The sequence below is a fragment of the Oncorhynchus masou genome, chromosome 3 (genome assembly GCF_036934945.1).
Source record: "Oncorhynchus masou masou isolate Uvic2021 chromosome 3, UVic_Omas_1.1, whole genome shotgun sequence".
Taxonomy (NCBI): domain Eukaryota; kingdom Metazoa; phylum Chordata; class Actinopteri; order Salmoniformes; family Salmonidae; genus Oncorhynchus; species Oncorhynchus masou.
In genome coordinates, this window is record NC_088214.1 from 38,748,651 (window position 1) to 38,892,829 (window position 144,179).

The 144,179-nt window shown below is 44.2% G+C and overlaps 2 protein-coding genes across 2 annotated transcripts; both read left to right on the forward strand.

Annotated features, from left to right (window-relative positions):
* Positions 1 to 7,059: 7,059 nt before the first annotated feature.
* LOC135516291 (small conductance calcium-activated potassium channel protein 2-like) lies at positions 7,060 to 71,947 on the forward strand. Its single transcript, XM_064940462.1, has 9 exons — positions 7,060 to 8,241; positions 29,868 to 30,311; positions 41,438 to 41,533; positions 42,137 to 42,555; positions 54,102 to 54,243; positions 54,502 to 54,612; positions 61,681 to 61,808; positions 63,988 to 64,057; positions 71,298 to 71,947. The coding sequence occupies exons 1-9, from the start codon at positions 7,078 to 7,080 to the stop codon at positions 71,601 to 71,603; spliced, it is 2,880 nt and encodes a 959-aa protein (XP_064796534.1). The 5' UTR covers positions 7,060 to 7,077; the 3' UTR covers positions 71,604 to 71,947.
* Positions 71,948 to 79,625: 7,678 nt separating this feature from the next.
* Positions 79,626 to 87,291, forward strand: marveld2l (MARVEL domain containing 2-like). Its single transcript, XM_064940474.1, has 6 exons — positions 79,626 to 79,768; positions 80,433 to 81,653; positions 83,657 to 83,865; positions 84,086 to 84,257; positions 84,542 to 84,592; positions 84,920 to 87,291. Exons 2-6 carry the CDS (start codon positions 80,520 to 80,522, stop codon positions 85,034 to 85,036), a joined length of 1,683 nt encoding a protein of 560 aa, XP_064796546.1. The 5' UTR covers positions 79,626 to 79,768; positions 80,433 to 80,519; the 3' UTR covers positions 85,037 to 87,291.
* The last annotated feature ends 56,888 nt before the right edge of the window (positions 87,292 to 144,179 follow it).

A 144,179-nucleotide genomic window follows, 5' to 3' on the forward strand; every position in this document is an offset into this window, starting at 1 on the left:
TGTTTAGGCTATACAGTGGTGCTTTACATTTACTTTGTTTACAAACATAGGGGTAAAACAAGCTTACGCCTTGGGTTCTGATGGGTTACAACAGTTGAACTAAGCTCATAAAGGCATTTATACGTTTTATTCCTAAAGGTTCCGTGGCTTCATGTTATTAATTTATAAGTCCAAACGTGTATGTAGCAACTAAGGATTGCCCCTTTAACAGGCAGTGACCTTTATACAGCAGAACTATGTTGCCAGTTGAATGTGATCCATTAACCAACTCCCCAAAAATGTAATTACACATGTGAAAGTTAGATTTTCACATGATTGATTTTCACTTGTGAACTTGCAATTCCACATGTGAACGTAGGATTTTCGCATGAGAATGTTTTTCACATGGGAAACTGCATATCCGATTTTCACGTGAAAGTTTTTAACGTGTGAAAATGCAAATTTTGCATGTGAAAACACAATTCACATGTGAGGTGAAAACATGTTATTCTCCTCACATGTGAAAGGGTGGTGTTAACATGTAAAACATGTGAAAATGCTAGGGTATGCCTCTCACTCTCTCTCTCTCTCTCTGTGTGTGTGTGATTGGCAGGCCTGTTTGAGTCACTGTCTCATATCTCTGAGTTCAGGGGTCATTCATCATGCTATTGGCAATGCTGTACAAATGCATCACTTCTATTGGATGTCACCTCCTCTGTGTGTCACAACATTGCACCAAGGACCCTCGCCCCCTCACTGCTTGTAAGAATCACCATTGTTAGTCATTGCACTCGAGTGAAGTCGTACGAAGTTGCTTTGAATTGACAGACAGCAATCCAAGATGGCTGTTGCTCCTGTCCACCACATGAGAACTCCCCTCCATATAAGGAAGAGGAGCAGGGATGTATTTGAAACGCGGCTTGTCTCTTTAAATGTAAAAAGTACAGCCTCCCAACACAGGCTCTTCTCGCTCTCCTGTTTCCACAACAGCTGTCGGCTCCACCGCTTCCCACAGTGAGCACAAAGAGAATATGAGGGAGAAGGCAACTCTCATTACATATGGATAGATTCACACAGAGCCTGTTGGACTCAGAGAACAGACAGGCACAGAGTGTGCACTGTTTAACCAAATCATGTCATGCTACACATGCATAGGTGTTGAGTCTGACGAGACATTGGCGTGTTGGGGTCATAATGAAAATGCGATCTTTATTACAGAATGCAATAGGGCATACCTACAGGTCATACACACAGAAGATGTGGAGAACTGATAGATGCATACAACGTTACTATTTTGCCTGTATCCTCACTATTATAGTTGCATCCATATTTTTGTTGACTTCATTGACCACAGCACAACATAGTTTCCATTTCCCCTCTATTCAATAGAATGTGTTTGATTTTCTCTAACATGCACCTGCTCTTATTATACTGAAAAAAATAGGAACACAACATGCAACAATTTGAAAGATTTTACTGAGTTACAGTTCATATAAGGAAATCATTCAATTGAAATAAATTCATTAGGCCCTAATCTGTGGATTTCATGACTGGGAATACAGATATGCATCTGGTGGTGCAATGGTCAGTATCTGGTGTGACCACAATTTATCTCAGCGTGACACATCTCCTTTGCAGAGTCGATCAGGCTGTTGATTGTGGCCTGTGGAATGTTGTCCCACTCCTCTTCCAATGGCTGTGCGAACAATGGTATAACGTACTTATGAAAAATACTTTAAAGTACTACTTAAGTAGTTTTTTTGGGTATCTGTACTTTACTATTTATATTTTTGACTACTTTTACTTTTACTCCACTACATCCCTGTCAGGATTTGGCCAGGGTTGTTCCGGGTTTTGGTCACTAGATGCCCCCATTGTGCTTTTTGACCTTATGTTTTTTCCCTTGTTCCCCATTATTATTTGCACCTGTGCCTCGTTTCTCCTGATTGTATTTAAACCCTTAGTTTCCCTCAGTTCTGTGCTCGGTGTTTGTATGTTAGCACCCAGCCCTAGTGTTCTGTGTATTCTTGTCGATTCCGGTGGATGCTCTTGTGGAATTCTGTTTTTGTTTTTGAGTATCTCTTGAGGCTTTTTTATGCTATTCCTACCACCTTTTGGATTTGCCATTTTTGTATTGAAGGACTTCTCCTTTTTACTTTATTAAATACACCGTCTTAAGTACTGCTGTGTCTGCCTCATCTTCTGGGTTCTGCTGACTATTTGTGGCTCAGTTGGTTAAGTGACTGTTTCTCACTCCGGAGACCCAGGTTCGTAACCGGGTCCTGACAATCCTTAAAGAAAATGATGTACTTTTTACTCCATACATTTTCCCTGACACCCAAAAGTACTCATTACATTATGAATGCTTAGCAGGACAGGAAAAGGGTCTAATTCACACACCTATCAGGAGAACATCCCTGGTCATCCCTTCTGCCTCTGATCTGGCGGACTCAAGAAACACATACTTTGTTTGTAAATGATTTCTGAGTGTTGGAGTGTGCCCCTGGCTATCCGTAAGACAATCAAAAAACAACAACATGGTGCCATCTGGTTTGCATTATATAAGGAATTTGAAATTATTTGTACTTTTAATAGTTAAGTATATTTTAGCAATTACATTTACTTTTGATACTTAAGTATATTTAAAACCAAATACTTTTAGACTTTTACTCAAGTAGTATTTTACTGGGTGACTTTCACTTTCACTTGAGTAATTTTCTATTAAGGTATCTTTACTTTTACTCAAGTATGACATTTGGATACTTTTTCCAACACTGTGTGCGAAGTTGCTGGATATTGGCGGGAACTGGAACACGCTGTCTTATATGTCAATCCAGGGCATCCCAAATTGTTCAATTGGTGACATGTCTGGTGAGCATGCAGGTCATGGAAGAACTAGGACATTTTCAGCTTCCAGGAATTGTGAACAGATCCTTGCGACACAGGGCAACACATTATCATGCTGAGACATGAGGTGACGGTGGTGATTGAATGGCACGATAATGGGCCTCAAGCTCATGAAACATGGGACCAACACTTTACATGTTGTGTTTCCATTTTGATTCAGTGTATATACAACTTAATCTGTAATTACGGTCTTCTTATCTGCTTCCTGTGTTATAGGTATAACTGCTTCCCCTCGCCTGTGTTCTCTACACTACCATTTACAGTGCCTTGCGAAAGTATTCGGCCCCCTTGAACTTTGCGACCTTTTGCCACATTTCAGGCTTCAAACATAAAGATATAAAACTGTATTTTTTTGTGAAGAATCAACAACAAGTGGGACACAATCATGAAGTGGAATGACATTTATTGGATATTTCAAACTTTTTTAACAAATCAAAAACTGAGAAATTGGGCGTGCAAAATTATTCAGCCCCCTTAAGTTAATACTTTGTAGCGCCACATTTTGCTGCGATTACAGCTGTAAGTCGTTTGGGGTATTAGTAGTCTCTATCAGTTTTGCACATCGAGAGACTGAAATGTTTTCCCATTCCTCCTTGCAAAACAGCTCGAGCTCAGTGAGGTTGGATGGAGAGCATTTGTGAACAGCAGTTTCAGTTCTTTCCACAGATTCTCGATTGGATTCAGGTCTGGACTTTGACTTGGCCATTCTAACACCTGGATATGTTTATGTTTGAACCATTCCATTGTAGATTTTGCTTTATGTTTTGGATCATTGTCTTGTTGGAAGACAAATCTCCGTCCCAGTCTCAGGTCTCTTCCAGAATGGTCCTGTATTTGGCTCCATTCATCTTCCCATCAATTTTAACCATCTTCCTTGTCCCTGCTGAAGAAAAGCAGGCCCAAACCATGATGCTGCCACCACCATGTTTGACAGTGGGGATGTTGTGTTCAGGGTGATGAGCTGTGTTGCTTTTACGCCAAACATAACGTTTTGCATTGTTGCCAAAAAGTTCAATTTTGGTTTCATCTGACCAGAGCACCTTCTTCCACATGTTTGGTGTGTCTCCCAGGTGGCTTGTGGCAAACATTAAACGACACTTTTTATGGATATCTTTAAGAAATGGCTTTCTTCTTGCCACTCTTCCATAAAGGCCAGATTTGTGCAATATACGACTGATTGTTGTCCTATGGACAGAGTCTCCCACCTCAACTGTAGATCTCTGCAGTTCATCCAGAGTGATCATGGGCCTCTTGGCTGCATCTCTGATCAGTCTTCTCCTTGTATGAGCTGAAAGTTTAGAGGGACGGCCAGGTCTTGGTAGATTTGCAGTGGTCTGATACTCCATCCATTTCAATATTATCGCTTGCACAGTGCTCCTTGGGATGTTTAAAGCTTGGGAAATCTTTTTGTATCCAAATCCGGCTTTAAACTTCTTCACAACAGTATCTCGGACCTGCCTGGTGTGTTCCTTGTTCTTCATGATGCTCTCTGCGCTTTTAACGGACCTCTGAGACTATCACAGTGCAGGTGCATTTATACGGAGACTTGATTACACACAGGTGGATTGTATTTATCATCATTAGTCATTTAGGTCAACATTGGATCATTCAGAGATCCTCACTGAACTTCTGGAGAGTTTGCTGCACTGAAAGTAAAGGGGCTGAATAATTTTGCACGCCCAATTTTTCAGTTTTTGATTTGTTAACAAAGTTTGAAATATCCAATAAATGTCGTTCCACTTCATGATTGTGTTCCACTTGTTGTTGATTCTTCACAAAAAATACAGTTTTATATCTTTATGTTTGAAGCCTGAAATGTGGCAAAAGGTCGCAAAGTTCAAGGGGGCCGAATACTTTCGCAAGGCACTGTATGAGTTACTGAGCTTCCACAGTATTTCTTATGGGATGTCACCAAGGCTAGACACACAACATGCTTCCTAATGCAAATAGTCAAGCTAAGAAGGATGGGTTCTGGTATGTGGGCTAAATCCAAGAGGAATTAAATAGGCATGCCAGTCTTTTTTTGCTAGAGAGAGAGGGTGGGAGGAGTGGAGTGTCTGTGTGAGTGAGTGAGTGTGCGTGCGTGCGAGCGAGCGTTTGTGTTTTGGAATGCGCACTCTTGTGCTTGTGTGTGTTAACACTCGTGTTCGTGGACGTTTGTGTTTGTGTAAGAGTTGTAAAGTTTGATTTAATTATTTACATGGCAGCAGTAACATTGCATCCCAAACGACCAAATGAAACTCCATCTTGCCAAGCAACCCACACAGGTCACAACGACCAATTACTTAATGAAAATGATCAGGTTTCTAATGTGATGCTGGCCAGGGCTACTCCAAATTCCTTCAGTCTTTTACAGGAGCTATAAAACAGAGTGTACCTAAGCCTTCCCCCCAACTATTGACGAAAGGGTCCACATCTGCAGTCTGGGGCCCATCAAAACTCAAAATTGCTGAGCCAACTTTGGAAAGTATTACTTATTAAGAAGTACTCCTAATGTATGATGAAAACGAGTTTGCTTCCTCTCTCTTGCCCACCTACTCTCTCCAGCTTCTACGCAAACTGTCAACATGTCATTTTTGAGTTTTATGTCAGTTTTATAAAGTTAGGCCTATAGTTTTATTTTGAAATGTGTTTTTCCCCTTCGAAATGGATAGTGAACCACAACCCCCTCCCTTTTTTGTCGTAAACACAGATCATCATTCATAGATAATTTTGGGTTTCCCCCTTTCCTCCCTTTCCACCCTACTTGGTCGCTGTCCATCAGTTAGTTGCAGTGGAGGATTTAGGTATAGGCAACATGGGCGGGATCTTGCCCAGGAAGGCACGGGGCGCCCACGCGGAAAAAAATAATAATAGTAATAACAATAATAACATTTAAACAATTTAAAAACATTCTGAATGGTGACATTTGCACAATCGGTTTTATATCGCTCATTTGCACGTCACGTTAATGACATCATGCCTTTCCCACTCAGAAGTACAAGATAGGGAGGGGGGTTGGGCTAGGTTGACCTCAGATCTCCCCACTGGAAGCCGAAATAGGGGAAGCGGGGGAATCTATCAAATAGCACACCTATAGCTTTGTACAGTAATAATGCAATCAGTAATGCAATTAGTAGTGTAATAATCAGGTTCTCTTCTTTATAAGTGTGTTATTATATTTGTGTATTATAGGATGGTACTTTTTGTTGGCTAGAACCGCCACTGGTGAGTATTTTTGTCGCTCGCTCACCAGCTATCTCTTTCAGAAGCTTGGGCAGCGCTCTCCCCCTCTTTGCCCTTCCTCACGCCCTCGCTCTTTCCCTCCCTCGGATCTATCGGCAGGTTGTCTTAAAATGGCCTGCACAACAAATCCTACCATGTTGTTAGACAACCAAATGCTTTTATATCATTATGCTTTTCGTGTAATGCAATCCGACAGCAGCTACAGTGTTTTTACATGGGCATGATATCATGCCGATTTTTTTTCTGCCTGGTAATCCAAAACCATGTCTACTCATGATGAAATATTAAACACTGACCTGCAAGTCTCAACGATAAGATAGGAGAGGGTTTTCGACCATTATTAAAAATAATTTTCTCGAATGGACTATATGGACCAAGTATGTGAAGTCTTTTGAGGTGTTACATTACATTACTTTTTAATTAGGCCTTTCAGTTCATGCTTATGATGAGTGGTTGGAAGTAGAGTTTTATAGAACCTCGTATTATAGACCTATAAACCGACTAGTGACACAACCGAGTAGGCTAAGCCTAGTTATGGTATAGCTCTCAGGGTAGACAGCTAAAGCAGATTCAGTTGGAGGAAAAGTGATCGCCCGATGACATGCATGGTGGTTGTGGCAACAGTGGATATTCGATAGTCAAGATCCAATGCGTTTATAAATTATTGGCCATATAGATCAAGCCTGCAAAGGATCTTAACATTTTCATCCCCATTTGGTTGTCGCATCAACTAAATCAGTTGCGCGCGTCGTTGAGGCTCTATACACTAACATGTGTGCATATGTGGCTACCAATATTCTAACGAAGGCGGTGTTTTGGCCGTACGGTGACGTTTTAAGGCAGGTCCTGGTCAAACCTACCAATGAGACGAGTCGGCTCTATTCTGCTGGGACTGATCGCAATGAACGGGTGTCCGAGCTATACAAGGCAAAGGAGCATCCACAGTAAGACGCGGCTATTAAGGGGATGAGGCATCGATACGCGGGAGCTGTCTATCAGCACCAAATCCCCGACGAAGAGCGAGGCAGCGTGCAGAGCCAAGACCCAAACCCAGTCGCTCCCGTTTTTAGTCTGCCGCCCCCTCCTCCGACTTTCAGAGAGCGTTCGACTACCACCTCGCACTACCTGAACCACCACCAACTGCCTTGTCTGAGCAAGCCCTCTCGAAGAGGTATCCATGCCTGTCAGCCGCAGCACGGCGACCCCCCGCCTCTGACAAGCTACGACATCGCCCAGCGACCTTCACACCGGGTCTGTGAACCCGCAGGGCAGCCAGCGCACCTACAGCAGAACCTTTGGGCCGCAGCCGGTTCCCAGCCGCAGTCGGAGCAGCCTTTTTTTCAGAGCTGCCACTGCAATTTTTCCGAGGAGGCGAGCCTTTCTCACCAGCGCCAGCCCCTCGCTCACCCGCCGCAGCCCTCCCCATCTTTGCCGCCGTCGTCCTCTCTGCTGTTTTTGCAGGAGTCTAATCACGGGGATAATTTGCAAAGCAGTGACAATTATCAACAGGCGAGCAACGTGGAACGCTACCGGGGAGGAGGAGGAGGAGGGCACAGAGACCAGAAGCAGTTGTTGCAGCAACAGCAGCAGCAGCACAGCAGACTCCAACACAGGGACCCCTCCCCTGAAACAACCCGAGCAAACTCACAGAAGGGGCGCACTATAAATGTATGTGAGTCAATCGAGGCTAATCGGCGAGCATTCGAGTCCCAGACTCAGGACCTGCAACAGCTACAGCAACTCCCACAATTGCGAGCTCAACAACAGCTACTGGTGGGGAGCAGCTTCCCTGTCTACTACTGCGCCAACGGTTCAGGAGAGCTCTGTCGGAATAACCAGGCACCTCTGCTGCAACAGCATCAGCAAGACGCACAGGGGCGTCCGCAGCACTGTGACCAAGACCGCAATAAGCCAGGGAGGACAAACCAAGCCAACCAGCCACAGCACCCCAACCAGCCGCAGCACCATTGCCGCGACTCTCGTGTAAACTCACCAACGCAGCCGTACGGAGGGAACTCGTCTGCGACTGGCAGTAGCAGCAAGAGCAGCCCTAACTACGGCTCCAGCTATCACCTGTGGCCCGAGAGCCCGCATAAGGGAGAAGAGAGGATACTCATCGATCATCATCAGGTACATTTCACATTTGCTGATGCACCATCGATACAAATATAGGGTCTGATAAACCTGTAACCTGTACATGGGCTATTATAACGTTAACATTCCATGGCCACGCCTGTCACATGATTATTTGATATCGGCCTAACAGCGTTTCATGTGGGTTATTTGGATGGATGGATAGGTATGTGTTAGTGCATATTGTTTCACAGGTTACATTCGTAAGGGTCTATGTAACTGTAACTGCTTCTTCAAAAAACACGAATATAACCTATGACACACCCCCCTCACGCACACACGCACGGACGCGCTCTCTCATTCTCACACTCACCCCCTCTTTCCTAGAATCTCTCTCACACACACACACACACACACACACACACACACACACACACACACACACACACACACACACACACACACACACACACCTGTTCCATGTTGCAATAACAGCAAGTCTTTTTTTGCGCGTTGGAAAATGTAAATCTGTTCTCTCGCAGCCAGAGATAACTGTCTGTTAAATCCATACACGTTTTGGCATAGTGCCACAGTTATGACAAAACATTTAGCTTTGAAGCACCTTACCGGAGTCCAGTTTTTCATTGGATCCTTTGTACTGCAACGTACAAACTAATGAACGGGTTGGATGCAAATACTGTGCAAAAGCCAACCCATGACATAATGGATATGTAGCCGAACAGTAAATAATAAATAAATGCTCAAATATGTTTTCATCCGAGATTGTGGTATTTTAAGTGATATCATTTTTAAAATGTAAGCTCTGCCAATAAATCCTTTTAAAAATGTACCTCTTGAATTAATATGAATTGAATTTATATTGCTGTTACATTAAACTATATGCATTTCCATATTATGCATGCACCCTGGCTCATCATAAAATAACCATAGCAAAACTGAATATAACAATGCTTGAATTGCCTAGATTATACATATGCATTAAATGCTTGTCTGGTCCCTAGTCCATCAGACGTGAACAACTACTACACGTTTTCTGATACACTCGCAGCTTTCTGGTTCTACTTTCTTGACTTGCCCTTAACAAGTCTGCTCACCCTGTTTGAAATACCTTAAACAAAACAATTGTGACAGCGCGAGACTGATACAGTGTATACCATCACAGTATCATGCAACCCCCCCCCCCAATCTCTCTAGCTGCTCCATATTGACAGCACTGTGATATTGTGTCCAGCTCCAATAACATGTGTTTTGAAATGTAACTTGCTGACCCCATTGTGAGTCTCGTGTAAGTACTCTTGAACCCCTGCCACTTATTGATAGCGACCCCCCACCCCCACCCCCACAAGTGAGTGGCTCCGGCTGCAGACTGGCTCCGGTTGCCAGCCTATATACCTCTAAAAGGGAAGATGGGGTCGCGCGTGTCATCGGCAGGATGGATGGAGAGACGAAGGGGAAAGCTATTACACTAAAGCCTTTGTACCGCTGGTGCCAAACTGGAATGGCACACGGTCATAATCACCCTATGTGAGCCCTAGGAGGTCAGTAGGGTATACGTCACCGTGCCACTGCCACCAACCTGATGCCATATGACATGACATAATGCTTGTATTTATATTACGGCTGTGCTGCTGTGTTTGCACCTTCGTTGGCGTTTGCCTTTTTTGGCTCGGGAGTTTTTAGAGAGAGCTTTTTTTCTCTCAAAGGAATGTGTTCTTTTCCAAAACCGCATAGTCTCGTCAAGACTAGTTGTTTTCTAAGAGTAGTCTTTTCACGGCTACCGCTACTAGGGCAGCATGTATTCAGGGTACACGACTAGACTTCGGTAATTGCGATTGTGTGACCCACGAGCCTGCAATGTCGAACAGATCCCCTGCTTTGCTATGATTAGCGATGCTGTTCAAGGCTCCATCCGTTGCCAGAGGAAACAACATTTGTTGATCTGACTCTCTCAATCAGTTCTCACCAGGCCTGTTCTACAAGGCACTTTGTTTTAGCTCGATTGGGCGTGCAGTGTTGTGCATGTTTCCACTGGCTACCTTCCCATCCTCAGGCCCAGGGCAGCCAACACCTTGTAAGTAAACACACACCAATGAAGAAATGTCACCCTCATTCATTACAGGGGTGGAACCCAGCCATATCCTGTATGCTGGGAGTGAATGGCCCGATCTCTGATAACACATTCACATTGAATTAGGGGGGTTTGCATTTAAGTGCTGCTACTCCACACTTGGTAACTGAAATAGATTTATGTTTCTATGTTTGTTGCTATGGTGAGGAAAACCTGACATTGTATAGCTGGGCCTCTCTAAAGACATTGCCTACGTACAGAGAATGAAGGGAAGAAATGTCCTCCAAGGTTTTACATACATTGTACACGCACGCACACACACGCACGCACCCACACACTGGACAGCTGCTACGGTTCTTCTAATAGGTGATTGCTTCCTATCCTCTCCACGTGCTCAGTTCACATGACTTTCTTGTGTTTCATCTGAGTGATTTCTCACAAGGAGAGGTGTATTGAATCGTGTGCAATCCAGTTAGATACAAAGAGTGTGTGTGGGGGGGTTCCTCAGTAGCCCAGAGCAACGCTGCCATAGACCACCATCGCTCTTACATGCCAGATGTTTTTGCTCCTGTCATCCAAGTGCAATTTGTCGCCTGTATTTGACCTCTGCTGCGCTCCCATTTTAATGCACGCTGTAACATGCCATAATTGTCAGGGTTTGTCACTCTGCCCAGATGCCGCTTTGCTCGATAAATGACCCAGGTTCCTTCATATGGTAATTTTTGCGCGATAGTGGCCAAGTTGTGTCAGCCATATAATGTATCACAGCCATGCATGTGGTTGGTGGCTAATTATGTTATTGATCTTGCCTGGGTTATGGCATGATCAGAGGACAGGAACCTGGAGAGTATGAATAATGTCACTGTAATTTGATATTGATCATTCATCATGATATGGAGTCTGGAAAGACTTGTGATATGCTCCAATTGTAATCAGTGTGATGTGTTTCATTACATCTGCTAGAATATCATGTTCAGTGTTTCTGGCGCCATCGCGGAACCGTACCAGTTGGCAGGTGTTACTGAATAAGTACTGTAACGCTATTATAGTTCATATTACAGCAAATTGCAATTCACTGTGAGAATGAATGAGATCGCCTTTACAGCATAGATAGTGTGCTGTACATCTTACACTAAATCAACTCATGGTTCCCTGACTACACTACAATATGCACGTCTGAAAGCATCTCTCACCACTGTGATTTACCGTTTAACCCAGTTAGCGCATGTGTACAGTAGCCTTTCCCCCCATTGTGCGGCTACCCAGACACTCACTGTATTTCACCCATTTGGTTTGAAGTCTTAACCCCGGGCTAAGGTCCTGGTGCCCTAAGGTTTGGATTTGACTCGAGATACTGCACCACTTAATTCTCTCCCGCATCAAACATATCACCGTTTCTGTAAACCTCACGAAAAACCCTTGGGCAGATGAATAAATATTCTGTGTAAAACAGAAGGCGCTATTGAGCGGAAAGAGGACTTCTCACGCTCAGAAACTGCCTTGAACCACTTTTTATTATTATTATAATTTTTTTTACAAAGAACATGAATATGAATGTGTTAACTTTTCCATGGAGATGTGTGCCAGTAGGAGGGTGTCCAGTCTGTGTGGCATATTTGAACACTTTCACACTGAAATATGTATTAGCTGGTCTGCCATAGAGCTAAGGACTTAGCTATTATAGAGAATGGATGTTGTGTTGCATTTATTTGAATTTATAGAATGCAAATGATAATTATTCATCATGAAAACAATATTTGCGTGCGTGTATTTGTGTAGCTGTCATAGAACACACGTACAATGCATGCCATTGTAATGAGTACCAGTAGGGGAATTGTTGTTTGCGTAGTGTTTAAATTATTGTCCTTATTTGCACGTCATTTGAATGGGACTCAGTTGATTGACGGTCTCAGTCGAATGAAGCATTGCAGTACAGTATGTGCTCTCTCACTGCATTAGTGCCTAACAGTATCTGTTTAGGAGAGCTCTCATTAGATATTGTGCGTGTGTGTGTGCGCGCATTTGTGTGTGTGTGCGTGTGTGCATGATAGAGAAATACAAATACTGAGAGAGAGTGTGTGTGTACTTGTGAGTGAGTGGGAGGGAGAGTTGTTAGTATACCATTGTCATCGCCATGCCACAATCTTCCCTTAAAAGGCGTAAAGGGCATACAAACTCTGTTGAAACACCAGTTTTCTCCACAATGACGTTGTGATGCGTTTCATTTGTCTTTGGGGAGATTCTCCCCTCAGAGTCCTAACAACAGCCTCTGTATGCAACTCGGTTCACGTTTTCACAAGAAGGAGGGATTTTCGACACGATTTCTCATGATGGTGGTAATAGCTATGTGGTTTGATGTGTTGTTTTTACTGTGAACACACACACACACACACACACACACACACACACACACACACACACACACACACACACACACACACACACACACACACACACACACACACACACACACACACACACACACACACACACACACACACACACACACACACACAGTTATGTAGTTTGATCTGTTCTTGTGAAAACACACGGTGATGCTCATCGCTATGTGGTTCAGTATATTATTATTGTGAACAGTGTAGCTATAGACCTTTCCATCTCTAATATTTTGTTGTATTGTGCGACACTAAGTATAGTATACATGAGAAGAATAAGGAACCCCCCCCCACTGTGTTTCTATAGCGAAAGTCCCCGTTGTGGTTTCACCCTGTGGCTCCGTGGTACATACAGCTGCACAGCCCTTCATTAGGGTCGTCTGATTGTTAACCCCTTAATGGACTCTGTCCCAGCTCCTTTGGTCACCTCACTAGCTCCTTTTTATTCAAACCTTTCATGGCCAGTTCCGGGGAGAGTCCATTTTCTAACCGCCTTCTCTCTCTCTCTCTCTCTCTCTCTCTCTCTCTCTCTCTCTCTCTCTCTCTCTCTCTCTCTCTCTCTCTCTCTCTCTCTCTGCAGCCATCTATTTTCTCTTCTCAAGTAAAAAACCTTTTTTTAAATAGAATCAATTTACACTAAAGGACCCCGAGGGCATTAAAAACCGCAGCACTTAATTTTACACAAAAAAAACACACACAAAAAACACATCATAGAAGCAAACTGTATCTGAGGGCTGTGACCACAATTCCCAGGACTTTTATCTTGTCGGACTTAATAGCCGGGCATGGGAAGAATCCTGTTGAGCATATAGGGATATAGCCAGCGAGTAGTACAGTATGTTAGTGAACTGACTGTAAGTGTCTGGGCGGGGGGTTGGGGGGGCAGGTGAATACAAATGTGCCGCTATTCCAAATGGCTTCTCTTTCATTTAGCAGAAAAAGAGGGTTATAAAGCAGATAAGGAAATTCAATTAGTTTCTACTGGGTGCTGGCGGAGTCAGAGCCATGTTACGTGACATATGGTAAGGGCTGTCTCTTAGACTAGGCCTTGGAGGACAGCTATCGTGTTTCAACTTGCGTGTTTCTGTAATTTTCCTTCTGGACTCGGAGGCATTGCGGCCGTTTTCTGAGTAGGGTTCAGATGCACCATGGAGGGGATGGAAAAAGGTTTGCAGCTGTCTTTTTCCCAAGAAAATTGAACATAGAACGTGTAAAAAAAAGTCGAACAAATGTTATGCGAAGGAATAAGGCATTAAAGGGATACTTTGGGATTTTGGCACTGAGGCCCTTCATCTACTTCCACCCGGGTCAGATGAACTGTGTCCAGTATGAAGGAAGTAAGAGTTAAATTAGTGAGCTAATGCTAATTAGCATTAGTGCAATTGCTAGTTAGGAATTTTCTTAAAACTGGATGCAGAAACATAACAATGGTCTCCACAAGTTCATCTGACTGGGGAAGTAGATAAAGGACCTCATTTGAAAACATCCTGAAGTATCCCTTTAAGGTAAAGCATACCACAAAAACAGGTGTAAAACGCTAAGTACGACCTGGGTCTTATCTCCATGTTAATGCATTGCTCTTTGAAACGGAGAGTTTCCATGATGCTTTTCTCTCTTCTCAGAACCATGGAGAGAACTCTCTCTGTCTCTCTCTCTCTCTCGGCTGAAACTCTGTTGTCTTGTCCTCCTCACATCATCAATCTAAGGCTGGATGGATCCACAGAGTTCTCTAGTCAATCTTGACTGAGTTTGTTATGGTATTGATCCATCCTATGCTATAGGTTGTGCTGCACTCTCCCTTGGTATTGATGTCTCTGCCTTGGGAGAGAAAGAAACAGCCTTTGTCGGGAATTTAGTGGAGGCTCGTTTAAAAAATGACTTACATCCTTCAAAATGAACTCTGAAGTTGGATTGTTATGCATTGCCATTGCATTCCGAGACAGTAAATTCGGCGCCGTGAGACAAAGTTGTGCGATTGCACCAATGAAGGATATTGCCTGTTGTATAATCTCAGAGTAGAATTTATGACTGTTTGTCCCTATGATGTCAAATAGTCACGAGCGCTGCGTGTAATAGGATGATGTAGTTTACTGGTCGGCAAGTGTTTGTATGTGTAGAAGCAGAGGGGCCTTTACTGGTATGAAGTGTGTGTGTGTGTGTGTCTGTACATGTGTGTGCGAGTGTGTGTGCTTATGTGCATGTGTGTGCCTGAATGTCTTTATTCTAAAATGTGTGTACCGCCAAAACAGAGGGGGACACAGGGAGAGACTGTCAGCATGAAGGTGGCTGTCTATGTGTGCATATCGACAATGTCTCAGAGTCTCATGTCAGAATTAGACGTTCGTTCATGTTTCTGAAATGTCAAATTGCTCAGTTGTTCTAAACGTCAAAGATGTTTAAGGTTAAGTTTTGGCATTAACTCATAATTTTAGGGTTAGGATTAAGTTCAGGCATAGTCTCTTAATACCTATAAAAAACAAATCTCTATCGCTGGATTCGAACATGCATCTGGCCCTTTGGAACCAGAGGCAGATGCTTATACTTATGCCCATCTGCCATTCCTGTCCACAACATCCTTTCAAAACCAAAGCCTACTTGAAGGTAACAGCACTCACCATTGACCCTCGTAGCCGGTTTCCACGTAATTTCCCGATGCCCGTTGAATACTGACTTGTATCACAGGTTACCTGCCTGTGTGTATTGGTAGGATATTCCACCTAATCTAGATTTTATCTATATCAATCAAGCAATTACGTTGTAATTGGAGTCTATGGAGGGGAATGGGCAAATAGCACAGATTAGCAAAGGCAAAGAGGAACGTGCTAGAAAGGATAAGCAGAGCATTAAAATGCTGGCCCCATGCTATTTACATATTCAACAGCAAGGCTAAATTAGACTAGGATTGGGGTCACACATCAATCTTTAGTTTAGTGAGAAAAGCCATGATTTGTTTTTGTCACATTCTGTCACGTTCAGTGATTGGTAGATGGGTATAAGTAACAAATCAGACATTGAATATCTCTTTAATCATGGTCAAGTTAATAACTATGGTATTGAATTGAGCTGCACGACAGGAAGGAAACTGCTCAGGGATGTCACCATGAGGCCATTGGTGATTTTAAAACAGCTACAGCGTTCAATGGCTGTGATGGGAGAAAACTCAGGCTGGATCAACAACATTGTAGTGAATCCACAATAATGACCTAAATGACAGAGTGAAAAGAAGAATACAAATATACAGAATTAAAAATGTGCTTTACGCCACACCCCCACAAATATCACCAGGTGATGGGATTGCACCCCTCTCCAGCATGGCCACATGGTGAGTAGACTGTCTGCAAATATTCTTTTGAAAATGAATGAATGAGCAAATGAAAGATAGCCAGCTGTATGTTAGCTTCTTTAAAGTCCAAAATAATTGACCCAAATTGACCGAAACGTTCACCCCATAGAGACACATAGAGGTCTCATCTTTGTATCTGTGCCATTGTGGCGACTGTGACAGCACGGGCAGTACCTTTGAGGCTATCTCCATTTTAAAGTTGCATACACCATGCTCTACCAACTGAGCTAAAGAGGACCACCATGTGGATAGTGGACAAGTGCACACACAAATGTAGAGTGTTGAGATGCATAGCCAGCAGGGGAGCTCCAACCCTCCAGGAGGCCAAACATTGACATCTATTTTGAGAAAATCTAGACATCTATAATGTGCTATACTGTACTGTGCTCTACTGTACTATACTGTACTCTACTGAAGTGGTTCCCAACCTTTATTGTACTCTTTGATAGGCAAAAAAATTCTGCAGCACACCTACAATTAATTTATTTAGTTGTAATGACCACCATCTCATCTGATCCATACTGCAAATCATCTATTTTCTGTGACAATTTTTTTCAAATAGATGAAATAGGCTATATTTGAACTATTTTCATTTTTTCTCAATATGACTAATTTCCCGCAACCTGCGCCAGCTCCTGTAAAATAGTTACTGAGTTTTGAACGGTTTGAGCAGTTTTCTGCATCGTAAAGGTGCAACCACGGAAACAAAGCCATGCCCCATTTGTTTCTATGGCAGAGGCCGTGGTACAGCTAAGCCTCAGCAGTGCTAATGATTCTCACAGTCGAAGTAAAATGATATAAATTACTTGCTTGTGATGCGCGCCCCTCAAATGATGCACATTTAACAACAGCCAGAGCGCACTGGACTTGAAGCACCGACACAGATGTAGCCTAACCATGTGCAGTTCAATTTATTATCCGAATGGCACTGGTGCACTCCACAGGTCAGGTATAAGTGAGTGAATATTAGGAAAAGTGTGCCTTTTAGTAACCAATGCTGTTGTGCTGTATTATACTGTACTGGATTGTGCTTTGAGGTGCTTTACTGTCCTCTACTGTTCTCAGTCTTTAACTTGTCATGGTCTCAACTCACTCGGTCTGTGTCTGGATCTTGGGACCAATGTCCTGATATAAATCTTGGCTCCTGGATATTACCTTAGTCTGTGGCTTACAAAACATAGGTAACCTCATTTGAAGAAGATAATGCTCTATGAAAGGAATTCATAGATATTTAAATATCAAAACATAGACCTTACAGTGAAATGCTTACTTACAAGCCCTTAACCAACAATGCAGTTTTAAGAAAATACCCCCCCCAAAAAAGTTATAAAAGTAACAAATAATTAAAGATTAGCAGTAAAATAACAATAGCATGGCTATATACAGGGGGTACCGGTACAGAGTCAATGTGCGGGGTCACCGGTTAGTCGAGGTAATTGAGGTATTATGTACATCTTTCTCTCAACCCTGACTATCCTCCCTGTCCCTGCTGCTGAAAAACATCCACACAGCATGATGCTGCCACCACCATGATTCACCGTAGGGATTGTGCCAGTTTTCCTCCAGACATGATGCTTAGCTTCAGGACAAAGAGTTCAATCTTGGTTTCAACAGACCAGATAATCTTGTTTCTCATGGTCTGAGAGTCCTTTAGGTGCCTTTTGGCAAATTCCAAGCGGGCTGTCATGTGCCTTTCACTGAGGAGTGGCTTCCGTCTGGCCACTCTACCATAAAGGCCTGATTGGTGGAATGCTGCAAAGATGGTTGTCATTCTGGAAGGTTCTCCTATCTCAACAGAGGAATTCTGGAGCTCTGTCAGAGTAACAATCTGGTTTTTGTTCACCTCCCTGACCAAGGCCCTTTTAACCCCGATTGCTCAGTTTGGCTGGGCAGCCAGCTCTTGGAAGAGTCTTGGTGGTTACAAACTTCTTCCATTTAAGAATGATGGAGGATACTGTGTTCTTGGGGACCTTCAATGCTGCAGATCTGTTTTGGTACCCTTCCCCTCTACACAATCCTGTCTCAGCGCTCTAAGGACAATTCCTTCGACCACATGACATGTATTTTTTTCTGACATGCTCTGTGAACTGTAGTACTTTATATACAGGTGTGTGCCTTTCCAAATGATGTCCAATCAATTGAAATTACCACAGCTGGACTCCAATCAAGTTGTAGAAGCATCTCAAGGATGATCAATGGAAACAGGATGCATCTGAGCTCATTTTCAAGTCTCATAGCAAAGGGTCTGAATAGTTATGTAAATGTGATATTTAAGTTTATTTGTACTTTTATGCATTTGTAAAATTGTCTAAAAAACAGTTTTTGCTTTGTCATTATGGGGTATTGTTTGGAGGATATATTGGCATGGTTGTTAGGCCCGAGACAATACCACAACATTGTTGAATACTCGTTTCTGATTGGTCAGAAGGGCATTCTAGAATGGACATTAAAACCAGATAACGGGACAGTTGGAAAAGATATTGGGACTCAGCTCCACCTCATCCCGCTGCGTCATCCATTATTTCCAAGGTAATGTACAGAACGTCAACGTTTATCCCTTACATATCAGGGCGTGGTTGGACCTGCAAATTGTATTGTTAGGGGATTTGAAGGACTACAGCCACAATCACTGTGCTCTTAGGTACATTTTAAAAATTTTGGGGGCAATTTCAGCAGAAATGTTGCAGATTGGGAGGTTCAAGTCCCTAATGACACACCATGGTATAATAGAGGGATGTTTTGCAGATGGAAATGGTAGAATGATAATTTACTGGGAAAGATGGGCTGATCTGTGGCTGTCTGAACATTGGAATTAATGTGTGTGGGAATAAATACATGCACAGTATCAATGTTTGAAGTTCTCCAATCAGGGGTGAGGGTGGGAATGTGATTATTGTATATTTTGTGTTTAATTATTTCTGTTTTCTGTTTTGGTTTTACGTTGTGAGCGGTGTGTGTGCTGGCGCGCTCGCTTCCACCCCCGCCCATGCATCTGCCGGGGATTAGTCCTTCCCACCCTTGGAAAATTCCTTTGGGCTGGGGGCAGGTGGGGGCAAGCACACCCAATGATCAGAGCACCCACTGATGGATCAGCCATTCCAGAGGAGGGTGACGTGTGGGCCCAATAGATCAAACGGTCGAGGACAGAAAACGGAATGCACAGACGCCCAGCTGGACACTGGAGGGGAGTGGACTCTGTACGTAATGCCCGCTCGATGTCCGCGTCCAGCACCCACACTACCGGCGCCAACAGGCAAGAGGCCGGGAGTATGGGTGTGGGATACATGGACCTTGAAAATAAGAATTTGTTCTTAACTGACTTGCCTTGTTAAATAAAGGTAAAATAAATGTAAAAAACAAATGTACACCAGATTGCGGTGGTCCGTCCAGATGAGAAAAGGGTGTTTAGCCCCCTCAAGCCAATGTCTCCACGCCTTCAAAGCCTTGACGACAGCCAACAGCTCCCGGTCCCCCACGTCATAGTTTCGTTCCACCGGGATGAGCTTCTTTGAAAATAAGGCACAGGGGCAGAGCTTTGGTGGCATACCCGAGCGCTGAGAGAGCACAGCTCCTATCCCAGCCTCGGACACGTCCATCTCCACTATGAACGCCAAAGAGGGATCTGGATGGGCCAGCACCGGAACCGAGGTAAACAGAGCCCTCAGGTGACCAAAAGCCCTGTCCGCCTCAGCCGACCACTGCAAACGCACCGGTCCCCTCTTCAGCAGTGAGGTAATGGGAGCCGATACCTGACCAAAACCCCTGATAAACCCTAAAAACCGCTGCACTTCCTTTACTGTGGTGGGAGATGCGGTCACTCTCCATCTCCACCCCTGAAGTGGAAATGCGGTACCCTAGGAAGGAGACGGACTGTTTAAAGAACAGGCATTTCTCAGCCTTGACGTACAGGTCATGCTCCAACAGTCGACCAAGCACCCTGCGCCTCAGGGACACATGCTCGGCGCGTGTAGCAGAGTATATCAGAATGTCGTCGATATACACCACTACACCCTGCCCGTGCAGGTCCCGGAAAATCTTGTTTACAAAGACCTGGAAGACTGATGGAGCATTCATCAGCCCGTACTGCATGACGAGGTACTCATCGTGCACTGATGTGGTACTAAATGCCGTGTTCCACTTGTCCCCCTCCCGGATATGCACCAGGTTGTAAGCGCTCCTGAGATCCAATTTTGTGAAGAAGCGTGCCCCGTGCATTGACTCGATCGCACTGGCTATGAGAGGTAGCGGGTACCTGTACCTTGGTTGATGGCTCGAAAGTCAATACACAGAGATTCGGAGACATATGTTTCCATAGCCGCCGTCTCCTCTTGCGACAGGGGATACACGTGACTCCTGGGAAGTGCTGCGTCTACCAGGAGATTTATCGCACAACCCCCCCGCCGATGGGGTGGTAATTGAGTCGCCTTCTTTTTACAGAAGGCGAGAGCCAAATCGGCATGTTCAGAGGGGATGCGCACGGTGGAGACCTGGTTTGACTTTCCACCATAGTAGCACCGACAGAAACCCCTAAACAACTCCCCGAGCACTTTCGTGACCACCCCATGATAGCCCTCTGTTGCTACGAAATAGTGGGGTCATGACAGGCCAACCAGACAGGCCCAGCACCACGGGAAATGCAGGAGAATCAATAAGGAAGAGACTGATTCTCTCCTTGTGACCCCCTTGCGTAACCATGCCCAGTGGAGCGGTGGCCTCCCTAATAATCCCAGCTGCGCCTGAATCTACGAGCGCCTTATGCTGGGAATGCGGGGAAACCTCAGGAAAATCAATAAACAAAAACATGTGAGCAACAGGGGGCTCTGGGTGAGCCTGGTGCCAACACACCTAGGGTGACACGAGAGTTCCCTGCCTGCTGCCTCAACTCCCAGAGGAACCTCCCCAGCACCGACCGGCAGTGTGCCCTCTGCGGCCACAGATGGTGCATGGAACGGCCCCTTCTCCAGTCGTCCTAAGTGCAGCACCTCCCAGCTCCATGGGAGTCGGAGCGGCGGTGCTGGGTGATGGAACCGACAGACCCCGATCTGGATGTCCGCGGGTAGCCAGCAGGTTATCCAGCCGGATGGACAAGTCCACCAGCTGGTCGAATGTGAGAGTGGTGTCCCTGCAGGCCAACTCCCGACACACGTCCTTGCGCAGACTGCACCGGTAGTGATCGATCAGGGCCCTGTTGTTTCATCCTGCGCTGGCGGCCAGGGTCCAGAATTCCACCGCGAACTCCTGTGCGCTCCTCGTCCCCTGCCTCAGGTGGACGAGACGTTCACCCGCCACTCTACCCTCAGGCGGGTGGTAAAAGACTGCCCGGAAGCGGCAAGTGAAATCCTCAAAGTGGTCCAACACCGCTTCTTCTTCCCCCCATACGGCATTGGCCCACTCCAGGGCTTTCTCTGAGAGGCAGAAATCAAGGGCAGCCACGCTCTCACGGCCTGAAGGAGCCGGGTGGACGGTTGCCAGGTAGAGCTCTAGCTGGAGCAAGAACCCCTGACAACTCGCCTCCGTGTCATCATATTCCCTCGGGAGGGCGAGCCGAATCACATTGGGCCGGTGAAGGAGGGGTGAGTGATGGTGAGACTGGTGGTGCTGGAGGGAATCTTCTCTCCCAGCGCTCCATGGTTTGTAGAACTCGATCCATGGCGCTGCCGAGATGCTGTAGCATGGCAGCATGCTGCTGGACTCGCTCCTCAATCCCTCCTGCAGGGACACCTGCTCCTGCTGACTCCATTCCGAGTGGGTGCGTGATTCTGTCAAGGCTGTGGGTAACTGGTGAAAGGAGTCAGGCGCAGGAGAGCTGAGATGCATGGACAAGGTATTTAATACAAGATATCACCAGTATAAACACAATACTATGGTGTGGAAAAAATACCGGTACCACGAAATAAACGGGCGTTATAACAAAAACCAGCAACAAAATACCAGCCGTCAGTAACAGCCTGAACAATAAATCAAATACGCACACAAACATGGGGGAAACCAGAGGGTTAAATAATGAACATGTAATGGGGGAATTGAAACCAGGTGTGTAGAAAATAAAGACAAAACAAATGGAAAATTAAAAGTGGATCGGCGATGGCTAGAAGGCCGGTGACGCCGAACGCAGCTCGAACAAGGAGAGGGACCAACACCGGCAGAAGACGTGAAACCAGGGTTTGGACGCACTTACTCATTCAAGGTGTTTTTCTTTATTTTTACTGTTTTCTACATTGTAGAATAAAAGTGAAGACAAATTTCAAAAGTATGAAATTTCACATAAGGAATCATGTAGTAACCAAAAAAGTGTTTAACAAATCACAATAAAAGTTAGATTTGAGATTCTTCAAAGTAGCCAAAGTAGCCTTGATGACAACTTTACACACTCTTGGCATTCTCTAAACCAGCTTCATCTGGAATGCTTTTCCAACAGTCTTGAAGGAGTTCCCGCATATGCTGAGCACTTGATGGCCGCTTTTCCTTCACTCTGCAGTCCAACTCATCCCAAACCATCTCAATTGGGTTGAGGTCGGGTGATTGTGGAGGCCAGTTCATCTGATGCAGCACTACATCACCCTTCTTCTTGGTCAAATAGCCCTTACACAGCCTGGAGGTGTGTTGGGTCATTGTCCTGTTGAAAAACAAATGATAGTTCCACTAAGCACAAACCAGATGGGATGGTGTATCGCTGCAGAATGCAATGGTAGCCATGCTGGTTAAGTGTGCCTTCACGGTGGGAACCACACATGCGGAGATCATCCGTTCACTTATACTGATTTTCACAAAGACTTGGCGGTTGGAACCAAAAATCTCAAATTTGGACTCAGACCAAAGGACAAATTTCCACCGGTCTAATGTCCATTGCTCGTGATTGCTCATATCTCTTCTTATTATTGGTGTCCTTTAGTAGTGGTTTCTTTTCAGCAATTTGACCATGAAGTCTCCTCTGAACAGTTGATGTTGAGATGTGTCTGTTACTTGAACTCTGTGAAGTATTTATTTGGGCTGCAATTTCTGAGGCTGGTAACTCTAATGAACTTAACTCTGGGTCTTCTTTTCCAGTGGTGGTCCTCAGGGGAGCCAGTTTCGCCATAGCGCTTGCTGGTTTTAGTGACTGCACTTGATGAAACTTTCAAAGTTCTGGAAATGTTCCGCATTGACTAACCTTCATGTCTTAAAGTAATGATGGACTGTCGTTTCTCTTTGCTTATTTGAGCTATTCTTGCCATAAGATTGACTATAGGGCTATCTTCTGTATACCATCCCCTACCTTGTCACAACACAATTGATTGGCTCAAAAGCATTAATAAGGAAAGAAATTCCACAAATGTACTTTTAACAAGGCACACCTGTTAATTGAAATGCATTCCAGGTGACTACCTCATGAAGCTGGTTGAGAGAATGCCAAGCGTGTGCAAAGCTGTCATCAAGGCAAAAGGTGGCTACTTTGAAGATTCTCAAATATAACATATATTTTCACGTGCGCCGAAAACAACAGGTGCATCTTACAGTGAATTGCTTACTTACAAGCTCTAACCAATAGTGTGGGAAAAAAATAAAAAAAAGTGTGTGTGTGTGTGTGTGTGTGCGTGTGTATGTGTGTGTGTGTAGGTAAGTAAAGAAATAAAACAACAGTAAAAAGACATTTGAAAATAACAGTAGCAAGGCTATATACAGACACCGGTTAGTCAGGCCTATTGAGGTAGTATGTACATGTAGGTATGGTTAAAGTGACTATGTATATTTGATGAACAGAGAGTAGATTTGTTTAACACTTTTTTGGTTACTACATGATTCCATATGTATTATTTCATAGTGTCACATTCTGACCTTAGTTCTTTTGTTATGTCTTTGTTTTAGTATGGTCAGGGAGTGAGTTGGGTGGGTTGTCTCTGTTAGTTTTTCTAGGATTTGCTATTCCTGTATTTGGCCTGGTATGGTTCTCAATCAGAGGCATCTGTCAATCGTTGTCCCTGATTGAGAACCATATTTAGGGAGCTTGTTTTCTATTGTGTTTCGTGGGTGATTATTTTCTGTTTTCTGTTGTGTGTCTGCACCAGCCAGAACTGTTTTCGGTCGTTCTCTTTGTTATTTTTGTTATTTCCGTGTTCATTTAATAAAAATGGACACATACCACGCTGCACCTTGGTCCTCACCTTCTTCCACCAACAACGGCCGTTACACATAGTTCTGATGTCTTCACTATTATTCTACAATGTAGAAAATAGTAAAAATAAAGAAAAACCTGTGAATGAGTAGGTGTGTCCAAACCTTTGACTTGTACTGTATGTATAGAAATAAATGTAACCTCTTGCAAGGCATGCCTCAATATGTTAATGAGCCAGAAACAACAATACCATGCACCCACTAGTGGTCAAATGTTTTTGGTGCTCCAAAAATACAGTAAGGTACTGTATTCTGTGGGTTGGATTTACAGTGCCATTTGAAATACAATATTACCATTTCCTCTGTAGTAATGGTGCAAACATAACAGTCCGTTTATTCACTGTGGCACCCAGAGGCTGCAGTATAGCGAAAGCCTAATCATTACAACAATTATTATCTAGGTGATATTTTTCATCTTAATGAATTTTTTTAACAGTCTGAGCTTCATGCACCTCGCCTGCAATTGAAAATGTGAATCTATTGTAGGCCTAAGTTATTACTGTAATATACATTTTTACTGTAATAACAATAATAAGTATTTTTCAGCATTTTACCCATCATGCAGTGCAATCTATAGCTTTAATCCAATAAAACATATTCAGGGTATTTTACTGTGCATCTTACAGTGCTTTACTGTTGAAATTACAGTAAAGTCTTATAGTGTACAGTGTAAGTCTTACATTTACATTCTGCAATCGACTTACGTACTAATCACATTCAGGGAGTCAAGTCAACTATCAACTCCAGTAAATTCCAGAACTGAGTACAATTTTAATTCATGACTTCATGAGATCTACGGACAATTTTTGAAACCAAGAACTGAATTCCAATTCATTCTACGAATTGTCTGGAATTGAACACGTTAAACATGCTACTAATGAGGTCCTATTTGTCTCCCAAGGGAGTTCTAAACCCTTTAGTTATATCACTCTGATCTCAGTATTATTCTATGTGTCTACTGTGACACCTTGGTGCATACTAATTAGTGCACTATTGTGATGCTGTCGAACGCCTAGTGCATTATTAGCTCTAACAATGGCCATTCAACACCGGCAAAATACCTGTCTTGTCGTCTCCGTGGAGAGTTTTGTCTTGTTTAAGCCATAATTCATTTTTCTTTTCATCTCCGAGGAGGAGATGGGGATGAGAATGCTTCAGGAAGCCTGTAATTGTGACTGCTATCAAACTGCAGTAATTTTCACCAAAGGCTTTTCTCAAAGGACGGCCCATACTGATTCCACTGAGGAAAACTCCTCTTGTACTGCCTTAGAAAGACTAAACATATATCAGTATACAGTTAGTTTATACTGTTTACTGTGTATACTGTACTTACTGTATAAGTAATTGGTTACAGTGTTTACATTAAAGCGTTGTAGTTTTACTGCATCAAAGTACATTAAGATCTTTCCTTAGAACATTTTCTGGCAAGGACACAGACAGGCTTAGTCTGAATAGGCGGTGGTGCGTTACATCTTTACTAATTAGATGTGCTTAGATCCTGGCTGGTACTCTTGGTCGGGTTGGACAGCCCAGCCCTGGTGCCTGCTGACATGTCACAGAAATATGACAGCGTCTGTGCAATGTGACAAATCGGCAACTATAGCCTACAGCTCTCTGTCTCAACAGGAGCAGGCTGGGGAGGTCCCCAGGGGTCTGTCCTGTCTTTCTCTCTTTTCCTCTCTCTCTCCCTCATCCCTCGTGTCCCTCTGTTTTCTTTGTATGAGTCGGCCCTCCTTCACACATGCGCCTCATGTCCGAATACACACAGGCTGGCAGGCAGGCGTACAGGCTGGCAGGCAGGTGTACAGGCGTACAGGCTGGCAGGCAGGCGTACAGGCATACAGGCTGGCAGGCTGACAGGCAGGCATGCAGGCGTACAGGCTGGCAAGCAGGCATGCAGGCGTACAGGCTGGCAGGCAGGCATGCAGGTGTACAGGCTGGCATGCAAGCGTACAGGCTGGCAGGCAGGCATGCAGGCGTACAGGCTGGCAGGCGTACAGGCTGGCAGGTAGGCGTACAGTCTGGCAGGCAGGCATGCAGGCGTACAGGCTGGCAGGCAGCCATGCAGGCGTACAGGCTGGCAGGCAAGTATGCAGGCGTACAGGCTGGCAGGCCATTCTGTTCGCACCGTTCCGGCCATTATTTTAAGCCATCCTCCCCACAGCAGCCTCCTGTGATGCACACACTCTTATGCACATGTACACACCCCCACACACACACACACACGGGTTGGCTGTACAGTGCACTATTTCAATTCCAAGGGATTGTGTGTGTGCATTCAAAAAGAAGGAGGGTATTCTATTAGATTGGAGCCGGCTGGAGAGGGGAGTGAAGGAGGGAGGGAGCTAGAGGATGAGATAGGCAGAGAGTTGCAGTGCTTCATTTCAACTGTTCTGCACTGTGGCTTTTCAATTTGATTAAGAGGCTCCATTTCATACAGGCTGGATGCTGTGTGCCATTCAGAATGAAAATGGAAGCGTTCGCCGGGACAGACAACTACCCCATGTCTCCTTCTGAAGGATGATCAGCGGACAAAGGCAATCGCGGCTTGTTGTGCACTTTCACGTCCCAAATGGCACCCGATTCCCTATATGCTGCACTACTTTTGACCAGGGCCAATAGGGCACTATATAGGGTAATGCACTATTTGGGACACACTCTTTTTGTTGGGGTGGGAAACGGGAGAGGGCACCCTCTGGTAAAGAGCTGGGTGTGGTTTCTGGTCAAGAGTAGTCCACTATTTAGGCAATAGAGTGACATTTGGGACGCACATTCTTTTCAGCTGTGGAAAACGGGAGAGAGCACTCTCTGCATGGCAAAGTGTCGGGTGTTATGACATGATGATGATACTTTTGATTTCTTCTATGGAAGTCAAATACAATTAACAGATATGCATGGAGATTCACCGAAATGAAACGCATCACAATAGAGGAACAGTAGTTCAAATGCCAAAATGGAATAGATGATGTGTTGTGAGTTGGGAGGATGATACAGAATGAGCTCTTTTGGGATATCCGTGTGGGATTTGCCGTCTCCTATACGGTATGGACACCCCCATCTAGGAGTTAGTCAGTCAGCGGTCAGTGGTATATTTTCAGCCACCAAAAGAGCCTGCAGCATAATGGTCAGAAATGGTGACCGAGAGCCAAGGGGAGACATCAATATTGTTCAGAATGTTATTGGAATAACCTGTCATGGCTCCTTTCTGTTTACCTCCTTTGGTCTGATACGGCAGTCATATCCTTTTGCTTTGATCGATTGTCCTTTAATCACTTAACAAAGCAAACTTTGTCATTGTGTTTTATTTTCGGCCCCAGAAGGGTAATCTTATTGGAGAAATGAATCATGACAAATAGGCGTCGCTAGGGCACTGTAATTGTCCCACCTTTTCTAGGTGAAAAGGGAGGTGCTAGTATATACACTACTCAAAAAAATAAAGGGAACACTTAAACAACACAATGTAACTCCAAGTCAATCACACTTCTGTGAAATCAAACTGTCCACTTAGGAAGCAACACTGATTAACAATAAATTTCACATGCTGTTGTGCAAATGGAATAGACAACAGGTGGAAATTCTAGGCAATTAGCAAGACACCCCCAATAAAGGAGTGGTTCTGCAGGTGTTGACCACAGACCACTTCTCAGTTCCTATGCTTCCTGGCTGATGTTTTGGTCACTTTTGAATGCTGGTGGTGCTTTCACTCTAGTGGTAGCATGAGACGGAGTCTACAACCCACACAAGTGGCTCAGGTAGTGCAGCTCATCCATGATGGCACATCATGCGTAGTGTCCAGAGCATGGAGGCGCTACCAGGAGACAGGCCAGTACATCAGGAGACGTGGAAGAGGCCGTAGGAGGGCAACAATCCAGCAGCAGGACCGCTACCTCCGCCTTTGTGCAAGGAGGAGCAGGAGGAGCACTGCCAGAGCACTGCAAAATGACCTCCAGCAGGCCACAAATGTGCATGTGTCTGCTCAAACGGTCAGAAACAGACTCCCTGACTGCCATTAGGTACCGAGATGAGATCCTCAGACACCTTGTGAGACCATATGCTGGTGTGGTTGGCCCTGGGTTCCTCCTAATGCAAGACAATGCTAGACCTCATGTGGCTGGAGTGTGTCCAGTTCCTGCAAGAGGAAGGCATTGATGCTATGGACTGGCCCGCCCGTTCCCCAGACCTGAATCCAATTGAGATCATCTGGGACATCATGTCTTGCTCCATCCACCAATGCCACGTTGTACCACAGACTGTCCAGGAGTTGGTGGATGCTTTAGTCCAGGTCTGGGAGGAGATCCCTCAGGAGACCATCCGCCACCTCATCAGGAGCATGCCCAGGCGTTGTAGGGAGGTCATACAGGGACGTGGAGGCCACACACACTACTGAGCCTCATTTTGACTTGTTTTAAGGACATTACATTAAAGTTGGATAAGCCTGTAGTGTGGTTTTCCACTTTAATTTTGAGTGTGACTCCAAATCCAGACCTCCATGGGTTGATAAATTTGATTTCCATTGATTTGTGTGATTTTGTTGTCAGCACATTCAACTATGTAAAGAAAAAAGTATTTAATAAGAATATTTCATTCATTCAGATCTAGAATGTGTTATTTTAGTGTTCCCTTTATTTTTTTGAGCAGTGTATAATGAAGTTTGAGGTCTTCCAATTCCAAGCAACCTTATGGTTTTATGGTAGGAATGTGCCACTATCTGAGATACATTTCAAAAAGGGGTCTTAATGACGCAATGATAAAACTATTTAATACAGTAAAGGGGATTAGAACACCCTGCCCCCCTCTAATCCTTAACCTTTAGTCCGGTCTGTGTCAGGCGATAGTGTCACTGGGCCCGACTTAGTACATTTCCATTATGGGCAATCAGACGTTAGTCATTTACAACAATAACAATGTCTAGACTGTATTTCTGATCAATTTGATGTTATTTTAATGGACAAAAAAAGTGCCTTTCTTTCAAAAACAAGGACATTTCTAAGTGACCCCAAACTTTTGAACGGTGGTGTACATACTGTACATTTTTCTGCACTTCCTTTGCTTTCTCACCCCATTTAACTCTTGCCTCTGCTTGAACCAGTGATGCAATGCAATCACACTCTGGTTCAAAGATAGCACCGAAAGGTCAGAGCAGGTGTCCTCTTCAATTTAGATGCTGTTTTTGACAATCAGATGACGAAGACGCGTCTTTGGCTGAAGAATGTCCTTGATTTCCCATCTCTGCCTGAAAAAGTGTTTCTTTAACAGGAAACATGGTCATGCAGCACATAAATCTTTCATACTGAAATTTGTGCCGCACAAAGATTAAACATTCTGCACTTTGTAGGGTCCACTATTAGTTATATGGCTTTATTTATGCATCCATCTTCATTCACTGTTCATGTTTTTTTGCCCTGTTGATCTGAATGCATTATTTGTGAGGGACAGTTGATGTGTGCCATGTGCAGCAGAACAATAACACAGATATTGTCATCCCTAAGCATTGATTTAGTGCAGAGCAGTGTTTCTAGTTTGTACTTCTGACTCCGGCCCATGGGATATTGCTCAAATAGTCCTCAAAAGAGGACTATACTGTATTTTCCCAATCTCTGACACCAGACCGATTGGTGAGATATCCCTCCACCCTCAGACACTGATGCACTGTTGAGTTTGGTTTCTGTTTCTCTAACATCCTCCTGTCTTTTTTTTCCACCAGGCAACCACTGAGCAAAAGAAGCTGAGCCATGCTGGATCCTCCCTCTCCGAGAGCAGTGGCCGACTCCCTCAGATAGCCATGAACACCTGCAAGCACAATGGCGGTGTAGTGAGACCACTGGGCAGCCTGGCGTCGTCGCGGCGCAACCTAGCAGAGCTCGACTCCGAAACACAGCCCCTCCAGACGCTGCACAGTTCTGGCCTGGAGGTGGTTGTTTCCAAGGGAAACAGTGAGGACCCCGGCAAGGCGTCCAACGAGAGCCTGGTCAGGGACGGGAACGGTGCTCCTGTGAAGAAGAACAAAGACATCGGCTATAGACTCGGCCACCGGAGGGCGCTCTTTGAGAAGCGAAAGAGACTCAGTGACTACGCACTCATCTTCGGGATGTTTGGGATTGTCGTCATGGTGACGGAGACGGAACTGTCCTGGGGAGTTTACGGCAAGGTAATTAGTGTGGGTGGTCTTTTTGTTTGTTGCCTACCTCCAATACTATTGGGTCGTTCCACATATAGTGTACGTTTTGCGTCCCTTAGATATTTTAAGTATACTGAACAAAAATATAAACGTAACATGCAACAATTTCAACGATTTTACTGAGTTACAGTTCATATTAGATAATCAGTCAATTGAAATACATTCATTAGGCCCTAATCTATGGATTTCACATGACAGGGCAGGGGCAAAGCCAATCAGGTTGAGTTTTTCCCCACAAAAGGGCTTTATTACAGACCAAAATACTCCTCAGTTTCATCAGCTGTCCGGGTGGCTGGTCTCAGACGATCCCGCAGATGATGAAGCTGTATGTGGAGGTCCTGGGCTGGTGTAGTTGCACGTTGTCTGCAGTTGTGAACGTACAGTGCCTTCGGAAAGTATTCAGACCCCTTGACTTTTCCACATTTCGTTACAGACTTATTCTAGAATGAATTAAATTGTTTTTTTCCCTCATCCATCGACACACAATAAGGTATTTCTGTTATTTTTGTTATCTTTAATACATTTGCAAAAATATCAAAAAACCTGTTTTCGCACTGTCATTATGGGGTATTGTCTGTAGATTGCTGAGGAATTTATTTGATTAAATTTACATTTAAGTCATTTAGCAGACAAATTCATTTTTGGAATAAGGCTGTGGAAAAAGTCAAGGGGTCTGAGTGCTTTCCCAAGGCACTGTATAATAAATACAGGTGAGCTTTTTCTACTCATTTTAGCCATTTCTGGTGTTTTGTGTTGGAAAACTCGGTGCGTTGAGCATAACATAACATGCCAACCTGTTACTCAATAGATAGATAGGATAAGCTAGAAATGTTTAAACAGAACATTTTTTGGGGTGAAGCTTGTATTTAATTGCCCCTCCCTGTTATACACAACAAGCTTCCATTCCCCCTGTCACAAGCGGATTCATGGCTGATTTAAGATGAAAACATCAACCCTGTTATTTTATTTGGCACTTTATTGGCTCGTTGTATTTTTTATTCTACGTCTTGAGATGGTAAAATCATGTTTTTCATTAAATTTCTCTTTGTCAGAATGTTAAAATTAGGTGACTTTTCTTTTCCTTTTCTTTAAAAAAAACTTCACTACCCAAAACGTACTCTATCGGTGGAATGACACTCCTATGCTATGTGTAGATATGTAGTAATGCTAAACATGGTGAACACACAGTCAATTTCATAAAGATACAGTGCCTTGCGAAAGTATTCGCCCCCCTTGAACTTTGCGACCTTTTGCCATATTTCAGGCTTCAAACATAAAGATATAAAACTGAATCAACAACAAGTGGGACACAATCATGAAGTGGAACGACATTTATTGGATATTTCAAACTTTTTTAACAAATCAAAAACTGAAAAATTGGGCGTGCAAAATTATTCAGCCCTCTTAAGTTAATACTTTGTAGCGCCACCTTTTGCTGCGATTACAGCTGTAAGTCGCTTGAGGTATGTCTCTATCAGTTTTGCACATCGAGAGACTGAAATTTTTTCCCATTCCTCCTTGCAAAACAGCTCGAGCTCAGTGAGGTTGGATGGAGAGCATTTGTGAACAGCAGTTTTCAGTTCTTTCCACTGATTCTCGATTGGATTCAGGTCTGGACTTTGACTTGGCCATTCTAACACCTGGATATGTTTATTTTTGAACCATTCCATTGTAGATTTTGCTTTATGTTTTGGATCATTGTCTTGTTGGAAGACAAATCTCCGTCCCAGTCTCAGGTCTTTTGCAGACTCCATCAGGTTTTCTTCCAGAATGGTCCTGTATTTGGCTCCATCCATCTTCCCATCAATTTTAACCATCTTCCCTGTCCCTGCTGAAGAAAAGCAGGCCCAAACCATGATGCTGCCACCACCATGTTTGACAGTGGGGATGGTGTGTTCAGGGTGATGAGCTGTGTTGCTTTTACGCCAAACATAACGTTTTGCATTGTTGCCAAAAAGTTCAATTTTGGTTTCATCTGACCAGAGCACCTTCTTCCACATGTTTGGTGTGTCTTCCAGGTGGCTTGTGGAAAACTTTAAACAACACTTTTTATTGATATCTTTAAGAAATGGCTTTCTTCTTGCCACTCTTCCATAAAGGCCAGATTTGTGCAATATACGACTGATTGTTGTCCTATGGACAGAGTCTCCCACCTCAGCTGTAGATCTCTGCAGTTCATCCAGAGTGATCATGGGCCTCTTGGCTGCATCTCTGATCAGTCTTCTCCTTGTATGAGCTGAAAGTTTAGAGGGACGGCCAGGTCTTGGTAGATTTGCAGTGGTCTGATACTCCTTCCATTTCAATATTATCGCTTGCACAGTGCTCCTTGGGATGTTTAAAGCTTGGGAATTCTTTTTGTATCCAAATCCGGCTTTAAACTTCTTCACAACAGTATCTCGGACCTGCCTGGTGTGTTCCTTGTTCTTCATGATGCTGTCTGCGCTTTTAACGGACCTCTGAGACTATCACAGTGCAGGTGCATTTATACGGAGACTTGATTACACACAGGTGGATTGTATTTATCATAATTAGTCATTTAGGTCAACATTGGATCATTCAGAGATCCTCACTGAACTTCTGGAGAGAGTTTGCTGCACTGAAAGTAAAGGGGCTGAATAATTTTGCACGCCCAATTTTTCAGTTTTTGATTTGTTAACAAAGTTTGAAATATCCAATAAATGTCGTTCCACTTCATGATTGTGTCCCACTTGTTGTTGATTCTTCAAAAAAAATACAGTTTTATATCTTTATGTTTGAAGCCTGAAATGTGGCAAAAGGTCGCAAAGTTCAAGGGGGCCGAATACTTTCGCAAGGCACTGTATATGTGTATTAAAGTAACAAAAACAAAACAGGATGGCCTTTTTGAATGGTTTGATTTCGTATTGGAATAGACAACTGCTGCCGTATCAGAGGGCAGAGCTTGGCCAAACGACTGTCTTCATTAGGCTGCTGATGGTATCCTGAGAATTCAAACAAGACGCTGCACAATCAAGCAATAGAGAGAGCTACTTCCAAGTGTCTGACCCCTGCAAACAATAATGAGTTGTTAGGACTTCCCCAGGTTTTCTCTAGTTCCCGGTTGGTTCCGTGGACGTCCCCGAGGACGTTTTTAGGAAATTCTTGGGACATTGTGTCCCCAAAAGAACGTTCCCTTAGGACCATCACACAATGTCCTAAGAACTAGTCAAATGACATGGTCCTCAGTGACGTCCTGAAATCGTACAGGGAACCAAACAAAGGTCCCCCAGAGAACGTTCCCTTTGGGACCATCACGCGATGTGATAACAAGATAATGTAGCGGCAAAACCGTATACGGACCTAATGCGAAGGTCATCGAATGTCCTCAGGACGTCCAGTATTTGCTGGGACATTATCTCTGACCAGCGCATGGGAGTGTCAGGACAACCCAACATGGGGGCAGGCTGCTGTAATTTCACAGTTTTTTTATTAACATAATTGGCGAAGCAAAGGGAAATTCTAAACTGATCTGGGGATATCTAAAAAAAGTTAACAGGGAAAGACCATAGTAACACTGCAAAAAGACTAGAAATCAGGGTGAATAACAATCTAACACCGGATGCAGTCAAAATAGCAATAGCCTTCAATTCCTACTTTATTGACTCTGTCAGGGTACTGACACAGAACCCCTCCACTGGTTTCTTGGGCTCAGTGCTAGTGAATGACGCTCAACCTGTCTTCATCATAAGGGAGGCTTCTGAGTCAAAGGTGAACAAGGTGATTAGCTCACTAAAGAACTCTAAAGCCAAAGATGTGTTTGGGCTGGACTCTACCTTTCTTAAAAACTACAAAGAGTCACTCATTGGCCTCATTACTAAGGTCACCAACACATCTATTGGTCTCTGTGTGTTTCCAAGGGTATGGAAGTCGGCCATAATAACGACCATCTTTAAATCAGGCGACCCTGCTGACGTGAGTAACTACAGGCCCATTAGTATACTGCCTGTGGTGTCAAAGGTTGATGAAAAGTGTATAGCAGAAAAACTGATTGCCCACCACAACAACAGCCCCTTCACAATACACTCCATGCAGTTTGGCTTCAGAGCGAAACACTCCACAGAAACGGCCAACTGCTTTCTTCTGGAAAATGTGAAGTCCAAGATGGACAAAGGGGGCGTTGTTGGGGCTGTGTTTCTGGACTTAAGGAAGGCTTTCGATACTGTTAACCATGAGATTCTCATCACAAAATTGTCCAGTTCAACTTTTCCCCTGATGCCTTGAGATGGATGAAATCATACCTTGAAGGCAGAACTCAGTGTGTCAGAGGGAGCAATGAATTGTCGCCCACTCTTAGCTATGATGTGGGCGTGCTCCAAGGGTCAATACTGGGGCCCTTCCTGCTCAGCCTGTACATTAATGATCTGCATTCTGTCTGTACTGGGTCTGAAGTTCAAATGTATGCAGATGATACAGTGATACAGTGGGGCAAAAAAGTATTTAGTCAGCCACCAATTGTGCAAGTTCTCCCACTTAAAAAGATGAGAGAGGCCTGTAATTGTCATCATAGGTACACTTCAAAATGAGAAAAAAAATCCAGAAAATCACATAGTAGGATTTTTTATGAATTTATTTGCAAATTATGGTGGAAAATAAGTATTTGGTCAATAACAAAAGTTTATCTCAATACTTTGTTATTTACCCTTTGTTGGCAATGACAGAGGTCAAACGTTTTCTATAAGTCTTCACAAGGTTTTCACACACTGTTGCTGGTACTTTGGCCCATTCCTCCATGCAGATCTCCTCTAGAGCAGTGATGTTTTGGGGCTGTTGCTGGGCAACACAGACTTTCAACTCCCTCCAAAGATTTTCTATGGGGTTGAGATCTGGAGACTGGATAAGCCACTCCAGGACCTTGAAAGGCTTCTTACGAAGCCACTCCTTCGTTGCCCGGGTGGTGTGTTTCGGATCATTGTCATGCTGAAAGACCCAGCCACGTTTCATCTTCAATGCCCTTGCTGATGGAAGAAGGTTTTCACTCAAAATCTCACGATACATGGCCCCAATCATTCTTTCCTTTACACGGATCAGTCGTCCTGGTCCCTTTGCAGAAAAACAGCCCCAAAGCATGACGTTTCCACCCCCATGCTTCACAGTAGGTATGGTGTTCTTTGGATGCAACTCAGCATTCTTTGTCCTCCAAACACGACGAGTTCAGTTTTTACCAAAAAGTTCCATTTTGGTTTCATCTGACCATATGACATTCTCCCAATCTTCTTCTGGATCATCCAAATGGTCTCTTGCAAACTTCAGACAGGCCTGGACATGTACTGGCTTAAGCAGGGGGACACGTCTGGCACTGCAGGATTTGAGTCCCTGGTGGCATAGTTTGTTACTGATGGTAGGCTTTGTTACTTTGGTCCCAGCTCTCTGCAGGTCATTCACAAGGTCCCCTCGTGTGGTTCTGGGATTTTTCATCACCGTTCTTGTGATCTTTTTGACCCCACGGGGTGAGATCTTGCGTGGAGCCCCAGATCGAGGGAGATTATCAGTGGTCTTGTGTCAGGATTTGGCCAGGGTTGTTCCGGGTTTTGGTCAGTAGATGCCCCCATTGTGCTTTTTGTCCCTATGTTTTTCCCTTGATCCCCATTATTATTTGCACCTGTGTCTCGTTTCCCCTGATTGTATTTAAACCCTTTGTTTCCCTCAGTTCTGTGCTCTGTGTTTGTATGTTAGCACCCTGCCCTAGTGTTCTGTGTGCTCTTGTCGATTCCGGGTGACGTTCTTGTGGTATTCTGTTTTTTGTTTTTGTTTATTTTTTGGTGAGTTTCTTTTGAGGTCTTTTTGTGTTTTACCTACCACCTTTTGGATTTGCCATTTTTTGTATTTTAGGATTTTTTCTTTATTAAATACACCGTCTTAAGTACTGCTGTGTCTGCCTCATCTTCTGGGTTCTGCTGTCTATTCGTGGCTCAGTTGGTTAAGTGACTGTTTCTCACTCCGGAGACCCAGGTTCGAAACTGGGTCCTGACAGTCTTGTATGTCGTCCATTTCCTAATAATTGCTCCCACAGTTGATTTCTTCAAACCAAGCTGCTTACCTATTGCAGATTCAGTCTTCCCAGCCTGGTGCAGGTCTACAATTTTGTTTCTGGTGTTCTTTGACAGCTCTTTGGTCTTGGCCATAGTGGAGTTTGGAGTGTGACTGTTTGAGGTTGTGAACAGGTGTCTTTTATACTGATAACAAGTTCAAACAGGTGCCATTAATACAGGTAATGAGTGGAGGACAGAGGAGCCTCTCAATACTTATTTTCCACCATAATTTGCAATAAATTCATTAAAAATCCTACAATGTGATTTTCTGGATTTTTTTTCTCATTTTGTCTGTCATAGTTGAAGTGTACCTATGATGAAAATTACATGCCTCTCTCATCTTTTTAAGTGGGAGAACTTGCATAATTGGTGGCTGACTAAATACTTTTTTTGCCCCACTGTATATGTGCATGCAAAGAGCAAACAACAAGCTGCACAAGAACTCACTACTGTAATGGTCCAGGTTACAAAGTGGCTCAGTTACTCCTGTTTGCATCTCCATGTGAAAAAAACTGTTTGCATGTTCTTCACAAAGAGGGCAACAGATGATACTGAGCCAGATGTCTATGTGTCAGGGGAGAAGCTCCAGGTGGTATCTGATTTTAAGTACCTTGGCATCATACTTGATTCCAACCTCTCTTTTAAAAAGCATGTGAAAAAGGTAATCCAAATAACCAAATTCAACCTAGGTAATTTCCAATATTTACGAAATTGTTTGACTACAGAGGTAGTCAAACTGTACTTCAAATCTATGATACTCCCCCACTTAACATACTGCTTGACTAGTTGGGCCCAAGCTTGCTGTACAGTATTAAGACCTAGTCAGTCTGTCTTACAAACAGGCTCTCAAAGTGCTTGATACAAAGCCCAATAGCCATCATCACTGTTACATCCTCAGAAAGCTCCTGAGTTGGGAAAATCTTGTGCAATACACCGACGCATGTCTTGTATTCAAGATCCTAAATGGCCTGGCTCCCCTCCACTCAGTATTTTTGTTAAACAGAAAACCCAAACATATGGCAGCAGATCCACAAGGTCTACCATGAGAGGTGACTGTATAGTTCCCTTAAGGAAAAGCACCTTTAGTAAATCCGTTTTCTCTGTGAGAGCTTCCCATGTCTGGAATACACAGCCATCAGACACACATAACTGCACCACATATCACACTTTCACAAAATGCTTGAAGACATGGCTAAAGGTCAATCATATTTGTGAACATGCACACAGCATGCTACACAGGCTGAGCTACACAAGCTGTATGTTGCCGCTTTCCATGTCTGTTGTCTGTTGCTTGTGAGGTGTGAAAACACTTAGTTGCTTTTATAAATTTTGTCTTGCTGCTTTTTGCTTTATGTTGCTCTGTCTGTATGCTACGTCTTGCTTGTCCTATGTTGCTCTGTCTGTATGCTATGTCTTGCTTGTCCTATGTTGCTATTGTCTATTTTGTAATTGTTTTTAATAACCTGCTCAGGGACTGCGGTTGAAAATTAGCTGGCTGGCTAAAACCGGCACTTTTACTGAAACGTTGATTAAAGTGCACAGTCCCTGTCAAAATAGAATATACTCAATAAACTCAAACAGTCACATCGGCCTGGTCGTGACTCCCAGACCTAACATTCGCTCTATCAACCAATCAATTTTGATTTGGGCAGTGCTTTCTGTCCAGACATTTTTTCACAGTGCACTTGGAGAAAGGTTCAGCCCCAATGTTTACAAGGCTGCACTGTTGGCTAGCATCACCACATAGTCAATGCTACGAGCCAGCATTGATTGCCCTAAGTAATAGCTGGAACGGCTACTCTATTTTATTTTTTACAACTGCATGAGGTAAAGATACAGCAGCAATGTGTTGGTCAAGTCCAGCCAATTCCATAAATTGATTTGAATTGAATTGATGAATCCAATATGGCCTATATGTGTTTATAAGGTTTCTAACCTGCAAACGAAAATAAGTCGTTAGGACGTCACCAGAACTTCTACGAAATGGTCGCCAGGAGGTTTTGTCTAGTTCCCGGTTAGTCCCGGGGACGTCACCTGATGGTTGCAAAGAAAGACCCGTTACTCAATATTTTGTTGAAGCACCCTTGGCAGCGATTAGAGCATAGAGTTTTCTTGGGTATGACGTTACAAGCTTGGCACACCTGTATTTGGAGAGTTTCTCCCATTCCACTCTGCAGATGCTCTCAAAAAATAAAGTTACACACAGGGAATGGGCACCCTAGCTTCATTAGAAATCACCCCTTGTTACTGTTGCCAATCCCATCAAGGACCTGATTGGTGAACCTCTGATCCATTCACAGCTCTTTGTCTTATTTATACAGTAATTATTATTCAACGTGTCCTCATCTGGAATTTAAACTCACAATCTCTTGGTTCTCAGCTGCTTTCTTTGGTCCTATGGCTACCACGCTGTAACAGCATGAAGCGAGCCCGTGCACATGCACAGATATTTTGTGGGACCGTGTGTGACTGTGTGAGAGCAACATCTTGCATCTCGCTCATCTCAATATCTGCGGCGCTGCTCGTAGCAACGTCATTTCGCTGAGTCTACCTTTAAGAGAAAGTATTATGTTTATCATAGTGATAAAAGTACCCACCTAATTATTATCATACTTGTAAAGTGAAAGTACTAAAAAGGTCCTGACATGGTCCTCAGTGACGTCCTGATAAACGAAATGGAATTACAGTACACAAAGGACCACCAGAGAACGTTCCCTTGGGACAATCCTGTGACGTCCTCATGACCACCACGAAACGTCCCCTTGTGATCATTGAATGTCCCATGGAAAACGTCCTCTCAGAGCCAAATATGAACCTTTTCGTAATGTTCCCTGATGGACATCAAAGTACCTCATTATTACGTTATACTGCGACCAAACCCAGACCTGTTCTGAACGTCCTCTTATGGTCCCTAGGTAAACGACATGTTTTAATGTTCCTAGAACATTCTCAGAAGGAAAACCTTTAAAGGGACCTAATGGGAATGTCACCTAATTTCCTTAGGACGTCCCCTGTTTGCTGGGTGTTAACCAATTGTTTTAGAAAATGTAGATTCATTTTCGGAGTTGACCTAAGTTGAAATTGAACTGACCCCATCCCTGAGCGACAGGGCACTCATCCCACATAATACGGGCAACAATACGAATGAACCATTTTCTATCTTGCATGTCACATCACATGGGAATCAAGGTTTTCTGAGCCCTTAAGGAGGGGAATGCGTTAAAGTGAGTGAGCTTTGGGACTGAAAAAACCTTGAACTTCTGGCAGGTGGATTAATTGGTTTACTCAATGTTATTTCACTGGGGACTTCTCAAAACAATTTCAGACATTAGGGTGTCTTGGGAGGTACCAGAGACCTGAGGGGCAAAGCAATTTAGTTGATTGCCAAAAATACATTCGCTAATTTTCTCTCCGCCTACTATGTCTGTTGGCTGCATGGTCAGTGTAATGGCTCACATTCTAATGCATGCTTCCTTGACCCCACCCCAAGAGAGCATATCAATATCCATTTACAACGACTTGGACGCCTGAGGGCCTTGACAACCTAGTAATGGGCAGCTTTTACAATCGCTAGTGACATTTATGAATGATTCCCGTTGTTGTTTTTGTCGCTGTTGTCAGGATCGTGATTACAACCCCACGTCATTACCATAACACATTTTACTCCCCACCACTATTACAGCTGATTTATCAAATTGCTTTTTACCCACAGAGGGAACTCGAGTAGTGCAGGCCTTCATTCCAAAGATCTATGATTCCTTTTATATGCGTTGCTGCTCTAGCATCCAAACGACCAATTCATCACTCGCACCACTCATCTAGGGTCACGTCTTGCTAATGCCAGGATATGCACAACAGAACTGCGCCGTTTCTGCATCTACTATTAGATTGAAAATACCTCTCTCCCCTCTTAGTGGCAGCGTTTATGAATTAGTAGTTAGCATTCTGTAGGCAGCCAATGTTTCACCTCTACTTTCTGCCACTGCCATGTTTGAGACAACACTTTGTGGTGCTCTCTCGTTAGGTTTTAAGCTAATAAAAGGTGGTTTCAGTGTTTCTCTGCTACTACAGTCACTCCAAAGAAGTTAAAAGTTGGAAGGATTTATTTGCTCCATCTAGAAATCTGAAATCAACATGCTTTGCCCACCATTTTTTATATTTAACTAGGCAAGTCAGTTAAGAACAAATTCTGATTTACAATGACAGCTTAGGGACAGTGGGTTAACTACCTTGTTCAGGGGCAGAACAACAGATTTTTACCTTGTCAGCTTGGGGATCTGATCTATCAACCTTGTGGTTACTGGCCCAATACTAACCACTAGGCTACCTGCTCTAACCACTAGTCTACCTGCTCTAACCAGTAGGCTACCTGCTCTAACCAGTAGGCTACCTGCTCTAACCAGTAGGCTACCTGCTCTAACCACTAGTCTACCTGCTCTAACCACTAGGCTACCTGCTCTAACCACTAGTCTACCTGCTCTAACCAGTAGGCTACCTGCTCTAACCAGTAGGCTACCTGCTCTAACCAGTAGGCTACCTGCTCTAACCACTAGGCTACCTGCTCTAACCACTAGGCTACCTGTTCTAACCACTAGGCTACCTACTCTAACCACTTGGTTACCTGCTCTAATCACTAGTCTACCTGCTCTAACCAGTAGGCTACCTGCTCTAACCACTAGGCTACCTGCTCTAACCACTAGGCTACCTGCTCTAACCACTAGTCTACCTGCTCTAACCACTAGGCTACCTGCTCTAACCACTAGTCTACCTGCTCTAACCACTAGGCTCCCTGCTCTAACCACTAGGCTACCTGCCACCCCATTAAGACTGCTTGAGACTGATTGACACAGGTGAAGATTTATTAGGCAGTTTATATGAATGTTTTTAGGTATGACCCATGTATGACCACTCTTCTGAAAGTCAACATAGGTTCTACACGAATCATCAATAAAGAACTAAATATATTGTTCATATATTTTCTGTATTTATGTTTGTCGTCAATATTACTGTCTCTAAAAAAATATTTTATGTCTTTGTCTCTCACTGCAGGAATCTTCGTACTCATTTGCACTGAAATGCCTTATCAGCCTTTCCACTGTTATATTGCTTGGTCTTATAATAATGTACCATGCCCGGGAAATCCAGGTGAGTCAAAACAATGGAACAATGTTGCAGGAAATACCATTTCATTATCCCGTCATTTATGTAGTGGTGTGGTGATTGCCTGAATTGCTCGAAAATTACATTTCATGGATGCAGTAATGCATGCAGTGTAATTGAGTTGGATTATCTTATTGCATTGATTATGACGCCTATTATTAATAAATCGTAATATTAAAAGTTTTTTTATAGATTTTTTTTAGGATTCAACCATTACACAGCTCAGCTTAATTGGGCACATTAGATATTTTACTGTCCTTCTTCAGTTGATTGATATGATGATATTTACTGAGAAATTGTGAGACAACAATGCAATGTACTCTCAACAAGGTGCCCTCTGGTACTTATTTTAAGACCATATTTTAAATGAGGAGGGACGTCTATTAAATATTTGATCATGTTTGTACGGTCTAAAAACCTGGCATAAAGCTAAGCACGGTGGAGCAATGTGTACCCACACTGCAGTAAGAAACTACCTGCTTATATAATTACCTGGTAAATGCATGGGTTTAGCACCGCATCTGTTTAGTGTGACCAACGAAGATGGTCAAATAAAGCATAACTGAGCTATTTTGTGCTCCTCTCCAGCTGTTCATGGTGGACAATGGGGCGGATGACTGGAGGATAGCCATGACGTACGAGCGCATCTTCTTCATCGTGCTGGAGCTGCTGGTGTGCGCCATCCACCCCATCCCGGGCCATTACCGCTTCACGTGGACGGCGCGGATCGCCTTCACCTACACGCCATCGACGGCCAATGCCGACGTGGACATCATCCTCTCCATTCCCATGTTCCTGCGCCTCTACCTGATCGGCCGCGTCATGCTGCTGCACAGCAAGCTCTTCACGGACGCCTCGTCGCGCAGCATCGGCGCCCTCAACAAGATCAACTTCAATACGCGCTTCGTCATGAAGACCCTCATGACCATCTGCCCCGGCACCGTGCTGCTTGTCTTCAGCATCTCCTCCTGGATCATTGCCGCCTGGACGGTGCGCGTCTGCGAGAGGTAAACAACAGCTAGGGAGTTCCCTAGAGAGGGAAAACCTCTGCCGCACACCACAGAAACGCACGCCCCACCGCTGTGCACTGTGTGTGTCGGCACTCCCCTGTCTCTCTTTCTCCCTCAGTCTCATTTTCTGTTATCGGTGTCCTGTTGTGTTGTCCCCCCCCCCCCTACACACACACACACACAAACACACACTACTGACTGAGTGAGAGAGAAAAAAACATGAGTTTCATTAGCTCAGCGATCACTACACGAGTCCCTACTCCTTGTTTTTATGCTATTTTAGCAGCTTTTCCATAATTCATGAGTGTCTAATTGTTTGTTTGCTGAATGGTTTGTTTTGGTAATGCTGAGCAGCCCCAAGGATCCCCGTTCCCTCCAAAACTGCACATCAGGCTTTATCTCAAGGGGGCGGTGGGGATTCTCACAGATTCTCAGAGAAAAGGGAGGAGGCAGGGAAGAGTGTACTTATTTTTTTTTCAGACCCCGCGCTTTATGCCGAGAAAATTTGAAGTTTATAATTTATTTGATGTTAAGTTGTTTAGTTTGTAGGGGCTGAGGGAGGTGGGATGGGTTGACGTCAGCTCCCGTAAGGCTCATTATGAAAAAAGGGCTGCAAGTCAAAAAGTCAAAGAGACAAATCAGTCAACAGGAATGCTCACTGTCAGTCTGCCATGTTGTCAGTCAGTCTTTCGGTCAGTTGCTCTCCTACGTCTTGCCTGCTTTTTTATTTTATTTTCTCCCTTTCCCTCACACTTCCTCCCGTACTTCCTCCCTCTGTTAACACCACTAACAAATTCCCCCTGCACCCTCGAGCCATAGGGTCCAGCAGAGAAAAGAGTGTTTGACCTTTGGGTCCACCTCCACATGAAAAGGGAAAGCAGTAGGGTGAGGCGCAACTCGCATCCAAGTTCACCAAGTAGTTTTGTTGGCACACATTCAAAAGAACACTCGATTCATCATAGTCTACAGGAACGAATAGCGTTTTGCTGAAGTTACTTACATGACACTATTTTAAAGTGGTACTGTAACAAGGATGGATATACTGGTATTTAAGTCTTAATTTAACAATGAGAGATACATGTGTTGCCAAATACAATGGAAATCATGAATCGAAAGTATGGATGGCATTGTTGATGGTGTTTTATCTGTCTAGTAATTTCCCAACACTACAAAGGAAAAACATAGAACCACAGAGAAATGTAACCAAGCTCTTTAGTAAATATTTAACGGTATCTATGGTACTACGGATACGTATGGTACTTGAGCCCAACATGCGGCTGGGGTCAACACAATAGAGTGGCTAATAGGGTCAGGAGAAATGATATCCCCATCACCACTCCGTGCCAAACTAGTCCGCAGCAGTGCATGTTATATGAGACAGTCCAATTATGGGTTCAATTTGAAAGTAACATGTTTACGTGTGTTTGGGTGTGTATGTGTTTGTCTTGTGTGTGTGTGTGTGTGTGTGTGTGTGTGTGTGTGTGTGTGTGTGTGTGTGTGTGTGTGTGTGCGCGCGTGTGTCTATAATGTTATGTTGTACTTTCTATTTCCCCATTATGCTGCTCCATAGGGATACCATGTGAGTTCTCGCTCTCTAGTGGAAAACGCATCATTTTGCACCGAGCTGGCGCCACTGCTGCCCTGAGTGGGGGAGGGAGGGGCGGGGGGGCACCCCAAAAAAACTGCTATCCTTTCCAAACAGAGTATGGCAAAGGAGGACTAGGTATTTCCCTATTAGCTGGCATGAATGTGGCACCTATATATATATATATATATATATATATATATATATATATATATATATATATATATATATTTATATATATAAAAAATATATAAAAAAATGTGATCAGAAAAAAAAAAAATCCTGGCCTTTAGTGGCTAGGAGCATAGGGGAAACCTATGATTTGAACAGCACTTTGAACCAAACGTCTCTTTCTAAACTGTTTTATGGTAGCAAAAAGGAGGAGGCGGAGGCGGAGAGAATTTGTGATAAAAATGGAGAAGCTCCTTCAAGTCACCTTCACGAGCAAGCCTGAGAGCAATTCTCGTTTAAAAAAAATGTATTCCTCTTCCTTATGTAAATGTTATAGATCCATAATGTGCCCACTCTTTCCAGCATCTACTTCAAAGATTTTGCTGAGGAACAAAAGGTTTTTAGTCCTTTGGGTTCACACACATTGCCATTTCATTATCTCCCCTCACAGAATTGATTGAGTGATGTCATAATGGTTAGGTATTCAACAGGCTTTTGTCACTTTTTACCAGCTGATTCAGTTTGCTCCAGACGTGGCAAAGGAAATTCATCTGAGATAAATATTCACACAAGACATCCGTGCTTATTTGAGGTGAAAATAAATGTCAAGTCATTTGTCTGGTCAAAATCGTTAGTGTGGATTTGAGCTTGATTTGGACACATTTGTTAACCAAAGTTCTAACATTTAACCATATTATAATAACCCCATTAACCCATAAACATTAGACGAAAAGCTCTACAGCTAGGATGGGAAATAGTGAGAGTGCTGCTATGCATTCTAGCACAGTTTCAAAAATGGAGTCATGAGGAGATTGTTTTCTTCGAGGCAAAGGCAGTCTCCAGTTTGAGGTTTCAAAACATGGATAGAGTGATCACCCGTGAAACAGCATGGGAGTCTTCATGTTTACTGCTCTCGATCACATCATTCCAACTCACCCAAAAAAGAGGCGCTTGTTTTCCAAAGTGCTGGGTGTGAGTTAGGAAATGAATCTGCTGGTGCGCAGTTACATTGGCCACGCTCCTGAGCCAAAGGGCCGAACGATGTGAGATTGGACAAGCACAGAGTCTATCTGCAATACACCTAGATAGGGGGGAAGGGTTGACACATGGTGGGAGGAGGGAAGGGGTGGGTGGCGGAGTAGGCAGGAACCCTGACGGTAGAGTAGATGGAACCACTGCTGGTCACTGCAGCTCCACAGCTCCCTACTTTATCTAAGCTCCTCAGTCTTTTGGCTTTCCTATCAAACTCCCTCCCTTTTACGTCATGATCCTTTATGGATATCCTCTTAGTGTAACCATCTAACGTGGCATGCTTGCAGTTTTTCCTCATCCTCCCCACTTATTTCTCTTTCCTTATCCATAACCAGCAGGCCTAATCCAGTCAGAACTCAGATACACTTGCATGCCTTGCCTGTCTCCCTTCTGGTCCTATCTCTTCTCTCCAACTCTCTCTCCCTCACTCTCTCTCACTCTGAAAACGAAACACTCTTCTTCGAGGCTACATGAGACCGTTGTTTTTCTTCTCAGTGTCCCTTTGGACCTCTGGCCATGTAACAAGCTTTGGAAAGTCAGGAGACTTTCCCTTGCAACAGATGAACAGGGTTGAGTTACTAGCCGGTTACTGACTGATATCCAGTGTGTGTTGTTGTCACTCGGTCAAAAGATACAGTTCACAGCAAGGGTGGAATCCTAACTTGAGATACATGTGTGCTTGAACTTGAACTTTCACGACAACTCAAAAGTTTTGTGTAAATTTGTGTTTGGGTAAAAAGTTCACGTTCTGTGTACTTTTCTCAAGTTTGGATTTGGCTGTTAATGAAGTACAGGCCATATCCTGACTTGAACGATATGTGTGTGAAACTTTGAAATTCCACAAAGATTTCATGAAGGATACGTGGGTCTGTTCAAGTTCAAGAAATGGCCCTCTTGGATTCATTTGCCTAGCCTTTCATAAACTCTCAACATGTTCTCATTATGTGGTGATGTAACATTTAACTCCATGTACACAAACTGAACACACTGTATGTTGTGAGAAAAATGGTCCAGGTAGACTTCTAGACCTTCAAGATAAGTTATTCTGAGTTGTATTTTGTGTACTATTGGAGTATACCCCCACACTCTGTATTCATCATGCCATTGATATTCCATGCAGTATTATTACTGACAATGGACAAGCTTGACCTAACAACATTCAGAAACATGGAGGATGTTTATGTTTGTCAAAGATAGCTTTTGTAGTCACTACAGTACTTTTCCATGAGGCTATACACAAGCTTTCCTCTTCAGGCCAAACTTGCTGCTTAAAGGAGATATGTTCTGTGTTGTCTTGTACTATCTGATACTTTTGCTTGGTTTTCTCATTTTTTTGGTTGCGTTTGCTGTGGTATGGCTTGTTTCGCTTGCGGCGTAATGAGACTTAGTTTGAAATAGATTTTATTACAATTTCGTTCAGTCAATGGTCATGAAAAGAGAGAATTTCTAGAATGCTTGAAATGATTGCTAGAATCCTTGTGGAGTGCTTGCTTTGCATTTTGGCTTGATGTGCAAACACAATTAGGATTAAACTCGACTGCAAACGAATCTGTATATGTTTACTGCCGTTGACATCCTCCCCTCTTACATTTCAACATATTTGTCCCAAAATAATCTATGCCACTGCTCAAAATCAAGGAGACTCGTTAAAAATCCTTAAATGTGCTACGATTTTGTTTTTGCTTGATACAGTATGATGAATTACTATAGAAAAGTGCTGCTGTTTTTACACGGACAAGCTAAGGCTATGACAAGTCACATTTGAATGTTCTATCCCCTGCAAATTAGCCTGTCCAAAATGTTGCCTGCTCTGGGCCGAGGTGGGACCAAGTCATTATTATATGAGTCACAAGCATGTCTCAAGTGTCAAGGTCCAAGTCTCAAGTTGAGTCACAAGTAGAACGGGCGACTCCCAAGTCAAGTCCAAGTTGTGCATTCTAAGAGCAAGTCAAGTCAGGTCATACGTTTTTTCAAGTCAAGTGAAGAAAATTCTATACAGGCAATGACTTGTTCAACTACACATATATTACTTTGTCTTCAACACACTTTGATTATGCAATAATACATTTTAACAAAAATTTCTAAATGCAAGCTACAATAGTGAATTATTAATTTCAAGCAATTTTGAAATACCAAAAGACCAGTAGGTCTATGCTAGTAATTGTTGCGTGATGCCCCATTGCTGGTGAGCTTGCAAAGTAAACAGTTCATTTTCTTGATCACCAAACAATTTCTGGAGATGCATATTTCTTCTCTCCCTGCAATTTGAAGTTTGCGCTGCACCCGATCATATAGCTGTACAGCAAATCAGCAATCTTTTCACTAGCTCAGTGGTTTTCAAGCTTTTTGACCTTCGATCCCAAAAAAGGAGTGGTTCAAAGCTTGCAGCCTACGCGCGCACACACAGGGTAAACTCCAGCGCAAAATCGCTATGCAAATGTAGCCTGTCATTTCAGCCATAAACGGTGATGAGTTTTTCAAAAAGCAAGATACAGAAATAAACTGTGTTTTACATCTGCATTTTGAGCTGAAAGTCTTTAATGTTAGCAGTTAATATCAACTGGGGATATCATGTCACATTGTCACTCCTATGAAGTCCAGAGCAAGTAGGATCATATGGCCTACCTGCAATGATGTTTATAAACCATGGATCGCTGATGCTATGTATTGGCCACCGAGAGGCTTTGAAGCCACAGGTCGGCCATATTGGCACTCCCCAGTAAAAGCATTCCTCCATAGAAATGAATTAAATGTTTCAAAGACAAAATTACAAATCCCCCAAAAATTGTAGTGGGGACTGTAACATTAGTAATAAAAAAGTATACTTTTTCATATTACGTTTATATTTTTAGCTCACATAATCTAATTTAAAAGTATGTATTAAAGTGTCTGTAATATAACACGTGGCAAAAAATACTGCTTGCTGCTCCATATACAGTATTGTGTCCACAATTGCCGGTTAAACCCGTTTTTCTCAATTCCAGGTTTAATCAGACTTGCATGCAGCATGCCATACAAGCAACAAATAATGCTTTATTTGGCATTATCATTGTCTACTGTGTAATGTTGTCTTTATACTGTATGTAACAGTTACAATTCTTTCCAACCAATCTTTTTGGTAAATGTATATATGTTACATTTTATCACTAAATAGAACTGACAACAGGATTTTGGGAAGTTTTGAATACTCATGACTGAGAGAGGCCTTTTGATTTTATCCCTTGTTCATGAAATCCCTCCAATAGCTTAGAGGACGCATTGTCAGTTATTGCTACTGTATATCCCCGGGACAAACCATCTGTCTCTTGCATGAGCTCATCCAAACATGGTGAGAGGGGAGATAAAGAAAGATGGGGGAGATGGCCAGGGTTAAAAGACTAGATGACACAAAGAGGAAAAAGCAGCCACGGCCATATCACTGCATCCATTTTTAACCCATTCCCATCAGGGATGAGTTGTGTACTTCCAACCTGATCTATACCTAAATCTGTCTACCTCCATATGTTATGTATGGTATGTTTTCATTTATGGATGTCCATCATCCATTTCATGAGATGTTATGAAACACAATTCGTATGATATGTTACGAATTGCAATTAGTACAATATGTTACGAATTTACAATACGTATGATATGTTACACATTCCTATTTGTTGTGGCTAATGTTAGTTAGGTGGCTAAATGGCTAATGCTAACATTAGGCTAGGGGTAGGGTGAGGGTTAGCTAACATGATAAGTATTTGCAAAGTAGCTCAAAAGTAGTAAGTAGTTGCAAAGTTGCTAATTAGCTAAAATGCTAAAGTGGTCTCTGAAGAAATTTGAACACATAACCTTTGGGTTGCTAGACATTCACGTTTTATGCCCCCATCCACCCTCCTTTTGTTTTTGCCTTAAAGGGATACTTCAGGATTTTGGCAGTAAAGCCCTTTATCTACTTCTATTTTTATGTCTCTGCATCCAGTATGAAGGAAGTTAGAGGTAGTTTCCAAGCCAATGCTAACTAGCATTAGCACAATGACTGGAGGTCTATGGTATCTACAAGCTTGCTTGCAGGTACCAATAGACTTCCATTCATTGTGCTAACGCTGGATAGTAATTGCACTAAGGAGGTGATTGTGGACTTCAGGAAACAGCAGAGGGAACACCCCACTATCCACATCGATGGAACAGTAGTGGAGAGGGTAGTAAGTTTTAAGTTCCTCGACATACACATCACAGACAAACTGAATTGGTCCACACAGACAGCATCGTGAAGAAGGCGCAGCAGCGCCTCTTCAACCTCAGGAGGCTGAAGAAATTCGTCTTGTCACCAAAAGCACTCACACACTTCTACAGATGCACAATCGAGAGCACCCTGGCGGGCTGTATCACCGCCTGGTACGGCAACTGCTCCGCCCACAACCGTAAGGCTCTACAGAGGGTAGTGAGGTCTGCACAACGCATCACCGGGGGCAAACTACCTGCCCTCCAGGACACCTACACCACCCGATGTTACCGGAAGGCCATAAAGATCATCAAGGACAACAACCACCCGAGCCACTGCCTGTTCACCCCGCTATCATCCAGAAGGCGAGGTAAGTACAGGTGCATCAAAGCTGGGACCGAGAGACTGAAAAACAGCTTCTATCTCAAGGCCATCAGACTGTTAAACAGCAACCACTAACATTGAGTGGCTGCTGCCAACGCACTGACTCAACTCCAGCCACTTTAATAATGGGAACGGATGGGAAATGATGTAAAATATATCACTAGCCACTTTAAACAATGCTACCTAATATAATGTTTACCCTACATTATTCATCTCATATGTATACGTATATACTGTACTCTATATGTGGTGGCAGTGTAGCCTAGTGGTTAGAGTATTGGACTAGTAACCGGAAGGTTGAGAGTTCAAACCTCCGAGCTGACAAGGTACAAATCTGTCATCCTGCCCCTGAACAGGCAGTTAACCCACTGTTCCCAGGCCGTCATTGAAAATAAGAATTTGTTCTTAACTGACTTGCCTGGTTAAATAAAGGTAAAATAAAGAATATAAAATAAAAAAATATCATGTACTGCATCTGTAATACATGTATCACTAGCCACTTTGTTTCCATACTCATCTCATATTTATATACTGTACTCGATACCATCTACTGTATCTTGCCTATGCTGCTCTGTACCATCACTCATTCATATATCTTTATGTACATATTCTTTATCCCCTTACACTTGTGTATAAGACAGTAGTTTTGGAATTGCTAGTTAGATTACTTGTTGGTTATTACTGCATTGTCGGAACTAGAAGCACAAGCATTTCGCTACACTCGCATTACCATCTGCTAACCATGTGTATGTGACAAATACATTTGATTTGATTTGAACACTAGTTAGCAACTTCCATCAAACTGTGCACAGAGGCATACAAATGGTATCCACTGGTTCATTTGACTGTGGAAATAGATGAAGGACTTCATTGTCAAAATTCTGACGTATGTAACCATATCAAATGTAACTTACTGTATATTGTACTAATTTCAGTGTCCTGGATTTACATTTATTATGTTACATCTAGTCTATGAGACCAGGCTGGTACTTCAACACCACCCAGGACAGTGATGTTGTTTATGACAATTACATTCTTTAATGGTCTCTTTTGTGTTGGCTGATGCGGTAGATATATGGTGATGTCACAGGTTAGGTTGTTTTCAACAGTGTGAATCAACTGATATTCCCATATTCACATGTTCTAAAGCCCTTTTTGGAAGGATTATTTATATCTAGTTTTCTCAGCTGTGTGTACTTGCAAATAGAGTTGCTGACGAAGTAAGGAAATGCAGAATTTTTTGATGGAGTGATCATACAAACAATGAAAGGTCTATAACAAAAGGATGTTTTGAAAGCCTACTTCTATGGGATATTTTGTAAGGGTGGGAGACATTTTATTTCAGACAATTCCAATTGTCTCGCACTAGGTCGAAAGTGGTGCCAGCTCTTCTCCATGCTATGCCAACACTACACAGTATATTGAGAGCTTCAAAATGCCATCAATTGGTTCTGCTTCCGTAGCTTCTAGTGCCCACAATCACAGATTTTTTGTGAAAACCTACCTACAGTTTTGTACCCCCCCCCCAAAAAATGTAATTCCACACCCAACGTAGTCCAGCCTTAAATGTAGAGATTCACAATAAGACATATTCTTAAAGCAAACATATCCCGATACAGAGAAACATACACTGGGCAATGTTATACCATTACGGAAATTGAGAACCCTCTAGCAACCTCTCGCATTGTGTAATGCTCTAACCACTTTCACCAGCCTGGAATCATTTGGACAATACGGTATTTAAAATACTCCTCCTACAAAGGTGTCACTGGTGCTGTCAAGAGCATCCATGCAATTTGAGACAGTTCCTGTGTGCAAACGACACATCGACCCAACCCCCGATGAACCGAGCTGATTGAGTGGAACTCATCATGATTCACGAAACAATTAACACGACGTAGAAGCAAGTCACTTTTAAAGGACATATTTCACCTCTGCTTTGCTACTTAACTTCACATTAATCAGAGGGTAAAATAGGAATCCATGTATTATGTTGACGGACGACCTCCATCAGGTTCTGTCACATAATTTGTGACCTGGAATGACTCATGTCTCTGCCCGTTTTAAATCGTAGATTGTTTAAAATGAACAAATTAGTCACTATTGCGGCCCCCTTCCTTGCTCCAAAGCCTTGTCAGACGGCATGCTACTGAAGGCGAAGAGTCCAGGGGAAAGAGACAGGGACGTCAAAAACATTGAGCTTCTTAATGCCCTTTTACAGCTGCTTGCAGATAAAACACTGTCTAAGTAAATATTCGACCCCCATCCAACTTGACAATATTGCGATATTTGTCAAGGATGGTTTTCATTTCTAAATAGATCTCTGGCTTTGTTGTCACTCTCTTTGCTCTCAATATACTGGCTTTTCAGCATGCAGGATGCGGACATCTTTTTAATGCCTGCATGGTATTGTATCGACTTGCTTTTTTGCCTGCATGCCATACGGTGGCTTGAACCCACAGTATTCACTCTGAGGAAAAAAGGATCATGTTGTTTTTCCTGACATTGTGCATGAAACCAGAGTTGAGTTAAGCAGATAAGAGTTTAGCAGCTGCTGAAGGCATGACTAGTTGGTTAATGAAAGTGAACTGTCTAGGAGGAGATTTTTTAAGAAGCCTTTCTTTTGAGGAAACTTTGAGTTCCAACGTAGTTCATCTACCCCAGCTGTTCCAAACTCTATTTCTGCCTTGAATAGGTGGAATTGTTCCGGCCATTTGAATTCCACATGCTGGGTCACAACTGCATAATCGAGGCATTAGCATGTTCCTAATTGGTATAACAAGGGTCCCTTTCGGATAAAATCTCTGCGAGCAGAAAACATCATCCTCTATATCAGGGGCGGACTCAGACCAGAAGTCATCTCTGGCATTTCAAAACATTGGCCCTTTTTTTCCCCTTAAGGCCCCCACTATGGCCCATTTATTTCCTTGAGGCTCCCATTATTCGCCAGATAATTCTTATTTTGCACAAAAAAACTTGCAGGTCCACTACATAAAAAAATGGACCAGCCCATTTGGCATTTGCTCTATATCCTTAATAGTCACCCTATGTACTTTTGAGAGTTGTTAGTAATCCAATTGTACAATGAGCCTCAGTATTTTAACTCCTCCTAGACAGCTGCTTAGCCAATCAGGGAAATGTTATGTAAAGAAAGGGAGGGTTGGGCTGGACATGCATATTTTGGGACTCTTCTCCACAATGCAAGGGAATGGGAATGTCTTTATCAATGTTCAATCAATGATATATCTGCTGTGTTTTTGGGAACATTTGGCTATCGCATGGTTGTATGCCATTTTGAACGAACCAAAAAATGAAGTGAAGCGACAATGTTTGAAGGGATGATGTTCATAACCAAACCTTTGTTGGGGTAGTTAAAACTCTTCACATTAGAGGTCCAAAGTATTTTTCCCCCTATCATGTTGGAAAATTATGTCTATGGTCAATTTTATTTTGGTGCATTGATTTGTATTTGTTGGAGATGAGTGCTGATCAAAATGGTTATAATATTTTAGAATGCCACTGGTTAGTTTGTATTAATATTAAATTCCTGTAAAACTTCAAGTTAATTGCCTGCGGTTCTCATAACGCTTAAATGCATAGCTGCATAACTTACTCTGTTACTTCCTCATTCCAATCATCTTGTAATTCAATGTCTGGATTTATGTCCATTTTTAAATGCTTCTCAATTGAAATCATCAATCCTCTCATGTTGATTGATAGACACTGATACATATAGTATATGTTCAGTGTTTTGCTGTGGAGAATTCTCAAACCACCATCAGCATTTGATCTGATTCTTTAAAAGGATTATAGAAATCGATTATGTTTTCCCTTCCCTTCCATTTCATTTTCATTTGGCTACTCATTGAATGATTGAATGTTGAACTTAATTTACCACAGCGCATTGACAAAAAAACTATGGTAGTTTGGAATGCAATGGCACAACGTCATAACGTTTGACCATTTTGTTTCCAACATGGATTGGGTGCCTTTTAGATATTTAGTACAGGCATGACGAAAGGTGAAACACTTTGCACATATTGTATAGCTTCTTTAACAGCAACCACCTCTGTTAGTTCATGGCCTCTCCAGCATGCTCAGGTTCCCTTTACAGTATTGGGTGTCACTGATGGGTATCTTCCTCTGTTTCTCTCTTCCTTACTTTAGGTATCATGACACACAGGAAGTGACCAGTAACTTCCTGGGAGCCATGTGGCTCATCTCTATTACCTTCCTCTCCATTGGCTACGGAGACATGGTACCTAACACGTACTGTGGGAAAGGCGTATGTCTGCTTACAGGGATCATGGTATGTTATCGGTCATTGGAAATGAGGTTGTGTGTTTGTTTCATGCACTATTTCATGACTAATAGGCATATTATTCCACATAACAGCCAAGTTTTAAATCTGAAAACTTGTGTTTCTTCAACTTGCTTTATTCTAGAGCAGCTTAACATTTCCTCCCAACGGTCACCACCCATAGAGTACTATCACAATGATCCAACTCAGTAGTCACCTTTCAGAGGTTAATTGATTAATGGCCCTGACTATGTTTCTGACCAATAGGGAGCGGGCTGCACTGCGCTGGTGGTCGCCGTGGTAGCCAGGAAGTTGGAGTTGACCAAGGCTGAGAAGCATGTCCATAACTTCATGATGGACACACAACTCTGCAAACGAGTGAGTCACTCACGCTCACGCACTAAAGTAAATGTCACATCACTTACTGTATGGTAGGTTGTCTAAAAATAATACAAGAACTGTCGTTTATGGTTCATGACGGAACACGGTATTAATAACTGTTAAAAAGTACAAACAAATTCATGTCCCTGGTGGTCCTTTGTAGCTCAGTTGTGAGACCATGGCGCATGTAATGAACAGTGGTAGAAAAGTACCCAATTGTCATACTTTAGTAAAAGTACAGATAAATTACTTTAATAGAAAATGACTCAAGTAAAGCTCACCAAAATACTACATAAAATGTTCACAAGTATTTGGTTTTAAATATACTTAAGTATCACAACTAAGGCTTCCCGATTGGTGCAGTGGACTCAGGCACTGCATCACAATGTTGCGGTGTCACTACAGCCTAGGGTTCAATCCCATAGGTCAGTGCATAATTGGCCCAGCATCGTCCAGGTTAGGGGAGGGTTTGGCCGGGGGTGCTTTACTTGGCTCATCGTGCTCTAGCAACTCCTTGTGGTGGGCCAGGCACCTGCAGGCTGACTTGGTTGTCAGGTGAACAGTGTTTCCTCCAACACATTGGTGCAGCTGGCTTCTGGGTTAAGCGAGCGGGTGTTAAGTGGCTTGGCGGGTCATGTTTTGGAGGACGCATGACTTGACCTTTGCCTTTCCTGAGCCCGTTGGGGAATTGCAGTGGTGAGACATGATCGTAGTCATGAAATATGTAAATCAAAACATTTCTATAAAGTATCACAAGTAAATTGAATTACTAAAATATGCTTTAAGTATCAAAAAGAAAAATAATTTCAAATTTATTATATTTAGCAAAACATATGACACCATTCTTGTTTAAAAAAATTCCAGATAGCCAGGGTCACACCTTGACACACAGACATAATTTACAACGAAGCATGTGTGGTTAGTGAGTCCATCAGCTCAGAGGCAGTAGGGATGACCAGGGAGGAATTGGACCATTTTCCTGTCCTACTAAGCATCACTAATTACAATCAACTCAAAACAGGTGTACTCAATAAACACATAAGGATGGGGAGAAAAGAATCAGTGGCAGCTAGTAGGCCGGCGACGACGACCGCCACCCGAGCGGGAAGGGGAGCCACCTTCGGTCGGAGTCGTGACAGGTAGTGGGTTTGATTGCTGGGACAATCCATACGTAAAATGTATTGTTAGGTTCTAATTCTCAGAGTTAAAAAAACTTTACGGACATTATGAAAGCTTAACCAAGTTTATTCTGACCAGAGGATAAATATAGCTGTATTAGACAAAACATGTTTCCACCACAACAAGTATATATACTCCAATTTAGGCACTCCTCCTTCTCTCCAATCCTTACATCAATTATGCTCCGACAGGAAAACGAAGTAATTGGGTAATAAACCATAAGGTTTAAGGGGATCTGACCTGGCCTCAACCCCTCATTTGCCTAATCCACAGATGTCCACCCGTATCCCCTATAGGGATCCTGTGACTTCCTCACATCCACCCAGCACATTCCAAAGCCATCTGGCTCCTACAGATAACCATTAACCTTTCTAGTGCTCGACAACATTCAGCTGAAAAGGCAGTGCGCGAAATTCAAAAATATTATTTGAAATATGTAACTTTCACACATTAACAAGTCCAATACAGCAAATGAAAGATAAACTTGTTAAACTTGCCTTGTTGACCTCTAGCGTCGAGCAATCCCGTATCCGGGAGCATAATCATAGCCTCAAGCTCATTAGCATAACGCAACATTAACTATTCATGAAAATCACAAATGAAATGAAATAAATGTATTGGCTCACAAGCTTAGCCTTTTGTTAACAACACTGTCATCTCAGAGTTTCAAAATATGCTTTTCAACCATAGCTACACAAGCATTTGTGTAAGACTTAAATGTAAATGTATGTAAATGTAAGAGTATTGATAGTTAGCATAGCATTAAGCCTAGCATTCAGCAGGCAACATTTTCACAAAAACAAGAAAAGCATTCAAATAAAATCATTTACCTTTGAAGAACTTTGGATGTTTTCAATGAGGAGACTCTCAGTTAGATAGAAAATGTTCAGTTTTTCCCAAAAGATTATTTGTGTAGGAGAAATCGCTCCGTTTTGTTCATCACGTTTGGCTAAGAAAAAACCCGAAAATTCAGTCATTAAATTCAGTCACTTTTTTCCAAATTAACTCCATAATATCGACAGAAACATGGCAAACGTTGTTTAGAATCAATCCTCAAGGTGTTTTTCACATATCTATTCGATGATAAATCATTCGTGGCAAAAAGTGGACGCAGCTGGAGATAATTTCGATGGAGGACCCCAAGCGGACACCTTTTAAATGTAGTCTCTTATGGTCAATCTTCCAATGATATGCCTACAAATACGTCACAATGCTGCAGACACCTTGGGGAAATGACAGAAAGTGTAGGCTCATTCCTGGCGCATTCACAGCCATAAAAGGAGACATTGGAACACTCAAAATCTGGGGCATTTCCTGTATGAAATTTCATCTTGGTTTCGCCTGTAGCATCAGTTCTGGGGCACTCACAGACAATATCTTTGCAGTTTTGGAAACGTCAGAGTGTTTTCTTTCCAAAGCTGTCAATTATGTGCATAGTCTAGCATTTTCCGTAACAAAATATCTTTTTTAAAACGGGAACGTTTTTTTATCCAAAAATTAAAAGAGCGCCCCCTATATCGAAGAAGTTAGAAGTTAATCTACCCATTGTATCCGATTTCAAAAATGCTTTACAGCTAAAGCACAACATATGATTATGTTAGGTCATAGCCAAGTCGGAAAAAAACAGCCATTTTTCCAGCTAAAGATAGGAGTCACAAAAAGAAGAAATATAGATCAAATTAATCACTAACCTTTGATGATCTTCATCAGATGACACTCATAGGACATCATGTTACACAATAAATGTATGTTTTGTTCGATAATGTGCATATTTATATCCAAAAATCTCAGTTTACATTTGCGCCTTACGGAGTCCTGGGAGTGCATTCCGGTGAAGATCAGCAAAGGTAAGTGAAGATTTATAATGCTATTTATGACTTTTGTTGACTCCACAATTTGGCGGGTAACTGTATGGCTTGCTTTTGTGGCTGAACGCTGTTCTCAGATGATTGAATATTGTGCTTTTGCCGTAAAGCTTTTTTGAAGTCTGACACAGCGGTTGCATTAAGAACAAGTTTGTCTTTAATTCTATGTAAAATATATATCTTTCATCAAAGTTTATGATGAGTATTCATGTTATTTGATGTGGCTCTCTGCAATTTCTCCGGATGTTTTGGAGGCATTTCTGAACATGGCGGAAATGTAAACAGAGGTTTTTGGATATAAATATGAACTTACAAAACATACATGTATTGTGTAACATTGAGTCCTGGGAGTGTAATCTGATGAAGATTGTCAAAGGTTAGTGATTAATTTGATCTATATTTCTGCTTTTTGTGACACCTCTCTTTGGTTGGAAAATGGCTGAATGCTTTCTGTGACAAGTTTCTGAACTAACATAATGATATGTTCCGCTTTCGCCGAAACGCCTTTTTGAAATCGGACACTGTGGTTGGATTAACGAGAAGTGTATCTTTTAAATGGTGTACTTGTATGGTTGAGGAATTTTAATTATGAGATTTCTGTTGTTTTGAATTTGGCGCCCTGCAATTTCACTGGCTGTTGGCAAGGTGGGACGCTAGCGTCCCGAACAATCCCAGAGAGGTTAATCTCCACTGTTGCATATCAAAGTAGTGTAGTGGAGGTATACGATTTATTAAGCCTACACAATCGCAAAGCATATATTTACATGCGCTCAGCACACATAGCCAAGTTTCAGCGGAATGTCATCTGCAGGGAGCAAGAGTGCACAGCTCTGAACTGGTTGTCCACGGAGCAGCTCACAGAAGAATGACATCTCTAGCCGGTAGGTAGGAAATACGTTTCGACTTATATTTACCAGTAAATGCTAACCAAGTCAACAATGGGTATGTAAAAGACGTATTGAAAAGGTTTGGGCCATAGTCTTAGTTATTAGGCTATTTGTGATGTGTAATCCAGTCATCATGGCTGTTTGCATTGTTTGGTTCTAAATTTCAGAGTAAATAACTCACGGACACTAAAGAAGCTTAACCAAGCTAAATGTTTCCCAAAGGGTGGCGTCTCCTCCTTATTGCTAGACATTGCATCATTCTTGCTAAGCAGGGAGCTAAGTGACATGATCCTTCAACGGTTTCTCCGTTTATCAGTACTGCCACATGCGATCGTGTTCCCTGCACTCAGCCCCTCCCAAGCTTCATTATGGCACCCCTCATGTCTCTTTTGTAACTAATGTTCCTATACCTCTGAGTATAACAATGTTCAAAGTTTCACCCCGAATCCAACAGCGTGAACATTTCTAAAGGCTTTCCCCTAAAAACCGCTCCAATTAAATGTTGAATACAATGTAGACCTTCCTGACAGAATAATATAACTCTGTATCAATGGGGAGGACATTTGTTTTGCTCAATTGAATTAAAGGGCAACGACACCCAAAACATGTGATTTTGAGAGTGAAAATCAGAAAAATCCATAGGAAAACAGGATTTTTAACACAGGACCCACTTCTCCAGGCACCACTACACCACTGCATAGGGCCAATGGAAAGAAAGCAGTCCATTCACTGAGACATAATAAGCCAGTAGGTCCCAATCATAATACAAAAACACAACCATTAGGCTAAGCATCTCCCAGTCGAAATGGACAACTATTACTTCCCATTGCAATTTTTTTTAATGTATAGCACATAAAGTAACCAGTGATCTAAAGTGTAAAAAATGATTTACACACGTAAGCTATTTTCAAGGAGATGGCTAACAGCATGCGAGTTGCAGTAAAGAACACAGTTCCACTCACCAGATGATAATCATTTGAAACTTAACTTCTTGTTGAAAGTTATTCTTGAAAAGGGAGAACCTAACAAACGAGCAACAACATCCTCTTCGATAACACCTGCTGCAGCTGCTGCAAACTAGCCTACAACAAAAGCTAGCCATCTAGACCGTGGGAAAGCTACTGCTCGCTATTGCAGAGTGACTTGTTGGCCTTCGAGAAGGCAAAAGTTTCCATACTTTCTGTAAAAACAGTCCCACCCATTACAAGTCAATGTGATTGGTTGATTTCACAGTCACTCCAACATTTTGCCCTAATACAGTTAATGGCAGATGCCTTCTATCAAGCTTTGATGGCCGAGCCAATGGTTGACTTAGCTAGCTAGAATTATCTCCCCAGAGACCACCAAAGTAAAATCCTGATTGGATATTTTTTAAATTCCGTGTTAACCTCTTGAAACTCTAGGGGCGCTATATCATTTTTGGATGAAAAACGTTCCCGTTTTAAACAAGATATTTTGTCACAAAAAGATGCTCGACTATGCATATAATTGATAGCTTCGAAAGAAAACACTCTGACGTGTCCAGAACTGCAAAGATATTTTCTGTGCGTGCCCTAGAACGTGAGCTTCAGGCAAAACCAAGATGAGACGGCATCCAGGAAATGAGCAGGATTTTTGAGGCTCTGTTTTCCATTGTCTCCTTATATGGCTGTGAATGCGAGAGGAGTAAGTCTGCCCTTTCTGTCGTTTCCCCAAGGTGTCTGCAGCATTGTGACGTATTTGTAGGCATATCATTGGAAGATTGACCATAAGAGACCACATATACCAGGTGTCCGCCCGGTGTCCTGCGCCGAAATTGGTGCGCAAAAGTCAGCTGCAAGTATTTTTCCATGGAATTTAGAGAAGAATGCAAGCTTCCACGAACGATATATCAATGAAGAGATATGTGAAAAAACACCTTGAGGATTGATTCCAAACAACGTTTGCCATGTTTCGGTCGATATTATGGAGTTAATTCGGAAAAAGTTTGACGTTGTAGGTGACTGAATTTTCGGTTCGTTTCGGTAGCCAAATGCGATGTACAAAACGGAACGATTTCTCCTACACACAGACGCTTTCAGGAAAAACTGCGCATTTGGTATGTAACTGAGAGTCTCCTCATTGAAAACATCCGAAGCTCTTCAAAGGTAAATGATTTTATTTATTTGGTTATCTGGTTTTTGTGAAAATGTTGCGTGCTAAATGCTACTCAAAATGCTAAGCTAGCTTAGCATACTCTTACACAAATTAGTCAATTTCTATGGTTCAAAAGCATATTTTGAAAATCTGAGATGACAGTGTTGTTAAGAAAAGGCTAAGCTTGAGAGCAGGCGCATTATTTTCATTTTATTTGCGATTTTCAGAAATCGTTAACGTTGCGTTATGCTAATGAGCCTGAGGCTTTAGTCACGATCCCGGATCCGGGATGGGGAGTTTCAACAGGTTAACCCTTTCCTTTCCAACAAAAATATAAGAGATTAAACCAGAACATCATTGAAAATATATATATTTTATTTTATAAATCCTTAGCCTTTCTCTTAAAGTGTAGAAGGCCCTAATTGTTCCTCACTGTGTTTGGGTTGGTGTAACGGATGTGAAACGGCTAGCTTAGTTAGCGGTGGTGCGCGCTAAATAGCGGTTCAATCGGTGACGTCACTTGCTCTGAGACCTTGAAGTAGTAGTTCCCCTTACTCTGCTAAGGCCACGGCTTTTGTGGAGCGATGGGTAACGATGCTTCGTGGGTGACTGTTGTTGATGTGTGCAGAGGGTCCCTGGTTCGCGCGCGGGTATGGGCGAGGGGACGGTCTAAAGTTATACTGTTACATTAGTAAAAATGTGTAGAGTGGCTTTATTTTCCCTCAGCATGCTTTTTTTCACCATTCTGAATGTCTAAAGAATCATATGTTGTTCTGAAATATGAACACAGACATATTAGACATTTTGAACTCTTATGGTGACGATTTGACAAAATTCCAATCATGGTCTTGAATTGGACTCACATTTTTTTGGTCTCGGTCTCGACTCAGTCTCACCCTCCTTCCGGTCTTGGTCTTGACTCAGACTAAATTTGCTCCGGTCTTGAATCCGTCTCCCTTTAGGTGGTCTCGAACACAACACTGCGTGACACCTTGCCAATGTTCCTCATTGTTCCGTAGGTAAAGAACACAGCTGCCAATGTACTCAGGGAAACATGGCTCATCTACAAACACACTAAGCTGGTCAAGAAGATAGATCACGCTAAGGTGCGCAAACACCAGCGGAAGTTTCTACAGGCCATCCATCAGTAAGTACCATTTCCCAAAGAATATGACTTCCTTGTAAGCATGCCTGAAGCCTATGTGAACACTTAGTTGTTTTTTTTACCACCTGTTCAAAGTTGTTAAATATATGTTATTGTCTTTATTGTTATTTGTTTTTGAAGCAGTAGGAAGTAATAGTGATTTTAGTTGCACTGCTATCATACTAACAGTATTTAGCTGTATTTGTGTATTCCTAACAGCACTCCTAGCCAGCAGCACTACTGGTAGTGTTTGTTATAATGTCCTGCTTTTCCTACTCTCGCTGCCATTTCCTGTGACGATATCCTATGTGTTCAGTTAGCAAGTTGTGTTATTCAATAGTATACAAAAATAATAACACACACACATAAAACGCAGCTGCACCTGACACACACACACACACACACACACACACACCCACACACCCACACCCACACCCACACCCACACACACACACACACACACACACACACACACACACACACACACACACACACACATCCTCAGTCTAAACTACAGTGCACTTTAATGGCTCTCCTTCCCCTGCCCTTCCCCTCTCCTCAACCCTTACCCTGTGCTTACAGTGAGAAGTGTAAAGGTTCACTTGTTTCGTGGATGTCGTGGGGTTTAAAACTTTGTATTGTGTTCTGTCTTTGTTTTGCTCTATCACTGCAGAGCTCAGAAGTAAGTTGAGTCTTCTATGTTCCTTCTGTTTCCTCTACATTCTCTCTCTCCATGTCTACGTTTGACATGCATGAACCTTCAAATGCTGGATGCCGGTTGTTTTGGTTTCCTTTTAATGTTCCATTTACCCTCATCCTCTGAATGGAATGACAAAAAGCATCAACATTACCATTGATGATAATATGGTAGTGGGGTGTCTGAAGAAAGTCAGAGGCATCTGGCAGTATGAGCTTGTTGGGGCTTGTCGGCTTGGCCAGAGTCCATTCATCAATGAAGTCGCCATCTATGATGTTACCATGATTAATATAGCTACAATATGTAGGCTCTATTAACCTGTGTTGGCAGACCCATCCTTGCTCCTGATTTTGTATTAAACACATATCTTCAGGGTTTAAAACGTCTGTTTTTGTTTTGGGGTGTGTTTTTTTTAAACGGCAAATCAACACTCAGCCATATCAGACACTCACAATAAAGAGCACAAATCAAGTGGAATCTTTACACACCATAGTAGTACCCTGGTAAACAGTTTTAGAATATTTTTTGTACCCCGCTCGGGTCCTTTCCTTCACGGGCACGAGCTAGAAAGGACAGTGCCAAACTGAGCCTCTCTCATTAGATGAACCTGAAAACAGAGCCTTTGCTGTGATCTCCCGATTTGCACATGAATGAATGTCCTTGAATGTCATTGCATCAGAATTAGCCCTATAGAGGACTTTCTACCTGATCAAGTCACCAGAATGTTGATCCACTGATTGACTGGTGTCATCCCTCCAAACCAACGCACAAATCTCCAAGGTATTTCAGTAGCCATTGAAAGTGACACGCAATCCTTTAACCTTTATTTATCTTATCCTAGATAAGGAATCTCATTTCCAAGGGCGACCAGATCAAGAAGATCAGTGTTATAGGAAGTGTAGCGCGTGAAAATCATCAATCAACAAATTAATTTAACGTAGCCACTGTGTTTTATCGGTCGGTGCCATAGATTGAATTTAAAGTGCCACTGTAAGCATTATTGTATGTCACATTCACAGGCTCTGGCCCTTCCCCCACTAGCACCCTCCACACCATAAGTGCACGTCACTCACAAGTCATTGCAAGCTCACCCAATGACTGATGTTTCTCTGACAGCCTGCCACTCAGCTAGTTGGAAAGGTGTGACAGCTGGAAGCATACAAGAGTCATGTCACCTTTATGAAAGGCTTTATTTATACATTTTTATTGACAGAAATGTGTGGGGGGGGGCTTATTTTGTTTTGACTCAGATTTCTTTGCATTTTTGCATGTGTTGGTATGGCGATGATCAAGACTGGGAATGCTTATATATGCATGCAGGCTCACTCTCTCCTCAACATGCTCCCAGAGAGCATTCTCCTGACAAAGATGTGTTGCTTCTTCCCCCCCCCTTCCAAACATCCACCTTCACCCTGATGACCGACCAACCAACCCCTGCCCTCTATCCCCACTCTCTCCCCACTCCAACCCCCTGCCTCTGCCCAGACTACGCAGTGTAAAGATGGAGCAGAGGAAACTCAACGATCAGGCCAACACGCTAGTGGACCTGGCGAAGGTAAGAAGACTGGGGTTTTTCAAAGGGCCGCAGCTGGCCGCCAGCCACTGCATTGATGTGGGTGGCATTTGCACTCCAGGTGTCTGTTCTAAAATGTTCAGAAGATGGTGTTTTAATGTGTGTTTGCACTGCCGGACCCCCACCCCTCTCTCTACACATGTGGTTAAAGCAGTCTGTCTAGTCCTAGGGGATAGAGCATTGGATAGCCATGTAAATAATAGGTAAACTCTGCAACTGTATGTGCATTATTCAAACTTATCAGCAGTCATTACCCTGCAAACAAAAATGAGTTGTTAGGACGTCCCCGGAACCTCGCAAAATGGTCGCCTTAAGTCATCAGGACGTTGTGTCATGGTCTTGTGGAGGTTTTGTGTAGTTCCTGGTTTATTCCCAGGACATCCCCAAGGACAATTTTAGGATTTTCTTGGGATGTTGTGTCATGGTCCTGTGGAGGTTTTGTCTAGTTCCTAGGTTGTTCCGGGAACGTCCCCAGGGACGATTTTAGGATGTTTTTATCTTTGATTTGTTGATGTTTTTGTCTTAGTTCCCAATTTGTTCCGGGGACATCCCCAAGGATGTTTATGGGACGTTCGTAGAATGTTCTGTCATGTTCCCCTGGAGATTTTGTCTATTTTCCCGGTTTGTTTTCCCGAAAAATCCCCAAGGACATTTTTAGGACATTCAAGGGATATTGTGTCATAGTCCCCTGACGGTTATCACATTTCAGGTAAGACCCAAATGCATACTGTGTTGGAGTAACAGTGTTTATTACAGCAACAGTGCAGGCAAATGACAGATCAAGGCAGGCAGGGGTCGATAATGCAGAGTAGTGGGGCAAAGGTACATGACGGCAGGCAGGCTCAGGGTCAAGCAGAGGTCGGTAATCCAGAGTAGTGGGGCAAAGGTAGAGGACGTCAGGCAGGCTCAGGGCGGCAGAAAAGGTCAAAAACAGGAAAAACAGGAACAATCAATAGACAGGAACAGAGGGAAAAATGCTGGTAGGCTTGACAAAACAAAACCAACTGGAAACAGACAAACAGAGAACACAGGTATAAGTACCCAGGGCATAATGGGGAAAATGGGCGTCACCTGGAGGGGGGTGGAGACAAGCACAAGGACAGGTGAAACAGATCAGGGTGTGACAACGGTTTTATCTAGTTTCCGAGTTTGTTCTAAGCGTTCTTGAGATGTGTCATGGTCGCCTGGAGGTTTTGTCTAGTTCCCGATTTGTTCTGGGGATGTCCCCGAGGCCATTTTTAGAACATTCTTAGGATGTTGTGTCAAGGTCTCCTGGAGATTTTTGGGAACCATGACACAACGTACCGAGAACATACTAGTAAAACTGAGACATGGTCCTCACTGTAGTCCTGGTAACTTACAGGGAACTAGACAAAGGTCCCCAGAGAACGTTCCCTTGGGACCATCATGCGACGTCCTCTTGTGGTCATTAAATGTTCCATGGATAACGTCCTATCAGAACCAAATAGGAACCTTTACGTAACATTCCCAAATGGACATAAAAATAACCTGTACTGAACGTCCTATTATAGTCCCAAGGTTAACATCATGTTCAAATGTTCCTAGAACCTTCTCAGAACATCAGTGGGATAATGTCTCGCAAAAACCCTTAAAGGGACCTTATAGGAACATCGCTTAACCTGTTATGGCTGCAATCCTCCTATCGGGATAAGTGTCATCAACAACCGCTGAATAGCATAGCGCTACATACAATAAATATTACTATAAATATTTATATTCATGAAATCACAAGTGCAATATAGGAAAACACAGTTAGCCTTTTGTTAATCCACCTGTCGTGTCAGATTTTGAAATTTTGCTTTACAGCAAAAGCAATCCAAGCGTTTGTGTAAGTTTATCGATAGCACGATAAAACATTAAGTACACTTAAGCATCAGGTAGCTCGGTCACGAAAATCAGAAAAGCAATCAGATTAATCGTTTACCTTTGATCTTCGGATGTTTTCACTCATGAGACTCCCAGTTACACAACAAATGTTCTGTTTATTCCATAAAGATGAATTTTATATCCAAAATATCTCTGTTTGTTTGTCGCGTTATGTTCAGAAATCCACAGGAAAGAGCGGTCACGACAACGCAGACAAAAATTCCAAATAGTTTCCATTATGTCTACAGAAACATGTCAAACGTTTTTTATAATCAATCCTCAGGTTGTTTTTAAAATATATAATCGATAATATATCAACCGCAAATGTCTTGCACAGTAGGAGACGGAAAGGAAATGGCTGTCCGAATTATGTTGCGCAAGCAAAACTCATGTGGCCACTTGACGCGATGTTATCGTTCTGGCTCATTTTTCAAAATAAAAGCCTGAAACTATGTCTGAAGACTGTTGACACCTTGAGGAAGCGATAGGAAAAGGAATCTGGTTCATATCCCTTTAAATCCAGCAAAGGGAGGCTATGGAACATGGAGTTTTCAAAATAGAAGCCACTTCCTGTGTTTTTCCTCAGGGGTTCGCCTGCAATATCAGTTCTGTTATACTCACAAGACAATATTTTGACAGTTTTGGAAACTTTAGTGTTTTCTATCCAATACTAATAATAATATGCATATATTAGCAACTGAGACTGAGGAGCTGGCCGTTTACAATGGGCACCTTTTCATCCAAGCTACTCAATACTGCCCCTGCAGCCATATGAAGTTAATGTCATTAGAACGCCCCCTGTTTGCTGGGTAGTAGCCTGTTCACTTAAACACACAGAAGGGCTTTGCTTTTCCGTGAAGTCATTTGTAGATTACTCCCTCAGCGTATGATTCTCTGTTAATGACAGATATATATGATGATGCAAAATGACCAATTAGCTCAGAGATATGTATTCTCTCATTAATTTAACTGCAGGGCTATTAGTCTACGTTTTGACAAGACATCCTTGATCCTGAATTGTCCCAGAACTAGGACCGGTGGAATTTACAGATATAGAACACTTTCAAAATGCATATGTATATCAGGTGTTACGGCTTTCTAGGCGGGAAAGAGAGTCGGACCAAAATGCGGGGTGTAGATTGCGATCCACGTTTAATAAACAAACGTAAAACACGAATCAATTACAAACACTGCAAAACAAAGAACGTAACGAAAACCGAAACAGCCTATACTGGTGTAAATAAACACAGAACAAGGACATCAGGACAGTAAGGACAATCACCCACGAAACACTCAAAGAATATGGCTGCCTAAATATGGTTCCCAATCAGAGACAACGATAAACACCTGCCTCTGATTGAGAACCACTTCAGACAGCCATAGACTTAACTAGAACACCCCACTAAGCTACAATCCCAATACAAACACACCACATACAAAAACCCATGACACACCCTGGCCTGACCAAATAAATGAAGACAAACACAAAATACTTTGACCAGGGCGTGACAGAACCCCCCTCTCCCCAATGTGCGGACTCACGGATGCACACCAAAAACTATAGGGGAGGGTCCGGGTGGGCGTCTGTCCATGGTGGCGGCTCCGGCGCGGGACGTGGACCCCACTCTATCAAAGTCTTAGTCCCTCCTCCTCGCGTCCTTGGATAGTCCACCCTCGCCGCCAACCATGGCCTAGTAGTCCTCACCCAGAACCCCACTGGACTGAGGGGCAGCTCGGGACTGAGGGGCAGCACGGGACTGAGGGGCAGCTCGGCACTGAGGGGGTAGTAGCTCGGCACTGAGGGGTAGTAGCTCGGCACTGAGGGGTAGTAGCTCGGCACTGGGAGGAAGCTCAGCACTGAGAGGAAGCTCAGTACTGAGAGGAATCTCAGCACTGAGAAGAAGCTCTGCACTGAGAGGAAGCTCAGCGCTGAGAGGAAGCTCAGACAGGTAGTTGGATCTGGCAGATCCTGGCTGGCTGGCGGTTCTGGCAGATCCTGGCTAACTGGCGGATCTGGAAGAGTCTGGCTGACTGGTAGATCTGGAAGAGTCTGGCTGACTAGCAGATCTGGAAGAGTCTGGCTGACTGGCGGATCCTGGCAGACTGATGTATCTGGAAGAGTCTGGCTAACTGGCGGATCTGGAAGAGTCTGGCTGACTGGCAGATCTGGAAGAGTCTGGCTGACTGGCAGATCTGGAAGAGTCTGGCTGACTGGCGGATCTGGAAGAGTCTGGCTGACTGGCGGATCCTGGCAGACGGACGTATCTGGAAGAGTCTGGCTGACTGGCGGATCTGGAAGACTCTGGCTGACTGGCGGATCTGGAAGAGTCTGGCTGACTGGCAGATCTGGAAGAGTCTGGTTGACTGGCGGATCCTGACTGACTGGCGGATCTTGAAGAGTCTGGCTGACTGGCGGACCTGGAAGAGTCTGGCTGACTGGCGGATCCTGGCAGACTGACGGATCTGGCTGCTCAATGCTGACTGGCGGCTCTGGCTGCTCCATACTGACTGACGGCTCTTGCTGCTCCATGCAGACTGACGGCTCTGGCTGCTCCATGCAGATTGGCAGCTCTGGCGGCTTCTTGCAGACTGGCAGCTCTGACGGCTTCTTGCAGACTGATAGCTCTGGCAGCTCCATGCAGACTGGCAGCTCCTTGCAGACTGGCAGTACCTTGCAGACTGACAGGTCCTTGCAGACTGGCAGCTCCTTGCAGACTGGCAGCTCTGGCTGCTCCATGCAGACTGACAGCTCCTTGCAGACTGACAGCTCTAGCTGCTCCATGCGTACTGGCAGCTCTGACTGGCAGCTCTGCTCCATGCGTACTGGCAGCCCTGACTGCTCCATGCAGACTGGCAGCTCTGCTCCATGCGTACTGGCAGCTCTGACTGCTCCATGCAGACTGGCAGCTCTGGCTGCTCCATGCAGGCTGGCAGCTCTGGCTGCGCTGAACAGGCAGGAGACTCAGGCAGCGCTGTAGAGGCGGAAGGCTCTGGCAGCGCTGGACAGGCGGGAGACTCCGGCAGCGCAGGAGACGAGGAAGGCTCTGGCAGCGCTGAACAGGCGGGAGACTCCGGCAGCGCTGTGGAGGAGGAAGGCTCTGGCAGCGCTGAACAGGCGGGAGACTCCGGCAGCGCAGGAGAGGAGGAAGGCTCTGACAGCGCTAAACAGGCGGGAGACTCCGACAGCGCAGGAGAGGAGGAAGGCTCTGGCAGCTCTGGAGAGGCGAGGCGCACTGTAGGCCTGATGCGTGGTGCTGGCACTGGTGGTATTGGGCCGAGGACACGCACAGGAAGCCTCGTGTGGGGAGCTGCCACCGGAGGGCTGGTGTGTGGAGGTGGTACTGGGTAGACCGGACCGTGCAGGCGCACTGGAGCTCTTGAGCACCGAGCCTGCCCAACCTTACCTGGCTGAATACTCCCGGGCGCTCTGCCAGTGCGGCGAGGTGGAATAGCCCGCACTGGGCTATGCAGGCGAACCGGGGACACCGTGCGCAAGGCTGGTGCCAGGTAAGCCGGCCCAAGGAGACGCACTGGGGACAAGATGCGTAGAGCCGGCTTCATGGCATTTGGCTCAACGCTCAATCAAGCCCGGCCGATACGCGGAGCTGGAATATACCGCACCGGGCTATGCAACCGCACTGGGGACACCGTGCACACCTCAGCATAACACGGTGCCAGCCCGGTCTCTCTAGCCCCCCGGTAACCACAGGAATTTTGCGTAGGTCTCCTACCTAGCGTCGCCATACCCCCTGTGAGCCCCCTCCAATTAATTTTTGGGGCTGACTCTCGGGCTTCCATCTGCGTCGCCGTGCTGCCTCTTCATACCGGCGCCTCTCCGTTTTTACCGCCTCCAGTTCTTCCTTGGGGCGGCGATATTCTCCAGGCTGTTCCCAGGGTCCTTCTCCGTCAAGGATCTCCTCCCAAGTCCATTTCTCCAAGTAATGCAGCCTCTCCCACTGCTGCTGCTGCTGCTGCTTCTGTTGCTTCTCCTGCTGTTGCTGCTGCTGCTGCCTCTGTTGATTCTCCTGATTCCAGCGCCTCTCCGCTTTCTCCGCCTCCAGTTCTTCCTTGGAGAGGCGATATTCTCCAGGCTTTGCCCAGGGTCCTTTTCCGTTTAGGATTTCCTCCCAAGTCCAGAAATCCTTATTTCATATCTCCTGCTGCCGCTGTTGCTTCTCCTGCTGCTCCTGCCTGTTGACACGCCGCTTGGTCCTGTTGTGGTGGGTGATTCTGTTACAGCTTTCTAGGTGGGAAGGAGAGTCGGACCAAAATGCGGCGTGTAGATTGCGATCCATGTTTAATAAACAAACTTAAAACACGAATCAATTACAAACACTGCAAAATAAAGAACGTAACGAAAACCGAAACAGCCTATACTGGTGTAAATAAACACAGAACAAGGACATCAGGACACTAAGGACAATCACCCACGAAACACTCAAAGAATATGGCTGCCTAAATATGGTTCCCAATCAGAGACAACGATAAACACCTGCCTCTGATTGAGAACCACTTCAGACAGCCATAGACTTAACTAGAACACCCCACTAAGCTACAATCCCAATACAAACACACCACATACAAAAACCCATGCCACACCCTGGCCTGACCAAATAAATGAAGACAAACACAAAATACTTCGACCAGGGCGTGACATCAGGGATCATCAACTCGATTCATCTGCGAGACGATCTTTTCTTGAGCGGATGGTTAGGGTGCCAGAACATAATCATTTGTAGACTGCAAATTGATCGCTTGTAGCACAAACATATATCATATTTAACTGAAACAAAATCACACCAGTTGGGGAACCCTGCTGTATATGAATACACTTCCAGTGATTGAGTGTTTAGAAATAGCTGATAAAAAAAGATCCCCCCCCCCCTGCCCTAGTTACTACCCCTTCTACCCCAGATATATTTCTCTTTCCTGTCAACTCTGATATTGAGATCCTTAGATTCAGATTCTAGTTGTTTGCTTGTTTACCCTAACATGATTTATGTATTTATTTATTCATTCATTTGTTCATTATTACCTCGTAAGGGGTCATGCGCAACTGATGTGAGATCAAAGCTACTAGGCTAATTTCTATCTTTGGCTCTTTGGCAGAAAGATGCACCATACAATAATACGGATAGAATACAGTATTTACATATACATGCTTTGAGTGCAATTTATGGACCATACCAATAATACTGATAGAATACGATATTTACTTTTTAGTGCAATTTATGACAACTGTCAAATGACTACATTTTTATCTACACAGTAAATTCAGTTAGCATATAGTATACCATAATAGATCCATCACCACCTCTCTCTCCTCCTCCTGCAGACCCAGAACGTGATGTACGACCTGGTGTCTGAGCTGCAGGAGCGCAGCGAGGAGCTAGACAAGCGCATTGGCATGCTGGAGGACAAGCTGGACTCGGTGACGGGCAGCCTACAGGCGCTGCCCTGCCTCATCTCCCAAGCCATAACCCAGCAGCAGCAGGAATTTCTGGACGGTTTCCTGCACCGCTTCCGGCCTGCCTCGCTGGGCTCAGAGCGCTCCGAACGCTCAGAGCGCTCCTGGACCTCCACCGCCCGCCGACGCCGTTCGCCCTCCACAGCGCCACACACCTCCTCTGACAGCGGCTAGCCCTTGAACCTGCCCTAAACCGCACCACCCCCGACTACAACTTCTCCTTTGGAGCCCCATAGCGCTCCCCTAACCCCCCTAAACCCCCTCTGCCTTCAAATCCAAAAACAAACACCGCTATGACTGAACTCCCAGGGCAGGACTGAACTGGAAACTGCTCCAATGCGAATGAGTGAAAACTTCGACACATCCTCTAAACAACAACCTAAATGACTTAAACCGAGACAAGTAGAGATATGGTTTATTTTTTAGCCATTGTATGGCTGTTCAAGTTAGCTTTTTTTGTAAAAGCCCTTGTATAGTTAAACTGACTGAGTTCAGGTTCGCTGGGGTGAGAGCTGGCTATCACACCTGGGTGGGGTGGGGTGGGGGGGGGGGTGGGGGGGGCTGCCTGGAGGACAAGAGGACACCTGCGTCTGCACGAAGGGAAACTTAAACGGTGGACATTTGCCTTCGTTTTCCCCGTAAGTCAAGGTGGCGGTTTAAGAGGGCCTCTGAAAGCTCTGACGTCAGTTCAGTATTGAAACACACTTAAGGGGAGGGGGAGGGGGTTCATACAAAAGGAGAGCAAGGGGAATGCACATGACATTACTACTGAGTAGGAAAATTTACACGAATGCCAATTTCAAAGTTTCAGTTTCCTTGTTCTTACCAAGGGAAAGTTGAGTGTGACTATCTTTTTTAGTTACATATTGACATGATTTTTCAGTGCCTGAATGTACAAATAGTAGAGGGTTATTTAATTACTAATTTCAGAGCAAGTTTTTTTTATGATGTTAACACTCTGAATACAAGCATTGCATTCCTTTTTCAGATACATTCCTCTTCAAAAACTCAAAGAAATTGTCTTAATGTAATGCATAACATTGCCTCCATTACACAATATCTCTAAATGTTTGAAAACTTTTTTCCCTCTTTTTCTACTTATACTAACCACTAAAATCTGAGTAGGTCAGAGAGAAAGACGAGTGAGAATGTGTCTGAGAGAGAGAGTTCACTTCAAGCTTGATGCTGTGCACTCATGCTCACGCAAAACTATGAAATGTAGTCTACCTTTTCCATCACTACAAATCAGAGCTTCCACAGGTCTTCGGATAATGGCATGGCTCAAAATAGCGACAGGCACTGACCGAACTGAGAAACCAACCCCACCCCTTGCATGGTTCTGTGCAAAAATGACGATGGAGCAAAACCTTTTGGATGGCTTGAAAATTTACACTTTGATTTTATGCTACTTTAGTTGTATTTTTTTTTAACTGAGATATCTTTTTTATTAGGAAACTAGAATTTCTATAGTTGTAAATCTAGAGAGTTTCAGTAATAACAAATGCATTCCCTGTTTTAAAATGAAATATATATATATATATATATACAGGACCAGTCAAAAGTTTGGACACACCTACTCATTCCAGGGTTTTTCTTGATTTTTACCATTTTCTACATTGTAGAATAATAGTGAAGACATCAACGCTATGAAATAACACATATGGAATCATGTAGTAACCAAAAAAGTGTTAAATATATCAAATATGTTTTATATTTCAGATTCTTCAAAGTAGCCACCCTTTGCCTTGATGACAGCTTTGCACACTCTTAGCATTCTCTCAACCAGCTTCGTAAAAGGTAGTCACCTGGAATGCATGTCAATTAACAGATGTGCCTAAATTTAGTTAATTTGTGGAATTTATTTTGTTCTTAGTGCTTTTTGAATCAGTCAGTTGTGTTGTGACAAGGTAGGGGTGGTATACAGAAGTTAGCCCTATTTGGGAAAAGACCAAGTCCATATTTTGGCAAGAACAGCTCAAATAAACAAAGAGAAACGACAGTCCATCATTAGTTTAGTGTCAGTCAATCCGGAAAAGTTCAAGAACTTAGAAAGTGCACACTCAAAAATCATCACGTGCTATGATGAAACTGGCTCTCATGAGGACGGCCACAGGAAAGGAAGACCCAGAGTTACCTCTGCTGCAGAGGATAAGTTCAAGTTACCTGCACCTCAGATTGCAGCCTAAATAAATGCTTCACAGAGTTCAAGTAAGAGACACATTTCAATTTCAACTGTTCAGAGGAGACTGTGTGAATCATTTATATAATTTATGGTCCAATTATTTATTTTTTTACCATTATTTAACTAGGCAAGTCAGTTAAGAACAAATTCTTATTTACAATGACGGCCTACCCTGGCCAAACCAGGACGACACTGGGCCAATTGTGTGCCGCCCTATGGGACTCCCAATCACGGCTGGATATGATGCAGCCTGGTTTCGAACGAGGGACTGCAGTGATGCCTCTTGCACTGATGCACTGATGCAGTGCCTTATACCACTGCGGTATTCGGGAGCCCCAATATTACTGCAAGGAAACCACTACAAAAGGACACCAATAATAAGAAGAGACTTGCTTGGGCCAAGGAACACGAGCAATGGACATTATATCAGTGAAAATCTGTCCTTTGGTCTGATGAGTCCAAATTTGAGATTTTTGGTTCCAACCGCCATGTCTTTGTGAGACGCAGAGTAGGTGAATGGATGATCTCTGCATGTGTGATGGTGTGGGAGTGCTTTGCTGGTGACACTGTCTGTGATGTATCTAGAATTCAAGGCACACTTTACCAGCATGGCTACCACAGCATTCAGCAGCGATACGCCGTCCCATCTGGTTTGCGCTTAGTTGGACTATAATTTGTTTTTCAACAGGACAATGATCCAAAACACACCTCCGGGGTATGTAAGGGCTATTTCACGAGGAAGGAGAGTGATGGAGTGCTGCATCAGATTACCTGGCTTTCACCCAACCACAACCCAATTGAGATGGTTTGGGATTAGTTGAACTGCAGAGTGAAGGAAAAGCAGCCAACAGGTGCTCAGCATATGTGGGAACTCTTTCTAGACTGTTGGAAAAGCATTCCTCATGAAGCTGGTTGAGAGAATGCCAAGAGTGTGCAAAGCTGTCATCAAGGCAAAGGGTGGATACTTCGAACAATCTAAAATACATTTAGATTTTTTGGTTGCTACATGATTCCATATGTGTTATTTCATAGTTTTGATGTCTTCTAATATTCTACAATGTAGAAAATAGTAAAAATCAATAAAAACCCTTGAATGAGTAGGTGTGTCCAGACTTTCGACTGGTACTGTATATATAAACAAGTACTAAATAAATACTTGGATGGTTATAGACAGTAAATTGTTCACAAGTTCACAAGTACCAAGGTGCCCAAGATACTCATTACCTTGACCTCCTTCAAAAAGGTCATGGGTCTCCCATAAAAAAAACAACAATTTTCACGTTATCACTCAAGAGAACACTGTATTACGATATGGCTTTAGTAAGGAGAACAAACCATGTCAGCAAGTCTGTTAGACGTTGTAGTCTGACTTCCTCCGACCAGTCGACCAAGTTTGTACCTGTAAGCGTCTGCCAGCGGTCAGGCTGTCCAGAGAGAGAGAGAGCTCTTGGTTTAATAACATGTTCAGGTTGATGTGAATTGGACTTAATCAAGCGTGAATCTTTTTCTTTCTTAAAAAAAAAAACTTGATTTAATCAAGCATGACTCTTCTCTGCCCCCCCCCCCCCCCAACACTCTAACCATCCTCTCCAACTGAGGGATATCACTCCATTACGTACAGTCTCTCTTTAAATCAGTGTTGCACCTTCAAGATGATTGGAGGGCTACTCCATTGTGCTCTCACCTGTTCCAAGCATACCGGGGTTACCGTCCTTGTATGTTTGAGATTTAACTCCTTCATCTGTCATCACCAAAAATAAAAGCTCCACAATGAATAATATTTTTCATTATGTTTTTGCTTCTACAACCGTTTTGATGGTGTGAAAATTTGGTCAATAGATGGGGGAACCCCCATGTCCCTCTCCACATTGCATTTAGTATGTGATACTTAGTTTAGCACCAGTAAACAGACATCAGAGGTGCTTGAATGTCCTCTCCAGAGAGTAGAGGTACTTCAGCTTGCAGAGAGGAAGCACATAGAGAGAGAGAAAGATTAGAGCTATACCTGATTTACTGACAGATTTCTATTTTGCCCCATGGGGTTTGGAAGCAGTGAGAGTGGGTGTCCCGTGAATATGACCTCATTGTGGAAGTCACAGAGAAAATGGGACTAATGTAATAACGCAGGGGCAGATGCAGCGGGGCGCAATGTTCAGAACATTACAGAAATCTAAAGAATAAAGTAATGTATAGACAGGGTATTGCTCTCTGTATTTCACATTATACTAGAGAACTCAGTTCTAGACGGTATATTTCCTTATGACATGCCCCAGGGTTTTTCTACATGCTAACTGCCAAAACATCATTACAATAGCTGTTACAGCAAAATAGAGTCCTCATTTTCTGAAAATGGAGTCCTCACTAAAAATGCAACAAATTTGCAAAGAGAGAGAGGGAAATTGATATTAATATGCTGAAAATATCTGGTTCGGGCTAATAATCTGAATATAATAAAGAATTCGTAGGTCTCTCAAAGATAACAGGCTACTTCTCAAAGCTGGCATCTGACTATGTTTAAACTGGGTTAAACAGGATGAAAACTCGAAAAGTAAAGTATAACATTATTATGTGTACACTGCCACATAATGCATTTGTAGAACCAGCTTTAATGGATGGCAATCGGGGATAGTATGTGCTCTGTATACAGTATGTTGTTCTTTCATTTGCAGGTAACAGTTGTACCCCAATGAGGAGAACGTCTGGTCATTAAAGACTATCTTCAGCTATGATTTTGCTCTCCAATTTTTGACAAACATTGGGATAAATAATATTTTGAAGGAAAAGTATTTGACAGTGTAAATAGTACTGTAAATACTTCTAATTTAAACAAGTGTGTGGTACAGATCACCCTCACTACCTCTACAACCACACCCACAGTACTTACTGCACCTCAGATTCCCTTTTGATAGAATAAGGTATCATCATAACACATTTCATGTGGTAATTGTAACTGAATGTGTGTTTGGCATCAGTTTTCTAAATCCATATTTGACAGTTTCCTCCATCCTCTCATGAGCACATTTGTTTTTGAGTGGAGCCCCCAGGAGCAGAGAAACTGGAACATGCTGTGCCAAGTGCCGACAGAGAGCCAGAATGGTGCTGTGTCAGCCACAGAAAACGTGTGCTCCTCCTGTAAATAAATCCTGTGGAGGGGAATGTCCTGAAACATTACTGGAGTCTGTATTGAAACATAAACACAGTCCTCCAGGGGACATCTGGCTGCTTAGGCCCCATTCTAAGATGAACTATGAGGTGTCGTCACAAATGGACAGGCTACGGGGGGCACACCCATTAATGTACAGGCCCGGCTTAAGGAGGCTATTTATGTTTACATATATAAAACAATCCCCTGACGCTAATTATATACAGAGTGGCCAATCATGGGAGAGGTCATGACACACCTTTTTCCCCCAATAAGTGTGGCCACTCCCCCCTCGGTATTACGCAACACTCACAGAGGCCTTGAAGTGCAAAAAAAGGTCTGTTTGGGACATCAGCCCTGGCATAGGAAGTCATTTATTGAATTATGTGCCCACTGCCACTCCCTGTCTGCCCTGGAGACTACTACCAGCTGCAATATGCTAATACTCCTCCAATCACCTTCCACTAACGTGGTTGGGCATACACTTGGAGATATCAAAGAGGATAGGAATGTATCTATATATTTTCTGTCTTTTTTTCGATGGACAGTGGTGACTTGGAGGAGGAGGAGGAGAAGTATAGGGGGCTTCCTGTGGAGATGTTTCTTTGAGCGAGCGTCTCCCATTCCTGTATCCATCATCCTGCTCACTCGAAGGTCTGAGGGAAACAGGATGAAACGCTACAAATGAGCTTGTCTGTGGCAGGCTGCCGTGGCTCCTCTGCTTCCTTTAGCTGTGAAGAGGGAGAGGCCCATTTCCGGTGCCATGAGCCATGCGTCAGGGCCGGAGCCATGAAGTTGTGTGTGCATGTTTGTTGGACATGTCCTCCATCTGGCACAATCGCTCCAACCAAGGCCAGTGATTCAGATCCATGATCATATCTCACAATTTTAAAATGTTGCATATTGTTCATTGTCCATTTACAGTAATATCGAACACTTGCATCACACCGCAGCCATCTGAATTGGTGTTTTGTCATCCCTTACAACAACCTCTACTCAGTGATCAAAGTCAGAGATACCAATACTGTTTAATAAACAAGGGAAGTCACTTAGAGCAAAAACATAATATCAGTTACAGAGAAACGTAATGTAAAGAACAGATCTGATCCTCTGTCATGTGGAATAGAGTTCCCAGCTGTTCATTCTCTATCTACGCTACATTTCTATCTGCAATGCTCTCAACATTGTTTTCAACTGAACAAGTGACCTTCACCTTTCTCAAAAATACAGCATCAACAGCAGCTGAATAGAAGTACAATGTACATAACAGACACGACCCACTGCCACCTGGAAAAGAGATTCATATCTATTCTATGCATTCCATGTCTATGTGTTCCCAACTGAACAGCAGAGGACAGGACTAGATGAGGTGGCTTGAGGCTGGGTAAGACCGTGGGGGGATACAGTGCTCACTGAGGGGGTAGGAGGTTGCATGTGAGGGGGTTTGGGCTATTCACTTCAGATGTCCTTGCCTTGAGGTTTCTCCCCATATAAATGTGCACATGGAACAAACTCGTTGCTTTGCTTAACGAGTACCACTTCCCGCAATATTCGGCTCATACCTGGCTCAAACTCGGGACCTCTGCTTTGCTATCACACACGACCACGCTCCTTGACAACATTCCAACGGTTTGAGCCACCCACAAGGTGGCTCCAATCGTGTCATTTCAAGCTAGCTGTCGAGTGAGCTTAGGGTACATACTCAATATTGTACAATACCGTTGACCATGGAGGAAAAGCTAGCTGGATGATAAAACAATGTCATTGTGCAACGCACTCTCATATCCACACTCATGATAGTGTCAGTTGGAGTGTCAGTGAGGTGCAACGGAATGGAGTTGCTCTATGTGCATTGTTGAGAGAAGACGATAATATCTTGATATCATTACTTAAAAATAAAAAAAATCTTAGTCCATACAGAAATGGTGTGGAATGTAACATCAACCTCTGAGTGGTGCAGGGTGGAATTGGATTGATTGACTGATGGGTGGCTCAATACAGGTGGCGCTGGCCATTGTTTTGACGAATGTCACAGTCATGGCAGATTCTGAAGAACATAGACACAGAGGCGAGCATGAGGCCCAAACGTCATGCCTTACTTTCTATATCAGTCTAGGCATTCCAGGGGAAGCAAAATCTAGTTCGCTCAGCATCAGCACTTCCTAAATCATTCCAACCCTGGAGGGAAACTCCTCACTACAGGTAAGGTCTTGCGAGCTGCTGGTTTGGATCGAGGCACGGAGGGATTCAGGCTCGGCGCTGAACCTGACAAAACTGAAAGTTAGTAAAGACAGACCTGTAGTCCAGCCATGTTCATATCAGAAGGAGAAAGTCAAAAGCCTTTTTATACAGTACATGACTGAGGAAACAGAGGCAAGAGAGGCAGGAACATGGCTACTGGGGTTGTGCTCTCAGAACTGGAGTATGGTGCCCTCTAGTGCCAGACTTGGCTCTGTTTAGGTTATGATAATATAATAGAATTATAGATAATGGGATGAGCTATTTTGTAGATCTTAGATAGTGGTTGTAATGTGATTAATACCATTTGATTGATATCAAACTGAGGGGATACCCCTGATAAATGTTTAGCATGTATTTTGTATTACCAGAGATAACATTTTCAGAATAAACGTAACTCTTTCATAGGGAAATGTGACGTCTGTTCTCTTCTTAAACACATTCAAACACCTGTTGAAGTAAAATACACTGAGCGTCAGAGAAGTTTGGGAAGCTCTAGCTTATGAATGTCAATATTTATAGCTGTTCTCCGACAGAAATTAGCCTAGCGGTGTCAGCCAATCAGCAGCATTAACAGAAGGCTGTTCAGGTTTAATGTTTAAGCTCTGCTTCCTCTCAGCTCAACAGCCTGCAATAACAAAACTGAGTCACCTAAGAAGGTTTGGCTGGGCCTGCTGTAGAGGCATCCATTTTGAGAAGGGTTTTTGCCTCACAGCACTCAAATGTCTGCTAAACTCATAACTGGCCAGTGTGGAGCTTGCCCTTAGCCACAACAAGGTAAGCTGCCTACATTTTAAAGGAGATTTTTAACTTCCACATTATGTTATATAAATCCGATTTTCACTGTAAAGAAAATCCTCAAGGGATTTATTTAAGACTTTATTTGAAGGTTTTATGTTGACAGTTATAAATTGATCATTTGTGTAGACGTTAAGCCCAAGTGTACACTTATTGTGAAGGAGCCAAAGGTCAGTTTTAAGTCTCTTCTGTCTTGTGTGTTGAGTAGCCAACTGTAAAAATGCAGGGTCTGGACCAGAAAGCAATTTGGTTTTCTCCTTTTTTGAGTTGTGAGCGACTTTGACTGTACAATGTGATAAATGAGTTTTCCTCAGAACCCTGTGAGAAGCTATTGTATGCTGCTTTCCTAATGCTGTAAAGAAAAAAAGTGTTTCACAAACATTCCACCATGGTCATTTTCTTTCTTAAGATCAAATATTCTTAGGGAGCACTATTTACAGCTGACATATAACTTATATGTGCTACAGCATAAAGGGGAGTGAGTAGAAAATGATGTCAAATAGGATTAATTGGTCGAAAAGTTTTTCAATATTAACCATTATTACAAGCAAAAAAATACACAGCACACGTATTCAAAAATGCTAAATCCTTATTACGATAGGCCTAACCCTGTTGTGTTTGTACTCCTCTTTGATTCACACAGTTCCTCTTCGACAAGAAATGGTATCTTTCTTCCATTCTCAATGATTAACTAAACCCAGAGCCCCCTTACTGTATATCAGCCCGTATTATGAAAAGCTGGAATAAGATATTCAAGAGAGGAGACCCGGAGAGTGTGGATGGGAACTCCTCTTTGCAGAAAAACTCCTTGAACAACGCCCCGCTAGAGCTAACACCTCAGAGGGCCTTAGATGACGACCTTTCAGATGACGCAAACTCCACTGCCCACTCATCCAGCACTCCCCCATATGTACAAGGAGTGGGGAGTGGTGGGGACGAGGGGACCCTTAAGGACAGGTTGAGAACTCTCCTCCCCCAATCATGGGGCAGTATTCTCCAGAAATGGAGCAATGGGGATGCTGACTCTGACCTGGGCTCCGCAGGGGTCAAGATTGTGCCCAATGGGACCAGGGTGAGTCCACCTGTCAGTCCCATACTGGAGAGGAGGTACTGGGACACTCAGGACTCACTGGGGACCTCCAACAAGAGTTCCCATAGGCCCTTGTTGAGGGACGTTCCTATAGACAATGACCTACTCCATTATCTTCCAGAGGAATCAGAGCTGACCAGTATCCATCCAGCTGAGTACTATGCTGAGAAGGTGGAGGTCTACAAGCTGAAGTACTCCTATATGAAATCATGGCCTGGGTTACTGAGACTCCTGGCTGGGTTTGAACTTCTCTTTGGCGGTATGGTCCTTGCCTGTGTCTGTGCCTACATCCATAAGGACAGTGAGTGGTCGAACTCCTATGGACTGTACAATGGTGCGTATAACAATGGATATGGCACATCGGGGAAGTCCTATAATGGACCTATGACTCTATTCGTGATAGCGGTGGTTGGGGTGGCGTGGATTGTAACCATCCTCCTACTGGTAATAGGGCTGACTATGTACTACCGTACCATCCTCCTGGACTCACCCTGGTGGCCTCTCACTGAAGGCGTCATCAACGTCGCCCTGTTCCTCCTCTACATGGCTGCTGGTATCGTGTACCTGAATGACCTCAACCGTGGGGGTTTGTGTTACATGACTATAGGCATTAACCCCATAATGTCCAGCCTGTGTCGGGTGGACGGGGGCCAGATGGCTGGCACGGCTTTCATCTTCATCAACATGCTGATGTACCTCATCAGCTTCCTGGTGTGTTTGAAGATGTGGAGGCACGAGGCCACCCGCAGGGAGATAGAGTTCTTTAAGAACCAGGTGGGTGGTTGGATTTTTGTTTAAATCCCAGTGTTCACTGATCCTTTATCATCTTTTTATTTTATTTTTTGGAGTTGTCATTTAGCAGACACGCATCTCACTAGTCAAGTGAGTTACATTTAGTGTATTAATCTAATGTCTAGAGTATTAATCTAATTTGACACTCTCTACATTGCCCTTTCCTCTGACTGAGGTATGACACTTATTACAGCAGGAACCTGACTCATGGTATTTCTCTTGCCCATTGGCATCTGGAAGTTGTTGTGGGAATGGTGTCAGATTAATCAGCACTTAGAGGTCACAGAATGTACCGTTACTACTGGGAATGTGCCAACAATGCCTTGGGTCTCAAAATAACAGCAGTGAAACTACTCATGTGGATACGTATGGGGACACCATTGTTTCATATAGCAGTGCAGCTGGCTGTTACAGCCCAAGTTTATTACTGTTTTTAAATAGTCCAGCTTATCAGTTCTCGCAGCAACCAACTATAAGTAAAGAACAACAGAGATAATGCATTAATAAGATAAGCACGGGCGGAAGGTGAGGAGCGAAAATGGCGATTGCATCATTCAGCTGAGCTAATGTAACCAAATAAGATTAGTTTGCCAACTGAAGACAACATACAGGAACAATATGATTCTCTACCATACGTGTTGCATCTCTGGACAGTTAAAATTATTTATTTAGATAAGCTGAACAATGTCATAGATGTCAGGACCTGGTTACAAACCTGGGTCTCCGGAGTGAGAAACAGTCACTTAACCAACTGAGCCACGAATAGTCAGCAGAACCCAGAAGATGAGGCAGACACAGCAGTACTTAAGACGGTGTATTTAATAAAGTAAAAAGGAGAAGTCCTTCAATACAAAAAAATGGCAAATCCAAAAGGTGGTAGGAATAGCACAAAAAAAGCCTCAAGAGATACTTAAAACCAAAAACAGAATTCCACAAGAGCATCCACCGGAATCAACAAGAATACACAGAACACTAGGGCTGGTTGCTAACATACAAACACAGAGCACAGAACTGAGGGAAACTAAGGGTTTAAATACAATCAGGGGAAAACGAGGCACAGGTGCAAATAATAATGGGGAACAAGGGAAAAAACATAAGGTCAAAAAGCACAATGGGGGCATCTAGTGACCAAAACCCGGAACAACCCTGGCCAAATCCTGACAATAGAGTCACATACTGTACATAACTTCACACAGCTGCAGTTACTGTAAAGCAGGAATGGGGGTGGGGGCCACAAAAAATCTCAACTCATCATGAAGGGTCGAAGTGGCTTGAGGGTCTGAGTACCCACATGTGCAGTTAACAGCTAGTTTCCTGCAATTCTACACATTTTGCCACGGGGTGGAGATTATAGGAGGCTGCTGAGGGGAGGATGGCTCATAATAATGGCTGGAACGGAGCAAATGGAATGGCATCAAACCATGTGTTTGATGTATTTGATACCATTCCACTGATTCCACTCCAGTCATTACCACAAGCCCGTTATCCCCAATTAAGGTGCCACCAACCTCTCACAGTTTTTAATATGATATAATCTGAATGAGAGTGACTATAACAAAATCAATGTGGGTCCACCGGTCAGTAATTCAACCATAATTACTACTAGTTTAGATAGCTGGCTACACTAATTTACCAATCTAAAAAATGTTAGCTGACATGGCTAATTGAGTGACTGTCAGTCAGTGACTGACATAACAAGAGAAAACTGCTGATGCTCTACAACATTTCGCAATTTAACCTTTTGTATTGTACTATTCTAACTCTCAACTGTAACCCCGACTGAATTCCTTTTTTTTTTAATCCTCGGGCCTACAAAAGGGGACAGCGGGCTGCCAGTTGCCCATCCCTACTGTAGAGTGATCGCGTAAGAATGAAACAGGTTGCTTTCGCTCTTTCAGCACAGTGTACATGTGTCATTGGATGCTCTGGTAGCTAATATACTCTGAGTTGCTGAATGATACCTTATGCTTCAACTTTGGCTTCAGGAGAATCTGAGGCCCATCCCTGTGGCCCAGAGCAAATCTCCCAATCCGCAGACCAAGAGAATTGTGTTTGAGGATGAGATGGACAGCTCAATGAGGGCAACCAAACTCCTCCACGTCACAGACTTTCAGCAAGAGGAGCCAGGCAGCCGGAACAGAGCCATCCCCACAGGGTACGCCCAGAAGCCCAGAGTCATCGCTGATTATGTCATGTGAGTGAGAGGACCTATGCCTAATATCCTGAGACAGATTTTGAGCAAGGATGACCGACTCTCACTTAAGCTGAGGTGCATATGGAGAGACAGACTCAATGTCATTAGTGACTTTTAAAATGACAGAGTGCTCGTATTTTGTGTAAATGTATTAAGCTTGGTGTAATAATGGTATGGTAGGTTATCTATCATAGTCTTGTGTCTTGTCTTATTCCTTAAGGAAGTATCCAGAAATCTCCTCTTTGGAGGATAGGGAGAAATACAAAGCTGTCTTCAACGACCAGTATCAGGAGTACAAGGACCTTCACAAAGACATCAGTGAGACCCTCGTGAAGTTCAGAGAGCTGGATGCCATGATGGGTAAACTCCTCAAAGATGGCAACAGTCATGAGGTGAGTGATTTCATCTGCCACTTTAAAACTGGGCCTGAGGCTTGATGGTGTTTTTTTTCGATCTCACTATGATAAGATACACCACGATAACTTTCCTCTGTCTGGAAGTGTAACTGCACAGTCGCATTTTTGTTATCTCACTGTCACGGCCACTGATCAATAAGAGGTATGTTCTGAACAAAGGTTTCCACTAAAAATAGCATGTCTGGATGATAGTATTTTTAAACATAAATATCTTTCATCCTTTTAACCAATTGAATTGCGGGTGTTTGTTCTGTCTGTAGGAGCAGAAAAGAATCCAGCGGATTTTGAAGAAGTATGAGCAAAAAAAGAGTGTAAGTGATGTGCAGAGGTCCCTATAACATTCCTCTCACGTTTCCTCGCTCACGCTGAGACAATTCCAAAAATCATTCAGCAATCATTTTCACATTCAACTGAGATTTATTAAAATTGTTACTGTTGTGTAAACACCCAGGTAGTATTATCTTTTTCAATAAAACTGCCCATTCATGCGAATAATATTGCTGCCACTTTGAAATGGGGCCTCTGGAAATTGTAATTTACCATATATACATCACAAACAAAATCTGGGGCTATGAGGGAAAGCTGTGGAGTGATAGAGCTGCAGTCAAAACAATGTGTGTTTCTGTGTGACTTCACAGGACCCTGCCTTCCTGGAGAAGAAGGAACGATGTGACTATCTGAAAGCTAAATTAAGCCACATCAAGAACAGGATCCGCAATTTCGACCAAGACACCATGGCAAAGGGTCGGACGTGAAGAAATTAGCACGTACACAGAGGAAACAAAGGGGCCATTATTATTCTGTTCCTGTCACGTCTTCTCTGTGAGACTGTTATTTCAGCACTAATTGTGTTTTTGGCGTGTTCCTTAAGTAGGTTTCAGTAAATGTCTGTACAAATCAGTAAACTGTGTGTTGTTACATTATAGCCTGCAACACTATTTGTGCTTACTGTAAAGATGACTTTCCCATGGATATTGTGTGTGAGTTTCAGTCATGAAGTGAATGAACTCATAAACTCATAAACGGAGCGCAGTTGTGTACATACCTTTGGACTTTTGTGAACAATGCTAACAGGGTCAATTCCCATTACTTCGGCAAGCATTGCATTTACACTTGTAGGCTTACAGGGCAATACACTATCAAATCCTTAGAGAGTTTTTCATATGAAATTTAAAATATGAAATGCTAAAAGGGCAGTCGAGTACTAGCAATCATTTTGAAGCTGTTACACAGTAGGCTAATGACATGCCCCAGCTAGCATATTTGATTCCTTGGAAGTTGTGGGAATGCATGTTTTTGGTTTCACATTGGTTGTGGAGATGAAGCCATACGTTTTCTGACCGGTAAAACTGAACGTTTAAAAAAATAAATCTCTGAGAACAGAAGTGACAATTTCGCCTGTTCTGGGAACGTTTAGTTTTAGGTTGCAGGGAGGTTCTGAGAACGTTTTACCCTGGATCCATGAATGTTTTCCTGGGAGGTTTTATTACAGCTCTGATAATGGAAATCATAGGTTAACTGGAGGGTTTTAATTCACTTCCTTAAAACGTTCACTGAATGTTTCAATACGACTTTTAACAACACTACTAGCTTTTTTGGGTTAACTTTTTTGAACACCAAGCACAAATAAGACACATGGAAATGTATTTCCTTAGGCATTAATCGTGCAAACACATTTATTTCTTATTGTGACACAGTATCAGTGAGTATCATCCAAACCTATAATCTTTTGTTCTCGATCATTGGAATAAGTCCACTAAGTCACCAAGATGGAGATAGCGTGACGTGTTTTTTTTACGCATCAAAGGCTGTTCCTTTTAGTCTATTCAAACAGACCCTATTTCAAAGGAAACAAGCACTCATTAAGATCAGAGATATATATATTCCAATCTCAGCAACAACAAAACTCTCTAATCTATCTTGTTAAGTGTGTTCAGGTGTGTTGGCCATCCCCACTAATTGGCCAACACACCTGAACACACTTAACAAGATAGAGGATAGAGAGTTTTGTTGCTGCTGAGAATGGAATATATATATTTTTTAAATAACATTCTTAGAATATTCTCTGAACATTACTAAAGTTTTATTGTGTTTTTTATGGAATGTTGTTTCTTAACATTCTTGGAACAATTTGAGAACATGACTTTAAATAGAACCATGAGGAAACCTGTAGAAAATGTTATGCTGAAGTACTAAAATTCCCACAGAAGAATTGTTTTTCTTAATATTCTCTAAACTATTTGAGAATATTCCCAATGTCAAACAGGTTGGAGAACATTCCTAGAACATTACCAACATGTAATGTTTGACATTTCAGGAAAGGTTATGTTAAAGTAATAAGACATATGTTGATTTGTAGCTCAGTTGGTAGCGCATAGCACTTCTAATGCCAGGGTAGTGGGTTTGATTCCCAGGACCAACCATACATAAAATGAATGCAAGCGTGAGTGTAGGTCGCTTAGGGTAAATACATCTGCTAAATGACTTATACTTTTAATAAAATATCAAGAAAATAAAGTTTGTTTGTCAAGTTCCTTAAATGTGCTGAGAATGTTCCAAAGCCAAGCAACTATCCTGCACCATTCCTAGAAAGTGTGGGGAAGGTTGTATGCAAAATAATTATAGGAGCACCACACTATCACCAAGCTCTAAGAAACATATGGTTCTCAGAACATTATGTGCTATCTGGGGAAATAAGAATTTATGTATAAACATTTATTTGAGCAATTTTCATTGTTTTGTGTTGAATAAAAATGTATTAATGTCAAGAGTTATGCAGCTAGCCTATACAGCAGGTGCAAATTACAAAATCTTCCAGAAGTGTCATATCCTGATTTATCATCATTAGTCATTTAGGTCAACATTGGATCATTCAGAGATCCTCACTGAACTTCTGGAGAGAATTTGCTGCACTGAAAGTAAAGGGGCTGAATAATTTTGCACGCCCAATTTTTCAGTTTTTGATTTGTTAAAAAAGTTTGAAATATCCAATAAATGTCGTTCCACTTCATGATTGTGTCCCACTTGTTGTTGATTCTTCACAAAAAAATACAGTTTTATATCTTTATGTTTGAAGCCTGAAATGTGGCAAAAGGTCGCAAAGTTCAAGGGGGCCGAATACTTTCGCAAGGCACTGTAACAATGCGATACTGCGAGAAGAAACATGACATTACAGACGTTTCAGGGAAGTGAACGTTATCAGTTGGAACTACCATTTTTTTGCTTGGTGATACGGAATTTGGAATGTAATTTAATAACTCCACCTCTGGGGGGGGGGGGGGTCACATGATGCAGAGAAGCTAGGAAGAAGCTTGACTGAGAATTCCCGATGAATCTTTAACAAATTTATCCTAAAACTTGATAACTGGTGATATGCCTACAAGACAGAAAAGGGCAAGAAAAGCACTAAAACAGACCAAAAACCGACGGAGAATGAACCTCTGACAATAGCCTCCTTGGAAACCCAAGATGGCTTCATTACACATCAGCAAGAAGCTAGGCTAGCCCCCATCCTGATCACAGAAGGCAATAACACCCTCACAACACAAATTAACTTGAAAACGGCTGAGATTAGCTGCTCCATCTCAGCACAGCTGGCTGAAATCAACAACTCCATCTCAGGTTTGACAACATCAATCAACAATCTAGGATCACGAATGGAAGAGGCTGAAGAGCGTGTCGGCAGTGCTGAGGACAAGCTAGAGGGCATGGGGATGAAATTACAGAAACTGTGCTAAAAACAACGAATACCTGATGAATAAGGTTGACCATTTTGAAAACTACAGTAGGCGAAGTGACATTAGAATTATCGGCCTCCGCAAGGGCTGTGAAGAGATGGACCCCATTGATTTCGCTGCTGCCATTATACCCTTCCTTCTGGGCAAAGAACATTTTGCTGAGCCCCTGATCATCAAATGGGCACACAGGTCACTCGCCCATCCCCTGATCAGAACCCACAACCCTTACTTGTCCAGTTCCTGAGGTACCGGGACAGAGAGAAAGTTCTCAGTTCTCGGCCAAACATTTCAAAGAGAAGGGGTTGATCCTATACAATGGGGAGTTAATTCAATTATTTCCAGACATGACTCCCGGGATGGTAAAACGCAGGAAGGACTTCTACCAGGTGTAAAGATCATTTACCTCCAATACCATTCCCTTTGTGCTGCTTCAACCTGCAACGATGAGAATCATCCATGGTGGACAGAGAAGATTATTCAAAACGCCCAAAGAAGTCGCAACATTTCTCTGTGGACTGCAGGCGATCGGCTCAGGAAATGGTTGATGTACTTGATACTATTCCACTTATTCCACTCCAACCATTACCAAGGGCCCATCTTCTCCAATTAAGTGTCACCAGCATCCTGTGCTGGGCTGTATCCCACTAGCATGCCTTATTACTTTCATAACCGGTAGGACTGCTTTGCTGGATTATACTATAATTTCTTTGGGACTGGGGGGCAGTATTGAGTAGCTTGGATGAATAAGGTGCCCAGAGTAAATAGCCTGCTACTCATGCCCAGTTGCTAATATATGCATAGTATTGGTAGATTTGGATAGAAAACACTCTGAAGTTTCTAAAACTGTTTGAATGATGTCTGTGAGTACAGGCGAAAACCTGAGAAAAAATCCAACCAGGAAGTGGGAAATCTGAGGTTTGTAGTTTTTCAACTCATTCCCTATCGAAACCACATTATCTATGGGGTCATACTGCACTTCCTAAGGCTTCCACTAGATGTCAAGAGTCTTTAGAACTTTGTTTGACGCTTCTACTGTGAAGTGGGGGCGAATGAGAGGGGAATGAGACAGAGGTCTGGCAGAGTGCCATTTGTTGACCACACGCGTTCACGTGATAGTTAGCTTGCATTCCATTGCTTTTCAACAGACAAAGGAATTCTCCGGTTGGAACATTATTGAAGATATGATAAAAACATCCTAAAGATTGATTCCATACTTCATTTGACATGTTTCTACGAACTGTAATATAACTTTTCGTCTGAACTTTCGCATGGACTTGCCTGCGCATCGTGATTTTGGATTGTGTAGTAAAAGCGCCAAGAAAAGGGAGGTATTTGGACATAAATGAGGGGCTTTATCGAACAAATCAAAAATTTATTGTGGAACTGGGATTCCTGGGAGTGCATTCTGATGAAGATCAAAGGTAAGTGAATATATATAATGCTATTTCTGACTTCTGTTGACTGCACAACATGGCAGATATCTGTTTGGCTGTTTTGTTGTCCCAGCACTATACTCAGATTATTGCATGGTGTGCTTTTTCGGTAAAGCTTTTTTGAAATCTGACACAGGGGTTGCATTAAGGAGAAGTTTATCTAAAGTTCCATGTATAACACTTGTATTTTCATCAACATTTATGATGAGTATTTCTGTTTTTTGATGTGAATGTTTTGGAACTACTGAACCTAACACGTCAATGTAAACTCAGATTTTTGGATACAAATATGAACTTTATCGAACAAAATATACATGTATTGTGTGACATGAAGTCCCATGAGTGTCATCTGATAAAGATCATCAAAGGTTAGTGATTGTATCTCTTTTTTTGCTTTTTGTGACACCTCTCTTTGGCTGAAAAAATGGCTGTGTTTTTCTGAAACTAGGTGCTGACCTAACATAATCGTTTGGTGTGCTTTCGCCGTAAAGCCTATTTCAAATCGGACACTGTGGTGGGATTAACGAGAAGTTTGTCTTTAAAATGGTGTAAAATACTTGTATGCTTGAGGAATGTTAATTATGAGATTTCTGTTGTTTTGAATTTGGCGCCCTGCACTTTCACTTGCTGTTGTTGAGGTGGGACGCTACCGTTCCGAATATCACAGAGAGGCTAAGGACAGATCAATGAGGTAAAATCACAACTATTCATTTTCACCAGAGAGTGTCACTTTATTTTTACATTGTTATTTGGGACAGAAATGGTCCTCAGAGGCATCCCTGTGATGTGCTAGACCTTTTTGTATGGCTGAGGCATGATATTTTTACTTGTATCATATAAGGATGCTGTTCTTTTAATTTACTGGTTTTGAGCTCCAGGCTCACGTTTGCCTTCATGTGAGAAATTGAATATAGGAATAGTGACGCAGGAAGTGTAGCTCCACTACAGGTGAGATTTGTGCTGGGCACGTTCAAGAACAACACCGGGGGGAAGAAGGGAATGGATTGTTTTGTTTTCTTTATGTTACAGTAATGTTTTTTGAGAGACGTTTACTTTATATTATGTGTTTGACTACAGGCTCACTGAAAATAGGCAAAAGAATATCCAACACCCATATTGGACATATTCCTGGCTAAGACAGTAAATCATACATCATTGAAAGTTAATGGACTGAATGGACCTGCTAAATGAAAATGAGTGCTTATGTACTTGAAAAAGCTAAAGACTGATGTTGCGTTTATACAAGAAACACATCTAACAGGTGTAGAACATAATGGAGTAAGATGGCGCCGACTGATATGGCAGCTCTGCTTCTAGCTCCTAAGCAACTTTGCAGTATTTCGTTTTTTTGTGTTATTACATACAGCCGGAAATAACTTTGGATATCAGAGTGGCGGTAACTTACCAGCATTACAACCAGGACTACGACTTTCCCAAATTGTATCCTTTGTTCGTACCCCCCAGGGCAATTCAACTTATTCCAGAGGCTGCTCCAAAACAACGACGGTGGAGAAGAAGTATTCAGAGTGGACTTCTAGTCTGACTCAGGAGGCGTGCACAACCTCCACCGCTTCCGAGTATATTGCTCGCTAATGTTCAGTCTCTGGATAATAAAGTAGATGAGCTCAGGGTGAGGATCTCCTTCCAGAGAGACATCAGGAATTGTTTCATGGAAACATGGCTCTCTTGGGATATACTGTCCCCATCCATACAGCCAGCTGGGTTCTCAGTACATCATGTAGACAGGAAAAAATAACTCTGGCAAGAAGAAAGGCAGGGTGTATGTTTCATGATTAACTACTCATGGTGTGATTGTGATAACATACAGAAATTCAAGTCCTTTTGTTCACCCGACCTCGAATACCTCACAATCAAATGCCGACTGTATTACCTCCTAAAATAATTATCTTTGGTTATAGTCACAGCCATGTAAATTCCCCCTCAAGCCGATACCACGATGGCCCTCAATGAACTATACTGGACTTTATGCAAACTGGAAACCACATATCCTGAGGCCGCATTTATTGTAAGCTGGGGATTTTAACAAAGCAAATTTGAGGAAAACGCTACCGAAAACGCTACCAACACGTTGACTAGTACCCGCATTGGAAAAATATTGGACCACTGCTACTCAACTTTTTGAAATACCTACAAGGCCCTCCCCGCCCTCCCTTTGGTAAATCTAATCAGAACTCTATTTTGCTCCTCCCTTCCTATAGGCAGAAACTCAAACAGGAAGTACCCGTGCTAAGGTCTACTCAACGCTGATCTGACCAATCGGAATCCATGCTTTAAGATTGTTTTGATCACGTGGACCGGGTAGCCTCTTAGAATAACATCGACAAATACACGGATACCGTGACTGAGTTCATCATGAAGTGTGTAGGAGATGTTGTACCCAATGTGACTATTAAATGACTATTGCCCCATAGCACTCACATCTGTCATCTTAAAGTGCTTTGAGACGCTAGTTAAGGATCATATCACCTCTACCTTACCTGACACCCTAGACCCACTTCAATTTGCTTATCACCTCATTAGATCCACAGACGATGCAATCACCATCGCATTGCACACTACCCTGTCCCATCAGGACAAGAGGAATACCTATGTAAGAATGCTGTTCTTTGACTACAGCTCAGCATTCAACACCATAGTACCCTCCAAACTCATCATTAAGCTTGGGACCATGGGTCTGAACCCTGTCCTGTGCAACTGGGTCCTGGACTACCTGACGGGCCGCCCCCAGGTGGTGAAGGTAGGAAACAACACCTCCACTTGAATGATGTTGAAATAATGTTTACATACTGCTGTACTCTTATCATATGTATATACTGTATTCTATTCTACAGTATTTTAGTCAATGTCACTCCGACATTGCTATATCTAATATTTATATATTTCTTAATTCCATTCTTTACTTTTAGATTTGTGTGTATTGTTGTGAATTTTTAGATACTACTGCACTGTTGGAGCTAGGAACACAAGCATTTCGCTACACCTGCAGTAACATCTGCAAAATATGTGTATGTGACCAATAACATTTTATTTCATTTAATTAAGTTAAAGAGGGAATGCGTGGGACAGGTCTTTGCCTCTTCATTTAACACAAAGACAAAGAGAGTAGCTGTGTTTATCAATAAGAATGTACCCTTCTGTGTACCGAAAACAATTATTGATCCACTGGGATGTTATATAGTGGTCCATGGCAGAATGTATTCTGACCTTGCTAAATTTATAAGCACCTAATTATGATGAGCATATTTTCAGTCAAGATATATTAGCAGAATTTCAGGGAACACTCTTAAGCTGGGGGCGACTTTAATTTTCGTCTGTATCCGATTCTGGATAGATCCTAAAGCAACCTCATTGACTTAGTCAGCCAAATGTAGTTTATAATTTATGAAAGGCTTCAATTTGATAGACACATGGAGAAAGCTCCACCTGCAAGATAGAGATTACTCATTCTACTCCTGCCCTAATAATTCTCATACCCGGATTGATCATTTTCTCCTATCAGCACAGTTAACCCATAGTTGTGGAAACTGAGTATTTATCCAGAGCTATCTCAGATCATTCTCTCCTCACGCTTTCTGTTTGGATGCCGGATGGAGTTCAAGGGACCTGTATATGGTGTCTAAACCAAACTCTTTTGAAACAGACAGAATTTTGTCAATTTATCAGAGTCCAAATTAAGTTTCTGTGAAACAAACTGTCCGTCCTCTCGCAATAGTTTTGTACTCTGGGATACATTGATGGCCTTTCTTAGTGGTCAAATAATTTCCTATAGCAAAGGTCTCAAAAAGAAATACACTGCTGAATTGAATGAATTAGAGAACAAAATCCTATTTCTACAAAAGGAACACCATACATCTGGCTCTAAAGAAACACACCACTCATTGGTGAATAAAAAACTAAAATATAATACCCTAAGTACTTACAAAACTGAAAAGGCTACTCTTAGAACTAGGCAAATAGCAGCACTGTAGAAACTATTACACTCGACGGAACGACTTGATTAGTGTAGTGTCAACATCGCAGCCACTACCAGCTAGCCTACTCCAGCAGTACTGTATCATTTCAATCATTTTAGTCAATAAGATTCTTGCTAAGTAAGCTTAACTTTCTGAACATTCGAGACGTGTAGTCCACTTGTCATTCCAATCTCCTTTGCATTAGCGTAGCCTCTTCTGTAGCCTGTCAACTATGTGTCTATCTATCCCTGTTCTCTCCTCTCTGCACAGACCATACAAACGCTCCACACCGCGTGGCCGCGGCCACCCTAATCTGGTGGTCCCAGCGCGCACGACCCACGTGGAGTTCCAGGTCTCCGGTAGCCTCTGGAACTGCCGATCTGCGGCCAACAAGGCAGAGTTCATCTCAGCCTATGCCTCCCTCCAGTCCCTCGACTTCTTGGCACTGACGGAAACATGGATCACCACAGATAACACTGCTACTCCTACTGCTCTCTCTTCGTCCGCCCACGTGTTCTCGCACACCCCGAGAGCTTCTGGTCAGCGGGGTGGTGGCACCGGGATCCTCATCTCTCCCAAGTGGTCATTCTCTCTCTCTCCCCTTACCCATCTGTCTATCGCCTCCTTTGAATTCCATGCTGTCACAGTTACCAGCCCTTTCAAGCTTAACATCCTTATCATTTATCGCCCTCCAGGTTCCTCGGAGAGTTCATCAATGAGCTTGATGCCTTGATAAGCTCCTTTCCTGAGGACGGCTCACCTCTCACAGTCCTGGGCGACTTTAACCTCCCCACGTCTACCTTTGACTCGTTCCTCTCTGCCTCCTTCTTTCCACTCCTCTCCTCTTTTGACCTCACCCTCTCACCTTCCCCCCCTACTCACAAGGCAGGCAATACGCTCGACCTCATCTTTACTAGATGCTGTTCTTCCACTAACCTCATTGCAACTCCCCTCCAAGTCTCCGACCACCACCTTGTATCCTTTTCCCTCTCGCTCTCATCCAACACTTACCACACTGCCCCTACTCGGATGGTATCGCGCCGTCCCAACCTTCGCTCTCTCTCCCCCGCTACTCTCTCCTCTTCCATCCTATCATCTCTTCCCTCTGCTCAAACCTTCTCCAACCTATCTCCTGATTCTGCCTCCTCAACCCTCCTCTCTTCCCTTTCTGCATCCTTTGACTCTCTATGTCCCCTATCCTCCAGGCCGGCTCGGTCCTCCCCTCCCGCTCCGTGGCTCGATGACTCATTGCAAGCTCACAGAACAGAGCTCCGGGCAGCCGAGCGGAAATGGAGGAAAACTTCGCCTCCCTGCGGACCTGGCATCCTTTCACTCCCTCCTCTCTACATTTTCCTCCTCTGTCTCTGCTGCTAAAGCCACTTTCTACCACTCTAAATTCCAAGCATCTGCCTCTAACCCTAGGAAGCTCTTTGCCACCTTCTCCTCCCTCCTGAATCCTCCCCCTCCTCCCTCTCTGCAGATGACTTCGTCAACCATTTTGAAAAGAAGGTCGACGACATCCGATCCTCGTTTGCTAAGTCAAACGACACCGCTGGTTCTGCTCACACTGCCCTACCCTGTGCTCTGACCTCTTTCTCCCCTCTCTCTCCAGATGAAATCTCGCTTCTTGTGACGGCCGGCCGCCCAACAACCTGCCCGCTTGACCCTATCCCCTCCTCTCTTCTCCAGACCATTTCCGGAGACCTTCTCCCTTACCTCACCTCGCTCATCAACTCATCCCTGACCGCTGGCTACGTCCCTTCCGTCTTCAAGAGAGCGAGAGTTGCACCCCTTCTGAAAAAACCTACACTCGATCCCTCCGATGTCAACAACTACAGACCAGTATCCCTTCTTTCTTTTCTCTCCAAAACTCTTGAACGTGCCGTCCTTGGCCAGCTCTCCCGCTATCTCTCTCAGAATGACCTTCTTGATCCAAATCAGTCAGGTTTCAAGACTAGTCATTCAACTGAGACTGCTCTTCTCTGTATCACGGAGGCGCTCCGCACTGCTAAAGCTAACTCTCTCTCCTCTGCTCTCATCCTTCTAGACCTATCGGCTGCCTTCGATACTGTGAACCATCAGATCCTCCTCTCCACCCTCTCCGAGTTGGGCATCTCCGGCGCGGCCCACGCTTGGATTGCGTCCTACCTGACAGGTCGCTCCTACCAGGTGGCGTGGCGAGAATCTGTCTCCTCGCCAAATGCTCTCACCACTGGTGTCCCCCAGGGCTCTGTTCTAGGCCCTCTCCTATTCTCGCTATACACCAAGTCACTTGGCTCTGTCATAACCTCACATGGTCTCTCCTATCATTGCTATGCAGACGACACACAATTAATCTTCTCCTTTCCCCCTTCTGATGACCAGGTGGTGAATCGCATCTCTGCATGTCTGGCAGACATATCAGTGTGGATGACGGATCACCACCTCAAGCTTAACCTCGGCAAGACGGAGCTGCTCTTCCTCCCGGGGAAGGACTGCCCGTTCCATGATCTCGCCATCACGGTTGACAACTCCATTGTGTCCTCCTCCCAGAGCGCTAAGAACCTTGGCGTGATCCTGGACAACACCCTGTCGTTCTCAACCAACATCATGGCGGTGGCCCGTTCCTGTAGGTTCATGCTCTACAACATCCGCAGAGTACGACCCTGCCTCACACAGGAGGCGGCGCAGGTCCTAATCCAGGCACTTGTCATCTCCCGTCTGGATTACTGCAACTCGCTGTTGGCTGGGCTCCCTGCCTGTGCCATTAAACCCCTACAACTCATCCAGAACGCCGCAGCCCGTCTGGTGTTCAACCTTCCCAAGTTCTCTCACGTCACCCCGCTCCTCCGCTCTCTCCACTGGCTTCCAGTTGAAGCTCGCATCCGCTACAAGACCATGGTGCTTGCCTACGGAGCTGTGAGGGGAACGGCACCGCAGTACCTCCAGGCTCTGATCAGGCCCTACACCCAAGCAAGGGCACTGCGTTCATCCACCTCTGGCCTGCTCGCCTCCCTACCACTGAGGAAGTACAGTTCCCGCTCAGCCCAGTCAAAACTGTTCGCTGCTCTGGCCCCCCAATGGTGGAACAAACTCCCTCACGACGCCAGGACAGCGGAGTCAATCACCACCTTCCGGAGACACCTGAAACCCCACCTCTTCAAGGAATACCTAGGATAGGATAAGTAATCCTTCTCACCCCCCTTAATGATTTAGATGCATTATTGTAAAGTGGCTGTTCCACTGGATGTCAGAAGGTGAATTCACCAATTTGTAAGTCGCTCTGGATAAGAGCGTCTGCTAAATGACTTAAATGTAAATGTAAATTTTGAATTGGGGGAGAAAGCAGATAAAAACTGAGGAGAATTTGAGAACCATCAACTCTGTCGAAACTCAAAACGGTCAAGTGACTCACAACCCGGAAGAGATTAATGAGTCATTTAAACAATACTATTCTATATACTTCTGATGGAACGGAACAAGCAATGATAGACACAATTCTGTCTACTAATGAACTACCGCACCTCACACAGGAAGACCTAAACGAACTAGATCATCCCTTAACAAAAACAGAAATCGAAAAGGCAATTTCCTCTCTACAATCCGGCAAATCACCAGGACGCAATAGCTTTCCCCCAGAGTTTTAGAAGGAGTTTAAGGATTTGCTTATTACTCTCTTGATGGATGTTCTAAATTTAGCTGCTGTGACACAGAGCCTACCGGACTCCTTTTTCACGGCTATTATAAAAGTTATAAATAAGAAAAATAAAGACCCTTACAATGCTCTTCTTATAGGCTGATCTTGCTCCTCAATGCTGACTATAAATCGGTTTCTAAGGCGATTGCAAATAGATTAGGCCAATAGTTGACTAAACTTGACCAACACCAATTAAACAGGCTTTATACAGAAAAGATCCTCCACCAATAATTTGCGTAGATTATTCAACTTAATTCACATGGCCAGTGTGAGGAGAGATCCTAGTACAGTATAGCAGCAGTATCTCTCGATGCTGAAAAAGCCTTTGATAGGCTGGAGTGGCCATACCTATTCTAGGTCCTTGCTAAGTTTAATTTTGGTCCTTCATTTGTCAACTGGGTTAAGATTTTATACTATGAACTGCAAACCAAGCTCACCACTAATGTCATGATGTCAGCCACTTTCCCAGTCTTTAGAGGTTGTAGACAAGGCTGTTCACTTTTCCCGCTCCTTTTTGTGCTAGCCATAGAACCCCTGGCGGAGGCCATAAGAACAGATCCTCGCATGAAGGGCTTTCAGATTAAAACATTTACAGTGTGAAGAAGAAGTATTTGGTACACTGTCGATTTAGCAGAAAATCACATTGTATGATTTTGAAGTAATTCATTTGCATTTTATTGCATGACATAAGTATTTGATTACCTACCAACCAGTAAGAATTCCGGCTCTCACAGACCTGTTAGTTTTTCTTTAAGAAGCCCTCCTGTTCTCCACTCATTACCTGTATTAACTGCATCTGTTTGAACTCGTTACCTGTATAAAAGACACCTGTCCACACACTCAATCAAACAGACTCCAACCTCTCCACAATGGCCAAGACCAGAGAGGGTGTAAGGACATCAGGGATAAAATTGTAGACCTGCACAAGGCTGGGATGGGCTACAGGACAATAGGCAAGCTGCTTGGTGAGAAGGCAACAACTGTTGGCGCAGTTATTAGAAAATGGAAGAAGTTCAAGATGGCGGTCAATCACCCTCGGTCTGGGGCTCCATGCAAGATCTCACCTCGTGGGGCATCAATGATCATGAGGAAGGTGAGGGATCAGCCCAGAACTACACGGCAGGACCTGGTCAATGACCTGAAGAGAGCTGGGACCACAGTCCCAAAAAAACCATTAGTAACACACTACTCCGTCATGGATTAAAATCCTGCAATGCATGCAAGGTCCCCTTGCTCAAGACAGCGCATGTCCAGGCCCGTCTGAAGTTTGCCAATGACTATCTGGATGATCCAGAGGAGGAATGGGAGAAGGTCATGTGGTCTGATGAGACAAAAATAGAGCTTTTTGGTCTAAACTCCACTCGCCGTGTTTGGAGGAAGAAGAAGGATGAGTGAAACCCCAACACCATCCCAACCGTGAAATATGGAGGTGGATACATCATTCTTTGGGGATGCTTTTCTGCCAAGGGGACAGGACGACTGCACCGTATTGAGGGGAGGATGGATGGGGCCATGTATCGCAAGATCCTGGCCAACAACCTCCTTCCATCAGTAAGAGCATTGAGGATGGGTCGTGGCTGGGTCTTCCAGCATGACAACGACCCGAAACCCACAGCCACGGCAGCTAAGGAGTGGCTCCGTAAGAAGCATCTCAAGGTCCTGGAGTGGCCTAGCCAGTCTCCAGACCTGAACTTTGCAGGGAGCTGAAAGTCCGTATTGCCCAGCGACAGCCCCGAAACCTGAAGGATCTGGAGAAGGTCTGTATGGAGGAGTGGGCCAAAATCCCTGCTGCAAGTGTGTGCAAACCTGGTCAAGAACTACAGGAAACATATGATCTCTGTAATTGGAAACAAAGGTTTCTGTACCAAATTAAGTTCTGCTTTTCTGATGTATGAAACACTTATGTCATGCAATAAAATGCAAATTAATTACTTAAAAATCATACAATGTGATTTTCTGGATTTTAGATTCCGTCTCTCAGAGTTGAAGTGTAACTATGATAAAAAATTACAGACCTCTACATGCTTTGTACGTAGGAAAACCTGCAAAATCGGCAGTGTATCAAATACTTGTTCTCCCCACTGTATGTGGAAATTGATAAAAGTAGAAAGGTCACTGGTTTGAATACTTGAGCCGACAAGGTGAAAAATCTGCATGTGCCCTTGAGCAAGGTACTTAACTCTAGTTTGCTCCAGGGGTGCCATACTATTATGGCTGAACCTGTAAAACAACACATTTCACTGCACCTATAGGGTGAATGTGACAGTAAAACATCTTTATTATTTGTGTAAATGTAAGGTTTGTTTACCTGCAATCATTGTTTTTTGTTTGACATACATTTTAAATTAAAAACACCTGAGTCTGTTACCATGGAATTGCCTCAATGCTATAATTCTGCTGTAATATGTTTTAGAGATTGACTTCATAAGCACTACATAAATTGGCCACCAATAATTTATAACCATATTTAATGCTCTGTAGAGGATTAATAAATGTGAAAAAAATAAATGGATGGTTATGTCACACAGTTATGCCACATTATGAATCTTTATAGAGCATGATATACGGTTATAGATGATTTGTGAAGCTTCTATGTAGTGTTCATGAAGCCTTACTGAAAGCTTTATGAAGCATTTATAAGATGCACTTCAAATGACGCAGGACCGGTATTTGTTTCATTAGTCGATTTTTGATATAGTCCCAAAATGTTTTGCATGTCAGCAATCAAGTATTCAAGATATATAACATAATAAATATATAGAAAACAGACGGTATGATGTGTTCTGCATCATATGATAATTTGTCAAGTTTCACTTGATTTTTTTATTAAAAATCTATATACATCTGACCAGGAGTGCAGCTTTGGTTTTAGAAGTGGGGGGGACATAATATGATTATAATAATTTTTTCTTTAAATCCAGTCGGATAAACACTCCAAACAGCCTACCCGACTGCTCGGAGGCGTCCGCATGGCCCTTAAGCACTCCGTTGCCTCGTTTTGTATCCAATTCCAACTGGGGGGGGGGGGGGGGGGGGGGACTAAAATACAATTTCAGTATGTGAGGGGGACATACATTTTTTTAACTACTAAAGTTTTGCTTCACTACACGCTCCAATGCTTTGACTGGTGCAGCTAGAAAGCACAAATGTCTATCCTATAATGAAAAGGCACCCGCAAAAAAAATTCAAAGAACTTGTTTATCTATTGTGTTGTGTTGTTGTTACATTTGTATTCGTATTTTTGTGTCCAATGCCCTCGGGGTGTTGATATCATTTGTTGCATGCATCATGATCAATATGGAGGACCAAACCTGATCAAACATCTCTGGAGAGACATGAAAATAGCTGTGCAGCGATGCTCCCCATCCACCCTGACAGAGCTTGAAAAGGATCTGCAGAGAAGAATGGGAGAAATACAGGTGTCCCAAGCTTGTAGCATCATACCCAAAAAGACTTGAAGCTGTAATTGCTGCCAAAGGTCCTTCAACAAAGTACTGAGTAAAGGGTCTGAATACTTATGTAAATGGGATATCATTTTTATTTATTTTTTATAAATGTGCAAAAATGTCTAAAAACCTGTTTTTTCTTTGTCATTATGGGGTATTGTGTGTAGATTGATGAGGGAAAAGGGAGGCAGGTTGGGGTGCTGAGGAGTATGTTTGTAATAAAGCCCTTTTGTGAAAAAAAAACAAATTCTGATTGGCTGGGCCTGGCTCCCCAGTGGGTGGGCCTGGCTTCAAAGTGGGTGGGCCTCCCAGGCCCACCCATTCTTCCATCCATGCCCAATCATGTGAAATCCATAGATTAGGGCCTAATGAATTTATTTAAATTGACTGATTTCCTTTTATGAACTGAAACTCAGTAAAATGTTTTAAATTGTTGCATGTTGCGTTGATATTTTAGCTATAGTTTAAAGACCAGCTAGTTACTGAATATTCAACAGTCTAAGTCAAACTACTTTGTTCCCCTGCCTGTTTATTGGTGACTGAGCGTTGGCAAGAGAAATGCTCCTCCTAATTTCACTGCAAATAGGCTGTGTTGTTTTCAGACAATTTAGCTGATTAGGCTTGTGCACATTTACATGTGTGTTTCATTACCTAATTATCTATGTTACCGAGTAAGATAATTCTTATTCATGTTTTTGTTGTATTTCAGGTGGAGTGGCAATGCTGACAGGTCAGCATGCTGAGAAGCCATGGCCCATATTCACAAAGAAGTACTGATTTTAAGATCTGTTTTTCCTTCACACTGAGTACAATTACGTTGACAAGGGGGAGGTTATCCTAGATCACTATCCCTACTCTGAGACAGTAGGGATAGTGATCTAGGACCAGGGTTGCCTACCCCTATTAGTAAATGCTAATTGTTACGCTTTCAACATGTTAATGTGACACACACAAGATTGGCGTTGTCTATCAGAAGTTTGAAGCACATAGTCAGTTTCACTTATTTTCTTTTCAATTAAATAAGGACCAGAGAAATGAGCTGACAGTGAAGATCCTGGAACAGGTAATAACACCAGTACTTGGACGAGAAACAGCCTCTTTATCATAGTGTCTTTTCATGCTCCTCTGTGAGGAAGACAGAGCTTCCTTTGCGAGAGCACAAGCTTGGTGTAGGCGCTCACGAAAGCGACTAACGTAGTCCAACACATTCTCGTCTCCTGTACACAACTCTTGGGACAAGAACTGTTCTTTAAGGACTTTCATTGGTCCTCTCACTGTGTGACCAAACATTAATTCAGCCGGGCTGAAACCTAGAGACTCCTGCACAGTTTCACGAGCAGCAAACAAAACTAGAGGAACTCCCTCATCCCAATCTTTCTCAGATTCCAAACAATATTTACGTAGCATAGACTTCAGTGTCTGATGCCATCTTTCAAGCGCACCCTGAGACTCTGGGTGATAGGCCCTTGACATACGGTGCGTAATTGACAAGGATTTTAACACCTGCTTGAAGAGCTTAGATAGGAAATTGGTACCTTGATCGCTTTGTACCACCTTAGGTAACCCAAATGTCGTGAAGAATTTTATTAAGGCTTTACTCACTACCGGGGCTGTAATCCTTCGCGTAGGAATGTCCTCGGGGTATCTTGTAGCCATACACATAATCGTTAACAAAAACTGGTTACCCGAACTGGTTACCAACCACCACATGCTCGAATGGTTCACCTATGACAGGTATGGGACAAAGAGGAGCGGGAGGAATAACCTGATTTGGTTTTCCTGTTATCTGACATGTGTGGCATGTCCGACAGAACTGAGCCACATCTTGTTTTAAACCTGGCCAAAAGAAATGTCGAAGGGTCCGATCATAAGTCTTTGTGATTCCTAAATGACCAGACCACTGGTGATCATGAGCAAGAGATAACACATTTTGTCAAAAGGCTGTAGGAATCACTATTTGATAAACAGCATTCCAATCAGCACACGCGCCAACATGGGATTTCCATTTACGCATGAGGAGATTACCATCAATGAAGTAAGCCACGTTCTTCTTCTTCACATCTTCCAATGAGACAACACTAGAAAAACATTTAGTAAGCTTGTTGTCAACCTTTTGGTTAGCAATCAGCTGCTCACGAGTGACTGGTAACTGTATTGCATCAGCAATAAGTTCAACGTTCTTTGATTCTTTCCTGGGCTGTTTGTCAGAGGTGATCAGCTTCTCAGAGGTATCACACAATCCATCCTCTTGATCAACCTCTGAACAGAACAGTGTTCGACAAATCTATCACGTCACCCTCTTGTCGTGTCTGAGCACGAGTGACAGCACAAGCAGGGAACACATGTAGATAACTCTGTGCCAGCTCATTCGAGAGAGAGAGTGGCCACTTTTATCCAATACTTCCAATACGGGTACTACCTTTCCTCCGGCAATATCGTTACCCATTATAAAGGTCACACCTCTCACTGGCAGCATAGGACGTACCCCACTCTGAATATTCCACTGATTAACTCAGAGTGTACTTTCACAAAGTGCAATGGCACTGGGACAAAACCCATTTCAATACCCTGCACTAACACACTGGAACCACAGTATGTATCGTCAGATAAGGGCAACACATCAGACAATATAAACGACTTTGCCGCACCAGCATCTCTAAGGATTTTAACCGGACGCTGAGATGCTTCGTCATTCGTTAGGGACACAAACCCCTCGAAAATGAACGGTTCATAACTGCGGTCGGGGACTGGGCCTTTCAAATTACATTTACCCTGAGGCACCTGTTTTGTTGCAGACCTCACAACCGTACGAATTAGACCAACACCAGCTGGCGGCTTGGCACGAAGAGGCATCCCTTGTTTGCGTTTAAGCATGATGCAATCATTAATCATATGTTCCACTTTATGACAATAGAAACAGGGACGCTCATTCTTCTGGCGTGCTTGATATACTACTGCTGGCCGACTAGGGCTAAAGGTAGGAAACTCAGTGGCTCTACTCTCAGTATGAGCCGAAAACACACTCTTGTGCGTCAACACAAACTCGTCTGCCAACACAGACGCCTCTGCCAGGAAGGATACTTTCTGTTCGTTTAGGTAAACTACAATGCGTTCGCGTAAGCAATTTTTAAACTCTTCCAACAAGATTAACTCCTGGAGAGAGTTGAAATCAGTTAACTTACTAGCAGCATGCCATTTATCAAACAGATTTCCCTTGTCTCTAGCAAATTCCACATAAGTCTTACTAGAAGACTTTCTATGAGACCTACTCATAGACCACTTCATAATTCAAACTGTCCTCCAGAGGTAGCGCTGACAAAACCTCTTGGGCTTTACCAGTTAATTTACACTGAAGCAATAGGCACCATATGTCTTCAGGCCATTTCAATGCAACAGCTATTTGTTCAAATACACAAAAATAGGAGTCAACCTCAGACTCTCTGAACAAAGGTACTAAGGCAATCTGCCTACTAATGTCAAACGTGTTTGAGGACACAGCAGGTGAGGACGACTCACTAACAGTGTCAGCAGGACCGGAGGCTTGCCTGGCTGTCTCTGCCTCCAGTTCAATCTGGCGCATTTTAAGCGTCATCTGCCGCTGTTCTTTATCTGCCTCAATTTTACACATCTCCAACTGGAGAGTCTCTCGCCTAATTTGGGCTCTCTATTCCGCCTCCAGTTGGAACTGTGTTGAACGGACATCCCTCCTGGCATCACCGGTTGACAGTGGGGAGAGTGGATCAAAACAGGGCAATGTGGCTGGAGCTTTAGCCTCGCCCTCATTCTCAGACACCAATGGGCTTACAGGAGCAGCAACATCCCCTACAGGGGTAGTAGGCTCAGGCAGCGGTAACACAAGCACCTGCTCTTCCAACAATACATTTAACACCAGCTTTTTAACCTCTTGAAACTCTGGGGGCGCAATTTCATTTTTGGATGAAAAACGTTCCCGTTTTAAAGATATTTTAAACAAGATATTTTGTCACAAAAAGATGCTCGACTATGCATATAATTGATAGCTTTGGAAAGAAAACACTCTGAATTTTCCAGAACGGCAAAGATATTGTCTGTGGGTGCCCTAGAACAGGAGCTACAGGCAAAACCAAGATGAAACGGCAACCAGGAAATGAGCAGGATTTTTGAGGCTCTGTTTTCCATTGTCTCCTTATATGGCTGTGAATGCGACAGGAATGAGCCTGCCCTATCTATCGTTTCCCCAAGGTGTCTGCAGCATTGTGACGTATTTGTAGGCATATCATTGGAAGATTGACCAGAAGAGACTACATTTTCCAGGTGTCCGCCCGGTGTCCTCCGTCGAAATTGGTGCGTCATTTTCAGCTGCTGGTATTTTTCCATGCGATTCTGAGGGGAAAGCAGGCTTCCACGAACGGCATATCAATGAAGAGATATGTGAAAAAACACCTTGAGGATTGATTCTAAACAACGTTTGCCATGTTTCGGTCGATATTATAGAGTTAATTCGGAAAAAGTTTCACGTTTTGGTGACTGAATTTTCGGTTAGTTTCGGTAGCCAAATGTGATGTACAAAACGGAGCGATTTCTCCTACACAAAGATTCTTTCAGGAAAAACTGAACATTTGCTATGTAACTGAGAGTCTCCTCATTGAAAACATCCGAAGCTCTTCAAAGGTAAATGATGTTATTTATTTGGTTTTTGTGAAAATGTTGCGTGCTAAATGCTACGCAAAATGCTAAGCTAGCTTGCAATACTCTTACACAAATGCTTGATTTGCTATGGTTCAAAAGCATATTTTGAAAATCTGAGATGACAGTGTTGTTAAGAAAAGGCTAAGCTTGAGAGCAGGCATATTATTTTCATTTCATTTGTGATTATCAGAAATAAATCGTTAACGTTGCATTATGCAAATGAGCCTGAGGCTGTATTCACGATCCCGGATCCGGGATGGGTAGTATCAAGAGGTTTTAACCTCCGCCTTAACTAAACTCTGCGGAATCGATATTGAATAATGGTCAGCCAAGGTCATTAAATCAACTCTACGACATTTATCAAAAACCTCCCACGAAGGGTTATCCAAAAAGGACTTCAACTCAAAAGTAGCCATCTTAACCTACTTCACAAGAGCCAATGAAAATAGCAAACACTAATGCTACCTCAGCTATAACGTTCAACACTGAACTATACCACTAAAACAATCTGCATGAGCGTCATGGGTGTCAGTAAAGACAAATCCCGGCGAGCACCCACTTATGTTACGAATCCCTTTTGGCCCGACAGTCTAAGAGGATGGTAATGAGACGCGTAACATAACTCATACAAATTCTAATAGTGACAAAGTAAAAGTGAGAACGAAATAACCACGACAACTGAAATCTACCATCAAATTCAGGGTTTATTAATAAACACACGTTAATGGGGGGAGGAGCAGGAAAAGGGGCTGAGCTGGACTGAAGGAAAGAAACAATAAGTATTCAAAAACACCCCTAAGCTAGACTAGCCTACTTTAACAACAGCTAACTAACTAACCAAAAATACAGTGGGTGGTCCGCCCAGTTCTAACTAGTGTATTTTAAAAAGTCTACCTATGGGTAGTGTATGCCTATGGGCGACTTGTCTTGGTTCCCCCTTTTCCCACCAGCAAACAAACACCATAACCAAAAACAATACTCACAGGTGAGGACAAAGTGATATGGAGGTGCTCAAACAAAAGAGAGGTCAATACATAAAGAGAGAGTGAAACAGAGAGACCTACAGACATGGCATTTTACAGAGAGATTGAGCTTTACAGCAAACAACTGACAGGGTTTTTAACAAAGGGAAAGGAACAGTGATTGGGTAGGAAACAGGAGGTGTGTCTTCTGATTAATGATTGGTGACTGATTGGGGAATGATGATTTTCACCTGTGAGGGGAGAAGGAGAGAAAATAAACACACTCACAGGATACACACAGGATACTTGTATCCGTAACACTAATGAACTGAATATTGTTTGTGAATTTCCATATTTCTATAATGTTTCAAGTAAGACCCAGGTGCAAACTGTGTTGAAGTTACAATGTTTATTACAGCAACATGAGCGGGCAAACGACAGGTCAATGCAGGCAGGGGTCTATAATCCAGAGTGGTGGGGCAAAGGTACAGGATGGCAGGCAGGCTCAAAGTCAGGGTAGGCAGAGGTCGGTAATCCAGAGTAGGCGCAACGGTACAGGACGGAAGGCAGGCTCAGGGGCAGGCAGAGGTGTCAGGCAGGCAGGCTCAGAGTCCAGACAGGCAAGGGTCAAAACCAGGAGGGCGAGAAAAAGAGAGACTGGGGAAAGCAGGAGCTGAGAAAAATGCTGGTTGACTTGACAAACAAGACGAACTGGCAACAAACACAGAGAACACAGGTATAAATAAACAGGGTAAAATGGGCGACACTTGGAGGGGGTGAGACAGGTGAAACCGATCAGGGCGTGACAATATAAATGATGCTAATATCAATGAGTTGAATTGTTCAACATGTGCAGTAAAAGTTAATACAGCATTGGTGATGAAAGGTACATAATGCATTGCAATCAGGCCACTGCATGCTGTGACATGTGCCTGGATGGTGACACATCTTCAAGGTTCCTGATTGAATACTGTGACCTTCGGTGGTACCGGAAGGAAGGGCCTTACCTGGGAGTACAGCAACACACACTCTCTCTCTCTCTGACTCACAGCCATTCCGTCAACCACAGGAGGTTGGTGGCACCTTAATTGGGGAGGACAGGCTCGCAATGGCTAGAGTGGTATAAGTGCAATGGTATCAAATACATCAAACACATGGTTTCCATGTGTTTGATGCCATTCCATTCGCTCTATTCTAGTCATTATTATGACGTCTCAGAAGCCTCAACTGCTGTTAACATGTATTGTATGTAACCGCTCAAATTCATACAAACTGCTACGGACACAATCACTGACTTATATTCACTTATCCCATTCACTTATTCCATTCACTCTTGTCTGGGATATACAGTATATATATACAGTGCCCATCCAAGAAGGCTCAAGGTCACAAATAAAACGATGTCAAATCACGTTATATCTATAGTAGCTTTGATTGGACTGATCATGTCAACTTCACACTTTCAAAATCTTAGCTAGCAGTCATAATCATGAATCAAGCCGACAATCTACTGGCAAATCCTTTTTAATCCTTGTCATATGAAGAGAAATAATGAAGAGAAATCATAGATAAAACGTATCGGTGCTCATCGGCCATTGGACATAAACATTACACAACAAGTTGGAAATTGCAGATTCAACAATAAGTGGGTGTGTGGTCCCAATTCTTGGTTGAATAGGATCTCCTTTCCAAGCTTAAAATTATAAACATTCAACATTGGCCATGCTGTCAATCCAGCATGATGTCTGCTGCACTCAAAACAACTGTTAACACAGAACTGGGATATCTGACTTCAGTTAGTTCAAGACAACTGGAAACTCAGGAAAAAATTATCTCCGACTCCGAAAATACAATTTGAACAGTCATCCAACTCGAAATTGTAAGTCGGGAACTCTGGCCTCTTTCTAGCTCTACGACCTGAAGATCACTGACATCATCATGACTTGACCTTGTTTTTTTCAGAGTTCTCAGTTGTCATGAAAGTATCATAAATCCAGAGAATGCCAGACTTTGATGACAAAGTTTGCTGGCAAAATTTGCCCACGAAGGACCGCCACACCACCTTCCTGTTCAAGTGAGCACAACACAACAAGGTGAGTCCAAAAATGTATTGTATGCTGTTGCATAAATTATGTAATATGCCAGGGAGATATGTATACTGTAGCTAAGAAAGTAATACCAAGTGTATGTTGTGTAGTAAGCTGTTAGTAGCCCATGTGCTTCACCCTAATAATTTGGTATATTTTCCCCTCTTAATTTTGCCTAATGTTCTGACTTGGTGGTGCACATGTAGCCTATAACCTGTTATAAGAGCTTTCATTGTCTGCTTATATGCCCCCTTTATTTATCCTATGGTCTGACTTGGTGTACAGGGAGAACACTGTAAGCACGGACCATATTCTGAATTCTGCCGCTGTATATTTAAAAAGTGCTGTACAAATAGTTATATTGACTAATCTTCCCTAGCTCGCTCATTAATGTCTTAATCAAAATTACAGTGTCACGGTTCATGAATCCACTGCCTCCGTCTCTCTCTATCTCTCTCTCTCTCTCTCCAGTGTTTGTGTGGGCGTGGTTTCCCAATCTCGGCCTGATTGTCTGCGCCAGCTGGAACCACTTATCTTCCCTTTATATGTTCTGTTACCAGTGTTTCTTGTTGTCAGATCGTTGTTTCTTCTCTGAGGTTGTGTCGTGTGTCCGTGCTCTTCTCTTGTGTGGATTATCTGCTGTGCTCCTTCCTACTCATCTGGACACACTCCCTGGTTTTCTCAGCACGTTATGATCGGAAGATGCGCCCGAGTTCCTGGGTCGGATTCCTTCTGAGTACAGTCTGTCTGTCATGTTGCTGCTGTGAACTACATTCATTAAAACCATCGTTGCTTGCATCTTGCATCCGCCTCTGTGTTGTAACAGAACGATCTGACCAGACCATGGATGCAGCGAGTTCAACGAGTCTGACCGAATTCCTTTCCCGCAGTATCACGAGAATGGATCAACAAGAGGAGAACATCTCCAGCACAGGTCGTGCAGTACAAGCCCTTTCGACGCAGGTATCCCAGCTGACCCAACAATTGCAACATCTGAGGGGTTCCGCTGCGCCACCTACACCGGCAGTTCAACCCGCCCCGCCAGAGCCGGATTCCCAGCTAGAGCCACGGCTACCGACACCAGAGGGTTATTCAGGTGATCCTGACTATTGCAGAGCCTTTCTTACGAGATGTTCCATGCATTTCTCGTTGCAGCCACGGACCTTCAACCGTGAACAGTCTAAGGTAGCATTCGTACTCACACTGCTATCAGGCAAAGCGTCTCTCTGGGGAACGGCGGTGTGGGCGAACCAGGACCCATGCTGCACCTCTTTCCAGACACTCTCCGAGGAGATGAGAAGGGTCTTCGATCGGGCCGTGGCGGGTAGGGAGACGGCCAGACTACTCGCTGACCTTCGCCAAGGAGACCATTCAGTATCGGAATACTCCATCCAATTCCGCACTCTGGCCGCTGAGTGTCAGTGGAACGAGGAGGCGCAGTGGGACATGTTCCTGCATGGGCTGGAGGACCGGATCCAGAAGGAGATTTATGTTCTGGACCTTCCCAGGAGTTTAAATGGACTAGTGGAACTAGCCCTGAGGGTCGACGCTCGTCTGAGTCGTATTGGCCGCCGAGCATGCCCTAACAGACCGTATAACGACACGGAGGGCTGGCATGCCAGCGTCGGGAACACGGCCAGTTCAGCCTCCGCTCACGAACCCATGCAGCTGGGGAGAGCTCGCCTCTCCCGGGAAGAGAGGGAGAGGCGGAGATCCCAAGGACTCTGTCTCTACTGTGGTAGAGCGGGCCACTTTATCCACTCCTGCCCGGTAAAAGATCAGGCCCGGTAGTAAACATGAGGCTACTATCGGGTGGTGTCACAACAGAGAAGACCTCATCATCTACTCTCCTCCCGGTAAGACTAAGATGGGCCACCCACACGCACGACACCCAAGCCTTACTGGACTCAGGAGCAGAGGGTAATTTCATGGACTTCAAGCTCGCTCACAAACTCCAGATCCCTATCACCTCACTCACGCACAAGATATCCGTCAACGCTCTCAATGGTCAAGAACTCCCCAACATTTCTCACACCACTGAACCTATCACACTCATCACTTCTGGCAATCACACTGAGACACTATCATTCCTACTCATGGACTCACCCCTTGCACCATTAGTTCTCGGCCACCCTTGGCTCACCCAACACAACCCCAGAGTTGACTGGGGTCATAACTCTATATCCATGTGGAGTAACAAGTGTCTTGAGTCCTGTTTAGTGTCTGCTTGTTCGTCTGTGTCTGATTCTGTGTTTCTAGAGGAGGCAGTGGATTTGTCTAACGTGCCCGTTGAATACCTCGACCTGAAGGAGGTGTTCAGTAAGTCCCGTGCTGCTTCCCTTCCTCCGCATCGTCCCTATGACTGTGCAATAGAATTATTGCCAGGTGAGTCTCCGCCTAAAGGCAAGTTATATTCACTTTCTGTTCCTGAGAGGGAGGCTATGGAGAGATACATCTCTGGTTCTCTGGCATCTAAATTCATTCGTCCTTCCTCTTCTCCAGCGGGGGCGGGGTTCTTCTTTGTGGGGAAGAAGGACGGATCTCTGCGTCCTTGCATTGATTACCGTGGGTTGAATAACATCACAGTGAAGAATACCTATCCCTTACCGTTGATGTCCTCCGCCTTTGAAAGGTTACAGGGAGCATCCGTGTTCACTAAGTTGGATTTACGTAATGCATATCATTTGGTTCGCATAAGGGAGGGGGACGAATGGAAGACCGCGTTTAACACCCCCAGAGGGCACTTCGAATATTTGGTCATGCCTTTTGGGCTATCCAACTCCCCAGCGGTTTTCCAGGCACTCGTCAATGACGTGCTGAGAGATATGATTGATCAGTTCATATATGTTTACCTGGATGACATACTGATTTTTTCTTCTTCTCTCCAGGAACACGCTCAACACGTCAGACGAGTGCTTCAGAGGTTGCTGGAGAATGGACTTTTTGTCAAGGCGGAGAAATGCATTTTTCATGCACAATCCGTTCCATTCCTAGGTTACATCGTCTCGACTGAAGGTATTCGCATGGATCCCGACAAGGTTAAGGCTGTGGTGGATTGGCCAAGCCCAGATTCCCGTAAGGCCCTACAGAGGTTTCTGGGATTCGCCAATTTCTACCGGCGTTTCCAGTTCGCAACTTTAGCCAGATAGTCGCTCCTCTTACCGCCTTAACCTCTCCCAGAGTGACGTTCAGGTGGTCCGATACAGCCGAGGCTGCATTCGCCAAACTCAAGAGCCGCTTTGTTTCGGCTCCTATCCTCATAGCTCCCGATCCCTCGCGTCAGTTCGTGGTGGAGGTGGACGCTTCAGAGGTGGGGGTAGGTGCGGTACTTTCCCAACGTTCCTCTTCTGACGACAAGATGCACCCTTGCGCGTTCCTTTCCCATCGGTTATCACCTGCGGAACGCAACTTCGACATTGGCAACAGAGAGTTGTTGGCAGTGAAGTTAGCACTGGAGGAGTGGCGCCATTGGTTAGAGGGTTCGGGGTACCTTTTATAGTTTGGACCGATCACAAGAATTTGGAGTATATCAGAACCGCCAAGCGACTCAACTCCAGGCAGGCGCGGTGGGCACTCTTTTTCGGACGTTTTGACTTCTCTCTCTCGTATCGCCCGGGTTCCAAGAATGTCAAACCCGATTCCCTTTCTCGCATTTTTGACCATTCCGAACGCCCATCCACTCCCGAGTGCATCCTACCCGGGACCCTAGTGGTCTCCACACTCACATGGGAGGTTGAATCGAGGGTCAAAACGGCCTTAGAGGGGGTCACGCCTCCGCCCGGTTGCCCGCCTAATCGGTTGTTTGTGCCGGAGGGTGTCGGTCCGATGTTATTCGGTGGGGGCACTGCTCCAACGTAGCGTGTCATCCAGGAGTCAGCCGCACTAGCTTTTTGGTTAAGCAACGCTTTTGGTGGCCATTGATGGCTCGTGACATTCACAGTTTTGTCTTGGCCTGCTCGGTTTGTGCCACTGGGAAGACTTCTAATCGACCCCCAGATGGGTTACTCCAACCGCTGTCGGTCCCTTCGAGACCCTGGTCCCACATCGCGCTAGATTTTGTTACCGGCCTCCCGCCCTCCCAGGGCAAGACGGTTGTTTTGACCGTGGTGGACCGGTTCTCGAAGGCGGCTCATTTTATTCCCTTGCCTAAATTACCATCTGCCAAGGAGACAGCGGTAACTGTCGTGGATCACGTCTTTCGCTTACATGGCCTGCCGATGGACGTAGTTTCTGACCGGGGGCCCCAATTTGTGTCCAAGTTTTGGCAAGAGTTTTGTAGGTTACTGGGAGCGAGTGTCAGCCTGTCTTCAGGGTTTCATCCCCAGAGCAACGGTCAAACGGAGAGGGCCAACCAAGATTTGGAGAGAGTGTTGCGATGTTTGGTTTCTAAGAATCCCTCTTCCTGGAGTCAACAACTCTCTATGGTTGAGTACGCTCACAATTCGTTGCCAGTGGCAGCCACGGGTCTCTCTCCGTTTGAGTGTAGTTTAGGTTACCAGCCACCTATCTTTCCCAGTACGGAGTCCGAGGTTACTGTTCCCTCCGCTCACGCTTTCATCCAGAGGTGCCGTCACGCATGGAGCAGAGCCCGTGAGACTCTTCTCCGGGTGGGGGCGCGCACCAAGGCTAAGGCCGATCGCCACCGGTCGAAGCCTCCGGTATACGTCGTTGGCCAAAGAGTGTGGCTTTCTACTAAGAACATTCCACTCCGATCCGTTTCGAACAAGCTTGCCCCCAAATTTATCGGCCCGTTCAGAGTCACCAGGATCATTAGTCCGGTGGCGGTCCGGCTCAAGCTTCCTCCGGCGTATAGGAGAATTCATCCTACCTTTCATGTGTCTAAAATAAAACCTGTGTTTCAGGCACGCATTAACCCGCCGGTCCCGGTTCCCCCGCCGCCACGACTTGTTGATGGGGAGACCACCTTTTCTGTCAATCGTATTTTGGACTCTAGAAGGAGGGGACGCGGATTCCAGTACCTGGTGGACTGGGAGGGTTACGGCCCGGAGGAGAGAAGTTGGGTACCTGCTAGGGACATTCTGGATCACTCCCTTATCGATGATTTCAATCGACAGGTAAATTCGCCTGGGAACGCCAAGAGGCGTTCCTAGGGGGTATTGTCACGGTTCATGAATCCACTGCCTCCGTCTCTCTCTATCTCTCTCTCTCTCTCTCCAGTGTTTGTGTGGGCGTGGTTTCCCAATCTCGGCCTGATTGTCTGCGCCAGCTGGAACCACTTATCTTCCCTTTATATGTTCTGTTACCAGTGTTTCTTGTTGTCAGATCGTTGTTTCTTCTCTGAGGTTGTGTCGTGTGTCCGTGCTCTTCTCTTGTGTGGATTATCTGCTGTGCTCCTTCCTACTCATCTGGACACACTCCCCTGGTTTTCTCAGCACGTTATGATCGGAAGATGCGCCCGAGTTCCTGGGTCGGATTCCTTCTGAGTACAGTCTGTCTGTCATGTTGCTGCTGTGAACTACATTCATTAAAACCATCGTTGCTTGCATCTTGCATCCGCCTCTGTGTTGTAACATACAGATTGCCTCTTATCTGCTTGTCATCCCCTTATGCCATAATTTGTACATCTGAATTGTCAGTAGAAACCACATTTGTTTAACTTCTTGCGTCGAGCAATCCCGGATCCGGGATCCTATTTATAGCATAAGGCAACGTTAACTATTCATGAAAATCACAAATGAAATGAAATAAATATATTTGCTCTCAAGCTTAGACTCTTGTTAACAACACTGTCATCTCAGATTTTCAAAATATGCTTTTCAACCATAGCTAAACAAGCATTTGTGTAAGAGTATTGATAGCTAGCATAGCTATAAGCCTAGAATTCAGCCAGCAACATTTTCACAAAAACAAGAAAATCATTCAAATAAAATAATTTACCTTTGAAGAACTTCAAATGTTTTCAATGAGGAGACTCTCAGTTAGATAGCAAATGTTCAGTTTTTCAAAAAATATTATTTGTGTAGGACAAATCGCTCCGTTTTGTTCACGTTTGGCTATGAAAAAAACCTGTATCCAGTTATAGCCTCAAGCTCATTAGCATAACGTAACGTTAACTATTTATGAAAATCGCAAATGAAATGAATGTGCTAGCTCTCAAGCTTAGCCTTTTCTTAAAACCTCTTGAAACTCTGGGGGTGCTATTTCATTTTTGGATGAAAAACGTTCCCGTTTAAACAAGATATTTTGTCACAAAAAGATTCTCGACTATGCATATAATTGATAGCTTTGGAAAGAAAACACTCTGAACATATTGCGCTTAAAACGGGCACGTTTTTTTATCCAATAATGAAATAGCGCCCCCATAGATGTAACAGGTTAAGCAAGTTAGCCATATCAGAGCTCACAAGTGGCACAGCAGTCTAAGGCACTACATCCCAGTGCTAGAGGCGTCACTACAGAATCTGCTTTGATCCCGGCTGAAACACAACCGGCCGTGATTGGGAGTCCCATAGGGGCTGTGCACAATTGGCCCAGCGCCGTCCGGGTTAGGGGAGGGTTTGGCCGGAGTAGACCGTAATTGTAAAATAAGAATTTGTTCTAAACTGACTTGCCTAGTTGAATAAAAGTAATATCTGCTATGTTTTTAAAAAAGGCAATAAATGAGGCTGAATAAACTGTTTCGCTGCCAGACAAGAATACTTATGTAAATTAAAAAATTTAAATAGTTTATAAATTTGCAGAAATGTCTAAAAACCTGTTTTAGCATTGTCATTATGGGTTATTGTGTGTACTTTGATAGGAAAAAATGTATTTTATGCATTTTAGAATAAGTCTGTAACGTAATAAAATGTGGAAAAAGGGAAGGGGTCTGAATACTTTCCTAATGCACTGTATTGGTGCATTTATTTATTTATAATTATGGCAGATTTGGTCCTCCACAGAGCAAGGTCATTGTAGCATATCATTTCACTTGCCCCTTGAGAACCATAAGCATGGGCTGGCTTGGCTTTGCTGTACCGTGTCGATATAATGTAGAAAAATGGCTCTCTATCCCAAACCGTTCAATAGTTCAAAGTGTTCAAAGCGTTCAAAGTGTTCAAATTAACTTGATCGAGGTGTTTGCATAGCTCTACTGTAGCGTAATGCTCAACACCTACAGTGTAAAACATAACACTTGTCAGGACCCGGTTTCGAACCTGGGTCTCCGGAGTGAGAAACAGTCACTTAACCAACTGAGCCACGAATAGATAGCAGAACCCAGAAGATGAGGCAGACACAGCAGTACTTAAGACGGTGTATTTAATAAAGAAAAAATCCTAAAATACAAAAATGGCAAATCCAAAAGGTGGTAGGTAAAACACAAAAGAACTCAAAAGAAACTCACCAAAAATAAACAAAAACAAAAAACAGAATACCACAAGAACGTCACCCGGAATCGACAAGAGCACACAGAACACTAGGGCAGGGTGCTAACATACAAACACAGAGCACAGAACTGAGGGAAACAAAGGGTTTAAATACAATCAGGGGAAACGAGACACAGGTGCAAACAATAATGGGGATCAAGGGAAAAACACAGGGACAAAAAGCACAATGGGGACATCTACTGACAAAAACCCGGAACAACCCTGGCCAAATCCTGACAGAATCCCCCCTAGGAACGGCTCCTGACGTTCCTACCAGCTCTCTCAGGGTGGAGGACCCTGAACTGACGAATGAGGTCAGGGTCCAGGATGTCTTTGGCAGGAACCCAGGAGCGCTCCTCAGGACCGTAGCCTTCCCAGTCCACCAGATACTGCCAGGACCGCTGCACCCGGCGGGAATCCAGTATCCGGTGGACAGTATAAGCCGGCTGGCCTCCAATGACACGAGGCGGAGGGGGAGGTCTGTCTGCCGGGACAAGGGGAGAAAAAACAACAGGTTTTAACAATGACACATGAAATGTGGGATTAATCTTAAGGGATCTGGGTAAGTGTAGGCGATAAGAAACTGGGTTAACTCTCCTGGCAACCTTGAAGGGACCGATGTATTTTTGGGACAGCTTGCGAGACTCCACCCGTAGAGGTAAGTCTCTTGTGGAAAGCCAGACTCTCTGGCCGGGGCGCAGGGTAGGCCCGGGACGGCGACGTCTGTTGGCTTGTTGTTGATACCTCTGTGAGGAACGTATCAGATTAAGACGGGTCTTCCTCCACATAAGCCGACAGCGTCTGACGAACCTCAAGGCTGAAGGCACTCTGACTTCTGCCTCCTGGTCCGGGAACAATGGAGGAGCATAGCCAAACTGACACTCGTGCGGGGACATACCAGTGGAGGAGGAGCGCAAGGTGTTGTGCGCGTATTCGGCCCAAACAATAAAGGATGACCATGTGGACGGGTTGTCACGAGTCATACATCGGAGGGTGGTTTCCAGCTCTTGATTCATCCTCTCTGTTTGGCCGTTGGACTCCGGATGATACCCTGAAGATAGACTGGCAGAAGCCCCCATGAGTTGGCAGAAGGCCTTCCAAAACCTTGAGGCGAACTGGGGACCTCTGTCAGAAACCACATCTTGAGGAATGCCGAAGACTCGGAACACATGATTAATTACCAACTCAGCCGTTTCCTTGGCAGAGGGTAACTTAGTCAGAGGGACGAACCTGGCCGCCTTTGAAAACCTGTCGATTATGACTAGGATAGTAGTATTGCCATGGGATGGAGGAAGTCCAGTAATAAAGTCCAATGAGATATGGGACCAGGGTCTGTGGGGAACAGGTAAAGGATGAAGGAGTCCTTGAGGGCGGAGGTGAGAAGATTTGCCCTGGCAGCACACGGGGCAGGCATTGACGAAAGTGGCAACGTCTTCTCTTATGGTAGGCCACCAGAACTTACGCTGGATGAACTCCAAGGTGCGACCTACGCCCGGATGACAGGTGAGGCGAGAGGAGTGCCCCCACAGAAGGACCTGAGTCCTCACTGCCTTGGGGACAAACAACCGATTGGCAGGGCCTCCTTTAGGGTCCGGTTCGCTAGCTTGAGCACGTCTCACGGTATCCTCAACTTGCCACGAGATCGGAGCCACAATCTTAGCAGCAGGAAGGACAGGCATGTCCGTGTCATCTCGAATGGCAGGAGCGTAGACTCGGGACAGGGCATCCGGTTTGAGATTCTTCGACCCGGGCCGATAGGTGAGGATAAACTGGAATCGATTGAAGAAAAGAGACCATCTAGCTTGTCTAGAGTTCAATCGCTTCGCCTGCTGGATATACTCCAGATTTTTGTGGTCCGTAAGCACTTGAAACGGGTGAGAAGCCCCCTCGAGCCAGTGTCTCCATTCCTTCAATGCCATCTTAACCGCTAGGAGTTCACGATCCCCCACATCGTAGTTCCTCTCAGTCGGGGTAAGCCGGTGTGAGAAGAAAGCGCACGGATGAAGCTTCTTGTCTTCACCCCTCTGAGACAGGACAGCTCCAACACCAACCTCTGATGCGTCTACCTCCACCACAAATGGTTCATCCGTAGTCGGTAGTATCAGGATGGGAGCAGAGAGGATGCGCTGCTTGAGTCCTTGGAAGGCCGTCTCAGCTTCTCTTCCCCAAAAAAACCTTGCATTGCCACCTTTGGTTAAAGCTGAGAGAGGAGCTGCCACCAAACTGAAGTTCTTGATGAACTTGCGGTAAAAGTTTGTGAAGCCCAGGAAACGCTGAACATCCTTAACGGATTTGGGGGTGGGCCAATCCGCTACCGCCCTACCTTCCTAGGGTCCATTTGGATTCGACCGGGTTCCACTACAAATCCCAGGAATTGTACTCGGGATGAATGGAATTCACATTTTTCCGGCTTAACGTACAGATGGCTGTCCAGGAGGCGTTTGAGTACTTGTCTGACATGCTTAGTGTGTTCTTGAAGGGAGCTCGAAAAGATGAGGATGTCATCCAAGTAAACGAACACAAATATGTTAAGCATATCCCTAAGCACATCGTTTATGAGCGCTTGGAACACCGCTGGGGCGTTGGTCAGGCCGAAGGGCATCACCAAGTATTCATAGTGACCAGTAGGCGTGTTGAAAGCGGTCTTCCACTCGTCACCAGGTCTGATCCGCACAAGATGGTATGCGTTCCGCAGGTCAAGCTTAGTGAAAACAACTGCTTCCTGGAGCAGCTCGAAGGCTGTGGCCATAAGGGGTAGCGGGTAACGGTTACGGACGGTTATGTCATTGAGTCCCCGGTAGTCGATGCAAGGACGTAACCCACCGTCTTTCTTGGCCACAAAGAAAAACCCTGCTCCCGCCGGGGAGGTTGATGGACGCATGAGGCCTGCTTCCAGAGAGTCCTTGATGTAGGTATCCATAGCAGCTCGTTCGGGTGGAGATAGGGAAAAGATCCGACCCCTGGGGGGGGCAAGTGCCCGGAAACAGGTCGATGGGGCAATCGTAAGATCTATGGGGTGGTAGCATGGTGGCCCTCTGTTTGCTAAACACCAGTTTGAGGTCATGGTAACACTCGGGAACTCGGGTCAGGTCGATGGATTCTAAAGACTCGGGAGTAGAACTCGGGGAATTCTGGAAAATACAAGTAGCTTGGCACGTAGGACCCCACTGCTTGATAGTGCCCACAGACCAGTTGATGTGAGGGTTATGGCTGTGAAGCCAGGGGTATCCAAGGACGAGAGGGAACTCGGAACAGGAGATCAAATGAAAGTTCATCAATTCCTGGTGTTGTGAAACTGAAAGTCTCAAGGAGGTAGTGACATGAGTGACAAGTCCAGATCCCAAAGGGCTTCCATCCAATGTAGTAACCCTCATGGGGTCACTTAGAAGTTCAGAGGGAACGAGCAGACGGGAGTTGGACGGATGGGAGGAGGTTATGTTTCCCGTTACAGTTCCCCCCGGTCTGTACGGGACAGAGCGTTTCCCTGGAGCCCGGGACACGTGGAACGGAAATGGCCCGGTTTGCCGCAATATAGACAGCGTCGCTCCCTCATCCGGCGGTCTCTCTCAGCCTGGGAGATGCGTCCAATCTGCATGGGTTCCGGTGGAGCCAGTGATGATAAAGGTGGGGACTCGGAGCTGGGACTGATAGGAGCTAGAGGTCTACAGTTGAGTTCTCTCTCTCAGACGCTGGTCAATGCGTGAGGCCAACTTGATCAGGGACTCGAGATTGTCCGGTGGTTCCCGAGTGGCCAGTTCATCTTGGATAGTGTCGGAAAGGCCTTTCAGAAAGCACACCGTGAGCGCCTCGTTGTTCCAGCCACTCGCTGCTGCCACCGTGCGGAACTGGATGGCATAGTCCGTCACGCTGCGCCAACCTTGATGGAGAGTCAGGAGCTGTTTGGCTGAGTCAGAACCACTGCTTGGGCCTTGAAACACTCGTTTGAATTCCTCAGCAAAGGCAGAGTAGCTGGCACAGCAGGAACTATGGGCATCCCACACAGCAGTAGCCCAGGCCAGGGCTTTTTCCGACAGCAGGGTGATGATATATGCGATCTTAGACCGGTCGGTGGGAAACGACGAGGGTTGCAGCTCAAAGGAGAGAGAACATTGAGTGAGAAACCCTTTACAAGCACTTGGATCACCTGAGAACCGTTGGGGAGGTGGAAGACGAGGTTCAGCCAGGGGGTTAACTGCCATGGGTACGTGAACTTGAGGTACTGGGACGGGAACTGTTGCCGGGGTAAGTCGATCAGATATTTGCTTAATGGAAGTCAGCATCTCCGACAGAAGATGAGAATGTCTAGCCATTAAGGCCTCTTGCTGAACCAGGGCAGCTTCGTGGCGTTGGACAGTCTCCTGGTGGTGGGACAGCGTGGCAAAAAGGTCCTGGGAACTGGCTGCCTCTGGGTTCATTTTTGGCTCTGTGTTAGAGCAAACTGGACTTTCTGAGTGTAAGACATGAACACCTGAAGTGTTTCAGTAGAAAAATGTGGGTGTTGTTTTAACACTGTATGCTGTAAAACCTAATTTGCACATTTCCCAGCATGCCTTTTGAATTGTAGAATTACTACCCATGACTGTATTTGTTGTGACAGAGACATGGTTATTGAATCATTTCCTTTTAAAGGCCTGTGGTAAATTCTATCATTAAATGTAAGCTCTACAACAGTACAATACATACAGTTAATCATAAGGCCTTACTTTCATGACCTAGTTAAATCATAAAATGCAGTGGTGTTAAAACCTCTTTGGGCTGCAATCCCGTTAACGGCGCCAAATTCAAAACAACAGAAATCTCATAATTAAAATTCCTCAAACATACATGCATTTTATACCGTTTTAAAGGTATTATTGTTGTTAATCTCGCCAGTGTCCGATTTCAAATAGGATTTACGGTGAGAGCACCACAAACGATTATGTTAGGTCACCACCAAGCCACAGAAAAACACAGCCATTTTCCCAGCCAAAGAGAGGAGGCACAAATAGAGATAAAATAAATCCCTAACCTTTGATGATCTTCATCAGATGACACTCACTCATAGGACTTCATGTTACACAATACATGTATGTTTTGTTTGATAAAGTTCATTTTTAAATAAAAAAATCTGAGTTTACATTGACGCGTTACATTCACTAGTTCCAAAAACATCCAGGGATTTTGCATATATGGCTATACACAGCTATACGCATAAATCATGCAAATATAACTTGTCTGTGTATAGCCATATATAAGACAACTGCTGGGTCTGCCCAGGCAGAGCTCCTGATTGACATGTGTACTATGGTGCATTGAGTTGTTTGGAACCTCTCCAGCGTGCTGACAATAAACAATTATTCATTAAGATTGACTTTGAGTGTTCCTGTGTAAGAATTTCCATGACACAATCACTCAATGCACATGCATAAATACAAATATTAAAAACGATCCTAAAAAATCGACCTGCAGTAGGGCATGCTAGGAAATACGATAGAGATGGGTGTGGTTTTGATTGGACCATTTTACTCTCCAATTTGTAAAACAATAACTCTGGTTATTAACACCAACAGTGGTGGTTCTTTACACCACTGTGTTAATTTCACTCTTACAGAGTGAATATAACCCCTGAATCAACACTAGAAATGTTCCACTGAAAAATCATCAATGGGCAATTTGCTGTGCATGCATGATTGCACCTGCACCAGCTAGCTTCTGGTGTCTGTCTGAATTATTGAGGTCCACTGGGTTGAGTTGTAGTGGACTGATAAGTTGTGTGGCTCACTGAGAGAGAGGGAGCGTCGTTGGCAACAAACCTAGGTTGGGCGAACACATGGAGAGAAGAGAGACATTCTAGATCTAGCCTATGTGTCATTCCAATTGGTTGTAATAGTATGTGATGTCATTTGATATCATGATGTGATTTATATAATTTGTGATAAGATGTGATTTATTATGTTACTTTATTATGATACTATATTAGTTCTGAGATCTTTTACTTCAGCTCATGAAACATTGGACCAACACTTCACATGTTTGCGTTCATATTTTTGTACAGTATACAGTATGCAACTCATTTATTGCATCACTCCCTACATCACAAAAATGTCATGTTTGACCCAGTGCTCTACAATTAAAGGGTAGGTATTTGCAATAGTTCTCACAACTTCCGCCGAAGTCGGTTCCTCTCCTTTTTTGGCTGGCGTTCAGTGGTCGAAGTCACCGGTCTTCTCGCCAGCGCCGATCCATCTTAAATTTTCCATTTGTTTTGTCTTGTCTTTCTGCACACCTGGTTTACATCTCATTCATATGTGTATTTATCCCTCTGTTCCCTCCATGTCTGTGTGGGGTATTGTTTGTTGTAAGTGCTTGTGCACATTTTGTTTGGTGCATGACGGGTTTTGTACCCATATTTTGTATTTTCTGGATGCCGTGGGTTTTGTTAATTAACCTGCTCCGGTTATTACCCAGTTCTGCTCTCCTGAGTCTGACTTCCCTGTCACCAGTTACGCACCCCTTACAATAGTGCAATAGTTACACCTCACTTTTCTATTTTTGGAGTTATTAAAAAACCGATCAGCTTTCCAAAGAATGCTGAAGTCATGTCAGAAAATGTTTTTCCGGGGTGTGATGTAATATGGAGGACCCGGCAAGACAGCCTATTCTCTATAATCCAAACTAGAACAGAAATATCTTAATGTATAAATTAAACCAAATAGTTTGCACACATGACTGCTGGTTTCAATTACATTGTCAGCCAACTTACAAGTAAATACTTTAAGAATGCATTGTTACAAATCAACTTGCAAAGTTTCTAGCTAACTAGCCCTACGAGCCTGATACCATTAGCCCTACCAGCCTGCTATCAACACCTACCTTACAGCTACATTAAAGTAAACCAAAGTTTTGAAAATGTATAATGCCATCAAAGGAATGTTACCTATATGCAGTTATTATAGCCAGCAAGCTATCCAGCCAGTTAACGTGAATTATTTAGCCAACACACTCTTAGCCTAGCAAGCTTAGCCAACTATCACGGTTATGGTCAGCAAGTTAGAGCCCAACTACAGGAGACCAGCGACAACACAACTAACAAAACACAACTTAAACATAACCACAGATCAAAAGCAAAGACAGTGCAGACTGAGTTAGCTACAGTACCAAAGTGACGGGGTGGCACTTCACAGGGCTGTAATTCAAAATAAATAGATTCAAGATGTTGGACCCCAAGCGTGCTAGCACTAAGCCAAGGTGGAAAAATGTACATAACTCCCGTAGCCTACTTCACAGAGAACATGACAAAAAGTTAACAAAACAAAAAGAACAGACGAGGTACTACAGTACACAATTAGAGCAAGTAGGTATGATTTTCTCTTTCATTTTCATGGGTTCTCACTAGATGACACAGCTGAGGTATTTAACATTTTTTTTAACTTTAATTAACCAGGCAAGTCAGTTAAGAACAAATTCTTATTTTCAATGACGGCCTAGGAATAGTGGGTTAACTGCCTGTTCAGGGGCAGAACGACTGATTTGTACCTTGTCAGCTCAGGGGTTTGAGCTTGCAACCTTCCGGTTGCTAGTCCAACACTCTAACCACTAGGCTACCCTGCTGCCCCAGGTATGGCTAATGGTAGCCAGCTTGAGATAGCTACCGAGCTAGCATATGAACTCGGTAGCACAGAGTAGATCCTCCATATGACATTGAGTGCATTAGAGGTAGTTTAGAAGTTAACCCGGAAATAATGTAATACATTTTTAATAACCAAAAACATAACTATGTTTGTACTTATAGGTAACCAGACTACAACTAAGTTACTAAGTCTGTAGCCACACTGTGTTTTTAAATTGGTGAGTAAAAACTCATGCTTCCTCCCCTCCCCTTAATCATATCACAATAAACATTTACCAAAATAAATATAATAGTTAAAACATTTTTTATATATTTACTGTATATACAGTACCAGTCAAAAGTTTGGACACACCTACTCATTCAAGGATTTCCTTTATTTGTACTATTTTCCACATTGTAGAATAATAGTGAAGACATGAAAACCATGAAATAACACGAGTCATGTAGTAACAAAAAAAGTGTTAAACAAATCTAAATATATTTTAAATGTGAGATTCTTCAAAGTAGCCACCCTTTGCCTTGATGACAGCTTTGTACACTTTTGGAATTCTCTCAACCAGCTTCACCTGGAATGCTTTTCCAACAGTCTTGAAGGAGTTCACCAGTATGCTGAGCACTTGTTGGGTGCTTTTCCATCACTCTCTTGTCCAACTCATTACAAACCATCTCTGTTGGGTTGAAGTTGGGTGATTGTGGAGGCCAGGTCATCTGATGCAGCACTCCATCACTCTCTTTCTTGGTCAAATACATGGCCTGAAAGTGTGTTGGGTCATTGTCCTGTTGTCCCACATAGCGCAAACCAGATTGGATGGCAAATCACTGCAGAATGCTGTGGTAGCCATGCTGGTTAAGCGTGGCTTGAATTCTAAATAAATCACAGACAGTGTCACCAGAAAAGCACCCCCACACCATCACACCTCCTCCTTCATGCTTCATGGTGGGAACCACACGTGGAGATCACACTCTGCGTCTCACAAATACACAGCGGTTGGAACCAATAATCTCAAATTTGAACTCATCAGACCAACAGACAGATTTCCTAAGCAAGTCTCTTCTTATTATTGATGTCCTTTAGTAATGGTTTCTTAGCAGCAATTTGACCATGAAGGCCTGATTCCCTCAGTCTCCTCTGAACAGTTGATGTTGAGATGTGTGAAGCATTTATTTGGGCTGCAATTTCTGAGGCTCTAATGAACTTATCCTCTACAGCAGAGGTAACTATGGGTCTACCTTTCCTGTGGCGGTTCTCATGAGAGCCAATTTCCTCTGAGTGCTTGATGGTTTTTGAAACTGCACATGAAGAAACTTTCAAAGTTATTTTATGGAACTGTCATTTCTCTTTGCTTATTTGAGCTGTTCTTGCCATAATATGGTATTTTACCAAATTAGTCTATCTTCTGTATACCACCTCTATCTTGTCACACCACAACTGATTGGCTCAAATGCAGTAAAAAGGAAAGACATTCCGCATATTAACTTTTAAAAAGGCAAACCTGTTAATTGAAATGCATTCCAGGTGACTACCTCATGAAGCTGGTTAAGAGAATGCCAAGAGTGTGCAAAGCTGTCATCAAAGCAAATGGTGACTACTTTGAAGAATCTCAAATATAAAATATATTTTGATTTGTTGAGCACTTTTTTGGTTACTACACGATTCCATATGTGTTATTTTATAGTTTTGATGTCTTCACTATTATTCTACAATGTAGAAAATAAAGAAAAACCATTGAATGAGTAGGAGTGGTAACTGTATATATATATATATTAAATATATACAATTTGAAAATGTACAAATTAGGTGATCTCATTTAAATAGGTGCATATTTGCAAATCACGCAAATACTTCTTTCTGGAAGCTGGATAAAGTCAGCCTAAATATTTGGTTTGATTTTGTTAAGATATTCCAAACTTACAAATAGAGACGATTGTGGATAAATACTTTTTTTCTCATCTTTCTATCTGTAAAATACTAAAGAAAACATAACAACAAATTTGGAGAATATGTCTAAGGACAACCACATGCAATTTGATGAATGCAGATGCTTCTGAGGCTGAGAAAAATTGGTTGGCATGTGGGAAGAGTCTGACTTTCAGGAAATGGCAGTTAAAGACAAGGACACTGAATTTTAGACTACCAAAAATCAAACACCTATTTAGACCCAATCACCATCTCTTCAAAGTAAGTTACTACATATAGTCCAGTTTGTAACATTCTCTATGAAATGTGTGGTTCAATGTAGTGAGTTTTGAAATTATGGATGCATGTACATTTAAAAGGGATTCAAATGTATAACATTTGGATGAAGGTAGTATGATGAACTAATGAAAATACACATTTTCATTACCCTTTTGACATTTTCATTTTTACTTTTTGAAAATAATAATATTAATGGAACAAAATATCCCAAAATATCAAAATTGATAAGTACATGCAAAAATGTATTTTTTGTCTGTGGTGCCTGGCCTTAATTTCTTTTAGGTCTCAACCTATCACCTGGATAGTTAAATAGATAGAACAGGTGGATGAAGTCATGGTTGGGGGATAACATAAAGGTGAAATCAGCTCTCAAGATAGTGGTTTGAAGAATTAACATGGCCTTGTGTTGTGATCATTGAGTGGCTGTAGTTTATGGAGAGTCACATGACATATTTTCATTGTCTCTCGGTTGTTTGTCTATGGCACAGTTGGTTTCACTCGGATTGATCATTAACCAGCCAACGGATAACAGGCATTTTGTTGACCCATATAGGATCTGGGGTCCTATTGTGATGTGAGACATATCATTTATAAAGTCCATTCATAACTTCATGGCTGTGTTATCACTAAATGGTTTCGGCCAATCCTGGCACTGAGTTGTTTAAACAGTTAAATGGCACCTATTGACCATATGGACATGTTTTTGTGCATTAAAATAAAAGAGCCATTGACAGTTTGTAAAACACAAATCCAAACAGAGGAATGGAAAAAAATTCCCCTTATTCAGACATTCTATTTCTAGCACTAACAATTCACAGAGATACTATAAACTCATAGCTCAGCATACGGTAGCAATATCTCCTTGTGAGGAGGAGCTGGTTTCATAAGTGACATGGGTAACACTTCATTTAATAACTACTGAAGTTGATTGTAATAACTCCAAGTTACCAAGTAATGAGTGCTTGTTACCATACTTGTTATAAATCTGCAATTTTCCACTAATTTAGTGTTCTGTTTCTTCTCAGCTGCATTCGATACAGTAACCAACTGTCACAAGGTTGTCATCTCTCGTGGACAGATGTGCGGGGTTCAAGATTACAAAGGTTGGAGTCTCAATAGACTCTAATTACCTCCTTGTGGATGCGCTCTTCAAAATTTTCCCTCAATGTTGTAACTAGCACTTGCCCCCCAAAAAGTGTACCATCTGGGTTAACTTGGTTGAGTGTACAGAAACAGTTTAGATATAGGTCAACCTCATACAGGTGTCATCCCAGATTATTATTACAAAATTAACTCAGAATTAATGTGTACGTTACCCATTATGACAACCTGAACCTCCTTGCCATCCAAGTGGCACAATTACTTGTAATTAATGTGTACTTATATATAGTACATTACCCATGCTGACAACCTGGTCCTCATTTGAAGGTTTCCGAAGGTACCATCCAAGTGTGAGGATGAACACACTAGTACAACACAGAGAACATGTAATATCTGCCTAAGTACAATGCAATTTCTAGGTACACAGGATTTAACAAGCTAAAATGAAGTGTATCTTGAGGGGTGCTTATTTGTAATTAATGCGTACTTATATGTACATTAACCATCCTAATTTCCTGGCCCTTATTTGAAAGTTTCTGGAAGGACTATCCAAGTGGGAGGAAAAAAACACTAGTACAACACAGAGTATATGTTATATCTGCATAAAATGCAAATACGAGGTGTTACACAGGATTTAGCTAGTTGTAATGAAGTGTATCTTGAGGGCTTTTTGTAATTATTGTGTACCTACAGTACATAGTACGTTACCGAAATACTGTAAATAGTTACCTATGAGCAATTACCATATACTTACTACTCATTCAGTGAAAACTCCTCATAGGAGGAAGGGGAGGAACATCCTCCTCAGTGAATTTCATACAAATAAAAGTAGTGAAGCATAACAAAAGTTATCTTTTTTAGATAAGACTATACAAAATATATTCAGGTTACCAAATAATTAATCAAAACACATTGTTTTGGAATGAAGGTCTACAGCATCATGTAGCACCATCGTGTAGCCGGAGGACAGCTGATTTCCACCCTCCTCTGGGTACATTGACTTCAATAGAAAGCCTAGAAGGCCCATTTTCTCATCCCCTTTCATAGACTTGCACAATAATTATGGCAACTTCTGGAGGACGTCCTCCAACCTATCAGAGCTCTTGCAGCATGAACTGACATGTTGTCCACCGAATGAAAGGATCAGAGAATGAATCTAGTACTGAAAGCATAAGCTACAGCTAGCTAGCACTGCAGTGCATAACATGTGGTGAGTAGTTGACTCAAAGAGAAAGACAACAGTTTTGAATAAATTAATTTCTTTAAAAATGAATGACAAGCAAGAGAGAGATATTTTGTATCTTTTTCACTTTCACTTTAACTTAGCTAGCGAATGCAGCTAGCTAGTTTATCCTACTCAAACACCTGGCTCAAACAGAGAGGGATGCCATGTTAGCTAGCTGGCTATGGCTATCCAACACTGGAACTCTTCCAAGTCAAGGTAAGCTTTTGGTTTTATTTATTCATTGCCACCGGGACCTGCTGCTAAACTGCTCAAATCAAATCAAATCAAAAAAAAAAAATGTCACATACACATGGTTAGCAGATGTTAATGCGAGTGTAGCGAAATGCTTGTGCTTCTAGTTCCGACAATGCAGTAATAACCAACAAGTAATCTAACTAACAATTCCTAAACTACTGTCTTATACACAGTGTAAGGGGATAAAGAATATGTACATAAGGATTAATGAATGAGTGATGGTACAGAGCAGCATAGGCAAGATACAGTAGATGGTATCGAGTACAGTACATACATATGAGATGAGTATGTAAACAAAGTGGCATAGTTAAAGTGGCTAGTGATACATGTATTACATAAGGATGCAGTCGATGATATAGAGTACAGTATATACGTATGCATATGAGATGAATAATGTAGGGTAAGTAACATTATATAAGGTAGCATTGTTTAAAGTGGCTAGTGATATATTTACATCATTTTCCATCAATTCCCATTATTAAAGTGGCTGGAGTTGAGTCAGTGTCAGTGTGTTGGCAGCAGCCACTCAATGTTAGTGGTGGCTGTTTAACAGTCTGATGGCCTTGAGATAGAAGCTGTTTTTCAGTCTCTCGGTCCCAGCTTTGATGCACCTGTACTGACCTCGCCTTCTGGATGATAGCGGGGTGAACAGGCAGTGGCTCGGTGGTTGTTGTCCTTGGTAATCTTTATGGCCTTCCTGTAACATCGGGTGGTGTAGGTGTCCTGGAGGGCAGGTAGTTTGCCCCCGGTGATGCGTTGTGCAGACCTCACTACCCTCTGGAGAGCCTTACGGTTGAGGGCGGAGCAGTTGCCGTACCAGGCGGTGATACAGCCCGCCAGGATGCTCTCGATTGTGCATCTGTAGAAGTTTGTGAGTGCTTTTGGTGACAAGCCGAATTTCTTCAGCCTCCTGAGGTTGAAGAGGCGCTGCTGCGCCTTCTTCACGATGCTGTCTGTGTGAGTGGACCAATTCAGTTTGTCTGTGATGTGTATGCCGAGGAACTTAAAACTTGCTACTCTCTCCACTACTGTTCCATCGATGTGGATAGGGGGTGTTCCCTCTGCTGTTTCCTGAAGTCCACAATCATCTCCTTAGTTTTGTTGATGTTGAGTGTGAGGTTATTTTCCTGACACCACACTCCGAGGGCCCTCACCTCCTCCCTGTAGGTGTTGAATGCCGAGCTGTAGTCGATGAACAGCATTCTCACATAGGTATTCCTCTTGTCCAGATGGGTTAGGGCAGTGTGCAGTGTGGTTGAGATTGCATCGTCTGTGGACCTATTTGGGCGGTAAGCAAATTGGAGTGGGTCTAGGTTGTCAGGTAGGGTGGAGGTGATATGGTCCTTGACTAGTCTCTCAAAGCACTTCATGATGACGGAAGTGAGTGCTACGGGGCGGTAGTCGTTTAGCTCAGTTACCTTAGCTTTCTTGGGAACAGGAACTTGCTGATTGTACACTGTACTGCATGATTGTAGCAGGTTTACTAACCTCTTAGTTCTAGTATCTTTGTTGACTATGACGTTAGCTACTATGGTGACAATGATGTAGGCTGTGTGTAGCGGTAAGCGGTCATGATATGAAGGTTTGGCCTGGAAAGGCCTGATTACAGACAACTGATGTGTATTGTGCTCTGAAGTCCACAAGCAAAGGGAAAAGGTGAGAGGATGCATAGATGCAAGAAGATGCAAGAAGGAATTATACAATGAGAAAAATGACCATGCTGAAGTGAATTGTGTTTGTGTGTGATCAGGGGTGTATTCATTCAGACGATTCTATTGAAAAACGTTCCTTAAATGGAAGCAAATGGATCGAAACGGGGATAAACATACATGAATTTGTCCAAGAGAAACTTGTTTGCAAATGTTGGACTAATAATTACACCCTAGATCAGCTAGATGCAGTCAAGAGCGTTCAAGGTGGTATTGAATGTGTCACTGTCTGTCATCTTGATTATTCACATTTTTCTCTTGACATATGCAACTACGTTGTAAGCTTTCATTCATAGGCTAGTTTGTAATAACCTCATGATGGGGTAAAGGGAAAATCTGAGTATCATGTAGCAGCCTAAACCAAATGACGCTACATTGAGCTGGGTGAATGGAATATGAATGACAGTCATCCAATATGCTGTAATACATCATTATCAAAAATGGTCCTCCCTCATCTTAAATGGCACCGACGACCACTGTACTCATCATTACCAAGTTAAAATACCTACAAACAAAAGACGAGCTTCTACTTTCGCCAACTTTATTGCAGCATATGTAAAAAGACAAAATAATATTGTATTGTTGGAATAATAATTAAATTAAACAAAGTTATAGACCTACTCAATAAGTGCTTACATATTTTGTATGTTAACTATGTATTTGTGCTTTGTAACTTTCCCCAGGTCATTTCTATAAATGAGAATGTATTCTCTGTTAAGTCACCTGGTAAAATAAGGAATAAATACAAAAATTCATACATTTTCTTTTAAATAACTATTTTAGGGGTGACTCAAATCTGCAGCCTATAGTATGGTGAGTAGCCTAGCTAGCTAGCTAATTAAGATAAAACAGTATTGTCTTTTTCTCACATTTTTAGCATTTCAAGTAACAATGGAAATTGACAACATGATCTGTTTCTTTCTTGTAAGCATTTTCCCATCCTGGAGTATGAGATCTTGTTGGAATCTGTGGTAAAGAAGAAGAATATATGACAATTTAGCAAAGACACTCTATTATTAGCCTACTAGCTAGCTATCATCAGAGACAAAATAGAAACATTAATCCTATATCTCTGCTATCATCTTGATTTCTATAATTTAAGGTTTTAGGCCTATAACTAGGCATAGCTACCTAGCTAGTAGTTGTGTTATCCAGCTAGCATTATAATAATGGTGCTTGCTAACACTAATAAGCTAGCTCACGTTTACATTGAAAAAGGAACTAACGTTACTCATAAGTAGCTAGCTAGCTAATGTTAATATGTTGCTGTGTCTCATGTAATACCCTTGGGTATGGATACCCTGAGAACAAGGTTCAGGGAAGATAAGACCAAAGACAGTACAGTATGAAGACATGCAGAAACTGCTTCTCGAATGGAAATCCACGATCACACTTGTAGCAGATGTCATGGCGTTAGCTAGTATAGCTCATGTGCAGAAACACTTCAGTGTTCTAACGGTCGGGTCGCACCAAACTATGCATGTGCAGGCCGTCAAATGAAAGGCACTCCTTTGATATAAAGTTGTTTTGACAAAAATAAAAATGAGTTAGTTTGTCAATTTCGCAAGGTTGTAGAAATGTCAGGTTTAGCTACTTAAAGGAAAATACGACTCAAAAACTATCTTTGTTGTCAGGATTTGGCCAGGGTTGTTCCGGGTTTTGGTCACTAGATGCCCCCATTGTGCTTTTTGACCTTATGTTTTTTCCCTTGTTCCCCATTATTATTTGCACCTGTGCCTCATTTCCCCTGATTGTATTTAAACCCTTAGTTTCCCTCAGTTCTGTGCTCTGTGTTTGTATGTTAGCACCCAGCCCTAGTGTTCTGTGTATTCTTGTCGATTCCGGTGGATGCTCTTGTGGAATTCTGTTTTTGTTTTTGAGTATCTCTTGAGGCTTTTTTGTGCTATTCCTATCACCTTTTGGATTTGCCATTTTTTGTATTGAAGGACTTCTCCTTTTTACTTTATTAAATACACCGTCTTAAGTACTGCTGTGTCTGCCTCATCTTCTGGGTTCTGCTGACTATTCGTGGCTCAGTTGGTTAAGTGACTGTATCTCACTCCGGAGACCCAGGTTCGTAACCGGGTCCTGACAGAAACACAGAGCCAAAAATTAACCCAGAGGCAGCCAGTTCCCAGTACCTATTTGCCATGCTGTCCCACCACCAGGAGACTGTCCAACGCCACACAGCCGCCCTGGTTCAGCAAGAGGCCTTAATGGCTAGACATTCTCATCTTCTGTCGGAGATGCTGACTTCCATTAAGCAAATATCTGATCGTCTTACCCCGGCAACAGTTCCCGTCCCAGTACCTCAGATTCACGTACCCATGGCAGTTAACCCCCTGGCTGAACCTCGTCTTCCACCTCCCCAACGGTTCTCAGGTGATCCAAGTGCTTGTAAAGGGTTTCTCACACAATGTTCTCTCTCCTTTGAGCTACAACCCTCGTCGTTTCCCACCGACCGGTCTAAGATCGCTTATATCATCACCCTGCTGTTGGAAAAAGCCCTGGCCTGGGCTACTGCTGTGTGGGATGCCCATAATTCCTGCTGTGCCAGCTACTCTGCCTTTGCTGAGGAATTCAAACGAGTGTTTCAAGGCCCAAGCAGTGGTTCTGACTCAGCCAAACAGCTCCTGACTCTCCACCAAGGTTGGCGCAGCGTGACGGACTATGCCATCCAGTTCCGCACGGTGGCAGCAGCAAGTGGCTGGAACAACGAGGCGCTCACGGTGTGCTTTCTGAAAGGCCTTTCCGACACTATCCAAGATGAACTGGCCACTCGGGAACCACCGGACAATCTCGAGTCCCTGATCAAGTTGGCCTCACGCATTGACCAGCGTCTTAGAGAGAGAGAACTCAACCGTAGACCTCTAGCCCCTATCAGTCCCAGCTCCGAGTCCCCACCTTTATCCTCGCTGGCTCCATCGGAACCCATGCAGATTGGATGCATCTCCTAGGCTGAGAGAGACCGCCGGATGAGGGAGCAACGCTGTCTATATTGCGGCAAACCGGGCCATTTCCGTTCCACGTGTCCCGGGCTCCAGGGAAACGCTCTGTCCCGTACAGACCGGGGGGAACTGTAACGGGAAACATAACCTCCTCCCATCCGTCCAACTCCCGTCTGCTCATTCCAGTCACCCTCTCCTGGGACAACCACAAGCTTCACCTTCAAGCCTTGGTAGACTCTGGAGCCGCAGGTAACTTCATGGATGGTGTCTGGGCGAAGGAGAATGGCGTTCCCTCTGAACCTCTAAGTGAACCCATGAGGGTCACTACATTGGATGATGAAGCCCTTTGGGATCTGGACTTGTCACTCATGTCACTACCTCCTTGAGACTTTCAGTTTCACAACACCAGGAATTGATGAACTTTCATTTGATCTCCTGTTCCGAGTTCCCTCTCGTCCTTGGATACCCCTGGCTTCACAGCCATAACCCTCACATCGACTGGTCTGTGGGCACTATCAAGCAGTGGGGTCCTACGTGCCAAGCTACTTGTATTTTCCAGAATTCCCCGAGTTCTACTCCCGAGTCTTTAGAATCCATCGACCTGACCCGAGTTCCCGAGTGTTACCATGACCTCAAACTGGTGTTTAGCAAACAGAGGGCCACCATGCTACCACCCCATAGACCTTACGATTGCCCCATCGACCTGTTTCCGGGCACTTGCCCCCCAGGGGTCGGATCTTTTCCCTATCTCCACCCGAACGAGCTGCTATGGATACCTACATCAAGGACGCTCTGGAAGCAGGCCTCATGCGTCCATCCACCTCCCCGGCGGGAGCAGGGTTTTTCTTTGTGGCCAAGAAAGACGGTGGATTCCGTCCTTGCATCGACTACCGGGGACTCAATGCCATAACCGTCCGTAACCGTTACCCGCTACCCCTTATGGCCACAGCCTTCGAGCTGCTCCAGGAAGCAGTTGTTTTCACTAAGCTTGACCTGCGGAACGCATACCATCTTGTGCGGATCAGACCTGGTGACGAGTGGAAGACCGCTTTCAACACGCCTACTGGTCACTATGAATACTTGGTGATGCCCTTCGGCCTGACCAACGCCCCAGCGGTGTTCCAAGCGCTCATAAACGATGTGCTTAGGGATATGCTTAACATATTTGTGTTCGTTTACTTGGATGACATCCTCATCTTTTCGAGCTCCCTTCAAGAACACACTAAGCATGTCAGACAAGTACTCAAACGCCTCCTGGACAGCCATCTGTACGTTAAGCCGGAAAAATGTGAATTCCATTCATCCCGAGTACAATTCCTGGGATTTGTAGTGGAACCCGGTCGAGTCCAAATGGACCCCAGGAAGGTAGGGGCGGTAGCGGATTGGCCCACCCCCAAATCCGCTAAGGAAGTTCAGCGTTTCCTGGGCTTCACAAACTTTTACCGCAAGTTCATCAAGAACTTCAGCTTGGTGGCAGCCCCTCTCTCAGCTTTAACCAAGGGTGGCAATGCAAGGTTTTTGTGGGGAAGAGAAGCTGAGACGGCCTTCCAAGGACTCAAGCAGCGCGTTCTCTCTGCTCCCATCCTGATACTACCGACTACGGATGAACCATTTGTGGTGGAGGTAGACGCATCAGAGGTTGGTGTTGGAGCTGTCCTGTCTCAGAGGGGTGAAGACAAGAAGCTTCATCCGTGCGCTTTCTTCTCACACCGGCTTACCCCGACTGAGAGGAACTACGATGTGGGGGATCGTGAACAACTAGCGGTTAAGATGGCATTGAAGGAATGGAGACACTGGCTCGAGGGGGCTTCTCACCCGTTTCAAGTGCTTACGGACCACAAAAATCTGGAGTATATCCAGCAGGCGAAGCGGTTGAACTCTAGACAAGCTAGATGGTCTCTTTTCTTCAATCAATTCCAGTTTATCCTCACCTATCGGCCCGGGTCGAAGAATCTCAAACCGGATGCCATGTCCCGAGTCTACACTCCTGCCATTCGAGATGACACGGACATGCCTGTCCTTCCTGCTGCTAAGATTGTGGCTCCGATCTCGTGGCAAGTTGAGGATACCGTGAGACGTGCTCAAGCTAGCGAACCGGACCCGAAAGGAGGTCCTGCCAATCGGTTGTTTGTCCCCAAGGCAGTGAGGACTCAGGTCCTTCTGTGGGGGCACTCCTCTCGCCTCACCTGTCATCCGGGCGTAGGTCGCACCTTGGAGTTCATCCAGCGTAAGTTCTGGTGGCCTACCATAAGAGAAGACGTTGCCACTTTCGTCAATGCCTGTCCCGTGTGCTGCCAGGGCAAATCTTCTCACCTCCGCCCTCAAGGACTCCTTCACCCTTTACCTGTTCCCCACAGACCCTGGTCCCATATCTCATTGGACTTTATTACTGGACTTCCTCCATTTCATGGCAATACTACTATCCTAGTCATAATCGACAGGTTTTCAAAGGCGGCCAGGTTCGTCCCTCTGACTAAGTTACCTTCTGCCAAGGAAACGGCTGAGTTGGTAATTAATCATGTGTTCCGAGTCTTCGGCATTCCTCAAGATATGGTTTCTGACAGAGGTCCCCAGTTCGCCTCAAGGTTTTGGAAGGCCTTCTGCCAACTCATGGGGGCTTCTGCCAATCTATCTTCAGGGTACCATCCGGAGTCCAACGGCCAAACAGAGAGGATGAATCAAGAGCTGGAAACCACCCTCCGATGTATGACTCGTGACAACCCGTCCACATGGTCATCCTTTATTGTTTGGGCCGAATACGCGCACAACACCTTGCGCTCCTCCTCCACTGGTATGTCCCCGCACGAGTGTCAGTTTGGCTATGCTCCTCCATTGTTCCCGGACCAGGAGGCAGAAGTCAGAGTGCCTTCAGCCTTGAAGTTCGTCAGACGCTGTCGGCTTATGTGGAGGAAGACCCGTCTTAATCTTATGCGTTCCTCACAGAGGTACCAACAACAAGCCAACAGACGTCGCCGTCCCGGGCCTACCCTGCGCCCCGGCCAGAGAGTCTGGCTCTCCACAAGAGACTTACCTCTACGGGTGGAGTCTCGCAAGCTGTCCCAAAAATACATCGGTCCCTTCAAGGTTGCCAGGAGAGTTAACCCAGTTTCTTATCGCCTACACTTACCCAGATCCCTTAAGATTAATCCCACATTTCACATTTCATTGTTAAAACCTGTTGTTTTTTTCTCCCCTTGTCCCGGCAGACAGACCTCCCCCTCCGCCTCGTGTCATTGGAGGCCAGCCGGCTTATACCGTCCATCGGATACTGGATTCCCGCCGGGTGCAGCGGTCCTGGCAGTATCTGGTGGACTGGGAAGGCTACGGTCCCGAGGAGCGCTCCTGGGTTCCTGCCAAAGACAATCCTGGACCCTGACCTCATTCGTCAGTTCAGGGCCCTCCACCCTGAGAGAGCTGGTAGGAACGTCAGGAGCCGTTCCTAGGGGGGGGATTCTGTGAGGATTTGGCCAGGGTTGTTCCGGGTTTTGGTCACTAGATGCCCCCATTGTGCTTTTTGACCTTATGTTTTTTCCCTTGTTCCCCATTATTATTTGCACCTGTGCCTCGTTTACCCTGATTGTATTTAAACCCTTAGTTTCCCTCAGTTCTGTGCTCTGTGTTTGTATGTTAGCACCCAGCCCTAGTGTTCTGTGTATTCTTGTCGATTCCGGTGGATGCTCTTGTGGAATTCTGTTTTTGTTTTTGAGTATCTCTTGAGGCTTTTTTGTGCTATTCCTATCACCTTTTGGATTTGCCATTTTTTGTATTGAAGGACTTCTCCTTTTTACTTTATTAAATACACCGTCTTAAGTACTGCTGTGTCTGCCTCATCTTCTGGGTTCTGCTGACTATTCGTGGCTCAGTTGGTTAAGTGACTGTTTCTCACTCCGGAGACCCAGGTTCGTAACCGGGTCCTGACATTTGTGTCACCCCTTGGCCATTGTATTTTGTGTTTTCGCTATATATTTGTTCAGGCCAGGGTGTGACATGGGTATATTGTGTTGTCGTATTGGGGTTTTTGTAGACATTTGGGATTGTGGTTGATTAGGGGTGTGTTTAGTTTAGGTTTGGCTGCCTGAGGCGGTTCTCAATCAGAGTCAGGTGATTCTTGTTGTCTCTGATAGGGAACCGTATTTAGGTAGCCTGGGTTTCACTGTGTATTTCGTGGGTGATTGTTCCTGTCTCTGTGTCGTGTTCACCAGATAGGCTGTAATAGGTTTCATGTTCCGTTTGTTTTTTGTTGTTGTATTTATTAGTTATTTCATGTATCGTTCCGTTTTTCTTCATTAAAGACATGAGTAACCACCACGCTGCATTTCGGTCCGACTCTCATTCAACAAACGAAGAACGCCGTTACAGAATCACCCACCACACACGGACCAAGCAGCGTGTTAACAGGCAGGAGCCACAGAAGAGGCAACAGAAGCAGCTTCAGTGGGAGAGGCTGCACCACTTGGAGAATTGGACATTGGAGGTAGAACTGGACGGAAAAGGACCCTGGGCTCAGCCTGGTGAATATCGCCGCCCCAAGGAGGAACTAGAGGTGGCTAAAGTGGAGAGGCGCTGGTATGAGGAGGCAGCAAGGCGACGTGGATGGAAGCCCGGGAATCAGCCCCAAACATTTATTGGGGGAGGCTTACAGGGAGTATGGCTACGCCAGGTAGGAGACCTGCGCAAACTCCCTGTGCTTACCGGGGGGCTAGAGAGACCGGGCAGGCACCGTGTTCTGCAGTGGTGCGCACGGTGTCCCCAGTGTGGGTGCATAGCCAAGTGCGGTATATTTCAGCTCCGCGTATCGGCCGGGCTAGATTGAGCGTCGAGCCAAATGCCATGAAGCCGGCTCTAAGCATCCGGTCCCCAGTGCGTCTCCTTGGGCCCGCTTACATGGCACCAGCCTTGCGCTCGGTGTCTCCGGTTCGCCTACATAGCCCAGTGCGGGCTATTCCACCTCGCCGCACTGGCAGGGCGACCGAGAGTATTCAACCGGGTAAGGTAGGGGAGGCTCGGTGCTCAAGAGCTCCAGTACGCCTGCACGGTCCGGTCTATCCAGTACCACCTCCACACCCCAGCCATCCGGTAACAGCTCCCCGCACCAGGCTTCCTGTGCGTGTCTTCGGCCCAATACCACCAGTGCCAGCACCACGCATCAGGCCTACAGTGCGCCTCGCCTCTCCTGTGCTGTCGGAGCCTTTCTTCTCTCCAGCGCTGTCGGAGTCTCCCGCCTGTTCAGCGCTTCTAGAGCCTTCCTCCTCTACAGCGCTGCTGGAGTCTCCTGTCTGTTCAGCGCTATCAGAGCCTTTAGCCTCTCCTGCGCTACCGGAGTCTCCCGCCTGTTCGGCACTTCTAGAGCCTTCCTCCTCTACAGCGCTGCCGGAGCCTCCTGCCTGTTCGGAGCAGCCTGAGCTGCCAGTCTGCATGGAGCAGCTAGAGCTGCCAGTCTGCATGGAGCAGCCAAAGCTGTCAGTCTGCATGGAGCAGCCAGAGCTGTCAGTCTGCTTGGAGCAGCCAGAGCTGCCAATCTGCATGGAGCTGCCAGTCTGCATGGAGCTGCCAGTCTGCAAGGAGCTGCCAGTCTGCAAGGAGCTGCCAGTCTGCATGGAGCAGTCAGAGCTGTCAGTCTGCATGGAGCAGCTAGAGCTGCCAGTCTGCATGGAGCAGCCAGAGCTGTCAGTCTGCTTGGAGCAGCCAGAGCTGCCAGTCTGCATGGAGCTGCCAGTCTGCATGGAGTTGCCAGTCTGCAAGGAGCTGCCAGTCTGCAAGGAGCTGCCAGTGTGCAAGGAGCTGCCAGTCTGCAAGGAGCTGCCAGTCTTCAAGGAGCTCCCAGTCTGCAAGGAGTTGCCAGTCTGCAAGGAGCTACCAGAGCTGTTAGTCTGCATAGAGCAGCCAGAGCTGTCAGTCTGCAAGAAGCCGCCAGAGCTGTCAATCTGCATGGAGCAGCCAGAGCCGCCAGTCAGCATGGAGCAGCCAGAGCCGTCAGTCAGCATGAAGCAGCCAGAGCCGTCAGTCTGCCAGGATCCGCCAGTCAGCCAGACTCTTCCAGATCTGCCAGTCAGCCAGACTCTTCCAGATCTGCCAGTCAGCCAGACTCTTCCAGATCTGCCAGTCAACCAGACTCTTCCAGATCTGCCAGTCAACCAGACTCTTCTAGATCTGCCAGTCAACCAGACTCTTCCAGATCTGCTAGTCAACCAGACTCTTCCAGATCCGCTAGTCAACCAGACTCTTCCAGATCCGCTAGTCAACCAGACTCTTCAAAAATCCGCGAGTCAACCAGACTCTTCCAGATCCGCCAGTCAGCCAGGATCTGCCAGAACTGCCAGCCAGCCAGGATCTGCCGGATTCAACTGCCTGGCTGTGCTTCCTCTCAGTGCTGGGCTTCCTCTCAGTGCTGGGCTTCCTCTCAGTGCTGGGCTTCCTCTGTCCCAAGCTGCCCCTCTGTCCCGAGCTGCCCCTCTGTCCCAAGCTGCCCCTCTGTCCCGAGCTGCCCCTCTGTCCCGAGCTGCCGCCCTGTCCCGAGCTGCCCTTCTGTCCCGAGCTGTCCCTTAGTCCAGTGGGGTTCTGGGTGAGGACTACTAGGCCATGGTCGGCGGCGAGTGTGGATTATCCCAGGACGCGAAGGGGAGGAACTATGACATTAATGGAGTGGGGTCCACATCCCGAGCCGGAACTGCCACCATGGACAGACACCCACCCGGACCTTATCACCGCTCGAGGGTACTACGAATACCTGGTCATGCCCTACGGAGTTATGAACGCCCCCGCCGTCTTCCAATCCTTTATGGTTTTCCAGGATATGATAAACCGCTTTCTCATCATCTACATCGATGACATCCTGATTTACTCTACTCCCTGAAGGAACAAATACAGCATGTGCAAAAGATTCTTCAACGGCTCCTTTACCATAACCTTAACGTGAAGACTGAAAAGAGCGCCTTCCATGTAACCTCTGTAAATTTCCTCGGCTTCGTACTGACACCTGACGGGATCAGCATGGATGAGAACAAAGTCACCGCCATCAGAACTGGCCCAAGCCCACCACTGTTAAGGAACTCCGTTTCATTGGGTCTCCAACTTCTATCGCCAGTTCATTTGGAACTTCATTTCTATGTCCGTTCCCCTCACTGCCCTTACCAGCCAAAAGACCTGGACCTTTCTATTGACTGATACCACCTTGACTGCGTTCAACAACTTAAAACGCCTCTTTACCTCAGATCCTGTCCTTCGCCAACCCGATCTGACCCTTATTTTCACGCTGGAGGTGGATGCCTCAAGAGTAGGAGCCATACTCTCTCAGTGGGTGAGAACACCTTGCAAATCACATCCCTGTGCCTTCTTCTCCAGGAAGTTATCCCCCGCTGAGAGGAATTACGATGTGGGGAACAGAGAAATCCTTGCCATCAAGCTGGCCCTCGAGGAGTGGCGCCACTGGTTGGAGGGCGCACAACATCCCTTTCTCGTCCTAACAGATCATTGTAATCTGGAATATATCAGAGGGGCTAAGAGGTTAAGCTCAAGACAAGCCAGCTGGGCTCTCTTCTTCACACGCTTCCATTTTCATGTTACTTACATCCCTGGAAAGAAAAACGTAAAAGCTGATGCTCTCTCCCGCCAGTTTGACCATCCGACCAGTAACTTCAGACCCTACACCCATTTATCCTTCCTCTTGCATTATGGCACCGGTACAGTGGGAGGTTCACTCTGCCATACAAGAAGCGCTAACCTCAGACCCAGCTCCACCTGAGACACCAGCTGGGAGGAGTTACATACCAGCAGCTGTTAGACCCTACACATCCTTGGGGTCAGGACATTCGGGCACTACACAATCACCAAACTTCTAGCCCGGAAGTTCTTGTGGTCCCCACTAGCATCCGACGTAAGGGATGGTGTACTCTCCTATCCAGTCTGTGCCCAAACCAAAAGCCCTCGTCACCTCCCTTCCGAGAAAATTCAACCTTTGCCAATCCCTCACAGACACTGGTCCCACATAGCTGTTGACGTCATCACAGACCTTCCGGAATCATCTGGTAACACCACCATCCTTGTCATAGTAGACTGTTTTTGAAAAATGTGTCGTCTGGTTCCAATTCCTTATCTACCTATCGCCATGGAATTTGTGGAGTGTATGTTCCAGAAGGTGTTACGTCTGTATGGGATTCTGGAGGACTTTGTCTCTGATTGTGGGCCCCAGTTTGTGTCCTGGGGGGGCAAGCCTTCTGGGACTGACTGGGGGTCGCCCTCAGCCGCTCCTCCGGGTACCATCCCCAGACCAACGGGCAGACGGAACGCCTGAACCAACAATGTTCTGCCTCGCCACACAACTGAAGTTGATATATGGCCTGGGCCAAATACACTCAGAACACACTCATGCACTCATCCCTCCACCTTACTCTGTTCCAGAGTGTCTGCAGGAAGACTCTGATACCCAGAAACGCTTTGCCGAGAGACATTGTCTACCTACGCCACTCTTTCACGCCGGACAGCTTGTGTGGCTCTCTACCAGAGACATCTGGCTTCGCCTCCCCTGCAAAAAGTTCTGTCCTCGCTTCATTGGTCCCTTCAAGATAACCCATCGCTTCAACCCTGTCACGTACCACCTCCAGTTACCGCGTCAGTATAATATCTCCTCGTCTTTCCATGTGTTTCTGTTAAAACCAGTCACCTACAGTCCTCTTCATCCTCCAGTCTCTACCCACCGTTCGACGTCAGAAGGGAACCTGCCTACACCATATGGGCCATCCTTGATTCCAAACGCCTGAGAGGATCGCATCCACTACCTAGTGGACTGGGAAGGTTATGGGCCTGAAGACCGGTCCTGGGTCCCCGACCAAGACATCCTCGACCCAAAAATGATTCAGGCATTTCACCATAACCGCCCGGATCGCCCCGCTCCCCAACCTCAGGGTCGGCCCCCAAACAGACCCACTGGACATCAGCCTCGACGCAGGGTCAGTCCACGACCTCGTCGAACCAGGACCTCCCCCGCCTCTGCTCCCCCGCCTGCCCGCTCCGTTGGGTCATCAGGAGAAAGGACCCGGTGGTCGCTCTGACAGAGCTCTAGAGTTCCTCTGTGGAGATAGAACAACCTTCCAGAAAGACAACCATTTTTGCAACACGCCACCAATCAGACCTTTATGGTGGAGTAGCCAGACAGAAGTGACTCCTCAGTAAAAGGCACATGACAGCCCGCTTGGAATTTGCCAAAAGGCACCTAAAGGGCTCTCAGACCAAGATAAACAGAATTCTCTGGTCTGATGAAACCAAAATTGAAATATTTGGCCTGAATTCCAAGCGCCATGTCTGGAGGAAACCTGGCACCATCCCTACGGTGAAGCATGGTGGTGGCAGCATCATACTGTGTTGTTTTTTTGCGGCAGTGACTGGGTGACTACACAGGATTGAGGGAAAGATTAACAGAGCAAAGTACAGAGAGATCCTTGATGAAAACATGCTCCAGAGCGCTCAGGACTGGGACAAATGTTTACCTTCCAACAGGACAACAACCCTAAGTACACAGCCAAAACAATGTAGGAGTGTCTTCGGGACAAGTCTCTGAATGTCCTTTAGTGGATCAGCCAGAGCCTGGACTTGAACCCGATCGAACATCTCTGGAGAGACCTGCAAATAGCTGTGCAGCGACGCTCCCCATCCAACCTGACAGAGCTTGAGAGGATCTGCAGAGAAGAATGGGAGAAACACCCCAAATACAAGTGTGCCAAGCCTGTAGCGTCATACCCAAGAAGACTCGAGGATGTAATTGCTGCCAAAGGTGCTTCAACAAAGTACTGAGTAAAGGGTCTGAATACTTATGTAAATATGACATTTCCATTTTTTTATAAACATTTGCAATAATTTATTTTATGCTTTTATGCTTTTTTCTTTTATGCTTTTCTCTTTTATGGTTTGTCATCATGGGGTCATCGGGTGTAGATTGATGAGGGGGAAAAAAACAATAATACATTTAGAATAAGGCTGTAACGTAACAAAATGTGGAAAAAGTAAAGGGGTGGGAATACTTTCTGAATGCATTGTACACTGAGTGTATAACACATTAGGAACACCTGCTCTTTCCATTAAATACATGGACTGACCAGGAGAATCCAAGTGAAAATTATGATCCCTTATTGTCATCTGTAATATCCACTTCAATCAGTGTAGATGAAAGGGAGGAGACAGGTTAAAGAAGGATTTTTATTGAGACGTGGATTGTGTGTGTGTGCCATTCAGTTTGTGAATGGGCAAGACAAAATATTTCAGTGCTTTTGAACAGTATATGATGGTAGGTGTTAGGTGCACCTTTTTGAGTGTGTCAAGATCTGCACCGCCGCTGGGTTTTCCGCGTTCAACAGTTTCCCGTGTGTGTCAAGAATTGTCCACCATCCAAAGGACATCCAGCCAACTTGACACAACTGTGGGAAGCATTGGAGTCAACATGGGCCAGCATCCCAGCATCCCTGCGAAACCTTGAAACCAAGCCCCGACTAATTGAGGCTGTTCTGAGGGCAAACCGGGGTGTAACTCAATATTAAAATGGTGTATAATACTGTCATGTATAATGTATTAAAGCATGAGTTGCCTTGGTGTTGAGGCAAACTTTTACAGTGTACGCTTTAAAAACATTTAGTCTGCAAGGCTCAACAGTACAGTTGCATTTCACCGTAAAAATAAGATGAGTGACTGAGCTTAATGATGAATTTGGAGGGACATTATGGTGATGAAGAAATCCCAAATCAAATCAAATCAAATTTTATTTGTCACATACACATGGTTAGCAGATGGTTATGCGAGTGTAGCGAAATGCTTGTGCTTCTAGTTCCGACAATGCAGTAATAACCAACAAGTAATCTAACTAATAATTCCGGGTGGTTGTTGTCCTTGATGATCTTTATGGCCTTCCGGTAACATCGGGTGGTGTAGGTGTCCTGGAAGGCAGGTAGTTTCCCCTGGTGATGCGTTGTGCAGACCTCACTCCCCTATGGAGAGCCTTACGGTTGTGGGCGGAGCAGTTGTCGTACCAGGCGGTGATACAGCCCACCAGGATGCTCTCGATTGTGCATTTGTAGAAGTTTGTGAGTGCTTTTGGTGACAAGCCGAATTTCTTCAGCCTCCTGAGGCGCTGCTGCGCCTTCTTCACGATGCTGTCTGTGTGGGTGGACCAATTCAGTTTGTCTGTGATGTGTATGCCGAGGAACTTAAAACTACTTCCCTCTCCACTACTGTTCCATCGATATGGATAGGGGGGTGTTCCCTTTGCTGTTTCCTGAATTCCCCAATCATCTCCTTAGTTTTGTTGATGTTGAGTGTGAGCTTATTTTCCTGGCACCACACTCCGAGGGCCCTCACCTCCTCCCTGTAGGCCGTCTCGTCGTTGTTGGTAATCAAGCCTACCACTTTTGTGTCGTCCGCAAATTTGATGATTGAGTTGGAGGCGTGCGTGGCCACGCAGTCGTGGGTGAACAGGGAGTACAGGAGAGGGCTCAGAACGCACCCTTGTGGGGCCCCAGAGT

Coding starts and splice junctions, on each gene's coding strand:
- LOC135516291 (XM_064940462.1), top strand. CDS start 7,078: ATGAGGCATCGATACGCGGGAGCTGTCTATCAGCACCAAATCCCCGAC. Junction 30,312..41,437: donor CCTGGGGAGTTTACGGCAAG/GTAATTAGTGTG, acceptor CTCTCACTGCAG/GAATCTTCGTACTCATTTGC. Junction 54,244..54,501: donor GTCTGCTTACAGGGATCATG/GTATGTTATCGG, acceptor TCTGACCAATAG/GGAGCGGGCTGCACTGCGCT.
- marveld2l (XM_064940474.1), top strand. CDS start 80,520: ATGAAAAGCTGGAATAAGATATTCAAGAGAGGAGACCCGGAGAGTGTG. Junction 84,258..84,541: donor AAGATGGCAACAGTCATGAG/GTGAGTGATTTC, acceptor TTCTGTCTGTAG/GAGCAGAAAAGAATCCAGCG. Junction 84,593..84,919: donor AGTATGAGCAAAAAAAGAGT/GTAAGTGATGTG, acceptor GTGACTTCACAG/GACCCTGCCTTCCTGGAGAA.